The sequence below is a fragment of the Lutra lutra genome, chromosome 7 (assembly GCF_902655055.1).
Source record: "Lutra lutra chromosome 7, mLutLut1.2, whole genome shotgun sequence".
Taxonomy (NCBI): Eukaryota; Metazoa; Chordata; class Mammalia; order Carnivora; family Mustelidae; genus Lutra; species Lutra lutra.
In genome coordinates, this window is record NC_062284.1 from 72,598,206 (window position 1) to 72,742,384 (window position 144,179).

The 144,179-nt window shown below is 39.1% G+C and overlaps 3 non-coding genes, 2 pseudogenes and 10 gene segments (V, D, J or C); 11 read left to right on the top strand and 4 right to left on the bottom strand.

Annotated features, from left to right (window-relative positions):
• The first annotated feature begins 384 nt into the window (after window positions 1-384).
• On the top strand, window positions 385-755 carry LOC125104792 (T cell receptor alpha variable 9-2-like). The segment is given in 2 exon segments: window positions 385-391; window positions 514-755. Coding segments are annotated over 2 exon segments (249 nt in total).
• A 10,856-nt stretch (window positions 756-11,611) lies between these two features.
• Window positions 11,612-12,259, top strand: LOC125104466 (T cell receptor alpha variable 13-1-like; annotated as a pseudogene).
• Window positions 12,260-18,003: 5,744 nt separating this feature from the next.
• LOC125104467 (T cell receptor alpha variable 9-2-like) lies at window positions 18,004-18,557 on the top strand. The segment is given in 2 exon segments: window positions 18,004-18,101; window positions 18,223-18,557. Coding segments are annotated over 2 exon segments (381 nt in total).
• A 2,345-nt stretch (window positions 18,558-20,902) lies between these two features.
• On the bottom strand, window positions 20,903-21,010 carry LOC125105774 (U6 spliceosomal RNA). Its single transcript, XR_007129039.1, has one exon. It is a non-coding gene; the product is annotated as a U6 spliceosomal RNA (small nuclear RNA).
• Window positions 21,011-46,126: 25,116 nt separating this feature from the next.
• Window positions 46,127-51,416, top strand: LOC125104790 (T cell receptor alpha variable 13-1-like). The segment is given in 3 exon segments: window positions 46,127-46,241; window positions 46,389-46,676; window positions 51,373-51,416. Coding segments are annotated over 3 exon segments (384 nt in total).
• A 6,767-nt stretch (window positions 51,417-58,183) lies between these two features.
• On the top strand, window positions 58,184-58,722 carry LOC125104468 (T cell receptor alpha variable 9-2-like). The segment is given in 2 exon segments: window positions 58,184-58,266; window positions 58,388-58,722. Coding segments are annotated over 2 exon segments (381 nt in total).
• Window positions 58,723-69,868: 11,146 nt separating this feature from the next.
• Window positions 69,869-70,561, top strand: LOC125104469 (T cell receptor alpha variable 13-1-like). The segment is given in 2 exon segments: window positions 69,869-69,983; window positions 70,125-70,561. Coding segments are annotated over 2 exon segments (489 nt in total).
• A 4,816-nt stretch (window positions 70,562-75,377) lies between these two features.
• On the bottom strand, window positions 75,378-83,481 carry LOC125104470 (MOB kinase activator 1A-like; annotated as a pseudogene).
• A 16,881-nt stretch (window positions 83,482-100,362) lies between these two features.
• LOC125104793 (T cell receptor alpha variable 9-2-like) lies at window positions 100,363-103,830 on the top strand. The segment is given in 4 exon segments: window positions 100,363-100,422; window positions 100,545-100,659; window positions 103,332-103,372; window positions 103,760-103,830. Coding segments are annotated over 4 exon segments (225 nt in total).
• LOC125105775 (U6 spliceosomal RNA) lies at window positions 103,248-103,355 on the bottom strand. The gene has a single exon (XR_007129040.1). It is a non-coding gene; the product is annotated as a U6 spliceosomal RNA (small nuclear RNA).
• Window positions 103,831-110,713: 6,883 nt separating the features above from the next.
• Window positions 110,714-111,282, top strand: LOC125104471 (T cell receptor alpha variable 9-2-like). The segment is given in 2 exon segments: window positions 110,714-110,789; window positions 110,912-111,282. Coding segments are annotated over 2 exon segments (417 nt in total).
• Window positions 111,283-117,768: 6,486 nt separating this feature from the next.
• LOC125104791 (T cell receptor alpha variable 22-like) lies at window positions 117,769-118,338 on the top strand. The segment is given in 2 exon segments: window positions 117,769-117,871; window positions 118,069-118,338. Coding segments are annotated over 2 exon segments (297 nt in total).
• A 5,456-nt stretch (window positions 118,339-123,794) lies between these two features.
• LOC125104472 (T cell receptor alpha variable 13-1-like) lies at window positions 123,795-124,396 on the top strand. The segment is given in 2 exon segments: window positions 123,795-123,875; window positions 124,038-124,396. Coding segments are annotated over 2 exon segments (411 nt in total).
• An 11,083-nt stretch (window positions 124,397-135,479) lies between these two features.
• LOC125105800 (U6 spliceosomal RNA) lies at window positions 135,480-135,581 on the bottom strand. The gene has a single exon (XR_007129059.1). It is a non-coding gene; the product is annotated as a U6 spliceosomal RNA (small nuclear RNA).
• Window positions 135,582-141,833: 6,252 nt separating this feature from the next.
• On the top strand, window positions 141,834-142,337 carry LOC125104473 (T cell receptor alpha variable 9-2-like). The segment is given in 2 exon segments: window positions 141,834-141,879; window positions 142,003-142,337. Coding segments are annotated over 2 exon segments (381 nt in total).
• The last annotated feature ends 1,842 nt before the right edge of the window (window positions 142,338-144,179 follow it).

Here is a 144,179-nt window from a genome sequence, read left to right on the forward strand (position 1 = left end):
TCCCGCATCGGGCTCTCTGCTCAGCAGGGAGCCTGCTTCCCTCTCTCTCTCTCTCTCTGCCTGCCTCTCCATCTACTTGTGATCTCTCTGTCAAATAAATAAATAAAATCTTTAAAAAAAAAAAAAAAGAAATTTTGGGGTGATGTATGTGTTCATTTTCTCAACTGTAGTGATGGCTTCATAAATACATACATACATCAAATCCTATAGAATTGTTGAATTTGCTGCACTTTATTGTTATGTAAATTATGTATTAATAACAGCCATTCAATATCATTCTATGAAATATTTTCCCTTACTAGGGTGCCAATCTTCCTGTGTAACATAAAATGCAAAATATTTCTCCTATAGTTTTCTCCAGGCTTTGTGACTGTGGTACTCTTAATGCTTGGTAAGTACCATTCCTCTTAAAATTTGGATTCTTTCTTCCATGGTGTCCGCAAAACCTTTAACTATTATTTATCCATGAGTTTTATGCCCAAGGTGACACAGATTTCCTTTCTCTTTCCTCAGGACAAACCTGTGGAGCCTCAGTGACTCAGATGGAAGGCCAAGTGACCCTCTTAGAAGAGGCTTCTCTGAATGTGAACTGCACTTATTCAGCATCAGGGTCCCTTACTCTTTTCTGGTATGTCCAGTATCCCAGTGAATGTCTACAGCTCCTCCTGAAAGCCTTGAGGGACAAGGAGAAGAAAAGCAACAAAGGATTTGAAGCCTCTTTTGATGGCAGATCGAAATCCTTCCACTTGGAGTAAGGCTCAGTGAAAGCCTCAGATTCAGCTGTGTACTACTGTGCCCTGAGTGACACAGTGATGGGGACTGCATGGGGACCTGAGCACAACTTCTGAGCAGAACAGGGCCCTGGGAGCTGAGTGTCTTTGCCTGATGCAGTCTGGTTCCAGCACAATCTGTTGTTTCTCTGTCAGTGTCTGGTTGGTACAAAACCATACAAATGACTAGAGCGTAGGAACCAGCAGCAACATTCCCCAACCCCAAGTGTTCTTTAGTGATATTAAAACCAGTTCAATGCCAAGAGTTCCTCAGCCAGGGTGTAACTAATTTCAAGGTAGAATTACACAACAATGAAGTGGTCTTGGAGTGCCCACTAGGTTAAGTGTCTGACTCTTGATCTGCTCAGGTTATGATCTCAGGTTTGTTTGATCAAGCCCCAACATCAGACTCCCTGCATGCTGGGTTGGAATTTGCTTCTCTCTCTTTCTTCCTGTCCTTCTGTCCCCCACCAACTGACTCTCTCTCTCTCTCTCTATCTCTCTCTCTTTCTTTCCAAAATAAATAAATCTTTAAAATAAACAAACAGTTATGGATGAATTGGTCTCTTGTTCATCTTTGTGGTGAAATTCCAGGCTGAGAAGTTGTTCAGGCCACCCTGGTGTGTGTTGCTGTGTCTATGACACTTTTAGATACACACAGTGTGCCTAAGAAGGTGGCCTCTGCCAAATACCTTCCTGACAGAGTATAAGCAGGAGAGGTGGTGGGAGAGCTTTAGTGCAGAGCAGAGTTTATTAGAGAAAGAATGGAAAAGAAGAAAGGAGGAGGAACACATGTACCTGGGCAAGGAAAAGAGAGGCCAGCCACCTCTGCCGTGGTTTCTTTTCTAGTAAATCAGGTGATAGACACAGACTGATATTCAACATAAGGGCTGGGGACAGAAACAGAATGGAGGAAGAGGTTTATATTTTGGCCAGATAAATAGCTCAGTTGGCTTTCTGACGGTAAGAACTCAAGTGAGATCATTCTCAGTGCCCAGGAAATATGGTGAGGGAAAATGCTCTTGCACTGATGTTTCCTAACAATACAGATTGATAGGTGATATGGGAGGAAAATCCTGTAGATTTCTCTAAATCCTGTTTTGCAATGTCTCACAGAGAGCCACAAATCAGGGAACTGGAGAATGCAAAGGAGTCAACAATGTAGTAGAGACCCCAATATGGACCCTCAACTCTATGGTCAACTAATCTTTGACAAAGCAGGAAAGAATGTCCAATGGGAGAAGGACAGTCTTCTCAATCAATGGTGCTGGGAAAACTGGACAGTCACATGCAGAAGGATGAACCTGGCCCACACTCTTACACCATACACAAAGATAAACTCAAAATGGATGAGAGACCTACATGTGAGGCAGGAATCCATCAAAATCCTAGAGGAGAACATCAGCAGAGTAACTTCTTCAACATCGGTCACAGCAACTTCTTTCAAGATAAGTCTCTAAAGGTAAGGGAAACAAAAGCAAAAATGAACTTCTGGGACTTCATCAAGATAAAAAGCTACTGCACAGCAAAGGAAACAGTCAACAAAAGTAAGAGGCAACCCACGGAATGAGAGAAGATATTTGAAAATGACATTTCAGATAAAGGGCTGGTATTCAAGTTCTATAAAGCACTTTTCAAACACAACATCCAAAACATAATAATCCAGTCAAAAAATGAGCAGAAGAAATAACAGATATTTCTCCCAGAACACATACAAATGGCTAACAGACACATGAAAAAATGTTCAATATCACCAACCATCATTGAAATACCAATCAAAACCACAGTGAGATACCACCTTACGCCAGTCAGAATGGCAAAAATTAATAAGACGGGAAAGAACAAGTGTTGGTGATGATGTGAAGAAAGGGGAACCCTCTTACACTGTTGGGAATGCAAGCTGATACAGCCACTCTGGAAAATAGTTTAGAGGTTCCTCAAGACATTAAAAATAGAGCTAACCTACAACACAGCAATTGCACTACTAGATTTTTATCCTAAAGATAAAGGTGTAGTGAAATAAGGGGTGCAGGCACCCCAATGTTCATAGCAGCAATGTCTACAGTAGCCAAACTGTGGAAGGAGCTTAGATGTCCTTCATCAGATGAATGGATAAAGAAGATATGGTTCATATATATAATGGAATATTACTCAGCCATCAGAAAAGATGAATACCTACCATTTGCACTGACATGGAAGGGAATATGCTAAGTGAAATAAATCAAGCTGAGAAAGACAATTATCGTATGGTTTCACTGGTATGTGGACCATATGGAATAGCCTGGAAGACCACAGGGGAAAGGAGGGAAAATTGGATGGGAGGAAATCAGAGAGGCAGATAAACCTTGAGAGACTCTGGACTCAGGGAAACGAACCAAGGGTTACAGAATGGAGGGGTGGGTTAACTAGGTGATGGGTATTAAGGAGGGCATGTGTTGTGATGAGCACTGGGTGTTATATGAAACTAATGAATCCTTGAACACCACATCAAAAACTAATGATGTACTATATGTTGGCTAACTGAACATAAGAAAAAACGTAATAGAATAAAGCAATGTCTGTATTGTACTGCATCACTTTGCCAATATGGTTGCAATCTTCTTTGTTTTTTAAGTATTTTTTAATGACTTCTTTATTTTAGGAGGACTTACAGAAAGGTATACCCAAAATGTTTATTTGTGTTATAACAACGTCTAAATAAAATACTGTCCATTTCCTAGTGATCGAAATCTAGTAAAACACCTTGAAACATCAACTCCAAGTTATCAAGATGAGGAACGACTTAGGGTAGTAAGTGACAAAGGGTCAGAACTGGGGTTGTTAATCAAAAGGGATTTTAGTCTATAGGTAATAATGACTTTAATAATTCATATATTCACAAATTCCTGCTTTTGTTAAAAGTAATAAAAAGTCATGAAACCCTTCATAAACGCTTATGCATATTCCCTTCTATTCTTGTCACCAAAAAGGGGAAAGGAGAGAATGATCAACTTCTATATAACATTTTGTCCAGGCACCTGAAGTACAAGCATTTCTCCCTCCTCTGGGATCAGGTAGTTTTTAGTTTTCCCTCCTCTGAGTCCTGCTCCTTGACCCTATTACAGTTATGTATAGTTTTTGTTTTTACCCAGAGATTGTAAACTAGTGTGTTATCTCCTTTCATATATTCTTTTAAAAATTCACTAATTCATTCATTCTTTCATTCATTCACAGTTTTTTTTTCACTTTCAGAAAAGATTCATTTTAACTGGTTTCAGGCTCATTTACCATTACCTTCTGAATCAGCTCTTAATGCAAGAGTCAAAAGAGTGCCTTTCTTCGGCTTGTGAACTGCCTGTTCTAGGAAATAGTCCTTTGTCCTTTGTGAAAATCTCACCACCAACTCTTTTTACATTCTGTCCATCTAAGTTTGGGTAATTAAATGCACTTATTGTTATTTCTTGGCCCAATGTTACTGCTTCTCCAGACTTTAAAAAAAAATAACTTATAATGTATTATTTGTGTCAGGGGTACAGTTCTGTGATTTATCAGTCTTACCCCATTCACAGCACTCACCATAGCACACACCCTCCCCAATTTCCACCCCCCATCATCCCATCCCTCCCACCCCCTTCCTCTCCCACAACCCTCGGTTTGTTTCCTGAGATTAAGAGTCTCTTATGGTTTGTCTCCCTCTCTGGTTTCGTCTTATTTCATTTGTTCCCACCCTTTCCCTATGATCCTGTCTTGTTTCTCAAATTCCTCATATCAGTGTTATCATATGATATTTGTCTTTCTTTGATTGACCTATTTCGCTCAGCATGATACCCTCTAGTTCCATTCACATTGTTGCAAATGGGAAGATTTCATTTCTTTTGATGGCATATACCACATCTTCTTTATCCATTCATCTGTTGATGAACATCTAGTCTCTTCCCATAGTTTGGCTATTGTGGACATTGCTCCTGTAACCATTGGGGTGCATGTGCCCGTTTGAGTCCCTACATTTGTACCTTTAGGGTAAATACACAGTAGTACAGTTGCTGGGTCGTAGGGTAGCTCTATTTTCAACATTTTGAGGAACCTCCTTACTGACTTCCAGAGTCTTGCATTCCCACCAGCAATGTAGGAGGGTTTCCCTTTCTCTGCATCCTCACCAACATCTGTCATTTCCTGACTGGTTAATTTTAGCCATTCTCACTGGTATGAGATGGTATCTCACTTCACTCACAGTTTTTATTTAAATTCCAGTTAGTTAATATACAGTGTTATATTAGTGTCAGGTGTACAATATAGTGATTCAATACTTCCACAGAACACCCAGTGCTCATCAGGACTAGAGCACTGCTTTATCCCCTCAACTATTGAACCCATACCCTAACCCTCTCCCTTTTGGTGACCATCACTTTGATCTCTCTAATTAAGAGTCTGTTTCTTGATTTATCTCTCTGTCTTATATTTTTCCCTTTGCCTGTTTGCTTTGTTTCTTAAATTCTGTATGAGTTAACATTATAGTATTGTTCTTTCTCTGACTGACTTATTTCCCTCAGCATTATACTCCCTAGTTCCATCCATGTCATTGCAAATAGCAAGATTTCACTCTTTTTTATGGGCTGAATAATATTCCATTACACTTTTATATATTCTAAACATCTAGTAAATTACCCCACTGAAACTAAAAGCTCAAGAAATATTTATATTTTTTGACTAAGGTAAAGAAATTAAATAAGTAGCACAGGATGAGACTTACTAAATTATTTTCTGATACTAATTTCCATGCAATTCCATTTTAAAAGTAGGATTTGGTTCACTTGCAATCCACATTCAGTCTAAGCAGTTATCTTCCTTTCTGACCATCTGCTTTTTCTTCATCAGGAAGCCTGGAATGAATGGGGCTGGGATCTGAAGTGTTTTTGCCAACTTGTCAGTACCCTAGGGGGCACTCTAGACCTTAAAGGAAACAAAGACTTTCTGAGGTTCCAACCTTGAACAGTTAAAGAGAGAACAGAAATCATGCAAGCCAGTCCAATTATAGATAGCAAAGGTAAGGAGGACAGGGGCAGAGTCTGTGTAAAATTCACCTCAGGTTTTCAGTTCTGCCATTTCATGTCAACTTCAGACATCTGGAGGCCATGTCTCTAGAAATCCATCATACAGATAATTCCTCATAGGTACCAGGATAGGATTATTTCTGGGTATTGTGAGCCTGGAAACTCAACAGAAAAATCCCATTACCTGTTGTCAATTGTTATGAATAAAATCTCCCACCTTACTGGCCTTGGAACTATCTCAATATCCCAGATATACTACCTTTTCATCTATCTCTGCTGAAAGTGGAGAGAACAAGAATGAAGAGAAGAAGAGGAGAGGAAACAATAAGGAACACAAAGAGAAGGAAAGGGAGAAAACAACATTGACTTTGAACAGCAACAAGTGGCCCAGTCAGGCTCAGCTGTGTGGATGTGCAGGGTCCGTGAATTGCACAGGAGAGGTGGAGATGCGAAAGTTATCTGAGAGAGAACAGTATCCTACATCCTATTTTTCACCAAGAAAATTGTGGTTGGAATAATTTCCTATGCAGATGGTAACTGTCTGTTTCATTTCTGGAGCTCTCTTAATTTCAAGAACATGTATTTACTTCTGCAATACACAATACATGGTATCAGATACTTTTCCCTTATCCGTATTTTTATATAATTGAATTATCACATTGTCTGTCAGACTGTGCAATTAGGGGAATGGTGTCACTCTTTCATGTGATTCTTCGAAGTTCTAGGTAACCCCCTAGGCACTGACTCTTATAGAAATATCATTCACCTTTACTCATACACTAACTCACAAATCTCTTCCTTAAAGTATTTTAAGAAAAAAAAAAAAAACCATTTATCCTCCTATGTTAGAAGTATTGCCCCTACCTCCCTGCACTGTTAGCCATCACAGTTTTGGAGACATGACTGTGCACTGTCCTGGGCCACTGTGGGAGGAGTCTGGAGTTCTGTGAATGACAGGACTGAGGTGTGATTGGTGCTCGTGGTTCTGTTGAAAGGGATTGACTGTAAGACACAGTTTCTCTGAATCCAAGACTCTACACTCTGCACAGTAGGCAGAAGTACCTCATCACGTAGACAAGGAATCATGAGGAGACATTGGGGAGCTCTTTTGGGGCTCCTGTGCATCCAGGTTTGCTGTGAGTGGGAGCATTCCTCATGGGTACTCGGGTGGAGTCCACATCCCACAGCCCACAGTGGTGGGAGGAACTCCGAGTGGTTCCTACAACCTCAGCGGTGTATCTTAGGATATTTTGCAAGTTTGGAAACTGCATCAGTGACCTCCTGGTGACATCACTTGTGTTTGTTTTCCTCTTTCCACACAGGGGTGAGAGGGATGACAGTGGAGCAGAGCCCTTCAACCCTGAGCCTCCAGGAGGGAGCCAGCTCTACTCTCCAGTGCAATTTTTCCCAAACTGCGAACAATGTGCAGTGGTTCTGACAGCACCCAGGGGGCAGCGGTCTCACGGGGCTGTTTTACATAGCTTCAGGGATGCAGCACAGTGGGAAGTTAAACTGCACAGTGAATATTAAGGAACGGTCCAGCACCCTCCACATCTGGGCCTCCTGATTTGAAGACTCAGCCACGTACCTGTGTGCGGTGGAGGCATAGTGCTCCCTGGTGATCTGCAGCATGCACCCAAACTGCAGCTGGGCCTGTGGCTCCCGCCCTTCCCGGGGTGGGCATTTGCCCCACAGTAGACTTTGCACATGTTCAGCCTTTCAGATTTACTTTAGGGCATGTTTTTCCTCCTAAAATAGACCCATCAGGGTGGTCCTTTCACTTGCTTTTCTTGCCCTTCTTCTTCCCAGAAAGCCCTTTGCAGGTAAAAAGCTCTTCGAAGGAGCCACTGGATCAAGTGACAGAGATGCTCCTATCTAATGCCTGGAAAAGCAGATCTTCTGGCAGGTAGCATAAAATGTGTATGTATATTACTCAAATGAAAAAGGCTTGACGAAATAATGCTTTAATTATGTTTTAATTTATAATTATTATTAGTGCTTTAGCATTTATCGTGGTGCTATCACTATTTAAAACTAATATTAGTTTTATCGTTGCACCTGTCTTTTAAAAGTGAGTCCTATAAGTGAGGAAACAAGTGCCTGAACAGAGAGATACGTGGGGCAGCAGGACTCAGGCAGGAACACATGCAGACTCAGGTTCTGGGTCACAGTGGCTGTGTGTGAACTCATCACTTGGAGGGGCCACCTGTGCTGTCTGTGCCTGCTTTGGACTAGCTGGGGCTTTGACATGCAACAAAGGGTGTAGTTAATGCTGTCAGGAAATTACTACAAAATGAAAGTTTATACCTGGACATTTCAGTAAAACAATTTGGCTGTTTCTTACATAACTATGGCCTTCCTGAGTATTTCCATTGAAAGGGTTGAAAACTCTTGTCCACACACAAGTCTCTTCACAGGTGTTTTATAGCTGTTTCATGCATAATAACCAAAGCTTGGAAGTAGCAGCATGTCCTTCAACAGATAAATAAATAAATAAATGGTGTTACATCCAAGCAATAGAATATGATTTGGTGCTAAAACAATCAGAGCTATGAAGTCATGCAGAGATAGGGGAATCTTATATGCATTTTACCAAGTGAAAATAGCCTATCTGAAAAGGCAATGTAGTGTATGATTCTGATCCTATGACTTTCTGGAAAAGGCAAAACTACGGAGGGAGTAAAAGATTGTGGTTGCCAAGGATTGAGGGGAAAACAGGGATGAGGGGCACAGAGAATACTTAGTGTAGTGAGCCTACTCTCTCCGATACTATACTGGTGGATACATGTCTTATACATTTGTTCACACCCACAGAATGTACAACAGCAAGAAGGAACCCTAGATAAACTGTGGGCTTTGGGTGATATGGTGTGGCAGTGTAGGCTCATCCATTCTGAAAAGGCCTTGAAATGATCTCAAAATTGTATATGCATCCCTGGCTGGAAATCCTGAACCTCTAAATTAAAATTTCAAGGAGAAACCCAAAATCCAGAAAGCAATTAGGCTGTTTTAGAGAGAGTACTCCTTGCTTTCCATATGAGTAAGCTCATCCACCCCCTCCAGGGTATCTCATTTGAGGAGTTTCTTTTCTTCATATAATATGTAAATTGTATGAAATAAAAATATATAGGAAATATGTCTTCAGAAGAGCATCCTGCTTGCCCATAGTTGAGCCATGGTACCCCTTGGTCTCACTGCCTGTGAAAGAATTTCAGTCAGTGAATAAAGTCCCATTTTTTCCAGTGTTAATAAGAATTTATTTTCTCCTTGATATATTATTGATGTCATAGGAGAAATGAAAACCTGATAGAATCTCATCCTGTATCTCTGTTTCTGAAGAGGCTTCAGCCACTTAGGACCAACCTCAGAACCACTAGATCACATGTGGTTGTGCAAATGGTCTTGGGGTCCATGATGCAGGCAGTTTCACCCCACTCTGACACCAGTCCACATTGCACACAACCAGTTCTTAGTAAAAGTTTGCTTCTTATATAGTATGAATGAAATTTAGAGCTGGAAGTACCTTTAGAAATCCTTTAGTCCAATTTAATGTTATACATCAGAGACTATAACCAAGTTGGCTGTAAAAAACAATTAGGTAGGGAATGAGCTGGAGGAAAGAGAAAGTGGGTTTCCTCACTTCCTCTTTGATATTCTTGCTCCTGCCTCCTTGCTGTAGGACCATTCTGCTGGGTAAAGAGGACATATCTAATGCAAGCCCAGCCACTTAGATCTCTGCACTTTGAGTCTGAGAAAGATGTGGTTCAATCAATTTGAACACCTGAATGGAGAGTTCCAATTTGTGTAAATGTCTGAGACCATGGGCTGGAAAGGAGACTTGGGCTGAGCCACTGTGTTTCTACCAGCAAATTTATCCATCACTCACTGTTTCTGTAGGAGAAAGCCAGACGTGATAGTTTTACCTGAACATCTACATGTATTTCTAAGGATGTTCCCCAAAATAGCAAATATATTTATTATGTCAGTTAGACATCCCTTGAAGGCAGGGTGAGTATAATGAGCATACCTTACACATTGTCTGCAAAATGATCATAGGATTTGGAAGATCTCTCCAGTGCAAAAACCAGGAAGCTCTTAGATGATGTTTTCTAGGCCAATACTTGAAAATAAGTAAAGTAATATTCTTTTTTTAAAATTTTATTTATTTATTTGTCAGAGAGAGTGAGCACAGGCAGACAGAGTGGCAGGCAGAGGCAGAGGCAGAGGGAGAAGCAGGCTCCCCGCTGAGCAAGGAGCCTGATGTGGGACTCGATCCCAGGATGCAGGGATCATGACCTGAGCCGAAGGTAGCCGCTTAACCAACTGAGCCACCCGTCCTGTAAAGTAATATTCTGTAAAAACATCGTGGAGCTGGAAATTTTGCCCAAGGGTTGGCTTTATCTGTGCAACAGTTAGTCCATGGAAGAGATCCATTCATATGAATGGTCACATTCAGTTCTGAGAGTCACACCTAAAAACTGGAAAAATTGACCTTCCCACCAGCAGAGGGAACTTCACCCAGAGAAGAATCTGAGAATTCTTATTTTATGGGGAATGGGGGAGAGAATGGAAGATTCTCAGACTCAAGAAGTTTTCCACACATAAAAACACATTTCATATATATGCATATATTTATATATTATTTTTTTTTAAAGATTTTATTTATTTATTTGACAGAGAGAAATCACAAGTAAGCAGAGAGGCAGGCAGAGAGAGAGGAGGAAGCAGGCTCCCTGCTGAGCAGAAAGCCCGATGTGGGGCTCGAACCCAGGACCTGGGATCATGACCTGAGCCGAAGGCAGCGGCCTAACCCACTGAGCCACCCAGGCGCCCCTATTTATATATTATTTGATATTCTTCACTGTAGCTGTCTTTAAATCTTTCATGGTGGGAGAGGAGGATGAAAATGAGTTTTACTCTTTGTCCTTTCTCAGATCTGAGAGTAGTCTTCACAGAAAAGGGGATTCTCCTTTTGAAAATGAGGTAGTCTTGGTTTCCCAAAAATCATTTCTCCTGATCAGTTCTTTAAGGCCAGTTTCTGGTTGGTACCATCCCAGGGCATGCACAGTATTTATGCTTCCCTGTTATTCCCCTGCCCCCTTAACGTTGAGATTTGGTCCTTTACTTTTGTCACAGTCATCTCAACTGACAAATGATTCCACATTTTGACTGTTGGTACTGTCAGTCCTCTGGGAAGAAATGCAAAGTCATGGGCAAGAGCAAGTAGGAGGAGCAGAGTCTGAGGTAAGAGACACTTAAAATATCAAATGATCTTTATTCTCTTACTCTAATCCTTGCTTCCATGTTCCTTTTAGAAATAGTTTTACTCCATAATAGACAACTGAGGACGGTAGATTTGGCAGAAAGGAAAAGTTTTCTATTTTCTTTGTTTAAGGGAGTAAATCATGATTCCTTCCTGATTTCAAACATGTATACCCGGCCCATCCTAAAATAAACAATAATATCATCTACCTCTTTCCAACTTACTAACAGTGACTCAGTATTGTGCAGGCATGTAAATCTTGTTCTCCACATTCTTACTGTAGAGTTCATCCCTGATCTAAGATATAAATTGCTTGACTGATTGCTGCCTTGATGCATGTGAGTCCCTCAGAGGCGCCAGCTAAGAGAAGAGCATTTCCCCAGGGAGTTCAGTAGAGATGTGACCACAAGACATCAGTGCACCTGTGATGATGCGGAACATGTGGAATTTTCATTTTAGTGCATCTGATGGACTAGACTATGGCAGCAGCAGAATCTCTTCTTATTGGCTGGTATTCAATTTGGGAAGTTACCCTGTTAGAGGAAAGAAGGGACAGCCTGATAAGAGAGGGAGCTGAGCTGATTGGAGGCTGCAATTCTGAATGTGAGTTTAACTGGGAGGAACCATGAAGACATCCATGGGAGCTTTAATCATGTTCTCATGGCTGCAGCTGAACTGTGAGTTGAGTGTTTATGGGCACTGGAGTATATTAGTGGATATTCTTCAGAAGTCAAGATTGGCTTTACTCAGGTTTCCTCCACTTAGTGTAGAAAAGAGAATTCTGAAGCTTAATAATCTGGAATCTCTTTTTTCTCTGACCTTTTCTTTCTGCACAGGGTTCAGCCAAGGAGAGAATGTGGAGCAGCATCCTTCTACCCTGAGTGTCCAGGAGGGAAGCAGCTCTGTTATCAACTGCAGTTATTCAGACAGTACCTCAGACTTACTTCCCCTGGTATAGGCAAGAACTTGGAAAATGTCCCCAGCTCCTTACCTACATATGTTCAAACTTGGCCACAAAAGAAGACCAAAGATTCACTGTCTCATTGAATAGGACGGCCAAACATCTCTCCCTGCACATCAGAGACACCCATCCTGAAGACTCAGCTGTGTACTTTTGCGCAGCAAGCACACATTGCTTCCCAGGCACCTGCTGCCTGCACTCAAACCTGGGACTGGGGTTGCCCTCTGTCCTATGACACAGACCATCAAAGATAGCTTTTGTGCTGTTGTCTGTCTATAGGTGGAAGCTAATATGCTAGACTATTAAGATGGAGATGACCCAGACAGGGTGAAAACATTTTGTTGGATGAATCTTGTTTTTGGATTCTTGATGTGATTTAATAATGTTTTATTTTGAAATTCAGGTCTTCAAGATGACTTTACATTTGTTCTTCTGACTCTCTCTTATAAATATCCACTTAGTACTGATATTACAATCCTTATTATGGATGGGCATTTAACCATTGCATTTCAAAAGTAGCCATAATTAATTTTGTGATTCTACAACATTACATGCCAACATGGAAATATGGAAAACAGAAAAATGAAAGTGTTAATTCTGTAATTACAATTATTGTGGATATTCCTTTTAGTCTCTAAGAATTCTTATTATAATGAGGATCATGAAATTTTCACCTTGTGTATTTCAGTTTTAACATTCCCTTCTTCACTAATTCTTTCCCTCAAACATCTGCTTTTTAAAAATGTTAATTTTGGGGGGGGTGTCAAGATGGCAGAGAAATAGCTGGCTGAGTTGACATCAGGTAGCAGGAGACCAGCTAGATAGTTTATCAAAACATTCCGAACACCTACAATTCCAATAGGAGATGGAAGAGAAGAAGAGCAGCAATTCTAGAAACAGAAAATCGACCACTTTCTGAAAGGTATGACCTGCGGAGAAGTGAATCCAAAGCGACAGGAAGATAGACCATGCGGGGAGGGGCTGTCTCCCGGCAAGCGGCAGAGCAATGGAGCACAAAATCAGAACTTTTAAAAGTCTGCTCCACTGTGGGACATTGCTCCAGAGGCTAAGCCATGGTGAAGCCCATGTGGGGACAGTGTGGTCTCAAGTCCCGTGTGGTCACAGTAGGATCGGGGGTGTCTGAGTGTCACAGAGCTTGCAGGTATTAGAGCAGGGAAGCCAGCTATAGAGATGGAGCTGCGGACTGAGCTCTCAACTCGGGGTTACCTTAAACTGTGGTCCGTGTCACAGTCAGACCACTGCTCTGTGAGCAGAGAGCCCACAAGATCTGGGGAGATCCCCCTGAAAGAGTGCAGGGATCTGCTGGTTTGGGAGACTCCAGGAGGGGCTGTGTGCCAGAAACAGAGACACTTGGTCACAGGCCGGGTGAGCTTGGAGCGAGGCCAGAGGCCAGGGAGATGGGAGTGATTGAGCGCTTTTCTTGGAGGGTGTACTGAGGAGTAGGGCCCCCACCCTCCCCCAGCATTTAGGGAACAAAAGCTCCAGAAAGTTAACCCCAACCCAAGCAGATTACTTAGCCTGGCCCCTGATAAGGGTGGTGCAATTCCACCTCAGGCAGACACTGGAGAATCACTACAACAGGCCCCTCCTCCAGAAGATCAGCAAGAAATCCAGCCAAGACCAAGTTCACTTACCAAGGAGAACAGCAGAATTCCAGAGGAGGAGAAAGCAAAGCATGGAATTCAAGGCTTTCTCCCCATGATTCCTTAGTCTTGCAAAGTTAATTAATTTTTTTAATTTTATTTTTTTCTTATGCTAAAATTTTTTTAACTTTTACTCTTTCCTCTTTTAACGTTTTTTAACTAGTTTATCTTAACAATACCTTTCATAAAAAAAATCTTTTTTAAACCTTCATTATTATAGTCATATTTTATCCTTCATTGTATGTAACTTTATTTTTTGTATACACATAGGGTTTTTTCTTCTAAAAAAAATTTTGGGATAGAGCTTCTTCTAATACATCAAAATATACCCTAAATTTAGCACAGGGCTTTGTTCGAGTCTCCAACCTGAGCAAATTCTCTCCACTTTCTTTTTCTTTATTCTCCCAACCAACTTATCTTATCAACTCCTCTTTTAGAAATTAAAAAAAAAATTTCATCTTTATACTCTTATCCCATCCCTTCATCATGTTTACCCTTATTGTGTGTGTGTGTGTGTGTGTGTGTGTGTGTGTGTGTGTGTATATATATATATATATATATATATATTTCATTCTTTAAAATTTTTGGAGGTAGTTTCTTCTAAGAGACCAAAATACTCCCAAAATTAATTGGGTGACTCTGTCCTATTCACTGTTCTAATATATTTTTTCTTTTTATATTTTTTCTTTATTTTTCTTTTAAAATTTTTTTTTCATTTTATTTTATTTTATTTCTTTTCAGTGTTCCAGAATTCATTATTTATACACCTCACCCAGTGCTCCATGCAATATGTGCCCTCCATAATACCCACCACCAGGCTCACCTAGCCCCCCAACCCTCCCCTCCAAAACCCTCAGTTTGTTTCTCAGAGTCCACAGTCTCTCAGTATTTATAACTCTTAACAAATTTCTTATAATGGCCTTTTTCAAAAGAAATTTAGTTAAAAAAAAGAGAATAAGGGAAATGGTCTTAAGTAAGCATATGCTACCATTTAGGTGTTTGTATACATTATTTTTTTATTAATTTTTAAATTTTTTTATAAACATATAATGTATTTTTATCCCCAGGGGTACAGGTCTGTGAATTGCCAGGTTTACACATTTCACAGCACTCATCATAGCACATATCCTTCCCCATGTCCATAACCCCACTACCCTCTCCCGACCCCCCTCCCCCCAGCAACCCTCAGCCTGTTTTGTGAGATTGAGTCTTTCATGGTTTGTCTCCCTCCCAATCCCATCTTCATTCCTTTTTTCTTTTCCTACCCCCAAACCCCCACGTTACATCTCCACTTCCTTATATCAGGGAAATAATATAATAGTTGTCTTTCTCCCAAATAAATAAAATAAAAAAAAATAGTTGTCTTTCTCCGATTGACTTATTTCACTAAGCATAATACCCTCTAGTTCCATCCATGTGGTCACAAATGGCAAGATTTCATTTCTTTTGATGGCTGCATGGTATTCCATTATATATATATATATATATATACCACCTCTTCTTTATCCATTCATCTGTTGGTGGACATCTAGGTTCTTTCCACAGTTTGGCTATTGTGGACATTGCTGCTATAAACATTCGGGGACACGTGCCCCTTTGGATCACTACATTTCTATTTTTAGGATCAAATCCCACCAGTGCAATTGCTGGGTCATAGGGTAGCTCTATTTTCAACTCCATGCTGTTTTCCAGAGTGGCTGCACCAGCTTGTATTTCCACCAACAGTGTAGGAGGGTTCCCCTTTCTCTGCATCCTCGCCAGCATCTGATGTTTCCTGACGTGTTAATTTTAGCCATTCTGACTGGTGTGATTTTGATTTGCATTTCCCTGATGCTGAATGATGTGAAGCACTTTTTTATGTATGTGCTGGCCTTACCCAATAATTCTTATGCATTTTTGCACTAGCATTGTCTGTGCAGAGCTGAACTATAACACTAGGGTGGGTATTGTCTCAAATAAAGGCTATACCCATGCAAGTTATTTTATTAGTGAAAAAACATTCAGGATAACCAGAAATATCTAAGATTTTACCATTAAAGTGAGAAAATACGTCTAAAAGGATAAAAATTACCTCTAAATGATACAAAGGAAAGTATTAAAATCAGTGGTTCCTAATATCTAGGAGAATTCTTTTCTTCTTTTTTTAATCCTTAACTTTTATTCAGTTCCTATTTTTTTTTTTAATTGTGTTATGTTAGTCACCATACAATGCATCATTGGTTTTTGGGACTTCATTAAGATAAAGAATTTCTGCAAAGCAAAGGAAACAGTCAACAAAACAAAGAGCCTGGTGGTGAGAATTTTTTTCTAATTGTCTTAGATGGAGCTGTTCGTCATGCAGTTACATGTCTTTTTTTTTTTCCTACGATATTACGTGTACAGTCATTGTGGACTGTCTGCTTCTGCTGTTTCTCCAGAAAACCTCAGTTTAAGATCTCTAATATGAGTAACTTTTTCAATTTCTGTCAGTGAAGAATGTAGGATGTCATAGTATTTGATAAACATGTAACCAAGGATCCATTTCCTCTACTTTATCTGAATTAGTAATAAGTGGTACCTATAAAGTTATTTCACAATTCTCAATGTCAGTTTTTTTCTGGGATTTTGTTCAGGACACCAAAGGTTTAGGTCATGTAATGGTGATGAAATGAATGTCCACAGAGCAGCCTGTACCTGTGAGGAAAGGAAGAATGTCAAGGCTTTACTTATTTAGTTCAATAGTTTGGGAAGGCTGGAATTCATATGGTTTGGGATATCTGAGTTATGTGGGCTACAGTGAACAGTCCAAAGTGAGACAGCCTAGGACTTTGTAAGGAAGACACAGGGCCATGAAGGCTAAGACTGTACCAGGCCACAGTAGTTCAAGGGTAACTGCTACAGTAACTCATTTCAGTTTAACATTGCATTTGTTGTTTCCACTTTTCCACAGGATCTGGGTGTGATAGGAGAAGAGAACTTTCTATGTGAGTCCTATCTTAACCTAACTTTCCCAGAGACTTTTGCTCCACCCTCTAGAGAGCATTTGAAATGGTATAGGCATTAAACACAAAATCCAATTGATATTTGACTCTTTTAAAAAATCTTATTTATTTATTAGACAGAGAGAGAGAGAGCACAGGCAAGGGAGTGGCAGCCAGAGGGAGTAGAAGCAGGCTCCTTGCTGAGCAGGATGGGGGACTCGATCCCAGGACCTCGGGATCAGGACCTGAGGTGAAGGCAGATGCTCAACCAACTGAGCTAACCTGGCACCCCTGATATTTGACTCTTGTGATTGTTGTGGCTTTCAGGAAAGAGAATGGTTCAATCCATGTAGAAAACAAAATACTATTACCCATCCACACTCTTAGTTCATGCAGGGATTGCAACTGTGTTAGATCCCTTTGGAGATACTCAAATGTTTCCTTAGGACAGTATTTCAGAGCATATCCCACCTTTCCAGATTTTTTGGGATTTCATTCCCAGAAAGGCATGGAGACCCCCATAGTCTGCCATCCTAGAAAAGTCTCCCCACTAGTGTTTGGTTTAATGTTGCATCCAGTATATTCCCAGTGTGAAGTGTTGTCTCTGGTGGATTGTAGCAAATGTTCGTTGGTATCATTTGGCTGCACTAGGCAGCTGTCCTGGCTTTGCTACATCTTGTTCTCATGGATCATCAAATCAATCATTCATAGTGATTCTTTACAAAATTTAGTGCCAAATTTTTTGCAACCAAGATAGAATTAATTGAACTTTTCCTTGGTTTTGTTTTTATGTTTTTAGAGAAGTGCTTACATAAGGACCATCTTGGAATTCATATTTATGATGACCTGCTCAAGCATTTTTTTCTTAGCTTCTACCAGTGTCTTTTTAAACCGGAGACTTTGTTTTGATGACAATTAAAAAAAATTTTCATGAATACATGAAATAATTAATGTATTTGCTATTCCTTTCTAGTAGAATGCAGGAGATACATGAAAGGGTTAAGAAAAGTTGGAAACTTAAGAAACCAGATTGTCTTTATAGTATTTGGGAGCAATGACCTACCTTAAAAACATACTCACTGACATCAACCACATAATTTTTTGTAAATTGACATATCCAAGAGATACTCATTAGTTCAGCTACTTAATTTAATGATGCTTCTCAAGGGACTGGATTTTGTAAAGAAGTCTGGAGTACTAATTGCATGATCAGTCTGGTCATGTTTTTCACAGTTTAAGGTTTCTGGCCAACAAGCACCCATTTCAGCACCTGTCCACCAGGGGGTGCAGCTTCCTACCACAATCACATTTCCTGTGTGAAATGTGGGCTTCCACTGATCATTTCTCTGTCACTACAAACTTATTCATGGTAAGAATGGAAAACATTATTTAGGTGACACGCCAGAGATGAAGTGTTCTCCGGGCTGTGTGACTGTGGTACTCTTAATGCTTGGTAAGTAAAATCCTTCTTAGAATTTGTATTCTTTTTCTTTTGTATCAATAAGAAGTTTAACTATAATTTATCCAAGAGCTTCATGCCCACGGTGACACAGGTCTCTTTTCTCTTTCCTCAGGACAAACCCGTGGAGACTCAGTGACTCAGACGGAAGACCAAGTGACCCTCTCAGAAAATGCTTTCCTGACTATGAATTGTACTTATTCAGCATCAGGGTACCCTACCCTTTTCTGGTATGTCCAATATCCAGGAGAAGGTCTAGAGCTCCTCCTGAAAGCCTTGAAGGACAAGGAGAAAGGAAGCAACAAAGGATTTGAAGCCACCTACGATGGCACATCCAAATCCTTCCACTTGGAGAAAGGTTCAGTGCAAGCCTCAGATTCAGCTGTGTACTACTGTGCCATGAATGACACAGTGATGGGGACTGCAGGGGGAGCTGAGCGCAAACTCTGAGCAGAACAGGGGCCTAGAAGCTGAGCGTCTCTGCCTGATTCTTCTGGTTCCAGCACAATCTGTGGTTGTTTGTCCCTCAGTGTCTGGTTGATACAAAATCATACAGAGAACAAGAGCATAGGAGCCAGAATAACATTCCCCAACTCCAGGTGTTCCTTAGTGCTACTGAAAACAGTTTGATGCCAAGAGTTCCTCAGCCAGAGTGTAACTAATTTCAAGGTAGAATCACATAACAATGATGTGATCTTGTGGTCATCCTTGCAGTGAACGTCCAGCCCCACAAGTTGTTCATGGCACCCTGGTAGGTGTTTCTGTGTCTATGACACTTTTAGAGACACACGGTGTGCCTGAGAAGGTGGTGATGCCTAATGTCTTCCTGACAGAAAATGGCAGTGGACGTGATGGAGACCATCAGCCCCAAACAGGTTTTAGTAGAGAAAGAAGGGAAGGGAAGAAAGGAGGAGGAACACATGTACCTGACCAAGGAAAAGAGAGGCCAGGGACCTCTGCCCTGCTTTTTTTTCTAGTAAATCAGGTGATAGACTCAGGATGATACTCGACATGAAGGCTTGGGGTCAGAAACAGAATGGAGGAAGTGGCTTATGTCCTGGCCAGTTAAATAGATCAGTTGGTTTTCTGACAATAAGAACTCAAGGGAGATAGCTTTCAGTGCCCAGGAAATATGGTGAAAAAAAATCTCTTGCACTGAGGTTTCCTAATGATATAAATAAATAAATAACACTGGGAGGTAAATCCTATTGATTTCTCTAACTCCTGTTTTGCCACCTCTCAGAGAGAGCCTCAAATCATGGAATTGGGAAAATGTATGGAGAAAGTGAAGATGTACAAAAAATAATAGAAAAAGCAATGTCTATTTTGCAGTGCAAGACTTTGCCAATATTATTTCAGTCTTCTTTAATTAGTATCTCCTTATTTGCAGAGTTTACGAATGAGCTATGATCAGAATATTAATATATTCCCTTACATATTTGTTAAATATTCTTGGTTAGTTAATTTTTATTTCATTGGTTTAAAATAAAAATTTTATTTTCAAACCTGTGTAAATATAAATGCATGTGAATATGTACTTTAAAGTATTCAAAGGATATATATAAGAGTTTTCCTAGACTTCTGAGAAATGCAGTAGACTATGGCTGACTCTGGTTTGAGTTGGAATTCTGGTTCTCCAGGTTGTAAATTCGAGCCCATTTTGGGTAGAGATTACTTAAAATTGAAATCTCTAAAAAAAAAAAAAAAACCAACTCATGGTAGATTAATAGTACATGTTTATCTCTTAATTTCTCTAATAGTCTTTTTTTTTAAATCAAGTATTTATTTATTTGAGGGAGAGAGTGCATGAGCACAGCAGGAGAAGAAGGGGAGGGAAAAGCACACTTCCCACTGAGCAGTGAGCTCAACAGGAGGCTGGATCCTAGGACATGGAGATCATGATGTGAACTGAACTTAGAAGCTTAACTGAATAGCTAACCAAGCCCCTCTAATAGTCTTTAAGAACTTTAGCAAAGCTACCCTAAAGGGCAGAAAGCTGAAAACAGAAAACGAAACAGGAAAGAACCTATCAGCAGACAGTGCCATCATAATTTTAGAAAATGAGCTGTATATGGACAGAGGGGAACTTGCATGAGAGAGTAAATAAGGAGAAACCCAGGTCTGGTGTAGAAGACCCTCAGTGTGTGCTGTGCTCTCCAGAAAGGGTTGCGGAAAAGAAGCACCACGTTATTTTAGAAAATTGAGGAAGATGGCAGTGCCCATGTTGGCACGCGCATGTGTGTGCACAGGTGTGCACGTGTGTATGTGTGTGTTGAGGGTATTGGGGCAGAAGGAAGAATGCAAGTAGATGGAGTGGTCACCTTGGGTCTCAGAACTGAGCATATGACGCTTGGAAGCTTACTGTGGTTCAGTTGCGGTAAGGGAAACACATAAATTCAAAAGACTGATAACTTACAACCAAAATTTGGTGTCCATTCTGGCCTTTCTGAACAGAGCTGAGCTGAGCTGTGGAGACAAAACAATGAGAAGGAGACCTTGGTGAGTAGATCTGTCGTCCAAGGGCTTCAGCCTGAACACTTCAGCAGAGAATGATTAGATTTTTCTGCTTTTGGCTCCAACATAGGCATCTGAACAGACATAGGTAGTGAGGAGGAACACAGGCATAACAATAGGTACATTGAAAGAGCTACAGTGATTAGTCTAAACGCTTTGCCTTCCTATCATAGTGTGATTTATTTCTACCTTAAATCACAGAGTGTGAACATACATACAACCATTTTTTCATAATTCTTACATTTTATGTTGTTTACATAATTAATTACAAGCAGTTTTTTTAAATTATGGAATGCTTCAGGAATTTGCATGTCATTCTTGCACAAGGGTCATGCTGATTTTTCTCTGTATCATTCTAATTTTAGTATATGTGCTGCCAGAGTGAGCACTACCTGTCATATTTTCAGTAAGTGCCATCCACCCACTTTTATCACAGATGCAATGAATAAACACATCACGGTTAGCTAAACCACAATCCTCATTTCAATATAAATTTTACTTATGTTTATTTTCAGTTGTAATGTTTTTAGTTAAAATTGCTTAATGCCCACTGGATGCCGTATGCAACTGATGAATTGTTGAACACTACATCTGAAACTAGTGATGTACTATGTGTTGGCTAACTGAATTTAAATAAGAAAAAGTTGCCTAATGCAAAAGGATGTGGGGTAGTGAGACTCTCAGCTAGAACACAGAGAATTATGACAGGACCCATACAACTTGCTATGCCAGGAAACCCCTGTTTCCTGTTTTGGGGCCACAGCAGCACATAACCAGCAATCCTTTCCTCACCCTGTCAAGTTCTTCTCACAGTGCTGAGCCCTGAAGTTGAAGAGGAAGAAGATATTTTCCTTCTAGTGGGAGAACTCAAACATGTTCCTCTCCAACCTTCTCAAGGTGGTCATGGCTTCCGTGTGGCTAGGTAAGGATGGTCCCTGTGGGAATGTGTCTCCTCTATGACTTAACATCCAGAGAGATAGGCAGGATCTTGTGGGAACCTTGGGAAGGAGGGATGACAGTGTGTAAAACAGACGTTCTTTGTGCCACTCACATATTCCAGATGTCTCAGATTCTGTGTTTTTTTTTTTTTTTTTCCCTTCAGGATCCAGTATTGCCCAGAAGGTAACTCAAGCCCAACCAGCAATGTTAGTGCAGGAGAAGGGGACTGTCATTCTGGAATGCACATATAACACCAATGAACCACGTTATAGTCTTTTGTGGTACAAGCAGCCCAGCAGTGGGGCAATGATTCTCCTTATTTATCAGGATTCTTACAACCAGCAAAATGCCACTGAAGGTCGCTACTCACTGAATTTTCAGAAGACAAGAAATTTCATCCAACTTATCATCTCAGCTTCACAGCTGGAAGACTCTGCAGTGTATTTCTGTGCACTGTGGGAGCCCACAGTGAGAGGCATGATGGAGGGAGGTATACCCAAACCCCAGGGCTCTTGGTGATGCTTCTTCCTGCAGTAGGGCCCAAGGGGGGCAATTGCCATCCCAGACAGGAAGTAGCACAGGTGCAGGCTTAGAGGGAGAACCTCACTTTAAGAAAATACCACTCTGGGTAAGAGTTAACATTATTCAAACACTTCCTAATCCCTGAAAATTTGTGCTAAAATTATTTGTTGAAGACTAGAGTAACCACAATAAATAATTTGCCATTTTGCAGTTAGATTCAGCCAAAGAATTGGCTAAGGAAGTTTAGAAACCTTTGGCTCAAGGTCAGCAATAATGTGTGTTAGTTGTTGGATTTTTCAAATCAGTTTGTTCAGTAAACATTTACTGAGCTTATATTATTGCTCAAAATATTATTGAGCATGTATTATGTTACAGACATTGTAGAGTAAGATAGGCCATGAAATGTCTCTGTGGATATATGTGTATGTGTGTGTGTGTGTATATACACTTTATGCATATGTGTATATATATACACACATACATTCATATGTGTATATATATGCACATCATGCTGTTTTATACCATTTAGTGACAGTTTAATTAGGTTTGTTTGCTGTGAGTCAATTGTACTCCCATTTAGTTTCCAAGGAGTCTGCTCTATAGCGTAGTTTTTGTCATTTTGTCTTTTTAACACCATTAGGATACTTGTGCTCAGTTTGCATACAGGAGGTTTACCTGCTTTCCACCAGACTTATCCACAAATGCTCATAATTAGTGGCTCTAGGGGGACACTGTGAAGGACAGAATGTGAATTTTCCTCTTTTGTCAGCTCCTGCCCTTCACTTCAACCTTTCTCCAGAGGCTGTTTTGTTATTTCACCTTCCTGGTTCCAGCGCTCATAGCATCTCCCTCCCCCTTCTGTTTAATTTAAGTTGGTGAGACCACTTTGGAAAACATTGTGGATGTTCCTCAAGAAATTAAAAATAGAGCTACCCTATGACCCAGCAGTTGCTACTAGGCATTTACCCCAAAGATACAGAGGTAATGAAAAGAAGGGCCACAGGCACCCCAATGTTCATAGCAGCAATGTTCATAGCAGCAATGTCCACAATAGCCAAACTGTGGAGGGAGGTAAGATGACCTTCAACAGAGGAATGCATAAAGAAGATGTGGTCCATGAGTACTCAATGAACTATTACTCAACCATCAGAAAGGCTGAATACCTACTATTTGCACTGACATGGATGGAACTGGAGGAGGTTATTCTAAATGAAATAAGTCAGACAGAGAAAGTCAATTATCATTTGGTTTCACTTATTTGTGGAACATAAGGAATAGCATGGAGGACATTAGGAGAAGGAAGGGAAAAATGAAGGGGGAGTGGGAATCAGTGAGGGAGACGAACCATGAGAGACTATGGACTCTTGGAAAGAAACTGAGGGTTTCAGAGGTGAGGGGTTGGGGAATGGGTGAGCCCAGTGTTGGGTATTAAGGAGGGTACGTATTACATGGAGCACTGGGTGTTATACGCAAACAATGAATCATGGAACACTACATCAAAAACTAATGATGTACTGTATGATGACTAACATAACGTAATAAAAACCTATTAAAAATCTATATTTAAAAAACAAAAAAGCACATTTTTTTGCCACAGGTAAGTCAGTTTGCACATTTCCCAGCCCTCCTTTTGGATCAATGTTTCACACTCCAAAATCTTCATTCTCTCCATTTTCCTCCTTCCAGTTCTAACCCCAAAGACCTAAGGCCTTAAAATTGAATGGTAGTAGATGATTGATAATTGGTCTTGCATCAAACACCCTCTTATATTTGTTGGAAGGCAGATTTGTAGAGTAGAAATCTTAAGTATCTCCACAAGTTTCTTTAATCATAGAATCTGACCATTTTCACATTCATTTTTTCCCATTGAGAATATTTTGAGTGTATAGTTCAGGGTTATGAAATATACTTACATTGTTTTTCAATCAGCAGCACCTTTCATTTCTAGAATCTTGTCATCTTGAAAAACTGAATATTTGCACTCATTAAACAATAACTTGCCTTTATTCCATTCCTCCACTCCTTCAGAACTACTATTCTGCATTCTCCTTCCTTGAGCTTAAGCTCTTTAGCTCTCATAGAAGTGGAATTATGCAGTATTGGTCATTTTTCAAAATTTCATTTGACTTACTGTCCCCATGATGCATCCACTTGCATCATGTGTCAGAATTTCTTTACTTTTGAAGGTTGGACAATATTCCTGTGTATGTAATATACCATTTTTATTTATCCATGTTTTCTATGTGTTGATGAACTTTTGGGTTGCTTCCACTTTTTGGTAGAAACTAGAATTCAAAAACATCTCAATATTTATGGAAATATCCAAATTCTTTCAATTTTTGATTATATATCAGAAGTGGATTGCTGGGTCATAAGGTAATACTATTTTTAAAAATTTAGACATAGTTATATTGGTTATTTGGAAAAATTATGCTCTAGACTTCATTATCACAAACAAGTTTCAAGGAACAGAAAAACAGAGTGATCACTAGTCATGAATGGAGCTCTAGTATATTGGTGAATCACAAAATCTTAGAGGGGTTTGTCACTCTTGCTACAGTGCATTGCTTCTTTAATGTATGAATAATGAATGGTGAAGCCACTACCCACTGGTCAGCTCCTGGATAGCAGTTTGAGTATCCATTATTTCTTTCCTCATTTGGTAAAAGATCCAAATCTGCAATTATTTAATTGTTTTTTAGTAGTTCCATTTGCATAAATGAAGAATCTGTAAAAGACTCCCTCAAAATATTTCAAAGGCTTAGGAAGAAGTCTTTTGCTACCTGCTAGTCTTTCTCTGAAATTTGACAATCTATACTGTCAAAAAGAGGGAAGAGGCTTTTGCTATCCCAGCTCTGTGTTGTAATCTATTAGCTTTGCCATGAACTTTCTTGATACTTTTGAGCTTTGTTTCATTATTTGTAAATTTATTATTAGCAGTAAATTTATTATTAGTAGTGTTATTAGTATTTTGTTGTGACAATTTGTCAATAATATACCCAGAGAGATTGACAAGAAGCAGATGAGCAATTTAGGAGGATAAACTTTTTTTTTTTTTTTAGAGATTTTATTTATTTACTTGAAAGAGAGAGAGTGAGAGAGGGCATGAGAGCAGAGAAGGTCAGAGGGAAAAGCAGAATCCCCCTGGACCCGGGAACCTGATGCGGGACTCCATCCCAGGACTCCCAGATCATGACCTGAGCCGAAGGCAGTCGTTTAACCAACTGAGCCACCCAGGTGCTCTAGGAGGATAATCTTAATAGGTACAGAAAAAGCATTTGACAAAATTCAGATCCATCCCTGATTAAAACTCCCAGCAAATTACACAAAATTGAAGGGAATTTCCTCACCTTAAAAAGGGGCTTAACAAAAAGTCTACATCAAATGTCACACTTGATGGTGAAAGCTTAAGTGCTTTCTCCTTAGTTTCAGAAGTAAGGCAAAAGTTTTTGGCTCTGCCACTTGTATTTAATATTGAAGTAGAGGTTCAATCCAATGTAATAAGGCAAGGAGAAGAAACAAAAGCCATACAGTTTAGAAGGAAAGAAGTGAACTTATCTTTATTACCAGTAATCATATCTGTGCAGAAAATGCAAGGGAATCTACAGAACAGAGTGAAACAAACTACTAGAACAAATTGGTTTAAGAAAGTCAAGTGTACATCTACCATGTGATACATCCATTCTACTCCCAGATATAGCCCCAGGGGAAATAAAAGAATAGGTCTATAAAAAGATCTTATATGTTAATGTTCATAGTAGTTTTGTTTGTATGAACCCACTGGGACTACTCCATATGGTCGGCAACAGGTGAATAGACCAACTCTTTTATAGGCATACGCTGAGATACTACACAGCAACAGAAAGAAACAAACTCTTGACAGTTATGACTATGGAAGAATTTTAAAATAATTATATTGTGAAATGCCAGATAAGAGAGTAAATATAATGACATGAGCCAAAAGCAGATGCTTAACCGACTGAGCCACCCAGGCATCCCTATCCATAACTTTAGAAAACACATTCAGGCCAATGAAAACCTACAGGAGACCTACAGGAAAACCTACTTATAATTCAAAATTATAAGTTATGCAGACTAAAGCATGACAGAAGCGTTGCCTGGAAATGGGAGTGGTGAGCGTTGAGAGAGGGGTTACAAAGAGACATGAGAAAACTTTTGGGATGATGCATATGTTCATTATCTCGAATGTGGTGAGTGCTTCACAAATACAAATGTCAAATTATATAGAATTATCTAATTGGTGCAGTTTATTTTAATATAAAATATGCATTAATAAAAGCCATTAAGTATCCATATTTACTATGTGGTATCTTCCCTCAATGATGTGCAAGTCCTCTGTGTGACGCAGAGTGCAAAATATTTCTCCTGTAGGTTTTCATTGGCCTGAATGTGTTTTCTAAAGTTATGGATAGGGATGCCTGGGTGGCTCAGTCGGTTAAGCATCTGCTTTTGGCTCATGTCATGATCCCAGGGTCCAGGGACTAAGTCCTGCATGAGGCTCCTTGCTCAGCAGGGAGTCTGCTTTTCCCTCTGCCTCCTGATCCCCCTGCTTGTGCCCTTTCTCTCTCTCTCTGACAAATAAAAAAAAGTAAACTATTTAAAAAATTAAAGTTACAGATAATGACTTTCTGCATCCATGTACTATACTCTTTATTTTCTTTTTTAAAGAAGATTTTATTTATTTTAGAGAGAATGATAGAGTGATAGAGAGTAAGAGAGAGACACAGAGAAAGCAGACTCCGAATGAATGCAGAGGCCCATGCAGGGCTCTGATTCTGAGATAATGACCCTAGTCATAACCAAGATCCTAAAGCTCTACCAGGTGAGCCATCTTAGTGCCCCATGTTTATTTTCAACCATTATCATTCTAACCTCTTTGGGATTTCCCCTGCATATTTGAATACAACCTTGCAGAGGTTTGTCCCAAATTCCTTTCTAGTATAGTTATGTGGAAGGACTGACAATGTGATTTGGAAGGTGGAGGGGAAGCGAAGGGACACGTGAACCCAAACAGTATCCAGGCCAGAATTTCTTACTTCCCTCTGCATTTGGGAAAGTGTTTCCATGTTGGCTCTGGACTCATGAACCTCCTTGATCTGAATCTCTGGAGAGTGGCCTCCAGGATATAGCTTGGGCTAAGCTTCCATCTATGTGTTTAGAGATAAATGTTTACAGGGCTTTACAGAAGATGTGTCTCTTTCCTTATATATTAGTCATATATTCTTGGTTTAAATTAATTTTTTATGTAATTGGTTTAAAATATAAACTTTTCTGAAGGGTTTGAAGAGGTGGGGGGGTGGGAGGTTGGGGGAACCAGGTGGTGGGTATTAGAGAGGGCACGGATTGCATGGAGCACTGGGTGTGGTACAAAAACAATGAATACTGTTATGCTGAAAATAAATTTAAAAAATGATAAAAAATTAAAAAAATAAATAAAATAAATATAAACTTTTCTTCATACCTTTATAAATATAAAAGCATGTGAAAATGTACTTTAAACAATCCAAGAGGATATGCAATAGAAATTTTTCTCAGGCTTTTAGATGAACATTGTTGACTAGGGTCCCTGACTGGCTCTGTGGGTAGAGCTGGAACTCTGGATCTCAAAGTTGTAAATTTAAGACCCATGTTGTGAGTTGAGAGTACTTAAAATCTCTAAGAAAAAAAAAAAAACCATTGTAGATTAATAATACCTGTTATCTCTTAATTTCTCTAAAACTGTTTTAAAAAGATAGTGAAGAGACTCCAAAGGGCAGAGAGCCACAAAAATAGAGAGAGAAACAGGAAAGAAGCTATCAGCAGTCAGTGACATCAACCACTTTTAGAAAATAGGCTGTTTATGGCTAGGGGCACACTTGCAGGAAAGATTAGATAAGAGGACACCTGGGCCTACTGTGAAAGCACCTCAGTGTGTGCTGTGCCCTCTGGAAAGGGTCAGGAAAAAGAAGCACCACCTGATTTTGGGCAATTGAGGAAGATGTTATTGCCCACGTTGGTGCATGGATGGGTGCGTGCATGTGTTTGCATATATTGAAGGTATTGAGGTGGAGGAAAGTAAAATATGTGGACCCAGTGAGGCAATTTTCCAAGTCACAGAACAGCTATGCATCCACGACCCTATAAGAAACAATGATCATTTTCTAAACCCAGCAGAAAATGGGATTTTGGTCTTTGAGGAATTGAGAAGAGGACATAAAACATTTTCCCCAAATATTGTGCATTACAGAGCTTTTTGATTTTTGCTCACTAGTTCAACTTTCCTTTACTTAAAATGTTCTTCTGTTCCTGCCTCTAATCCCTGGCAACCACTGGTCTTTTTATTGTCTGCATAGTTTTCCTCTTCCAGAATGTCCTATCTTGGGTGTCAAACAGAATGCAGCCTTTCCAGATTAGCTTCTTTCACTTTGCAGTACATATGTAGGGCCCCTGGGTAGCTCAGTGGATTAACCATCTGCCTTCAGCTCAGCTCATCATCCCAGAGTCCTGAGATCAAGTCCCAGGTTGGGGGCGGGGGGATCTCTGCTCAGCAGGGAGCCTGCTTCTCGCTTCCCTCTGCCTGCTGCTCCCCCTGCTTGTGCTTGCTCTCTCTGTCAAATAAACAAATAAAATCTTAAAAAAAAAAAAGAGGAAAATACACCCGTACATTTCCTCCATGTCTTTCCATGACTTGATAGCTCACTTTTCAGCACTGAATAAGATTTCCTTGTGTCAAGGGTTTGAAGAGGTGGGGGGGTGGGAGGTTGGGGGAACCAGGTGGTGGGTATTAGAGAGGGCACGGACTGCATGGAGTACTGGGTGTGGTACAAAAACAATGAATACTGTTATGCTGAAAATAAATTTAAAAAAATGATTAAAAATTTTTCTAAAAAAAAAAAAAGATTCCCTTGTGTGGCTGTACCTTATTTTACTTACCCTTTTTTCTACTGAAGGATGTCTTGGTTGCTTTCATGTTTTGGCAATTATGAATAAAGGTGCTATAAACATTTGTGTGTTGATTTCAATTCTTTTCGATAAATACTCAGAAGTGGGATTACTGGGTCATATGGTAGTTCTATTTTATACTTTTTGAAGAACTTCTAAACTGTTTTCCATGGTTACAGCATTGTGCATTGCCTCCAACAGTGAACAAGTGTTCCAAGCTCTTCACATCCTCGACCACAGCTGCATTTTGTGTTTTTGAAAATAGCATTCAATTTTTTTTTTATCTTTAAAGTATGGATGGTACCAGGGAATTTATTGTAAATGTAGAGGCAAATACATTGAGATAATCACCATTAAAAAGGAACTAGAAAATTACACATTTAAAGTATTTGCTTTTTTTCTGCCACCTTCAATTTGTGGCTAGTACCAACATTTTATTTTATATTTTATTTTTAAACTATTTAAATTCAATTAATTAACATATAATGTATTATTAGTTTCAGAGGTACAGGTCAGTGATTCATCAGTCTTATATAACACCCAGTGCTCATTACATCATGTGGCTTCTTTGATGCCTGTCACCCAGTTACCCCATCTCTCCACCCCACTCTCCTCCACAACCCTCAGTTTGTTTTCTATGATTATGAGTCTCTTATGGTTTGTCTCCCTCTCTGGCTTCATCTTGTTTTATCTTTTCCTCTCTTCCCTGATGATTCTTTGCCATTTCTTATATTCCTCATATCAGTGAGATCATAAGATAATTGTCTTTCTCTGATTGACTTATTTCATTTAGCATAATACTTTCTAGTTCCAACCATGTCGTTGCAAATGGCAAGATTTCAAAATTTTTTTTTCTTCAAAGATTTATTTTTTTATTTGACAGACAGAGATCACAAGTAGGCAGAGAGGCAGGCAGAGAGAGAGAGAGGAGGAAGCAGGCTCCCTGCTTAGCAGAGAGCCCGATGCAGGGCTTGATCCCAGGACCCTGAGATCATGACCTGAGCCGAAGGCAGAGGTTTAACCCACTGAGCCACCCAGGTGCCCCAAGATTTCAAATTTTTTGATGGCTGTGTAATATTCCATTGTTTATATGGTCAATAGTTTTAAGTTTTGATTTCTTTTCTTTTTGATTTCTTTTTATCTATGTTTTGATTACTGATATATTTGAACTTATTTCTAGTATTTTGATTTTGCTCCATATGCTTTTGCTTCTTTCTTCTCTTTCCTTTTTTGTTGCACTGATAGAATTTTCTCTTTTTTTTTCTGCTGATTTGGGAAAAGTAAAATACCTTTCTGTTTCATTGACAATATCCTCAAACTGTTGTTTGTGTACATGTGCAAGTGTGTACATTTTTTCTCTGTCTAATTTTATTCTGTAATATGTTTTCCTTATATATACCGTGGCTTCTCCTTGGGTGTGCTTTTTCTCCTGCTGATTTAGTATATTTAGAAAACCTCAGTGCCTGATTGAAGCAAACTATACACTATCTCTATATCAGGACAGAATTTCAGAAAGAGTTTATCAAATGAGCTGATAAACACCAGTTTTAATGCACATTAAGAAAAACATAGAAAATGAAAATCTTCCAACACAATAATCAGAACATGAATTCTCTTCATTCTTCTTCAAGCCCTTTGTCCCTGACTTTCCTCCACATGGAGTAATTTTCACCTGCCAGCCTCAGGGCTTATTCCTTCATTTCCTTCTAGTCTCTGTTCCTAGAAAAACATGTGCTTATATGAGGAATGCTTATAAGGTTTATTGTAGTGTAGTATTTCCTAGGTTAAATAAGTCATATTAGCCTTTAATCAATAGAGGAAAAGATGTATATATGGAAGTATATCTACAATATGGAATGTAATGGAACACAGTATGTATATGGGTTAATATAATAAGACCTACAAGATTTACTATTGAGGTTATAAACAAGAAATGTATACCCCAAGTATATATTTATATTAAAATACAGTCTAAATAAAATGCTGTATATTTTCTGTTGATTCAAATCTAGTAAAACATCTGGAAGCATCAACCCCAAATTGCCAAGATGAACAAAGAAATAAGGTAATAAGTGATGAAAGGGGCAGAATTGAGAGTGGTAGTGAAAAAGGATTTTACACTATCGGTAATGTTTTATTACTTTTAATAATTCACATATTCACACATTTCTCCTATTGTAAAAGTAATGAGAATCATAAAGGCCATCAGAAAGGCTCATCTGTATTCTCTCTTCTTGTCACCAACAAGAGGAAAGGAGAGATAAACCACCTTTTTCACAACATTATGTCCATCGACCTAAACTATACATATTTCTCTGGGGTAACATAGTTTTTAGTTTTCACTTCACTTAGTGTCCTATTCTTTGACTCTATTATAATTATATATATTTTTGTCTTCCCCTGTTGATGTAAACTTGTATGTGTTCCTCTTTTGTATATTTTATTTATATATGTATTGTTTTAATTTTATTTCCGGTAGTTAACATACAACGTTATATTAGTTTCAGGTGTATATATAGTGATGCAAAACCTCCACAGATCACCTGTGCTCATCAGGAAAAGGGCACTCCTTCATCCCCTCACCTATTGAACCCATCTCCCAACCCTATCCATCTGGTAACCATCAGTTAGTTCTGTTTAATTGAGTTGTATAATTGATTTATTTTTGTCTTATTTTTCCCCCTTGCTTGTTTGGTTTGTTTCTTAAATTCCACTAGAGTGACATCACATGGTAGTTGTCTTTCTCTGACTGACTTATTTCCCTCAGAGTTATATTCTCTAGCTCCATCCACGCCATTGCCAATGGCAGAGTTTCATTTTTTTATGGCCGAAGAATATTCTATTACACACTTTATATATTCTGAGCATCTAGGAAATTACTCCTTTGAAGATGCTCCATGAATACTTGTTGATTTCTTCTGAACTCAGGTAAAGAAATAAAATAAATAGCACAAGATGAAATTTACCAAATTATTTTCTGATCTCAATCTCCATGCAATTCCATTTTAAAACTAGCATTTGTTTTACCTGTAATCCCCACTCAAATTAAGCAGTTATCTTCTTTTCTGACCATCTGCATTTCCTTCACCAAGAACACTGGAATGAATGGGTCTGGGGATTGCTGAGTGGCTCCTTCTAAGTGGTCTTTGCCACCAGCTTCATCCTCTAGGGGGCACTCTAGACCTTAGGAGAAACAAAGACTGTGTTGGTTGGAAGGTTGAATAGTTACAGAGAACAGAAATCATGTGAGCCAGTCCACTTATAGATAGCAGTGCGCTTATAGATAGGGAAGAGAGAGGACAGGGTTTTTTTTGTTTTGTTTTGTTTTTGGTTTTTGGTAAAAACCCTCTGAGGTTTTCAGTTCTGCCATTGCATATCAACTTCAGACATCTGGAGGCCATGTCTCTAGAAATCCATTATGCAGATAATTCTTCACAGGTACCAGGATAGGAATATTTCTGGGCTTGTGAGTATGGAAACTCAATAGAAAATATTCCATTTTCTGCTGTCAATTGTTATGAATAAAATCGGCCAAATTTACTGGCTTTGAAACTATTTCAATACCCACATATCCTACCTTTTCATGTGCTGAGAGTGGAGGGAAACAAAAATGAAGGGAAGAGAGGAAACAATAAGGAACAAAAAGAAAAGGAAAGGGAGAGGACAATATTGACTTTGGCCAGCAACATGGGGCTGTTCAGACTGTGCTCTGTGGGTGAGCATGGTGTCTAGCAGTAGTACAGGAGAGTTGGAGAGGTGGAAATTATATCAGAGAGGACATTAAGCACCACATCCTATCTTTCACTGGCCACATTCTGGTAGGAATCATTTTCTTTACAGATGGTGACTGTCTTGGTTTCTAGAACTCTTTTGATAAATTGTATTTACTTCTGCAATACTGAGTGGATGCTATCAGATAGTTTTCCTTTATCAGCATTTTTACATAACTTAATGCTCACATTGTCTGTCAAACTATGCAGTTTGGGGAATGGAGTCATTCGAGTCATTCTTCCTTATGATTCTTCAAGGTTCTGGTAATCCCATAGGATCTGCGTCTTCTAGAAGAATCATTTACCTTTCTTCACACACTAACCCGCACTTTTCTTACATAAAGTGTTTTAAGAAAAAAATTAAAACCCTTACATCCTCCTATATTGGAAATATTGCTCCTACCTGCCTGCACTGCCCACAAGCACAGTTTGGGAGAGATTCCTGTGCAGTGTTATTGGGCCACTGTGGGTGGAGTCTCAAGTTCTGTGAATGACAGGGCTGAGGTGCGATTGGTGCTCAGTGATTCTGGTGGAAAGAATTGACTGGAAGAACACAATTCCTCTGGACCCAAGACTACACTCTACACAGTAGGGGTGAAGGCACCTCATTAACTAGACAAGGAATTATGAGGAGACACTGGGGAGCTCCGCTGGGAATCCTGTGGCTCCAGGTTTACTGTGAGTAGGGACATTCCAGATGGAGGCTGGGAAGTGGTCCACAACCCACAATGATGCAAGGAGCTGACACTGAGCTCCTAGAGTCCTATATCCTCAGGGGTGTGTCTTAGGATATTTTACACATTTTCAAACTGCATCAGTGACTCTCCAGTGATATCATTTGTATCTGTTTCCTTCTTTCCACACAGGGGTGAGAGGGATAACGGTGGAGCAGAGCCCTTCAGTCCTGAGCCTCCAGGAGGGAGCCAGCTCTATTCTGAAGTGCAATTTTTCTAGCAGTCCATACAGTGTGCAGTGGTTCCGACAGCACTCCAGGGGCAGCAGCCTCATCCAGCTGTTTTACATAGCTTCAGGGATGCAGCACAGTGGGAGATTAAACTGCACAGTGAATACTAAGGAGAAGTCCAGCACCCTCCACATCACAGCTTCCCAACTGGAAGACTCAGCCACCTACCTGTGTGTTGTGGAGGCACAGTGCTCTCTGGTGATCTGCAGCCTGCACCCAAACTGCAGCTGGGCCTGCAGACCCGCCCTTCCTCGGGGCGGGCTCTTGCTCCCATGCAGCCTTTGCACATTTTCGGATTTATGTAACAGTGTCTTTTCCCTCCTAAAATTAGACCTACCAGTGCTCTCATTTCACTTGTTTTTCTTGCTCTTTTTCTTCCAGAAAGCTCTTTGCAGGTAAAAAAAACTCTACCATGGAACCTTTGGAGCAAGTGACAGAGATGCCCATATCCAGTACCCTGGGAAGACAGATGTCCTTGCAGCTACCATTTAAATTATATATAAATTACTTAAATGGAAAACCCTCAAAAAAATAAATGGTCATGAATAAACAAAAGACTTGACATAATTTTTAAGTTTCCTGTAGGTTATTTTTCAGTGAAATGTAAAGAGACCATGTAGAATGTTTTTACAAGTCTATTCAGCTTTTTTTTTTTTACAACTGGAAATAGAAATGTAATAAAATAATTCCTTAGAGGGTCACTCACTCTACTTATCTTATTACATTTATTTTCTTTATCAGTAAGATAAGACCCTATAAATAAGTACTTTCATTTTATGCAAGAATAAAGGCAGGATTTTAGAGCACAAGTGACTTGGTGGAACTCATATTATTCCAAAGTTGGTGAATCTGAGGTGACACAAATGCTTATTCTCTGAGTACCGATACAGAAGACCCTACAGAATCACAAAATCTCAATGATTTCTATTGATCAATTTGTACTATATGTTATCACACCACTGACGGAAATCGCCATTTAAGTCATTTCTAAATAGCACCTTTTGTGGTCCAGCTCATGGAAATATTCATTCTGTTCCATGAATATCATAGCTCTTCCTTTCATTTTGAATGAATCTTTTTTCATGATCTTGCAGCATCATTCCCAGTTTGGAAAAGGGAGTAGAAATCCTCCAGGACAACAATAAAAGAACCCTTCTCATTGTCACCATGGACAAAGACTGTTGACCCCAACCCCAAAGTTGAAACTTGCATGTGGAAGATTCCAGCACATACTGAGTTCCAGCCTGCACTGATTTTTATGTTGATGAAAGGGCATTGATAGGAAGGCCCGTGCCCCTGAAAATTCAGATGAAGGTAAGTGGTCAGACTACTACAAGCTAGGAGCAGAGTCAGCTTCTGGATCATGGGACCTGTGCAGTTACACAGCCTCCAACTCTCCCAAGGTGGTTAAATGCTGTGCTCTCGTTGTCTTGAAACTAATACTAGTTTTATCTTTGTACCTGACTTTTAAAAGTGAGTTCCATAAGTGGGAAGAACAAGTGCCTGAGCAGAGAGATATGTGGGCAGCAGGACTCAGGCAGGAACACATGCAGACTCAGGTTCTGGGTCATAGCAGGCTGTGTGTGAGCTGACAGTTGGCAGGGTCACCTGTGGTGTCTGTGCCTGCTTTGGACTAGCTGGGGCTTTGACATGCAGCCAAGGGTGAAGTAAGTATTGTTGGGAAATTACTACAAATTGAAAGTGTATATCTGGATATTTGAAAAAGGCAATTTGGCAGTTTTTTAAGACCTAAACATACCCTTATCATATTGTCCAGCAATGGCCTTCCGTTGTATTTATCCAAAGGGTTTGAAAAGTTATGTGTACACACAGTCTTATACACAGGTGTTTTATAGAGGTTTTATTCATAATTACCAACCGTGGAAGTAAGCAACATGTCTTTCAATAAGTGAATGAATAAATAAATTGTGGTACATCCAAACAATGGAATATGATTTGGTGCAAGAAAGAAATGAGGTATGAAGCCATGAAGAGATAGGCAAAAATTGTATGCATTTTATTAAGTAAAAACAACCCATCTGGAAAGGCTACAAGGTATGATTTAGACTCTATGGCTTTCTGGAAAAGACAAAACTCTGGAGGGAGTAAAAGATTGTTGTTGCCAAGGGTTGAGGAGGACAAGAGGTATCAGTATAGCTCAGAGCATGTTTAATGTAATGACTTACTCTTTATGATACTGCAATGGTGGATACATATTTTACACATTTGTTCAAACCCATAGAACCTACAACAGCAAGAATGAACTCTAGATAAACTGTGGGCTTTGGGTCACATGATGTGGCAGCATAGGGTCTTCCACTGTGTAAATGTCATGGGAAAGGTGATAATGGGAGGGTGATACCTGTGTGGGGTCAGAAGGTATACAGGATACCTCAGCACAATGTCCTCCTTTTTCTTTGAACCTGGTTGTGATGGTTGAAAAGAAGAAAATCTTTAAAAAATTAAATTGGGAGACATGAAAATAATATGAATGAAGAGTTAAAGCATTTTAGATAAATGATTCCCCTAGAAACATTACCTAGTGATATATTTTAACCTAATTTTTGAATTATGTTCCCAAGTTTTCATTTTGAGATGATCTCAAAAATTTTAGAGACGTCCCTGCTTGGACATTTTGAAACTCTGACCTAGATTCAAAGAGAAAGCCAGAATCCATAAAACAATTAGGCTGTTTTAAAAAGTGCATCTCACTTTCTATATTAATCAGCTCATCCACCTCCCCTAGGTTGTCTCAACTGCAGAGATTCTTTCTTTTTTTTATACAGTACATAAGTTATATGTAAAAGATATTTGTAAGAAATTGAAATTCCAAAAGAACTTCCTGCTTACTCATGGCTCAGTCATAGTGCACCCTCATCTCAGTGCCTGTAAAGGACTCCACTCAGTGAATAAATTCCCATTTTATTCAATGTTAATTTGGATTTATTTCTCCTTGATACATTAGTGATCTCAGAGAAGAAATGAAAACCCAGATAGTGATCTCAGAGAAGAAACGAAAACCCAGGTAGGATCTCATCTCATCTCATCCTGCTGAAGAGGCCTCAGAGTGGGTTAGGATCAACCTCAGACCCACTAGATCACATGTGGTTATAAAAATGGTCCTGGGGTTTCATGATGCAGGCAATTTCACCCAATATGACACCATTCCACATTGCACACAACTAGTCATCAATAAATATTTGCTTTGTTATATAGCATAGAAGAAATTAAGAGCTAGAGGGGTCCTTAGAAATTCTTGAATCCAATTTCATTTTACACATCTTGACTGTTTCCAAGATGACTGTATGGAAAAATTAGGTAGTGAATGAGCTGGAGGAGAAAGACACTGGGTTTCTTAATTTCCTCTTTAGCATTTGTTCCCCTGCCTCCTTCCTGTAGGACCATCGTGCTGAGTAAAGAGAAAGTGTCTAATGCAATCCCAGGTATTTATCTCTGTGGTTTGGGTCTGAGAAAGTTGTGGTCCAATCAGTTTGAAATCCTGAATGGAGAGTTCTAATTTGTGTAAATGTCTGAGACCTTGGGCAGGAAGGGAGACTCAGGCTGAGCCACCATGATTTTACCAGCAAACTCATGCATCACTCACTGTTTTTATAGGAGTAAGCCAAAGGTGATGGCACCATGTGAACACCTACGTGTATTTCTAAGAACTTGCCTTAAAAAGGAAAAACAAAACAAATATATTTAATATGCCAGTTGGGCATCCCTTGAAGGCATGATGAGCATAATGTACATAACTCACACATTGTCTGCCAAAAGATCACTGGAATTGGAAGACTTTTGCAGCTGGCAGTCCATGAAGATGGTAGATGAAGGTTTTCTAGGCCAACACTAGGAACATACTAAAACAAGAGTCTATGAAATAACCAAGGAGTTGGAAATTTTGCATAAGGGATTGCCTTATGTGTGCAATAGTGGATAAATGGAAAAGTGTTATTACAAAGAAGGGTCATATTCACACCATTACATTCAGTTCAAATAGTCATGCCTAAAAAGTGCAAATATGAACCTAAATAATCTATGTTGGAGAAGAGGGAAATTTACCCAGAGAAGTGTGAGAATTCTTACTTTATGGAGAATGGGTGAAAGAATGGAAGATTCTCAGAACCAAGAAGTTTTCCATACATAAAAACACATTTCATATATACACACATATTAATAGATTGAGTTGATGTTCTGATAGCTGTCTTTAAATCTTTCAGGGTAGAACGGGTAGAAGGAAGATGAGTTGTATTCTTTGTCATTTGAGAGGCTCCATGAGTAGGAATCATAGGAAAGGGGATTCCATTTTTGGAAATGAGGTAGTCTTGGTTTCTCAGAGACCATTTCTCTTGATCAGTTCTTTAGGACCAGTTTCCTGTTGGTACCATCCCCCAGCACACACAATATTTATGGTTTCCTGAAATTTTTCTCACAGAGGTCATTGGAAGATTCAAAAAAATTCATATGAATGAGAAAGGGGTTTTGGAAGAGAGAGATAATTCTGGAAACTCACAGGATTAGAGAACTTTATTAATGAGTCCTGGGGAAAGTACACTGTATTGGAGTTTAGAAGAAATATAATGGAGTATGGAATGTGGAGCAGTACTGGCCAGGAAGTGGGAAGCATGACAGGATAGATGGCTAATACTTTAGAGGAATTTCTCCTTAGGCTGTGAGTCAGTAATTGCATTGGAGGACATGCCGTGTATTTTGATTTGAGAAAAGGAAATCACCTCAAGTATAAACTTACATGTGGTTATATTTTCCAAGTTTGCAGCTTGATGTTTTCTCAGAATTTCTATTGGGATTCTTCTAAATCTACTGTCAGATATCTCTATATAAATATTAGCACAATATTAGGTCAAAAGTTTCCTATAGTTGAAATAAGAATAACAGTTGGAAGTTATCCCTGCTCCCTTATCATTTAGATTTGGTCCTTTACTTTTTGTCATAGTCATCTTAACTGAAGAGATAGTCCCCATTTTGACTGTTGGTACTGTCAATTCTCTTGAAAAAACTAGGTTAGGCAAGACCATCCAGGAGGAGCAGAGCCTGAGATCAGAAGCATTTGAAATATCAAATGATCTTCTCTCTCTTACTGTAATCTTTGGTTACGTTTTCCTTTTACAAAAGAGTTTTCTCTGTAATAGACAATTGAGGGCAGTGGATTTGATAGAACAGAAAGGAAGTAAATCATGATTCCTTCCTGATTTCAAACATATACACCAGGACCATCACTGAATATATAGCAATAGCATCTACCTCTTTCCAACTTACTAACAGTTACTCAGTAGTGTGCAGGCATATAAACCTTGATTTCCACATTCTTACTGTGCCCTTCATCCTGCATCTAACATATAATTTGATTGACTGATTGCTGTCTTGATGCATGTGAGTCCCTCAGAGACACAGGCTAAGAGAAGAGCATTTCCCCAGCGAGTTCAGTAGAGATGTGACCACAAGATGGCAGTGCACCTGTGCTGATGCAGAACACGTGGAGGATTCGTCTTAGTGCATCTGATGGACTAGACCATGGCAGCATCGAGTCTTTACTTATTGACAGGTAGACAATGTGGGAAGTTACTCTGTTACAGGAAAGAAGGGATGCCCTGATAAGAAAAGGAGCTGAGCTGGCTGGAGGCTGCAATTCTGAATGTGAGCTTAACTGGGAGGAACCATGAAGACATCCATGGGAGCTTTAATAATGTTCTCACGGCTATAGCTGAACTGTGAATTGAGCGTTTATGGGCAACAGAGTATATTAGGGGATATTACTCAGAGGTCAAGACTGGCTTTACTCAGGTTTCCTTCACTTAGTGTAGAAAAAGAGCATTCTGAAGCCCAATAACCTGGAATCTCTTCTCCTTTCTCTGACGTTTTCTTTCTGCACAGGGTTCAGCCAGGGAGAGAACGTGGAGCAGCATCCTTCTACCCTGAGTGTCCAGGAGGGAAGCAGCTCTGTTATCAACTGCAGTTATTCAGACAGTACCTCAGACTTACTTCCCCTGGTATAGGCAAGAACTTGGAAAAGGTCCCCAGCTCCTTATTATATACATTCGTTCAAGCATGGCCACAAAAGAAGACTGAAGACTCACTCTTTCATTGAATAGGATGGCCAAACAAATGTTTCTCCCTGCACATCAGAGACACCCAGCCTGAAGACTCAGCTGTGTACTTCTGCACAGCAAGCACACATTGCTTCCCAGGCACCTGCTGCCTGCACTCAAACCTTGGACTGGGGCAGCCCCCTGTCCTTTGACATATACCTTCAAGGATAGGCTTTGTCCTATTGTTCTTCTGTACATGGAATCTAATATTTTATTATTTTCTAAAATTTAAATTCAGTTAGCTATCGTATAGGACATTACTTGTGTCAAAGGTAGTGTTCAATGATTCATCCATTGCATGTAACACTGAGTTCTCATCACATCACATGCCCACCTAATGCCATCTTCCAGTTACCCCAGAAGCTAATATTTTAGACATTAAAAACAAATTATATAACTATTATGATGGCAATAACCCAAAAAGGGTTAGAACACTTTGTTGGATGACTTGTGCTTAATGGATTCTTGAATGGAGTTAGTAATGTTTTATTTTGAAATTCAGGCATTGAGGAACTCTACATTTGCTATTGAGATTCCTCTCCTATAAATAACTCTTCAGTACCAGTTTCACAATTCTTATTATCGATGGTCACTTAAATATTGTGTTTCAAAAGTAGCAATTATGATTGTTCTGATTCTAAGACATTACATGCTAAATATAGAAGGATTTAAGATGCAAATATAAATGTCATAATTCTGTAATCATGTAATATTGCTAATATTCCTTTTAGTCTCAGAAATTCTTATTATAATCAGGATCATTATTTTTTCACCTCATGTGTTTTGATTTGAGTATTCCCCACTTCCTCAAGTCACTACCTCAATCATCTCCTTTGTTTTAATTCTATTTTTTGTTTTCATTTAATCTGTGTTTTACAGTAGCTCTGTGAGATATTTTAATTATTTACAGTTGCATTTTCACTTTGTTCCCCTTTATTTGGGGCAAAATATCACAGCCATTTCATGTGTCTTCATCACTTTCTTGTTCAGAAATTGTGTTATGAGATTTCCATAAGAGTTCAGGGATGGCGTGTGTTATTTGTGCGTTTGAGGGAAATTAAGAAAATTTGACAATGTGAGCTTCAGATCAATCTCAGAAAAATATTCTCGTTTACAAATTCTGTCCATATCTGTCACAATAATTCTCTCAGAGGATTTAGAAGACAGAATTTTATATTTATTTAGTGCTATATTTGCAGTGCCTAGCACAATCTTTTCCACATGATTGATTATCAGTAGATGCTAGAGAAGAAAGAAGGGATTATTCTGTTACTGACTCATAATTTTAATTTAAGGTTTCTGTTTGAATTATATTTATAAATTGATTTGTGAAAAATAAAACTCCTTAAAGTATATATGTGATTATTTGATTGAGAACATACTGTCTCATTCCATTTTTATGTCTCTCTTTCATAATGATGCTCTGCTGTTAGAAGATTATTCAATTCATTCTTGAACCTGTAATTTTTTGTTATCATAATGAAAGCCTTTCTTTCTGAGGTATATGGGAAAACTTTTGTGTGCATATGTCAGCTACCTTACTATTATTAGTAGATTGCACAAAGGTATTTGGACTAATGGCTAATGTAGAGATGACGTGCTACCAACCTCCCTCCACGTTCACGTTTGACTGATATACCATTATGAACCACAACGGTTATTTAAAAAAAAAAAAAATTCCCTAGTGCTGCAGAGAAATCAATGGAACAAAACAAATTGAGTAAATATTTAATTTCCTCATTCTCCCACCTCTGCTCAAGAGTAGTAGGCTCCTTTCAAGGTCCCTCCCAGTCTTCCTAAATAATGATGGATATAATTGTTAGGGTGGATGTTATAATTGTTATAATTGTTCGGATGGATATAATAAATAGAGTGACAGTGGTTCCTCTTAGCTGAGTTATGGTTGCCAGGTATTTGGTAGATGGCTTTTTCTTCCTGGAGAACTCCCCAGGCTAAATTCAGCTTATCACATCTGACCAAAGGAGGTTAGAACTGTAGCGCAACACGTCAGTGGGCTACTTTACCTCCTTACACCGCCAGCTCCTGTGCAGTAGAAGGAAGACGACTCCTGATTCATGCCTTTCCTCCAAGCCTGATAATGGAGTCAGAAGGAAGCATGCTTCTATATTATTCATGTTTCTTCTTAAATCAATTAGAAGCAAGAGAGAGGGTGCAGTTCCTACAGGTTTGAATGCTTGATCATACTGAGGTGAGAATTGATGCAGTGGAAGAAAAGAAGTATTTTAGCCTGAGTGCGCACTGAGTCTCAGATCCAGAAACATTCAGGTTTAAACCTTCATCATGTTTGGTATATTTGTTTCCTACGTCCTGGGACAAGGTAGTACAAAGTTTTAGGCCTTCTCTTGATCCTGTGAAGCCAGACTGGGTACTGAGAGTCTCCTTTTTGCTTCCTTTCTTTAGGACGGTGCTGACTGAATTTGCGTGATTTCTCCCAATCCGGGAGAGTGGGTCTACTCTTCTGCGCATGCTCACCAGCTGCTTACAAAAGCTCACTGCTATTGCTATCCTGTGTGCACTGGTGGGAGGCCACAGGGTGGGATGATGTGTGGGTGAGAGAATGAGTGTTATGTGTGCTCATGGACCATTTGTGGGGGTTTGCAGGCAGGCCATCTCCAGTGGGTCACGGGCAGATTCCTAAAGGAGGCTGTGCCATGGTGTGTAGGGTCCATGCTGTTTTACTGCCGGACCCCACTCCCTAGTGGCAGTACAGTTCAAGTATTCTGGATGGGGCTAGAAAGAGGTCCCTCTTTGGGAGCATCCTCCAGACCTGGAGCGGCATATGTTCACTCACCTATTCCCACGTCCCTCTATGGGGAAATCACAGGCTGGAAGGTTCCTCTTGGTTGGGAGCTGTGCCGTGTGCAGGGGTGAAGAAGGATAGTGAAATTGTTCTTCGTGCCATCCTTAATATGTCAAAATCATATTTTTTGTTGTTGTTGTTCCACAGTGTGCTATGTGTTCTCTGCTGGACTTTTTCAGAGGTACTCTTTTTAGTTTAATGTATGATTTTGAAAATCAGTAGTCTTGGGAAGGGGTGGAGATGGTAGAAAATTTCTATTTTGCCATTTTGATCTCAGTGTTTGAATTTTTAATTTTAAAATAATTATTAGGAAAATGGACTATTTTTGATGTGCAGTTCTGTGAATTTTGAATTTTCTTACATTGTATATAGATCATGTAATGATACAAGATCATGACACAGAATAGTATCATTACCCCCCAAAACTCCCTTGAGCTAGTCTAACACTATCTCACATTTCCATATTCCCCACTCCTTGCAAACATTATTCTTATTGTGTGTTTTTAAAAATGTCAGAATGATGGGAGCATACAACCCATAGTCTTTTGAGTACTGTGTGCCTTGGTGGGAGGAAGCACATGCCATAGGGCACAGGTATGACCTCACCCTTGTCACCTGTCTCAGTGCTTCCTACCCCTGAGGTTTTGAACTTTGAAGTTATTTTCATAGGAATAGTTCATCATTTCAAGTGTTTGAATTCCTTTAGACAATTGATTTATAGTTCTACAAAATATATTTAGCAGTTGATAATGCAGAATTGGTGTTGAAGTTTGGATCATCTCATATAATCAAGTGGAGTCATGTTCTGTATACAAGTTCTGTATACAAACTCCATTCTAAATTTTTATCAATAGATACTTTCTCATATTTTGAGAGTAATTTCATTAATGAAGGTTCATTCTAGCCATGCCCATTAGAGTATGATTGTTATTTGGCTTTTCCAGGAATTGATATGAAATAACATATCCAAGAATTCTTATACTTGTAGCATTCACAATGTCTGTGCAGAGCTGAACTATAGCAATAGGGTGGGTATTGTGTCAAATAAAGGCCATACCCATGCAAGTTATTTTATTAGTAAGAGAAAAAAATCAGAATAATCAGAAACACATAATATTTTACCATTTAAGTGGGAAAGTACCTCTAAAGGGATAAAAATAACCTGAAAATTTCCATCCACCTCATCACAAATGCAAGATTTCATTTTTTTGATGGTTGCATAGTATTACATTGCATATATACACCACCTCTTCATTATTCATTCATTTGTTGATGGACATCTAGATTCTTTCTATAGTTTGCCTATTGTGGACATTGCTGCTATAAACATGCGGGTGCAGGTGCCCCTTCAGATCACTACATTTGTATCTTTGCGGTAAATACCTAGGAGTGCAATTGCTGGGTCATGGGGTAGCTCTATTTTCAACTATTTGAGGAACCTCTGTTTTCCAGAGTGGCTGCACCAGCTTGCATTCCTACCAGCAGTATAGGAGGAGTCCCCTTTCTGTGCATCTTTGCCAACATCTGTCATTTCCTGACTTGTTCATTTTAGCCATTCTGACTGGTGTGAGATGCTATCTCATTGTGGTTTTGATTTGTATTTCCCTGATGCTGAGTGATGGTGAGCATTTTTTTTGAGTGTCTGTTGGCCATTTGTATCTCTTCTTTGGAGAAATTTCTGTTCATGTCTTCTGTCCATTTCTTGACTGGATTATATGTTCTTGGTTGTTGTGTTCGATAAGTTCTTTATAGATTTTGAATACTAACCCTTTATTTGATATGTCATTTGCAAAAGTCTTCCCCCATTCTGTAGGTTGCCTTTTGGTTTTGTTGACTGTTTCTTTCACTGTGCAAAAGCTTTTCATCTTGATGAAGTCCCAATAGTTCATTTTTGCCCTTGCTTCCCTTGCCTTTAGAGACTTGTCTGGTCAGAATTTTCTGGGCTGAGGTCAAAGAGATTGCTTCCTGTGTTCTCCTCAAGGATTTTGATGGATTCCTGTCTCACATTTAGGTTTTTCATTCATGTTGTGTCTATTTTTGTGTGTAGGGTAAGGAAATTGTCCAGTTTCATTTTTCTGTGTGTGGCTGCCCAATTTTCCAAGCACCATTTGTTGAAAGACTGTCTTTTTTCCATTGGTTGTTCTTTCCTGCTTTGTCAAAGATTAGTTGACCATAGAGTTGAGGGTCTATTTCTGGGCTTTCTATTCTGTTCCATTGATCTATGTGTCTGTTTTTGTGCCAGTACCATACTGTCTTGATGATTAGAGCTTTGTAACAGAGCTTGAGGTCGGGAATTTTTTTTTTATTATGATTTATTTATTTGACAGAGATCACAAGCAGGCAGAGAGGCAGGCAGAGAGAGAGGAGGTAGCAGGCTCCCAGTTGAGCAGAGAGCCCGATGCGGGGCTGGATCCCAGGACACTGGGATCATGACCAGGGCGGAAGGCAGAGGCTTTAACCCACTGAGCCACCCAGGTGCCCCGAGGTCGGGAATTTTGATGCCCTCAGTTTTGGTTTTCTTGTTCAACTTTTCTTTGGCTATTACAGGTCTTTTCTGGTGCCATTCAAATTTTAGGATTGTTTATTCCAGCTTCGTGAAAATGGTGATGGTATTTTGTTAGTGATTGCATTGACTGTATAGCTTGCTCTGGGAAGTGTGGACATTTTCACAATATTTGTTCTTCCAATCCATGAGCATGGAAACTCTTCCCATTTCTTTGTAAACAGTTGCTTTCTTATCATAACATGATTTATTTTTACCTTCAGTGAAAGAGCAGCATATAGAGTGTGATGATACATGATTCTCAACCTTACATTGTGTTCATGATCCATTACATACAGAATTGTTATGGTAAGTGCCACCCACCCACTTCTGTCACAGATGCAATGAATGAACATTTTCTCTGACAATTAACGGTGGAAAAAACTGAGAACAGGTTTTTGATATCATCCTGCTCTGTGTTCTAAACTATTAGCTCTGACACAAATTTCTTGATACTTGGGAGCTATGTTTCATTATTTGCAAAATGGGAAAATTACATTTTCTTTATATTTTATTGTGACAATTTATCAATAATATTAAAGAGATTGACAAGAAGCCAATAAGCAATTTGGGATGGCATCTCAATAGGTACTGAAAAGGCATTTGACAAATCCAGATCCATTCCTGATTAAAAGTTGATTAATTTGCTTTACTGATTGCTGCCCTGATGCTTGTGAGTCCCTCAGAGGCACAGGCTAAGAGAAAAGCATTTCCCCAGCGAGTTCCCTAGAGATGTGACCACAAGATGGCAGTGCACCTGTGCTGATGCAGAACAGGTAGAGGGTTCATTTTAGTGCATCTGATGGACTAGACTATGGCAGCAGCAGAGTCTTTTTCTTATTGGTAGGTAGACAATGTGGGAAGTTACTCTGTTACAGGAAAGAAGGGATGCCCTGATAAGAAAAGGAGCTGAGCTGGCTGGAGGCTGCAATTCTGAATGTGAGCTTAACTGGGAGGAACCATGAAGACATCCATGGGAGCTTTAATCACGTTCTCGTGGCTGCAACTGAACTGTGAATTCAGAGTATATTAGGGGATATTCTTCAGAACTCAAGATTGGCTTTACTCAGGTCTCCTCCACTTAATGTAGAAAAACAGAATTCTGAAGCATAATAACCTGGAATCTCTTCTCCTTTCTCTGATGTTTTCTTTCTGCACAGGGTTCAGCCAGGGAGAGAATGTGGAGCAGCATCCTTCTACCCTGAGTGTCCAGGAGGGAAGCAGCTCTGTTATCAGCTCCAGTTATTCAGACAGGGCCTCAGAATTCTTCCCTTGGTATAAGCCAGAACTTGGAAAAGGTCCCCTGCTCCTTACATACATTCTTTCAACTGTGGCCACAAAAGAAGACCAAAGACTCACTGTTTTATTGAATAGGAGGGCCAAACGTTTCTCCCTGCACATCAGAGACACCCAGCCTGAAGACTCAGCTGTGTACTTCTGCGCAGCAAAGACACATTGCTTCCCAGGCCTGCTGCCTGCACTGAAACCTGGTACTGGGGCAGTCCCCTGTCTTTTGACATAGACCTTCAAGGATAGCTTTTGTGCTGTTGTTTATCCACAAGTGGAAGCTAACGTATTAGACATTAAAAGCATATAAGAGGAAAAGTAATTTAATGATGACCTGGACAGAGTTAGAGCATTTTGTTAGATGACTGATGCTTCATGGATTCTTGAAGGCAGTTAGTAATGTTTTATTGTGAAGTTTGGGTTTTTTTTTTTTTAAAGATTTTATTTACTTGTCAGAGAGAGAAGGAGAGAGAGCAAGCACAGGCAGACAGAATGGCAGGCAGAGGCAGAGGGAGAAGCAGGCTCCTGCTGAGCAAGGAGCCTGATGCGGGACTCGATCCCAGGACACTGGAATCATGACCTGAGCCCAAGGCAGCTGCTTAACCAACTGAGCCACCCAGGCGTCCCTGAAGTTTGGGTTTTAAAGATGACTTTACATTTGCTATTCAGAACCCTGTCATACAAATAATTTTTAATACATTAGCACAGCCTATTACGGATAAATTTTGATTCTTGTCTTTCAAATGTTACAAATGTCACTTTTTCCTTGTTATAAAACATTACATGCTAAACACAGAAAATATGTAAAATATAAATAGTGAAATTGATAATTCTGTACCCAGATAATTTATTACTAATGTTTGGTTTGCTCTCTTCTTAAATCTAATGTAAGTAGGATTCTGATTTTTTTTTCACTTAATGTTATATCATGAATTGAGTATTCTCAATTTTAAGTCTCCTCCTCCAACACCTGCTTTTTAATAGCTCTGTGAGAGATTTTCAGAATTCACAATTCTGTTTTAAATTTTCTTCTTCTTCTATATTTCTGGTAAAATTTGATAGCCCTTTGTATGCATTCTGATTATTTTCTTATTGAGAAAATATGAGTTGGAATTTTCTTTAGAGCCCAGCGATGGTACTTATTGTTTGTATTTTTGAAGGAAATTAAAAGAAGTGAGTTCTTCAAGAATATGAGTTGAGGATTAGACTCTTTTCAAATTTTGTTAGTATGTGTTCACATTTACACTCATAATTTAGAAGTAAAAGTTGTATCTTATATAGCACAAACTATTTTTTTATTATTATTGCCATGTAATGTATTATTAGCCCCAGGGGTACGGTCTGTGAATTGCCAGGTTTACACACTTCACAGCACTCACCATAGCATATACCTTCCCCAATGTCCATTACCCAACCACCCTCTCCCTACCCTCCCTTCCCCCCTGGCAACCCTCAGTTTGTTTTGTGAGATTAAGAGTCTCTTATGGTTTGTCTCCCTCCTGTTCCCATCTTGTTTCATTTATTCCTTTCCTACCCTCCAAACCCCCCCTGTTGCTTCTCAACGTCCTTATATCAGGGAGATTATACGATAATTGCCTTTCTCTGATTGACTTATTTCGCTCAGCATAATACCTTCTAGTTCCATCCATGTGGTCACAAAAGGCAAGATTTCATTTCTTTTGATGGCTGCATAGTATTCCCGTATATATATACTGGAATACTGTGTTATATATATATATATATATATATATATATATATATATATATAACACCTCTTCTTTATCCATTCATCTGTTGATGGACATCTAGGTTCTTTCATAGTTTGCCTATTGTGGACATTGCTACTATAAAATTTGGGTGCACGTGCCACTTGGATCACTACAGTAAATTTGTATCTTTAGGCTAAATATCCAGTAGTGCAATTTCTGGGTCTTAGGGTAGCTCTTATTCAACTTTTTGAGGAAACCTCCATGCTGTTTTCCAGAATGGTTGCACCAGCATGCATTCCCACCAACAGTGTAGGAGGGTTCCCCTTTCTCTGCATCCTCGCCAGCATCTGTCATTTCCTGACTTGTTCATTTTAGCCATTCTGACTGGTGTGAGGTGGTATCTCTTGTACTTTTGATTTGTATTTCCATGATGCTGAGTGATGTGGAGCACTTTTTCATGTGTCTGTTGACCATCTGGATGTCTTCTTTGCAAAAAGGTCTGTTCATGTCCTCTGCCCATTTCTTGATTGGGTGTTGGGTGTTGAGTGTTATAAGTTCTTTATAGATTTTGGGTACCAGCCCTTTATCTGATATGTCATTTGCAAATATCTTCTCCCATTCTGTTGGTTGTCTTTTGGTTTTGTTAACTGTTTCCTTTGCTGTGCAAAAGCTTTTGATCTTGATGAAATCCCAATAGTTCATTTTTGCCCTTGCTTCCCTTGCTTTTGCAGATGTTCCTAGGAAGAAGTTGCTGCGGCTGAAGTCGAAGAGATTGTTGCCTGTGTTCTCCTCAAGGATTTTGATGGATTCCTGTCTCACACAGAGGTCCTTCATCCATTTTGAGCCTATTTTTGTGTGTGGTGTAAAAAAATGGTCCAGTTTCATTTTTCTGCATGTGATTATCCAATTTTCCCAACACCATTTGTTGAAGTGACTGTCTTTTTTCCGTTGGATATTCTTTCCTGCTTTGTTGAAGATTAGTTGACCATAGAGTTGAGGGTCTTTTTCTGGGCTTTCTATTCCATTCCATTGATCTATGTGTCTGTTTTTGTGCCAGTACCATACTGTCTTGATGATGACAGCTTTGTAATAGAGCTTGACATCTGGAATTGTGATGCCACCAACTTTGGCTTTCTTTTTCAACATTCCTCTGGGTATTTGGTCTTTTCTGGTTCCATATAAATTTTAGGATTATTTGTTCCATTCCTTTGAAAAAAATGGATGGGATTTTGAAAGGGATTGTATTAAATGTGTAGATTGCTTTAGGTATCATAGAAATTTTAACAATAATTGTTCTTCCAATCCATGAGCATGGAACATTTTTCCATTTCTTTGTGTCTTCCCTAATTTCTCTCATGAGTAATTTATACTTTTCTTATACAGATTCTTTGCATCTTTGGTTAGGTTTTTTCCTAGGTATCTTATGGTTTTGGGTGCTATTGTAAATGGGATTGACTCCTTAATCTTTCTATCTTCTGTCTTGTTGTTGGTGTATAGAAATGTAACAATTTCTGTGCATTGATTTTGTATCCTGAGACTTTACTGAATTCCTGTACAAATTCTAGCAAATTTGGAGTAGAATCTTTTGGGTTTTCCACATAAAATATCATATCGTCTGCAAAAAGTGATAGTTTGACTTCTTCTTTGCGTATTTGGATGGCTTTAATATCTTTTGGTTGTCTGATTGCTGACGCTGACTTCTAGTACTATGTTGAGTACCAGTGGTGATTAGCACAAACTTTTGTATGTAATTGATCATCAGTAGATATTTATTAAAAGAAGAAAGAAAAGGTGAATTCTGCTATATATTTAAAATTTTTATTTAGGCTTTGAGATTAAATTAAATTTATTCATTAAATTTATGAATTTATAAGTTAACTTGTGATTAATAAAATCCTAAAAGTCTGTATTTGGTTATTGAAGTACATAGTATTTCCTTCTATTAATTTCTCAAAAAAGCTGAATTGTTTTAAGGTAAATAAGCTAAATTTTAGGCATTTCATTTTTATTGTTACTTATCATTGAAGTATTTCTTCCTGGTATATGTGGGAAAAATTTTATACACATCTATCATGCACCTTACTCACGTCTTGCTAGTGGACTACAGAAGACATTGAGATTAATATTTATTGTAGATATAATTTGTTACAAATTTTCCTGTCTTATTTTCATGTTTTGACTGAATTAAATAGTACTTCTTCAGTTTTTAAAAAGTAATTTTTTAGTGCTGAAGATTAAATTGATGTAAGGAAAGAATTTGCATAAATAATTGATTTCCTAATTCTCCCACCCCTGCTCAGGGGTAAGCTATTTTCTAGATATCTCATATTTTTCATATGGATGGACATAATTGGTGATTTGGTATGATGAGAATGATCTCTCTTAGCTGAATTATGGTTGACAGTTATGAGCTACCTGGTTTGTTCTTCTAGGGAATGTCATTAGGTTTAATTCAGTTTAAACCATCTGATAAGAAGGGAACCTAGGTGGCTCAGTTGTTAAGCATCTGCCTTCACCTCAGGTCATGATCCCATGGTCCTGGGATCAAGCCAAGCATGGAGCCCTCCCAACACACCCCCACAACCCCTCATAACCCCTCCCAGCCCGGCATCAGGCTCCACGCTCAGCAGGATGCCTGCTTCTCCCTCTCCCACTCCCCTGCTTGTATTCTCCCTTGCTATCTTTCTTTCTCTTTCAAATATATAAATAAATTTTAAAAAATATCTGAATAAGAAAGGTCAGTACTGTAGCCCAACACCTCAACCAGCTTTGATTATTTGATAACACCACTAGCTCCTGTCTAGTAGAAGCAAGGTGACTGTTGATAGGTCCATTTCCTCCAAGCCTGAAAAAGGAGTCAGAGGGAAGCACAGCTTATATTCTACTGTTTTATTTCTTCTTAAACCAAGATGGAAGAGAAAGCGGGTACAGTTATTGTTAACTTAACTGCTTTATCATACTTAGGTGAGAATGTATTCAAAAGAAGAAAAGAAAATGCTTAGTCAGAGTGTGCAGAGTCAATACATAGCTTAGATACAGACACATTCAGGCTTTAAGAATTTATCAAGGTTAGCGGATTTGTTTCCTACCATCTCTGGGCAATTTATCACAGGCTTATTGGCTTAAAGCGACAGAAATTCTTTCTACCATTGTTCTGAAGGCCAGAAGTTGAAATTATTTTCACAGGGCTGATATCATGATGTCAACAGATCTGTACCCACTCCAGAAGCTGTGGGTAGAAACTGTCCCTTGTCTCTTTGGCTCTGGTTGCTGCTGGCATTTTTTGGCTTGTGACCACACCACCCAATCTCTGCTTCCATGGTTTCCGTGGTTTCACTGATTTCTCCTTTTTCCTGTTATCAAGCCTCCCTCAGCTTCTCTCTTAAAAGTGTACATGTGATTGAGTTTGGACTCATATTATCCAGGATTATCTACCCATCTGAGGATCCTTAACTTAATCATATTTGTAATTATTTTTGTTTTTTTTCCTCCATTTTCACCCGTTTTTTGTTGTTGTTGTTGTTACCATTTTGTTTATCACTGAGGCATGGCTGATGTTTTCTTTTCCAAAATGAGAAAATCATATATATATATATATATATATATATATATATATATATATAAAGCAGAGTTGAGTCATGAAAATAGAAACCACATTAGTTCTTTTACTTTCTCAGTGTCTGAAATGTTTGTTAAAGAAAGTATATAGAAAAATTGTCTATTTTCATGTACAGTTGTATCTGTGAATATTGAAATTTAGTATCTGGTATAGGTTCATATAACCATGATACAATCATGATAAAGAACAACTTCATTGCTCCACAAAAATCCCCTGTTCTATAACTTTGTAATCATACTCTCTCCCATCCATAACTTTTTATACATCTTGCTTGTTCTTTCATATTTTTCTCCTTTAAACACATCATATGAATGGAGCACAATACCTAATCACTCTGTATCTTAGTGATAGGAAGCACATGCCTTGGGCACAGGTATGACCTCCACCCCTGCTGCCACTCTCAGTGTTTCCTAGTCCTGGTTTTTTGAAACTTTATGTTATTTTATAGAAATAAGCTATCATTTCAAGTGTTTGCATTGGCTTTAAAGATTTAACTTATAGTTCTAGAAAAGAAACACTGTAGCAATCAATAACAGAGTGGTTCGATGGAGTGTTGGACCAGCACTCCATATTAGATATCACATATTCAGATTGAGACATGTTGTTCATATAAGTCTCATTATACCAACTCTATTCTAAATTTTTCTGACATTTTAAGACAAATTTTATTGATCAAAATTTCCTTTAGTCATTCTAATTGGGGTCTGGTTATTATTTGGCTTTTCCAGGCATTGGCACAAAATAACATGTCCAATAATGTTTTACTTTTGTTGCACTACCAATGACTTAGTAAAGATGAATTACAGCATTAGGATACGTAGTGTCTTGAATAATGGCTATACTCATGTTATTTTATTAGTAAAAAAACAAAATCAGGTAATTCAGAAATATGTAAGTATTATTAAAATGGGAATATATTCCTAAAAGGACAAAGAAACAAAAGAATCTACAGAAGAGTATGATCATCAGTGTTGCCAAATATCTGATATCTCTTTTAATGGCCTTGGATGGAGATATCTGCTTCATGCTGTAGATGTTTGTTTCACATTTCTTGGGTCAGCACTCACTTTCATGAACTGTCTGCTTCTGCCGATTCTCTTGAAACCTCAGTTTAAGATCTCTAACATGAGGGGCACCTTGGCGGCTATCAGTTAGGCCTCTGACTCTTGATCTCATTAGGTCTTGATCTCAGGGTGGTGAGTTCAAAACTTGTGTGGAGTTCTACACTGGGCATGAAGCCTACTAAAAAAAGAAAAAGAAAAAGAAAAAGAAAGAAAAGAAAGAAAGAAAGAAAGAAAGAAAGAAAGAAAGAAAGAAAGAAAGAAAGAAAAGGTTACTCTAATATGAGCAACATTTCCCATTCCTGTCAATGAAGGCTGCGTGATGCCATACTAGTTGGTACACACGTAACCAAGGTTCCATTTCTGGTAGTTTATCTGCTGAACTGGTAATAAAAAGTGCCTAATAAGGTTATTTCACATGTCTCAATCTCAGTGTTTCTCTGAGATTTTGTTTAGAGCTGATTAAATGAAAGGCCAGGAGAGTAATCTGTGCCTATGATGGAAGGAAGAGTGTCAAGAGTTTACTTATCTAGTCAGTTTGTGAAGGGTTGGGTTGGACATTCTGAGTTATGTGGGCTACAGGGAACAGTTTACGGTAAGACAGCACAGGACTTTATGAAGAAAGGATGTGGCTAAAGCTAACATGTACTAGGCCACAGTAATCCAAGTGTATCTGCTACAGTAACTCATTTCAGTTTTCATATTCTATTTTTTGTTTCCATTATAAGAGAGGATTGGGGATGAGGGTGATAGGAAAAGTGAAGTTTCTATGTGAGGGATAATCTTACCAAACATCTCAGAGAAATGTTTTCCACATAGAGATTAATTGAAATGGCACCAGTAGTAAACACAAAATTCAGTTGATTACTTTTTAAAAGATTTTATTTATTTATTTGACAGAGTGGAGAGAGAGCGAGCAAGAGAGAGAGTGAGAGCATGGGGAGCAGCAGAGGGAAAAGGAGAAGCAGGTTCCCCACTGAGCAGAGAGCTCAAGGAGGGGCTCAATTCTAGGACCCTGAGATCATGACCTAAGCCAAACGTAGACACTTAACTGACCGAACCAACCAGGTACCCAAAATCCAGTTGATTTTTAACTTTTGTGATTGGTGTTATTTTCAGATGGGAGAGGGCTTCAATCCATGCAGTAAATAAAATACTATTATTATTACATACACATAGATGATGAAGGGAATGAAATTGTGTAAGATCCTTTTAGAGATACTCAAATACTTCCTTGGAACAGATTTCCAGACCATATTCCATGTTTCCAGATTTTATGAGATTTTATCAGTTCCAAGACAGGAATGAAGACCCCATCATCTGCTATCCTAGAAAAGTTTCCCCACCAGTGTTCATTTAAAGTTGCATCTAGTATGCCCCTACTGCCATGTGTTGTCTCTGGCAGATTTTAGTAAGTGTTCATTGGTGATCATTTGCCTCTATCAGAATGCTATCCTGACTTTGATATATCTTGTTCTCATGGATCAAAGAAATCAGTCATTTTTAGTGATTCTTTACAAAATTGGGGCCAAATTTTCTACATCTAAGATGCAATTGTTAAACTTTTCCATGGACTTGTCTTTATGTTCCATAAGAGGCTCTTGCATAAGAACCTTGATTAGAAAGGTGTGTTTGTAAAATAACCTCCTCATGTTTCCCTGCTTTACAGGGTCATTTGTATTGTGAGACTTTGTCTTTATGGCAAAAAATATTTTGAGTAGCATGAAGACTTCAAAAAAATTCATGTATTTTCTGTCCCTTCTAACAGAATGCATGAGAGGGTTAAAGAAAGTTAAAATGTTAAGAAACTTCATTATCTTTATAGTATTTGGAAGCTGTGTCCTACATTAAAAACATATTGCCTGACACTGACTACATATTTTTTTTTAAATGGCGTGCCTGAGAGATATTCACTAGTTCAGCTACTAGAATTAGCACTGCTTCTGCTAAAGGGGTCTAGAGTACTAATTTCATGACCAGGCTGATATTGTCTTCTTCAATGTTTAACATAAAATTATTTTTTAAAGAATCTATTAATTTGGAATTTGATGCGGGATGTCCAAAAGATCTGTCCAGCACATGAGCACTTCTTGAATGACAGAAGCACAATTATGAGATTCCTTTCATTGAGAAATATATTAAAGTTGAGTGATAGGAGTAGAAATTAATAATATTTCCCATTTACTCGCTAGCTGGGCATTTTTAGATAGTTATAGTCTATCCCTTAGAGAGGAGGCCAGTGTGTATGTTATGTGGTTCCATCGTGTTTCATGCAAACATATACAATGCAAGTTCTGAAGATGGTTCAACCAATTTAGCTGAGGCTACAGTGATGTTAAGGCAAGGATGTTAAGCCTTGGCTACTGTATCAAGAGACAGACAATGATAGGCAATGGATCTTTGCTGTTTGCTATGATGTGGAGGAATATCATTAGGGCACAGCCTTACTTTTAACATACTCACACAGGGAAAGTTCTATTACAATCAATTATTATATGATTAAAAGTTCTGTGGAGGTACATAGGGTCACCTAGAGTATATTCCCTTTAGAACTGAAAATACAAACATGAAAGCTTACTGTGGTTCAGCTAAGGCAAGGGAAAAACGTAAGTTCAAAGGCTTGATAACCTAATGACCAAACACTGGTGTCTATTCTGGCCTTTCTGAACAGAGCTGAGCTGTGGAAACTGAACAGTAAGGAGAAGACCTTGGTGGCAGGCCTATTGTCTGAGGGCTGCAACGTGAACTCTTCAGCAAAGAATGATTGGACTTTTCTACTTTTGGCCCCAACATAGGCATCTGAGCAGATAAGAGTGGTGAGGAGGAACACTGGCATAACAACAGGTACCTTGAAAGAGTTACAATGAATGTCTAAACACTTTGCCTTCTTATCACAATGTGATTCATTTCTACCTTAGGTGAAAGAGCAGCACATGTAATGTGAGGAAACATGATTCTCAATCATATGTTGCTTTCATAATCCATTACATGGAGTATTTTTTTTAAAGATTTTATTTATTTATTTGACAGAGATCACAAGTAGGCAGAAACAGGGTCGGGGGGAGGAAGGAGGCTCCTTGCTGAGCAGAGAGGCTGATGCAGGGCTCAATCCCAGGACCCTGGGATCATGACCTGAGTCAAAGGTGGAGGCTGTAATCCACTGAGCCACCCAGGTGCCCCACATGGAGTATTTTTAAGTAAGTGCCACCCACCCATATTCATCACAGATGCAATGATTGAACACAGCATAGTTAAACCATCAATCCTCATTTCAATTTCAATATAAAATTTTACTAATTCAATTTCAATTGTTTCCAAGTTAAGGGTTGTTGAATGCAAAAGGATGTAGGGTAGTGAGACTCTCACTGGGACATGAGAATTATGACATGACCCACACACTTGCTACACCAGGAAACCCCTGTTTCTTATTCTGGGGCCACAGCAGCACATACCCAGCAATCCTTTCCTCACCCTGTCAGGCTCCCCTCACAATGCCAAGCCCTTATATTGAAGAAGAAGAAGACATTTTCCATCTCGTAGAACTCAAACATGTTGTTCTCCAGGCTTCTGAAGGTGGTCATGTCTTCCATGTGGCTAAGTAAGAAGAAGCCCTATGGAAATGTGTCTCCTCTATGATCTAAAACAGGGAGAGAGGCAGTTTTGTGGATATTGTGGGAAGGAGGTGTGTTTCCACCTGCCTGAAATAGCCCGAGCTATGCTTCCTCTACGTGTCTGGAGATAAATGTTATAGGGCTTTACCAAAGATGTGTCCCTCTCCAGAACTTTATTCTGATAATCCTTAGAAGTGTTTTTATTTTGTTTTGTTTTAAAGAAATAAATGATCATAAAATGGGAGCTAAGGAAGTGCTTGTTTTTGTCTTTGGTGTATTGTAGAAAAAGACCAGTTTTTAAAAATTTGTTTAGTCACAGGGACATTTTCCCATGCAGACTCTAGACATTTCCCCCTGATATTTGATGACCATCTTGGCCAGAGGGACGTTATCAGAAATGAAATCTCACAAACCGGTGTGGGACTGGCTATGACAAAACCATGGTGGAGAATTTTAAAAAAGTTTAAAAAATTATAAACTTGTGGGTCTCAACCCTGCAAAATATGAGCCCTGGAGTTAGTGATGGGATCATAATATGTGTAATTTTAAATCACTGATACATTGGTTTTACTATCAGCTACTGTGTGAATATAAGCTGTTATGTCTTTAACAATTTGAAAAGCTGGGGAGAAGGGAATCCTACATCATACTACAGGCATTTGATGCAAATCCACATCTTCAAGGTTCCCTACCCTATGGAGGAGAATTATTTGATGAGAGTATGGCAACATAATGATACACACAGCAACAGTGAAAAGCATCCTCGAGGCTAGATATCCACTAAGTATATGATTAATACTTGTTGCCTGATTCACATACACTAGTTATGTTATGTTATATTAGAATAATTGAAATGGTGGAGCAAGGTATTCCTACCTTAATAATTTCTATAGGGATTAGATAACTGTGATTATGGTTTTTTTCTGGCTAGGGTTAATATTTTTCACTTTTCAAATGATTTTGAAATGCAGGGATATTGACTATTCCCAAGATAATGTAAGGTTTTTCCTCCTAAAAAGCTTCGATTAAAAATATTGCATCCCTTACAATTGGTATGATTTAGGACTGAGGAAATATTGTATTCTAGTAATAGTGATTCTCAATCAAAACCTGTTCATTCGTTATTTTTGTTTAATTTAGCAAATATACAGTGAGCGTGTAATGAATGACAGTCCTTGTTCCACATGTGGGGTGCATGTCTGAAAAGTGAAGAATAATGACATGACTTCTTATTACCTCCTTTGATTTCAAGTTAAAACTCTTTTATGACATTCTATTGCATTATTGGCTGGCTCTGAACGGATATATGAAAATATAAAAAAAAAAAAACTCTTCTAAAATGCTCAAGAACATGGGTGTCTTCTCAGCTACAGAAATTCCCTGGGATGTGTGTTAAAGAATTTCCATATCAGGTAGGGTAATAAGAACAAAATAGACCTGAGAGGTCAGGATTGCTGTTGTTCAGACTTCCAAGAGCCACCTGAAGACTGACATGTGCCTCATGAAGTCAGGGATGAAACAGATGGCTGACTTGGGGAGGATTCTGGCCAACATGCACGCATTTCAGTCCCTGTCCACCAGGGGGTGGAGCTTCCTACCACAATCACATTTCCCGTGTAAAATGTGGGCGTCCACTGATCATTTCTGTCACTCCAACCTTCTCCATGATAAGAATGAAGAACATTATTTAGGTGACACTCCAAAGATGAAGTGTTCTCCAGTCTACGTGACTGTGGTACTCTTAATGCTTGGTAAGTAAAATGCTTCTTAAAATTGGATTCTTTCTTCCGTTGTGTCAGCAAAATGCTTAACTGTAATTTTTCCAAGAGCTTTATACATAAGGTGACACAGGTCTCTTTTATTTTCCCTCAGGACAAACCCATGGAGACTCAGTGACTCAGATGGAGAGCCAAGTGACCCTCTCAGAAGAGGCTTCCCTGAATATCAACTGTACTTATACAACAACAAGTTATCCCACTCTTTTCTGGTATGTCCAGTATCCGGGAGAAGGAATAGAGCTCCTCCTGAAAGCCTCGAGACACAAGGAGAAGGGAAGCAACAAAGGATTTGAAGCCACCTATGACGGAGATTCCAAATCCTTCCACTTGGAGAAAGGCTCAGTGCAAGCATCGGATTCAGCTGTGTACTACTGTGCCCTGAGTGACACAGTGACAGGAACTGCAGGGGGAGCTGAGCACAAACTCTGAGCAGAACAGGGGCCTGGATGCTGAGTGTCTCTGCCTGATCCACTCTGGTTCCAGCACAATCTGTTGTTTGTCCGTCAGTCTCTGGTTGATACAAAAATCATACAAATGACTAGAACATAAGAACCAGAAGTAACATTCCTCAACCCCAGCTGTTTCTTAGTGACACTGAGACCAGTTTCATGCCAAGAGTTCCTCAGCCAGAGCATAAGTAATTTCAAGGTAAAACCATATAACAATGAAGTGGTCTCTTGCTCATCCTTGTGGTGAACGTCCAGCCCCACAAGTTGTTCAGGGCACCCTGGTGGGTGTTTCTGTGTCTATGACACTTTTAGAGACACACAGTGTGCCTGAGAAGGTGGCCTCTTTCCAGTGTCTTCCTGACAAAGTGTGGCAGGAGAGGTGATGGGAGAGCTTCAGCTCCAAACCAGCTGTTAGTAGAGAAAGAAGGGAAGGGAAGAAAGGAAGAGAAACACATGTACCCGAGCAAGGAAAAGAGAGACCAGGAACCTTGGCCCTGCTTTCTTTTCTAGTGAATCAGGTGGCAGGCTCAGGCTGATATTCAGCATGAAGCCTTGGGAGCAGAAACAGAAGGGAAGATATAGCTCATGTCCTGACCAATTGAACAAATCAGTTGGCTTTCTGACAGTAAGAACTCAAGTGTGATTGTTCTCAGTGCCCAGAAAATATGGTGAGAGAAAATGCTCTTTCACTGATGTTTCCTAACAATATCGATAGTTAGGTGACATGGGGAGGGAAATCTTATTGATTTCTCTAGCTCCTGTTTTGCAACCTTTCACAGAGGGCCACAAATCATGTAATTGGGAGAATGTATGGGAGTCAGTACAGTTGTGTAAAGAATAATAGAAAAGCAATGTCTATGTTGCACTGACAGCGTTTGCCAATATTGTGGCAATCTTTTAAAATTATCATCTCTTTATCTGCAGATTTTATGAATGAGCTATGATCAGAATATTAATATACTTCCTATTGTATTAGTTATATATTCTTAGTATAATGTAATTTTTTGTTAAATTGGTTTAAAACATAAATTTTATTTTCAAACCTTATAAATATAAATGCATGTGAAACTATACTTTAAACAATCCAAAAGGGTATATAATAAGAGTTGTCCTCAGATATTTGGATAAATGTAGTAAACTAGGGGGATGCTAACTGCCTCTTTCAGTAGAACTGTGACTCCAGATCTCATCATTATAAATTTGAGCCCCATGGTAGGGGTTGAGGTTGCTTAAAAATATAATCTTTAATAAAACTCCATTATTAACCCACATTAATAATACACATTTACCTCTTGAATTCTTTAAAACAGAGCAGACACTCTCAGTCTCCTCACGATATAAGATGCTTTTCAACTATATACTCCCGAGCCTCTTTCCATACCCTAGTTTGATTGCTCCCAGTTCGTGAACTGTCTTTTTGGTGTGTGCACATGACACTTTTATTAATTACCACTTTGGTGGAGTTCACTGGATTGACCTGGGTATTCCCAAGTTTTTGACACCAACATTTGGTGGTATTAGTGTTTTAGATTTTGGCCATTATAACAGGTGAGACCTGTAGGGTCTTATTTTTTTTAAAATTTAATCTGTAAAATGTAAAAAACACTTACCATGAGACAGAACCTCTGGATTTTCTAAATGTACGATACATGATTGTTGGAATGGGTACAATGTTGTAGAGCAACTCTCTATTCTTTCATCTTGCTCGTGGATCAGTAACTCCCCATTATCCTGTCCCCAGAGCCCATGGCATACTCTTCTTTGATTCACTCTTTCATTCTTTGAGTTTGACTATCATAGATACTACATTTAAGTGGAATCATGCATTATTTCTCTTACTGTGACTGATTTATTTCGGTTAGCATAATGGCAAGATCCATCCACGAGTTTGCATTTTGCAGGGTTTCATTTTTTTTTGTTCTCTTTAAGGCTGAATAGTACTCCACTTATGTATTGAGCACACTTTCTTTATCTGTACAACTGTTTTTGGACATTCAAGTTGTTTGCCTAATTGGCTATTGGGAACAGTGCTGTCATGAACACAGGAGTGCTTAATATCTTTTCAAGATCCTGATTTCAATTTTTTTAAAAAGATTTTATTCATCCATTTAACACATACACAGAGAAAGCATAAATATAAACAGGGGCAGCAGAGAGGGAGGGAGAAGCAGACTCCCTGTTGAGCAGGGAGCCCGATGTAGGGCTCAATTCCAGGATGCTGAGATCATGACCCTAGCCAAAGGCAGACACTTAACTGATGAGCCACCTTGGTGTCCCTCTTTTTTTTTTTTTTTTTTTGAAAGAGAGAGAGAGTTGGGGGTGGGGAGAGTCAGAGGGAGAGAGAGACTCTTAAGGAGGAACCACGCTCAGCACAGAGCCCACCATGGGGCTCCATCTCAGGACACTGAGATCATGACCTAATTCCACATCAAGAGTGAGATGTTTAATCAACTGAGTCATTTAGGTGTCCCTCAATTCTTTTTGATAAATACTCAGAAGTAGGATTTCTGGATCACATTGTAGTTCTATTTTCAACTTTTCGAAGACCTCTATACTGTTTTCCATGGTTACACCATTTTGCATTCCCACCAACAGTGTGCAGTATTCAATCTCTTCAATCATAAAAGCCATCATAAAGGTTTATGGGAGTTTTCATCTGTTCTTTCACCAAAAAGGGGAAAGGAGAAAATGATCATATTCTTCATAAGATTTTGCACAATGACCGAAAGTACGAGCATTTCTACCTCCTCTGGGATCAGATAGCTTTTCCTTTTCATTCCTCCTAGGGTCCCACTCATTGATTCTATTATAGCTATTTACCTTTTTCTTTCCCCTGTAGACTGTAAACTAGTATATTATCCACTTTTATGTATTATCTTAAAAGGTTCATTCATTCATTCACTCACTCACTCACAGATTTTATTTAAATTCCAGTTACTTAACATACAGTGTTGTATTAGTTTCAGGTGTATGATATAGTGACTCAACACTTCCACAGAACACCTGTTGTTTGCTCATCGGGACAAGGGCACTGCTTCATCTCCTCACCTATTTAACCAATCCCCAGCCTCTCCCTCTGGTAACCATCAGTTTCTTCTGTTTAATGATGAGTCTGTTTCTTGATTTATCTCCCTCTTATTTTTTTCCCTTTTCCTTATTTGGCTTGTTTCTTAAATTCCACATGAGTGAAATTATATGGTATTTGTCTTTCTCTGACTGACTTATTTCCCTTAATATTATGCTCTCCAGATCCATCCATGTTGTTGCAGACGGCAAGATTTCATTCTTTTAAACTGCTGAATAATATTCCATTAATCTTTTATATATTCTTGGCTCTAGTAAATTACCCCATTGCAACTAAAGACTCAATAACTATTTATGGATTTCTTTTGAACTAAGGTAAGGAAAGCAAATAAGCAGCACAAGATGAGACTTACCAAATTATCTTTTATATCCATTTCCATGAAATTCCCTTTTAAAAGTAGAATTTGGTTCACTTTTAATCCTCATTCAATCCAGGCAGTTATTTTATTTTCTGATCATGGGCACTTCCTTCATCAGGAACCTTGGAATGAATGGGGCTGGGGTTTGTGTCTGCAGAGTTGCTTCATCTGAGGTGTCTTTGCTGACAGCTTCATTACTCTAGGGGGCACTCTAGGCTTTACCAGAAATAAAGATTTTTCTGATAGTCCAAGGTTGAACAGTTCAATCGTTTTTTTGTTGTTGTTTTTTTTTGAAGATTTTATTTATTTATTTGACAGAGAGAGATCACAAGCAGGCAGAGAGGCAGGTAGAGAGAGAGGAGGAAGCAGGCTCCCTGCTGAGCAGAGAGCCCAATGCAGGGCTCGATCCCAGGACCCTGAGATCATGACCTGAGCCGAAGGCAGCGGCTTAACCCACTGAGCCACCCAGGCGCCCCAAGGTTGAACAGTTCAAAGAGAGAACAGAAATCATGTGAGCCAGTCCAATTATAGATAGCAAAGGTGGGGAAGAAGGGGGATGAGGTTTGTGTAAAGTTCATCTCAGGTTTTACGTTCTGCCATTTCATATCAACCTCGGACATCTGAGGCCATGTTTCTAGAAATCCATTATACATATCTCTGCTGAGAGTGGAGGGAGCAAGAATGAAGAAAAGAAGACTGGAAACAATAAGGAACACAAAGAGAAGGAAAGGGAGAGGACAACATTGACTTTGAACAGCAACGAGTGGCCCTGTCAGACTCAGCTGTGTGAATGAGCAGGGTCCATGAACTGCACAGGAGAGATGGAGGTGTGAAAGTTAGAGAGAACATTGTTCAGACCTCTTGTTTTTCATCAGCCAAATTCTGATTGCAATTATAATCAATACAGATTGTGACTGTCTGTCTTGGTCTAGAACTGTCGTAATTTCAGAAATTATGGTTACTTCAGCAATATATATAACACATGTTATCAGATGGTTTCCTTTATCATATTTTCATATAGTTGAATTCTCACGTAGTCTAACAAACTAAGCAAATTGGGGAATGGAGACACTATTCACTATAATTCTTCAAGGTTTTGTGGAATCCCCATTAGACCTTGAATCTTTTAGAAATACTGTTACACTGAAAAGAAATAAAAAATTTAAAAAAATAAAATAAAAGAGGGAAAAAAAGAAATATCATTCACCTTTCCTCACACACTAACTCACAAATCCCTTACATAAAGTGTTTTAAGAAAAAAAAAAAAACAACCATTTTTCCTCCTATATTAGAAGTATTGCCCCTACCTCCCTGCACTGTTGGCCAGCACAGTTTTGGAGACGTGACTGTGCACTGTCCTGGGCCATTGTGGGTGGAGACTGGAGTTCTGTGAATGACAGGGCTGAGGTGTGATTGGTGCTCGGTGGTTCTGTTGAAAGGGATTGACTGTAAGACACAGTTTCTCTGAATCCAAGACTCTACACTCTGCACAGTAGGCAGAAGTACCTCATCACATAGACAAGGAATCATGAGGAGACATTGGGGAGCTCTCCTGGGGCTCCTGTGCATCCAGGTTTGCTGTGAGTGGGGGCGTTCCTCATGGGTACTCGGGTGGAGTCCACATCCCACAGCCCACAGTGGTGGGGGGAACTCCAAGTGGGTCCTACAACCTCAGCGGTGTGTCTTAGGATATTTTGCAAGTTTGGAAACTGCATCAGTGACCTCCTGGTGACATCACTTGTGTTTGTGTTTCTCTTTCCACACAGGGGTGAGAGGGATGACAGTGGAGCAGAGCCCTTCAGCCCTGAGCCTCCAAGAAGGAGCCAGCTCTACTCTGAAGTGCAATTTTTCTAGCACTCCAGGCAGTGTGCAGTGGTTCCAACAGCACCCCGGGGGCAGCGGTCTCACCAGGCTGTTTTACATAGCTTCAGGGATGCAGCACAGTGGGAGGTTAAAGTGCACAGTGAACACTAGGGAACGGTCCAGCACCCTCCACATCGGGGCCTCCCGACTGGAAGACTCAGCCACCTACCTGTGCGGAGGCACAGTGCTCTCTGGTGATCTGCAGCCTGCACCAAAACTGCAGCTGCGCCTGCAGCCCCCGCCCTTCCCTGGAGCGGGCACTTGCTCCAACTGCCGCCTTTGCACATTTCCAGACTTTCAGATTTATGTGACAGCATGTTTTTCCTTCTAAAATTAGACCCATCGGGGTTGTGATTTCACATTCCTTGCCCGTTTCTTCCCCCAGAAAGCCCTTTGCTGGTAAAAAGCTCTACCATGGCAGCATTGGAGCAAGTGACAGAGATGCCCATATCCAGTACCCTGGGAACACAGATGTCCTTGCAGTCAGCATATAAATTATTTGTAAGCAGTCAAATGGAAATGTCTTGAAGAATTAGAAGATCTTGAACAAACAGAGGGATCTGACTGAATTTTTTAGTTACCGTAGATTTTTTTATTTTCAAAGAATAGTAAGGAGAATGTAACTTTTTTTAAGTTTGTGTTTAGCTTTTTCACTATGGGAAATACAAATATAATAAAATAATTTTTTTGAGGACCAGGCACTCTGCTTGTCTCATTACATATATTTTCTATTTCGGCAAGGTAATACACTGTAAATAGGTATGTTCATTTTACTCATGAATAAAGAGAGGATTTTAGAGCATAAGTGACTTGGTGGAATCCAATGTTAGTGAATCTGGAGATTATCCTGTGAGAGCTTATCCTGTGAGTACCTCATCTAGAAGACTGTAGAATCACAAAATCTAATGATTTTCTTGATCAGTTTGTATGATGTGTTGACATATATCACTGACAGAAGTATCCATTTCAGTCATTTCTAAATAGCACCTTGTGGAGAAGAGCTCATGGAAGTTTTCATTATGTTCCATGAAAATCCATTGTTTCTTCCTTCCATTTTGAATGAATCCTTTTTCATGATTATGTAAAATCATTCCCAATTTGGAAACGGGAGTCAAAAGCTTCCAGGACAACCCTAAATGATCCCCTTCTCTGTTGTAGCCAGAGACAAAAACTGTTGACCCCAAACCCAAAGTTGAAACTTGCATGTGGAAGATTCTAGCACATACTGAGTTCCAGCCTGCACTGGTTTTTATGTTGAGAAAAGGGCACTGATAGGAAGGCCTGTGCCCCTGAAAATTCAGATCGAGATAGATGGGCAGACTCCCTGAAGCCGGGAGAAAAGTCAGCTTCCTGAGCATGGGACCTGTGCAGTTACACAGTCCCCCATTCTCCCAAAGAACCCTGCCCTTGGTTTGATGCTGTGCCCTCACTGTCTTGAAATTAATACTAGTTTTAGCTTTGTACCTGTCTTTTATAAGTGAGTCCCATAAGTGGGGGAACAAGTGCCTGAGCAGGGAGATATGTGGACAGCAAGACTCAGGCAGGAACACATGCAGACTCAGTTTCTGGGTCACAGCAGGCTGTGTGAGAGCTGAGCAGTTGGCAGGGCCACCTGTGCTGTCTGTGCCTGCTTTGGACTAGCTGGGGCTTTGAGATGCAACCAAGGGTGTAGTAAATACCTACAGGAAATTACTACAAATGCAAAGTGTTTACATGGACATTTTGATTAAGTGGTTTGGTAGTTTCTTACACAACTAACATACTCTTATCCTATGACCTAGCAATGGCCTTCCTGAGTCCTTTTACCAAAAGTGTTGAAAAATTATGTCCACACACAAACCTTACACAGGTGTTTTTGGGCAATTTTGTTCACATTTGCCAAAACTATGAAGTGAACAGCATGTCCTTTAATAAGCAAATGAATAAATAAATGGTGTTACATCCAAACAATGGAATATGATTTGCTGCTAAAAAGAAACGAGCCATAAAGGAGTGAAGAGATAGGGGAACCTTAAAAGCATTTTATTAAGTGAATACCACCCATCAGAAAAGGCTATGTAGGATATGATTCTGATCCTCTGACTTTTTGGAAAAGGCAATACTATGGAGGGAGTAAAAGATTGTGGTTGCCAAGGGTTGAGGAGAGCAGCAGGGATCAATAGAACACAGAGAATACTTAGTGTAGTGAGCCTTGTCTATATGATACTATAATGTGGATACATGGCTTATACACTTGTTCACACCCACAGAATGTCGAACAGCAGGAGTGAACCCTAGAAAAACTGTGGGCTTTGGGTGACATGATGTGACAGTGTAGGCTCATCCGTTGTGAAAGAGTCATGGAGAAGGTGATAGTTGGAAGCCCATACCTGTGTGGGGGTATGAGGTGGACTGAAAGCCTCAGTACATTGGCCTCATTTTTCTTTGAACCTGGTTGAGATAGTTGAAAAGAAAATAAGTCTTTAAAACATTAATATCAGGGGCGCCTGTGTGGCCCAGTGGGTTAAAGCCTCTGCCTTTGTCTCAGGTCATGATCTCAGGGTCCTGGGATGGTGTCCCACATCGGTCTCTTTGCTCAGCAGGGAGCCTGCTTCCTCCTTTCTGTCTTTCTGCCTCTCTGCCTGCTTGTGATCTCTGTCTGTCAAATAAATAAGTAAAAAATCTTAAAAAAAAATTAAAATCAGAGACATGAAACTAGGATGTATGAAGAGTTAAAAGCATTTTATGTTATTTTTTTAATTAAATTTTTTTTTAGGTTTTTTTACTTGTTTATTTGACAGAAAGCAAGAGAGCACACACAAGAAGGCAGAGCAGTAGGCACAGGGAGAGGGAGAAGCAGGCTCCTCACTGAGCAGGGAGCCTGAGGTGGAGCTCAATCCCAGGACCCTGAGATCACGACCTGAGCCAAAGGCAGAAGCTTAACCAACTGCACCACCCAGGTGCCCCAAGTTAAAGAATTTTAGAAATATCTCCCCTAGAAACATTACCTAATGAAAGCTTTTCCTTGGTTTTTGAATAAAGTCCCCAAATTTCCATTTTGAAATGATCTCAAAAATTGGCTGGAAATTTTGAAACTCCAAACTAAAGTTTTAGGAAAAAGCCAGAATCCAGAAAGCAATTGGGATATTTTTTAAAAAAGTGCTTCTTGCTTTCCATGTTAGTAAGCTCATCCGCCTCCTCTAATTTGTCTCAATTCTGGAGATTCTTTCTTTTCTTAATACAATAGATAAGTTATATGTAATAAATATATATAAGAAATATGTCTCCAAAAGAATATCCTGCCTACTCATGGCTCAGCCATGGAGTCCCCTGGTCCCACTGCCTGTGAGGAGTTTTCAGTCAGTGAATAAAGTCCCATTTTAGTTCATGTTAATATTGATATAGTTCTCCTTGATACATTACTGATCTCATAGAAGTAATGAAAGACCAGATAGGATCTCATTCTAAGAACCATGTCTCTGCTTCTGACGAGTCCTCAGTGTTGGCTAGGATCAACCTCAAACCCACTAGATCATATGTGCTTGTGAAAATGGTCTTGGGGTTCCATGATGCAGGCAATTTCACCCACTCTGACACCAGTCCACAGTGCGTACAACCAGTCCTCAATACATATTTGCATTGTTATATAGTATGAAAGAAATTTAGAGTCGGAAGAGTCCTTAGAAATCCTTTAGTTCAACTTAATTTTACACATCAGAGACTGTATCCAAGATGACAGTATGGAACAATTAGGTAGTGAATAAGCTGGGCAAGAAAGGAAGTGGGTTTCCTCACTTCCGGTTTAGCATTTTTTCCCCTGCCTCCTCGCTGTAGGGCCATTGTGCTGGGTAAAGAAAAAGTGTCTAATGCAAGCCCAGTCATATAACTGCAGCTTGGCTCTGAGAAAATTGTGGTCCATTTGGTTAGAATCCCTGAATGGAGAGTTCCAATTTGTGTAAATGTCTGAGACCTTGGGCAGGAAGGGAGACTCAGGCTGAGCCACTGTGTTTCTACCAGCAAACTCATACATCACTCACTGTTTCTGTAGGAGGAAGCCAGAGGTGACGGTGTCATGTGAACACTGACATGTATTTCTAAGGACTTTCCCCAAAATAACAAATACATTTAATATCCCAGGTGCACATCCCTTTAAAGGCAGAATGAGTATAATGAGCATAACTCACACACTGTCTGCAAAATGATCACTGGGTATTTAGGGTTCCTGCAACTTGCAGTTCATGAAGATGGTAGATGAAGTTTTCCTAGGCCATAAGGAAAACAATATTCTATGAAAACATGATGGAGCTGGGAATTTTACACAAGGGATGGTCTTATCTGTGCAACAGTTAATCCATGGAAGAGAGTCATTCATATGAATGGTCACATTAAGTTCTGAAGGTCACACCTAAAAATTGCAAAAATTGACCTTCCCACCAGCAGAGGGAATTTTGCCCAGAGAATAATTTGAGAATTCTTATTTTATGGGGAGTGGAGGACGGAATGGAAGATTCTCAGAATCAAGAAGTTTTCCACACATAAAAACACATTTCATATATATGCATATATTTATATTTTGAGTTGATATTCTTCACTATAGCTGTCTTTAAATCTTTCATGGTGGGAGAGGAGGATGCACATGACTTTTATTCTTTGTCCTTTTGTGGATCTAAGAGTAGGCTTCACAGAAATTAGGAAAGTCTTGGTCTTGGAAGTGAGGTAGTCTTGTTTTCCCAGGGACTATTTCTCTAGATCAGTTCTTTAGGACCAGTTTCTTTTTGGTACCATTCCCTGAGCACACACAATGTTTATGCTTCTCTGGATTTTTTCTCACAGAGGTCATCAGAAGATCCCAGAAATTCATGTGGATGAGAAAGGGGTTTTGGAAGAGAGAGATGATTCTGGAAACTCACAGGATTGGAGAACTTCATCAATGAGTCTTGGGGAAAGAACACTGTCATGGTATTTAGGAGAAATATGATGGAGTATGAAATGTGAAGCAGTGTTGACCAGGAAGTGGGAAGCATGACAGGATGGATAGTGGGTTCTTTTTTTTTTTTTAATTTTTTTTTTCAGCATAACAGTATTCATTATTTTTGCACCACAACCAGTGCTCCATGCAATCCGTGCCCTCTACAATACCCACCACCTGGATCCCCCAACCTCCCACCCTCCGCCCCTTCAAAACCCTCAGATTGTTTTTCAGAGTCCATAGTCTCTCATGGTTCTCCTCCCCTTCCAATTTCCCTCAACTCGCTTCTCCTCTCCATCTCCCCTTGTCCTCCATGCTATTTGTTATGCTCCACAAATAACTGAAACCATATGATAATTGACTTTCTCTGTTTGACTTATTTCACTCAGCATAATCTCTATGGATAGTGGGTTCTTTAGAGAAAACTCTTCTGAGGCTATGAGGCAGCATTGCTTTGGGGGACATGCCATCTATTTTGATTTGGGAAAATGAAAGCACTTCAAAAATAAACTCACATAGTTATATTTTCTGAGTTTGCAGCTTGATGATTTCTTAGAATTTCTACTCTGTCTTTCAATATTTTGCATTATATAAGACACATAACATTCAAATAGATTTCTCAAAGCAAGTCAGATTTCTCTATGCAGATTTGTCCCTCAGAGACACAGGCTAAGAGAAAAGCATTTCCCCAGCGAGTTCCCTAGAGATGTGACCACAAGGTGGCAGTGCACCTGCGCTGATGAAGAACACGTGGAGGGTTCATTTTAGTGCATCTGATGGACTAGACTACGGCAGCAACAGAGTCTTTTTCTAATTGGCTGGTAGACAATGTGGGAAAGACATCTGTTAGAGGAAAGAAGGGATGGTCTGATAAGAGAGGGAGCTGAGCTGGCTGGAGGCTGCAATTCTGAACCTGAGCTTAACTGGGAGGAACCATGAAGACGTCCATGGGAGCTTTAATCACGTTCTCGTGGCTGCAGCTCAACTGTGAGTTCAGAGTATATTAGTGGATATTCTTCAGAAGTCAAGACTGGCTTTACTCAGGTCTGTTGGTATAGAAAAAGAGCATTTTGAAGCACAATAACCTGGAATCTCTACTTCTTCCTCTGACCTTTTCTTTCTGCACAGGGTTCATCCAAGGAGAGAATGTGGAGCAGCATCCTTCTACCCTGAGTGTCCAGGAGGGAGGCAGCTCTGTTATCAACTGCAGTTATTTAGATGGTGGCTCAGACTACTTCCCCTGGTATAAGCAAGAACTTGGAAAAGGTCCCCAGCTCCTTATATACATTCGTTCAACTGTGGCCACAAAAGAAGACCAAAGACTCACTATCTCATTGAATGAGACGGCCAAACGTTTCTCCCTGCACATCAGAGACACCCAGCCTGAAGACTCAGCTGTGTACTTCTGCGCAGCAAGCACACATTGCTTCCCAGTCACCTGCTGCCTGCACTCAAACCTGGGACTGGGGAAGCCCCTGTCCTTTGACACAGACCTTAAGGATAGCATTTGTGCTGTTGTTTATCCACAAGTGGAAGCTAACATATTAGACATTAAAAGCATATAAGAGGAAGAGTAAGCCAATGATGACCTGGATAGAGTTAGAACATTTTGTTAGATGACTGTTGCCTAATGGATTCTTGAAGGCAGTTAGTAATGTTTTATTTTGAAATCTGGGCTTTAAAGATGACTTTACATTTGCTATTAAGGCTCCTTTTCTATAAATAACTCCTTAGTACCAGTGAAAAGACCTTACTATGGATAGACTCAAACACTGTGTTTCAAAGGTAGCATTTATGACATTTCTGATTCTGAAACATAATTGGACATTTAGAAATATGGAAAGTACAAATATGAAAATGAAAATTCTATGATCACATAATATTGCTATTATTGTTTTTAGTCTCTAAAATTCCTTATTATAATTATGATCGTGATTTTTTCACTTTATATATTTTGATTTGAGCATGCCCCTTTCATCAATTTTTTCCTCAAAGATCTGCTTTATTTTATTTTATTTTTTAATTTAGTCATTTAACATGTGTTTTAAAATAGCTCTGTGAGATATTTTACTTAATTACATTTTCATATTAATTTTGTTCCTCTGTATTTCAGCCAAAATTTGAGAGGCATTGCTATGTGCTTTGATTGCTTTCTTGTTCAGAAATTTTGTCATGGGTTTTCCTTTAGAGCCCAGGGATGGTATGTACTACTTGTGTGTTTGAGGGAAATTAAGCAGGGATTGGTTTGACAATGTGAGCTTCAGCTAAAACTCAGAAATCTATTCTCACTTACAAAATTCCGTATCTGTTCACAAAAACACTTTCATAGAATTTAGGAGACAGAATTTTGTATTTTCTTCATTGCTATATTTTCAGTAGGTACAACAAACATTTTCACATAATTCATTAGCAGTAGATGTTAATGAAAGAAGGATAGAAGAATTCCGCTACTCATAATTTAATTTAAGGTTTATGATTGGATTGAATTTGTAAATTTATTTGTGACAAACAAAAGTCCTTGAAGTGTCTGATTATTTGATTGTTTTTATTTTTGTATTGTATTTTATTTTATTGTAATTATTTGATTATTTGATTGTTTTACAACATACTGTTTCTTTCCATTTATATATGTCTCTTTTTTAATAGTGCTCAGTGGTTCAAAGATAATTCAATTTTTACTGGACTTGTAAATTTTTGTTATTGTTATAATGAAAACTTTTCTTTCTGAGATATATGGGAAAATATTTATATGTATGTGTCAGCCACCTTACTATTTTTTAAAAGATTTTATTTATTTACTTGACAGAGACATAGAGAGATCACAAGTAGGCAGACAGGCAGGCAGAGAGAGAAAGGGGAAGCAGGCTCCCTGCTGAGCAGAGAGCCTGATGCGGGGCTCAATTCCAGGACCCTGGGATCATGACCTGAGCTGAAGACAGGGGTTTTAACCCACTGAGCCACCCAGGCACCCTTAAAGTTTTATTTATTTATTTGTCATACAGAGAGAGCCCAAGCAGGGAGAGCAGCAGGCAGGGGAGAAGCAGGTTTCCTGCTAAGCAAGGAGCATCATGCGGGACTCAATCCCAGGACCCTGGGTTCATGACCTGAGCAGAAGGCAGAGGCTTAACCCACTGAGCCACCCAGGTGCAGCTCAGCCCCCTTATTATTAGTAGTAGATTGCACAAAGGCATTTGGAGTAATGGCTAATAAAGAGATGACCTCTTACCAACCTCCCTGCCACATATATTCACATTTCACGGAATTAAACATTGTTAATCACAACCTTCTTTTCTAAAAATGTTATTTCTCTAGTGTTGTAGAGACATCATTGGAGCTAATGTGTAAATATTTAATTCTCTCATTCTCCTACCTCTGCTCAAGGGTAGGCTCCTTACAATGTTCCTCCAGGTCTTCCTCACTAAGGATGGATATAACTGGCAATTGTCATGGTGAGAGTGGTTTCTCTTAGCAGAGTTACAGTTGTGAGTTATTTGCTCACTGGCTTTTTCTTATTGGGAAACACATCAAATTAAATTCAGCTTATCACATCTGACCAAAGGAGGTTAGAACTGTAGCCCAACACGTCAATGGACTTGATTCTTTCCCTCCATATACTGCCAGCTCCTGAGCAGTAGAAGGAAGACAACTCCTGATTCATGCCTTTCTTCCAAGCCTGATAATGGAGTCAGAAGGAAGCATGCTTCTATATTATTCATTCGTTTCCTCTTAAGTCCAGTTAGAAGCAAGAGAGAGGGTGCAGTTCCTTCAGGTTTGAATGCTTGATCATACTGAGGTGAGAATTGATACAGTGGAAGAAAAGAAGTATTTTAGCCTGAGTGTGCACTGGTCTCAGATCCAGACACATTCAAGTTTAAACCTTCATCATGTTTGGTATATTTGTTTCTTATTTTCTGGGACAAGGTAGTACAAACTTTTAAGCCTTTTCTTGATCCTGTGAAGCCAGACTGGGTGCCTAGAGTCTCCCTTTTGTTTGCTTTCTCTAGGACGGTGCTGACTGAACTTGTGTGATTTCTCCCAATCCGGGGAAGTGGGACTGCTCTCTGCGCATGCTCACTAGCCGCTTACAAAAGCTCACTGCTATTGCTATCCTGTGTGCACTGGTGGGAGGCCACAGATGGGATGATGTATGGGTGAGGGGCTGGGTGTTGTGTTTAGGGTTTAGTCTAATTCGGTTTGGTTGTTGTGGGTCATTCATACTCATATTTACTTTCTGAGGGGTCTGCTCTATGATGTAGTTTGTTCCTTCTTATTAACACCTCTAGCATAGGTGTGCTCAGTTTGCACACTGGAAGTTTACTTGCTTCCCACTAGTCTTACCCACAAATGCTCATAATTAGGAGCTCTTAGGGAAACACTGTGAAGGAGCAGAGTGTGAATTTTCCACTTCCTTCCTGTCCTTGAATTTAACACTCCTTCAAAATCACTTTTTGCCAACACCTGGCTCAGTTTGCACACTTCCCAGAACTCTTTGTTTAATGTTCCACACTACATCTCTAACCCCATTCCTGGAGTGCCTTAAATTTTGGATGGTAATGGATGGTTGATAATTGGTCTTGCATTCTAACACTCTCATATTTGATTTGAAGGCTGATATGTAGAGTCGAAATCTTAAAAAGAATCTCTTAAAATGTTTTTAATTATAAAGTGTTACCATTTTAACATAAAATTTACCATTTTAACAGCTTTTAAGTGTAGAATTTACTGGTATGAAATACATTTACATTGTTGGTCAACAGCAACACCATTGATTTCTAGAATTCTTTTCATCTTGAAAAACAAAATATTTGTACTCATTAAACAATAACTCTCCATTACTCCATCCCTCCAGTCCTTGGGAACTACCATTCTGATTTCTCTTTTCATGAGTTTGACTAGTTTAGATATCTCATAGAAGTCGATTCTGCAGTATGGGTCATTTTGTGACATTTCATTTAAAAATATCTCCTCAGGATTCATCTATATTGCAGCTTGTGACAGAATCTCTTTCCTTTTCAAGGTTGAATAATCTTCCAGTGTATGTCATATCCCATTTTGTTTATCCATTCCTATCTGTTGATGGACTTTGGGGTTGCTTCCACTTTTGGGGAGAAATAGGAATTCAGAAACATCTCAATATTTTTGGTATATAGGCAAATTCTTCCCATTTTTGAGTATATAGCAGAAGTGGATTGCTGAAGGCAATACTGTTTCTAGATTTTTGCGAAAGGTTTTTGAGAAAGGTTTCTACTAAATGAAAAAAGTCATTCAAGTATATTCACAAATATAGCATCTATCTCAAACATTTCACATGATTATTCACATCACTCATACAATGACGTATGAATCTGTCATTCTGTCAGATTGATTTGATAAAATATACCAGTAGTGAAAAAAATACAAAATCTTCTAACAAAAATTAATAAAAATGTACAAGACTATCCTTACATACCTCAGGGAAATTATTTCTTATATACATACTCCTAAAACTTTGGATTAGTTTATATAAATAGCATACCAAGTATAGATGAAAAAATAGTCATTTTAGAAATAACTCTGTTTACCCCCATACCACACAGGTCATATGAGGATTTAAATAGCAGTCATGGATTTTGAAAAAAAAAATATATATATATGTATATTCTTTATATATATAATCTTACCTATAAAAACAGTAGTATACAAACTTCAAACTCAAAGGTTATGCAAAGTAACACACAAATGTTCTAAATTTTTTTAAAGATTTTATTTATTTATTTGACAGAGAGAGACACAGCAAAAGAGAAAACATAGCAGAGGGAGTGGGAGAGGGAGAAGCAAGCTCCCCGTGGAGCAGGGAGACTGATGTGGGGCTCCATCCCAGGACCCTGGGATCATGACCTAAGCCAAAGGCAGATGCTGAACGATTGAGCCACCCAGGTACCCCCAAATGTTCTAAATCTTAAGGAAACTTTAAAATACTCCTCTATTTGTAAATAAAAACAGAGTAAAACTGATCTGATCGCTTTATTAGGTAATTTATTCTGGAAACTTGTTAATAAAGTATTGGTGGGAATTCTTAGTCTTCATTATGCTGTCACCTGAAGCACTCAATCATTTTCTTCAGTAAAGGAATAAGTAAACGAATAGACTACATGTCAGTTACCACATGTTACAACCAGTCTAACTCTGACAATAACAGGAGTGGCCACAAAGTGCCTCAGAGTTGGCTGCGTCTTGAATTTCTCACTGAAGGATTGGGCCAATCTACCTTTGGAAAAATTTTATCAGTACACAGAAACAATAAGTGTCTTTTTATCCTGTTTTCTTAATGTCCATATCACTAGTCTTTAACAGATAGCAATGAGATAGCTCTAGCAGATGAAGCAGGAAGGGAACTATGTTCTAGAAGAAGCATTTATCTGTCTTTGATACAAGCTTCTCGATTAAATCCTGAAGAGGTGCCAACTCATGCCTATCAATCAGATTAAACTCCTGAAGAAAGAAAAAAAAAGGGCTTAAGGGAGGTGTTGAGGTGGGCCTCCTCTCACAGCTACATCACAGAATCAAACTGCTGGTGATGAATATGAATAAACCTAGAAAAATCCTTTGAAGGGTCTTTGCCATAGACATAAAGATTTTGGAAAGGGGACACCAAACTTAGAAGGCAAAAGACTTTCATCATCAAGCTGATCCTGACCCCAAACCTTTGATTGGCTTTTTGATATTAGTACCATTTTCCCAATGGTATTCATATCTTGGACCTGCAGACCTGACTGGACAGCTTGCTTCAGTGCAGAATTCTGTAATAGCTCCATACAGCATGTTGATCTGGTTGAAGAAATCTACAGTGTTAACTGCAATCCATTCACTGAAGTCCTCTCCCTCTGGCAACGTAAGAGCTTGTCTCAGATTTCCACTTCCTAGAGTTGATTCTGCCTGTTTTAAGAGCTGATGAGAACCCTCAGGCATATTCTTCTTTGGTTTGAATATTTTAGAGGAGTGGCACCTGAAGAGGTAGCTCAACTTCTATCCTCAGAGGAGAGGGACCGCTGGCCCCCAGTGCTGTCTGGATTCAGAGCCCAGGCAGGCACCAGAAGGAAGCAAACAGTCCTCAACTCTTGGCCCATGAAAGTACTGGGTGCCTCTGCTATGAACCACAGGTCTAGCAGGAGCAAGTTGCTATGCTGGCCTCCCCCACCTTGCTGATCTGAAAATCAGGGAACAGGCTTTTTTCTATCATCTATCTCTGTGTTCAGACGTATTAGCTCTGCCATCAAGTTCTTGATACTTTTGAGCTTGCTTTATTTATTTTTATTTTTATTTATTTTTAAATATTTTACTTATTGAATTGAGAGAGAGAGAGAGAGAGAGAGATACAGAGCACAAGCAGAGGGAGCTGCAGGCTCCCTGCTGAGCAAGTAGCCAGATGTGGGACTTGATCCTAGGACCCGGGATCATGACCTGAGCAGAAGACAGCTGCTTAACAGACTGAGCCACCCAGGTGCCCCTTGAACTTGTTTATTATTTGTAAATTTGGGAGAATGATATCTTTTTTAATATTTTGTTGTGACAACATATCGGTAATATATCTGAAGAGATTGGCACATAGTGGATGAGCAATTTAGGAAGGTACCTCAATAGGTACAAGAAGAAGTGTCTGACAAATCCAGCTTCATTCCTGAGAGAAACTCCCAGGGATTGAGGAATTGAAGGAAATTTCCTTAATGAAAAAGGGCTCAACCGAAAACCTACATCAGATGTCATAGTTGGTGGTGAAAACCTAAATGCTTTCTCCTTAGTTTCAGAAATAAGGGGAGAATTTTGGCTCTCACCACTTGTATTTCATATTGAAGTAGAGGTTCCAGCCAATACAATACAGCATGGAGAAGAAACAAACGCCAGACAGTCTGGAAAGGGGGAAGTGAACTTATCTTTTAACAGCCAACATAACCATCTGAGCAGAAAACTCAAGAGAACCTACAAAATAGCTACTAGAACAAATTGGTTTAAGAAAGTCAAATGTATGCCTACCATATGACCCAGCCGTTGTACTCCAGAAATTGATCCAAGAGAAATGAAAGCATTTGTCTATAAAACATCTTATACACAAATGTTCATAGCAGCTTTATTTCTAAGAGCCCCACTGAGATTAATTGAGATCGTCAGCAACAGGTGAATAGACAAGTTGTTTTATAGGCATATGATGGGGTAGTACACAGCAACAGAAAGAAAGAAAGTCTTGATAAACATGTCTATGGAAGAATCTCTCAAAATATTTATGCTGAGAAGAAGCATATGATTCCATTTATGCAAAATTATAAAATATGCAAACTAATTCATGACAGGAAGGTTCCCTGGAAATGGGGATGAGGAGGGTTGAGAGGAGGATTACAAAGTGACATGAAGAAAGTTTTGGGGTGATGTATATGTTCATTTTCTCAATTGTAGTGATGACTTCACAAATATATACATACATCAAATCCTACAGAATTGTTGAATTTGCTGCACTTTATTGTTATGTAAATTATGTATTAATACAGCCATTCAATATCATTCTATGCACTATTTTCCCTCACTGTGGTGCCAGTCTTCTTGTGTCATATAAAATGCAAAATATTTCTCCTGTAGGCTCTCACTGGCCTGAAACTATATATATTTTTTAATTTATGCCTAATGACTTTCTGCATCCAAGTATTATACTGTTTATTTTCAACCAGCATCATCCCAAACTATTTAGCATTGTCCCAGAGATCATTTTTTTTAAGATTTTTATTTATTTGACAGAGAAAGATACAGCGAGAGAGGGAGCATAAGCAGGGGAGAGGGAGAGGGAGAAGCAGGCTTCCTGCTGAGCAGAGAGCCTGATGTGGGGCTTGATCCCAGAACTCTGGGTTCATGACCCCAGAGGAAGGCAGATGCCCAACGACAGAGCCACCCATGCCCCCTGTCCCTGCATATCTGAAGAGACATTTGTAATGGCTTGTCTAAAATTGCTTTCTAGCATAATTTTGAGGCAGGTTCTGACAATGTGATTTGGAAGGTGAAGGGGAAGAGAAGGGATACATGAACGGAAACAGTATCCAGGCCTGAATTTCTTACTTCATTTTGTATCTGGGAAACCGTTCCCGTGTTGGCTCTGGACTCTGATGTTCCTCGACCTGCATGTGTGGGGAATCGCCTCCAGGAAACAGCTGAGCTAAGCTTCCTAATGTGTCTAGAGTATATATTTACAGGGCTTTACAGAAGATGTGTCCACTTATAGAACTTTTTTCTGATAATCCTGATTTCTTACCTTTTGGGAAAAATTATTTGATTAAAGTTTGGCAACAAAAAGTGTGAGATGGATGATAATAGAAAGCATCCTTGAGGTTAAACCTGTTAAGAAGATAGGATTAGTATTTGTTGCTGAATTCACATACAGTAGTCACCTTATGTTGGAGTCAATAAAACTGTGAGAACATAAACTCTCAAATCATTCTATAGGGATTTGATGACTCTGTGTATGAATTTATTCTGTCTGAAATTCCTATTTTTCACTTTTTAATTATTGTAAAAGTCAGGGGTATTTGACTATTAGATAGTGTGACTTCTGAAACTTTTTATTAAAAATAGTATTTATTGCAATTGCTAATAGTTTAGGAATAAGTAAATACGGTATTTCAAATAAATGCTATTTGTTCATTATATTTGTTTAATTTAAAAATATTTAGTGAGTACTTAAAAAATGAGTCACTGTTCTAAATATTGCATAAAGTGCCAAAAACACAGAATCAGTCACCAATGACTTGACTTCCTCTTACTTTTTCTGTATTCAACTCCAGTTCCTTTTCTGGCAGTCAGTAGGTAATAGGCCAGCCCACATGGACACATGAGAATATTAAGTACTGTAGTAAAATGCTTCTGAAGATTGTTACCCTCCCAGGTACAGAAATGTCCTGGGATGCTGTGTTAAAGAACTTCCACATCAGGTAGTGTCTTAAGAACAAAACAGACCTGAGAAGTCAGGATTGCTGTTGTTCAGACTTCCCAGGGCCACGTGAAGCCTGACATGTGCCTCATGAAGTCAGGGATGAAACAGATGGCTGACTTGGGGGGGATTCTGGCCAACATGCACACATTTTAGTCCCTGTCTACCAGGGAGTGCAGCTTCCTACCGCAGTGACATTTCCTGTATGAAATCTGGGTTTCTACTGATCATTTCTTTCACTTCAACCTTCTCCATAGTAAGAATGAAGAACATTATTTAGGTGATGCTCCAGAGATGAAGTGTTCTCCAGGCTTCGTGACTCTGGTACTCTAAATGCTTGGGAATTACCATTCTTCTTAAAATTTGAATTCTTTCTTCCATGGTGTCAGCAAAACCTTTAACTATTATTTATCCATGAGTTTTATGCCCAAGGTGACACAAATCTCCTTTCTCTTTCCTCAGAACAAACCCGTCGAGACTCAGTGACTCAGACTGAAGGCCAAGTGACCCTCTTAGAAGAGGCTTCCCTGACTGTGAACTGCACTTATTCAGCATCAGGATACCTTACTCTTTTCTGGTATGTCCAGTATCCCGGTGAAGGTCAACAGCTCTTCCTGAAAGCCTTGAAGGACAAGAAGAAGAAAAGCAACAAAGGATTTGAAGCCACCTTTAACAGCAAATCAAAATCCTTCCACTTGGAGAAAGGCTCAGTGCAAGCTTCAGATTCAGCTGTGTAATACTGTGCCCTGAGTGACACAGTGACAGGGACTGCAGGAGGAGCTGAGCACAAATTCTGAGCAGAACAGGGGCCTGGAAGCTGCGTGTCTTTTCCTGATGCATTCTGGTTCCAACACAATCTGTTTTTTGTCCATCAGTGTCTGGTTGATACAAAATCATACAAATGACTAGAGCATAGGAACCAGCAGTAACATTCCCCTAAGCCAGGTGGTCCTTAGTGACATTGAAAACAGTTCAATGCCAAGAGTTCCTCGGCCAGGGTGTAACTAATTTCAAGGTAGAATTACACAACAATGAAGTGGTCTTGGAGTGCCCAGTAGGTTAAGTGTCTGACTCTTGATCTGCTCAGGTTATGATCTCAGGTGTGTTTGATCGAGCCGCAACATCAGACTCCCTGAATGCTGGGTTGGAATTCTGCTTCTCTCTCTTTCTCCCTGTCCTTCTGCCCTCCCCCATTTACTCTCTCTCTCTCTCCAAAATATGTAAATCTTTAAATAAACAAACAGTTACAGATGAATTGTTCTCTTGTTCATCTTTGTGGTGAAATTCCAGGCTGAGAAGTTGTTCAGGCCACCCTGGTGTGTGTTGCTTTGTCTATGACACTTCTAGATACACACAGTGTCCCTGAGAAGGTGGCCTCTTCCAAATATCTTCCTGACTGAGTATAAGCAGGAGAGATGATGGGAGAGCTTCAGTCCAGAACAGATTTTATTACAGAAAGAATGGAACAGAAGAAAGGAGGAGGAACAGATGTACCTGAGCAAGGAAAAGTGGGCCAGCCACCTCTGCTGTGGTTTCTTTTCTAGTAAATCAAGTGATAGTCACAGACTGATATTCAACATAAGGGCTGGGGACAGAAACAGAATGGAGGAAGAGGTTCATGTTTTGGCCAGATAAATAGCTCAGTTGGCTTTCTGATGGTAAGAACTCAAGTGAGATCATTCTCAGCACCCAGGAAATATGGTGAGGGAAAATGCTCTTGCACTGATGTTTCCTAACAATACAGATTGATAGGTGATACGGGAGGAAAATCCTATAGATTTCTCTAACTAGAGACTAACTCTAGACTTTTGCAATGTCTAACAGAGAGCCACAAGTCAGGGAATTGGGGGAATGCAAAGGAGTCAGGGATGTTGTGCAAAAAGTAATAGAGACCTCAGTAAGTACCCTCAACTCTATTGTTAACTAATCTTTGACAAAGCAGGAAAGAATGTCCAATGGAAGAAGTCTCTTCAATCAATGGTGCTGGGAAAACTGGACAGTCACATACAGAAGAATGAACCTGGACCACACTCTTACACCATACACAAAGATAAACTCAAAATGGATGAGAGACCTACATGTGAGGTAGGAATCCATCAAAATCCTAGAGGAGAACATCGTCAGAGTAACTTCTTCAACATTGGCCACAGCAACTTCTTTCAAGATAAGTCTCTAAAGGTAAGGGAAACAAAAGCAAAAATGACCTTTTGGGACTTCATCAAGATTAAAAGCTTCTGCACAGCAAAGGAAACAGTCAACAAAAGTAAGAGTCAACCCATGGAATGGGAGAAGATATTTGTAAATGATATTTCAGATAAAGGGTTTGTATTCAAAATCTATAAAGCACTTTTCAAACTCAACATCCAAAAAATAATAACCCAGTCAAAACGTGAGCAGAAAACATAACAGACATTTCTCCCAAAAGACGTACAAATGGCTACAGACACATGAAAAAATGTTCAATATCACTAGCCATCATTGAAATACCAATCAAAACCACAGTGAGATACCATCTTACATCAGTCAGAATGGCAAAAATTAACAAGACAGGAAAGAACAAGTGTTGGTGATGATGTGGAGAAAGGGGAACCCTCTTACACTGTTGGGAATGCAAGCCGGTACAGCCACTCTGGAAAACAGTATAGAGGTTTGAAGACATTAAAAGTAGAGCTAACCTACAACCCAGCAATTGCATTACTAGGTATTTATCCTGAAGATACAGATGTAATGAAATAAGGGACACAGGCACCCCAATGTTCATAGCATTAATGTCTACAATAGCCAAACTGTGGAAGGAGCTTAGATGTCCTTCAACAGATGAATGGATAAAGAAGATATGGTTCACATATATAATGGAATATTACTCAGCCATCAGAAAAGATGAATACTTACCATTTGCACTGACATGGATAGAACTGGAAGGGATTATGCTAAGTGAAATAAGTCAAGCTGAGAAAGACAATTATCATATGGTATCACTCATATGTGGAATATAAGGAATAGCCTGGAGGACCACAGGGGAAAGGGGGGAAAATTGGATGGGAAGAAATCAGAGAGGCAGATAAACCATGAGAGACTCTGGACTCAGGGAAACAAACCAAAGGATACAGAATGGAGGGGGGGGTAACTAGATGATGGGCATTAAGGAGGGCATGTGTTGTGATGAGCACTGGGTGTTATATGAAGTAATGAATCCTTGAACACCACATCAAAAACTAATGATGTACTATATGTTGGCTAACTGAACATAAGAAAAAATGTAATAGAAAAAAGCAATGTCTGTATTGTACTGCAACACTTTGCCAATATGGTTGCAATCTTCTTTGTTTTTTAAGTATTTTTAATGACTTATTTATTTTAGGAGGACTTACAGAAAGGTATACCCAAAATGTTTATTTGTGTTATAACAACGTCTAAATAAAATACTGTCCATTTGCTAGTGATCAAAATCTAGTAAAACACCTTGAAACATCAACTCCAAATTATCAAGATGAAAACGACTTAGGGTAGTAAGTGACAAAGGGTCAGAACTGGGGTTGTTAGTCAAAAGGGATTTTAGACTATAGGTAATAATGACTTTAATAATTCATATATTCACAAATTCCCACTTTTGTTAAATGTAAGAAAGAGTCATAAAAGCCTTCATAAAGGTTTATGTATATTCCCTTCTATTCTTGTCACCAAAAAGGGGAAAGGAGAGAATGATCAACTTCTATATAACATTTTGTCCAGGCACCTGAAGTACAAGCATTTCTCCCTCCTCTGGGATCAGGTAGTTTTTAGTTTTCCCTCCTCTGAGTCCTGCTCCTTGACCCTATTACAGTTATGTATAGTTTTGTTTTTTCCCATAGATTGTAAACTAGTGTGCTATTCTCTTTTATATATTCTTTTAAAAATTTATTTATTCATTCTTTCATTCATTCACAGTTTTTTTTTTCACTTTCAGGAAAGATTCATTTTAACTGGTTTCAGGCTCATTTACCATTACCTTCTGAATCAGCTTTCAATGCAATAGTCAAAAGAGTGCATTTCTTTTGTTTGTGAACTGTCTGTTCCAGGAAATAGTCCTTTGTCCTTTGTGAAAATCTCACCACCAACTCTTTTTACATTCTGTCCAACTAAGGTCGGGTAATTAAATGCACTTATTGTTATTTCTTGGCCTAATGTTACTGCTTCTCCAGAATTTTTAAAAAAATTAACATATAATATATTATTTGTGTCAGGGTACAGTTCTGTGATTCATCAGTCTTACACAATTCACAGCACTCACCATAGCACATACCCTCCCCAATATCCACCCCCCATCATCCCATCCCTCCCACCCCCTTCCTCTCCAGCAACCCTCAGTTTGTTTCCTGAGATTAAGATTCTCTTATGGTTTGTCTCCCTCTCTGGTTTTGTCTTGTTTCATTTTTTCTCTCCCTTTCCCTATGATCCTGTCTTGTTTCTCAAATTCCTTATATCAATGTGATCATACGATATTTGTCTTTCTCTGATTACCTATTTTGCTTAATACGTACGCTCTAGTTCCATCCACATCGTTGCAAATGGCAAGATTTCATTTCTTTTGATGGCTTCATAGTATTCCATTATATATATATATATATATATATATATATATATATATATATATATATATACCTTATCTTCTTTATCCATTCATCTGTTGATATATGTCTAGTCTCTTTCCACAGTTTGGCTATTGTGGACATTGCTCCTGTAACCATTGGGGTGCACATGCCCGTTTGAGTCTCTACATTTGTACCTTTAGGGTAAAATACGCAGTAGTGCAGTTGCTGGGTCATAGGGTAGCTCTATTTTCAACTTTTTGAGGAACCTCCATACTGTTTTCCAGAGTGGCTGCACCAGCTTGCATTCCCACCAGCAATGTAGGAGGGTTTCCCTTTCTCTGCATCCTCACCAACATCTGTCATTTCCTGACTGGTTAATTTTAGCCATTCTCACTGGTGTGAGGTGGTATCTCACTTCACTCACAGTTTTTATTTAAATTCCAGTTAGTTAATATACAGTGTTATATTAGTGTCAGGTGTACAGTACAGTGATTCAATACTTCCACAGAAAACCCAGTGTTCATCAGGACAAGAGCACTGCTTCATCCCCTCAGCTATTGAACCCATACCCCAACCTCTCCCTTTTGGTGACCATCACTTTGATCTCTCTAATTAAGAGTCTGTTTCTTGATTTATCTCTCTCTGTCTTATATTTTTCCCTTTCCTTGTTTGGTTTGTTTCTTAAATTCTGTAGGAGTTAACATTATATAGTATTGTTCTTTCTCTGACTAACTTACTTCCCTCAGCATTATACTGTCTAGTTCCATTCATGTCATTGCAAATGGCAAGATTCCACTCTTTTTATGGGCTGAATAATATTCCATTACACTTTTATATATCCTAAACATCTAGTAAATTACCCCATTGAAACTGAAAGTTCAAGGAATACTTATATTTTTTGACTAAGGTAAAGAAATTAAATAAGTAGCACAAGATGAGACTTACTAAATTATTTTCTGATATTAATTTCCATGCAATTCCATTTTAAACATGAGATTTGGTTCACTTGTAATCCCCATTCAGTCTAAGCATTTAACTTCTTTTCTGATCATCTGCTTTTCCTTCATCAGGAAGCCTGGAATGAATGGGGCTGGGAGTTGTTTCTCCTGAATAGCTTGATCTGAAGTGTTTTTGCCAACCTCGTCAGTACTCTAGAAGGCACTCTAGACCTTAAAAGAAACAAAGACTTTCTGATGGTCCAACCTTGAACAGTTAAGGAGAGAACAGAAATCATGCAAGCCAGTCCAATTATAGATAGCAAAGGTAAGGAAGACAGGGGACAGAGTCTGTGTCAAGTTCACCTCAGGTTTTCAGTTCTGCCATTTCATGTCAACTTCAGACTTCTGGAGGCCATGTCTCTAGAAATCCATCATACAGATAATTCCTCATAGGTACCAGGATAGGATTATTTCTGGGTATTGTGAGCCTGGAAACTCAACAGAAAAATCCCATTACCTGTTGTCAATTGTTATGAATAAAATCTCCCAACTTACTGACCTTGGAACTACCTCAATATCCCAGATATACTACCTTTTCATCTATCTCTGCTGAAAGTGGAGAGAACAAGAATGAAGGGAAAAAGAGAAGAAACAATAAGGAACACAAAGAGAAGGAAAGGGAGAGAACAACATTGACTTTGAACAGCAACAAGTGGCCCAGTCAGACTCAGCTGTGTGGATGTGCAGGGTCCGTGAATTGCACAGGAGAGGTGGAGATGTGAAAGTTATTTCAGAGAGGACAATATCTTACATCCTATTTTTCACCAAGAAATTATGGTTGGAATAATTTTCTATGCAGATGGAGCTCTCTTAATTTCGAGAATGTGTATTTACTTCTGCAATACACAATGCATGCTATCAGATAGTTTTCCCTTATCTGTATTTTTATATAATTGAATTCTCACATTGTCTGTCAAACTATGCAATTAGGGGAATGGTGTCACTATTCCTTATGATGCTTTGAAATTCTAGGTAACCCCCTAGGCAATGACTCTTCTAGAACTATCATTCACCTTTCCTCACACACAAACTCACAAATCTCTTACATAAAGTATTTTTTTTAAAGATTTTATTTATTTATTCGACAGACAGAGATCACAAGTAGGCAGAGAGACAGGCAGAGAGAGAGGGAGAAGACTCCTGGCTAAGCAGAGAGCTGGACGCGGGGCTCGATCCAAGGACCCTGGGATCATGACCTGAGCTGAAGACAGAGGCTTTAACTCACTGAGCCACCCAGGCACCCCTCTTCCATAAAGTATTTTAAGAAAGAAAAACAACCATTTATCTTCCTATATTAGAAGTATTGCCTCTACTTCCCTGCACTGTTGGCCAGCACAGTTTTGAAGACATGATTGTGCACTGTCCTGGGTCACTGTGGGTGGAGACTGGAGTTCTGTGAATGACAGGACTGAGGTGTGATTGATTCTCGGTGGTTCTGTTGAAAGGGATTGGCTGTAAGACACAGTTTCTCTGAATCCAAGACTCTGTGCTCTGCATGGTAGGCAGAAGTACCTCATCAAGTAGACAAGGAATCATGAGGAAACACAGGGGAGCTCTACTGGGGCTCCTGTGCATCCAGGTTTGCAGTAAGTAGGGACGTTCCTCATGGGTACTCGGGTGGAGTCCATAGCCCACAGCCCACAGTGGTGGGAGGAACTCTGAGAGGGTCCTACAACCTCAGCGGTGTGTCTTAGGATATTTTGCAAACTTGAAAACTGCATTAGTGACCTCCTGGTGACATCACTTGTGTTTGTTTCTCTCTTTCCACACAGAGGTGAGAGGGATGACGGTGGAGCAGAGCCCTTCAGCCCTGAGCCTCCAGGAGGGAGACAGCTCTACTCTCAGGTGAAATTTTTCCCAAACTGCGAACAATGTGCAGTGGTTCTGACAGCACCCTAGGGACAGCGGTCTCACCAGGCTGTTTTACATAGCTTCAGGGATGCAGCACAGTGGGAGGTTAAACTGCACAGTGAATATTAAGGAACAGTCCAGCACCCTCCACATCTGGGCCTCCTGATTGGAAGACTCAGCCACGTACCTGTGTGCAGTGGAGGCACAGTGCTCCCTGGTGATCTGCAGCCTGCCCCCAAACTGCAGCTGCGCCTGTAGCCCCCACCCTTCCCCGGGGTGGGCATTTGCCCCACAGCAGACTTTGCACATGTTCAGACTTTCAGATTTACCTTAGGGCATGTTTTTCCTCCTAAACTTAGAACCATCAGGGCTGTCCTTTCACTTGCTTTTCTTGCCCTTCTTCTTCCCAGAAAGCCCTTTGCAGGTAAAAAGCTCTTCGAAGGAGCCACTGGATCAAGTGACAGAGATGCTCCTATCTAGTGCCCTGGAAAAACAGATCTTCTGGCAGGTAGCATAAAATGTATATGTATATTACTCAAATGAAAAAGGCTTGACAAAATAATGCTTTAATTATGCTTTAATTTATAATTATTATTAGTGCTTTAACATTTATTGCAGTGCTATCACTATCTTGAAACTAATATTAGTTTTATCGTTGCACCTGTCTTTTAAAAGTGAGTCCTATAAGTGAGGAAACAAGTGCCTGAACAGAGAGATACGTGGGGCAGCAGGACTCAGGCAGGAACACATGCAGGATCAGGTTCTGGGTCACAGCAGGCTGTGTGTGAGCTGAGCACTTGGCGGGGCCACCTGTGCTATCTGTGCCTGCTTTGGACTAGCTGGGGCTTTGACATGCAGCAAAGGGTGTAGTAAATACTGTCAGGAAATTACAACAAAATGAAAGTGTATACCTGGACATTTCAATAAAACAATTTGGCCATTTCTTATGGAACTATGGCCTTCCTGAGTATTTTCACTGAAAGGGTTGAAAACTCTTGTCCATACACAAGTCTCTTCACAGGTGTTTTATAGCTGTTCATATATAATTACCAAAGCTTGGAAGTATCAGCATGTCCTTCAAGAGATAAATGAATAAATAAATGGTGTTAAATCCAAGCAATGGAATATGATTTGGTGCTAAAACGATCAGAGCTATGAAGTCATGAAGAGATAGGGGAATCTTATATGCATTTTACCAAGTGAAAATAGCCTATCTGAAAAAGCTACATAGTGTATGATTCTGATCCTATGACTTTCTGGAAAAGGCAAAACTATGGAGGGAGTAAAAGATTGTGGTTTCCAAGGATTGAGGAGAAAAGAAGGGATGAGGGTCACAGAGAATACTTAGTGTAGTGAGCCTACTCTCTCTGATAGTATACTGGTGGATACATGTCTTATACATTTGTTCACACCCACAGAATGTACAACAGCAAGAAGGAACCCTAGATAAACTGTGGGCTTTGGGTGATATGATGTGGCAGTGTAGGCTCATCCATTGTGAAAGGGTCACGGGGAGGTTGATAATGGGAAAGGCTATACCTGTGTGGGGGCAGGAGGTACATTGGAAGCCTCAGTACATCTGCCTCATTTTTCTTTGAACCTGGTTGAGATGGTTGAAAAGAAGAAAGTCTTTAAAACATTAAAATCAGAGACATGAAAGTAAAATGTATGAAGAGTTAAAGCATTTTACATATATGATTCCCCTAGAAATATTATCTAATGATATCTTTTCACTGCTTTTTTGCATAAAGATCCCAAATTTTCATTTTGAAATGATCTCAAAAATTGTATATGCATCCCTGGCTGGAAATTCTGAACCTCTAAATTAAAATTTCAAGGAAATTGCTTCAGAAAGCAATTAGGCTGTTTTAGAGAGAGTACTCCTTGCTTTCATATTAGTAAGCTCATCCATCTCCTCTAGGGTGTCTCAATTGAGGAGTGTCTTTTTTTCATACAATATGTAAATTATATGAAATGAAAATATATAAGAAATATGTCTCCAGAAGAGCATCCTGCTTGCCCAAGGTTGAGCCATGGTACTCCTCAGTCTCACTGCCTGTGAAGGAATTTCAGTCAGTGAATAAAGTCCCATTTTTTCCAGTCTTAATATGAATTTATTTTCTCCTTGATATATTATTGATGTCATAGGAGAAATGAAAACCAGATAGAATCTCATCCTGTGTCTCTGTTTTTGAAGAGGCTTCAACCATTGGTTAGGACCAACCTCAGAACCACTAGATCACATGTGGTTGTGCAAATAGTCTTGGGGTCCATGATGCAGGCAGTTTCACCCCACTCTGACACCAGTCCACATTGCACACAACCAGTTCTTAGTAAATGTTTGCTTTTTATATAGTATGAATGAAATTTAGAGCTGAAGTACCTTTAGAAATCCTTTAGTCCAATTTAATGTTATACATCAGAGACTATAACCAAGTTGGCTGTAAAAAACAATTAGGTAGGGAATGAGCTGGAGGAAAGAGAAAGTGGGTTTCCTCTCTTCCTCTTTGACATTCTTGCTCCTGCCTCCTTGTTGTAGACCATTCTACTGGGTAAAGAGGACATATCTAATGCAAGCCCAGCCACTTAGATCTCTGCACTTTGAGTCTGAGAAAGATGTGGTTCAATCAATTTGAATGCCTGAATGGAGAGTTCCAATTTATGTAAATGTCTGAGACCATGGACTGGAAAGGAGACTTGGGCTGAGCCACTGTGTTTCTACCAGCAAACTTATCCATCACTCACTGTTTCTGTAGGAGAAGGCCAGACGTGATAGTTTCACTTGAACATCTACATGTATTTCTAAGGATGTTCCCCAAAATAGCAAATATATTTATTATGCCATTTAGACATCCCTTGAAGGCAGGGTGAGTATAATGAGCATAACTTACACTTTGTCTGCAAAATGATCATAGGATTTGGAAGATCTCTGCAGTGCAAAGACCAGGAAGATATTAGATGATGTTTTCTAGGCCAAGAATTGAAAATAAGTAAAGTAATATTCTGTAAAAGCATCGTGGAGCTGGAAATAAGCCCAAGGGTTGGCCTTATCTGTGCAACAGTTATTCCATGGAAGAGACCCATTCATATGAACGGTCACATTCAGTTCTGAGAGTCACACCTAAAATTTGGAAAAATTGACCTTCCCACCAGCAGAGGGAAATTTGCCCAGAGAAGAATCGGAGAATTCTTATTTTATGGGGAATGGGGGAGAGAATGGAAGATTCTCAGACTCAAGAAGTTTTCCACACATAGGGGCGGCTGGGTGGCTCAGTGGGTTAAAGCCTCTGCCTTTGGCTCAGGTCATGATCCCAGGGTCCTGGGATCAAGCCCCGCATCGGGCTCTCCGTTCAGCAAGGAGCCTGCTTTTCCCTCTCCCTCTGCCTAATAAATAAATACAATCTTTAAAAAAAAAAAAGAAGTTTTCCACACTTAAAAACACATTTCATATATATGCATATATTTATATATTGATTTGATATTCTTCACCATAGCCGTCTTTAAATCTTTCACGGTGGGAGAGGAGGATGAAAATGAGTTTTACTCTTTGTCCTTTCTCAGATCTGAGAATAGGCTTCACAGAAAAGGGGCTTCTCCTTTTCAAAAATGAGGTAGTCTTGGTTTCCCACAGACCATTTCTCCTGATCAGTTTTTTAAGACCAGTTTCCGGTTGGTACCATTCTGGGGCATGCACAGTATCTATGCTTCCCTGTTATTCCCCTGTCCCCTTAACATTGAGATTTGGTCCTTTATTTTTGTCACAGTCATCTCAACTGACAATGATTCCACATTTTGACTGTTGGTATTGTCCGTCCTCTGGGAAGAAACAGCAAAGTCATGGGCAAGAGCAAGTAGGAGGAGCAGAGTCTGAGGTAAGAGACATTTGAAATATCAAATGATCTTCATTCTCTTACTCTAATCCTTGCTTCCATGTTCCTTTTAGAAATAGTTTTTCTCCATAATAGACAACTGAGGATGGTAGATTTGGCAGAAAGAAAAGGTTTTCCATTTTCTTTGTTTAAGGGAGTAAATCATGATTCTTTACTGATTTCAAACAGGTATACCGGGCCCATCCTAGAATAAACAGCAATAGCATCTACCTCTTTCCACCTTACTAACAGTGACTCAGTAGTGTGCAGGTGCGTAAACCCTGATCTCCACATTCTTACTGTGTCCTTTTCATTGCTGATCTAAGATATAATTTGCTTGACTGATTGCTGCCTTGATGCATGTGAGTCCCTCAGAGGCACAGGCTAGGAGAAGAACAGGGAACTCCCCAGGGAGTTCAGTAGAGATGTGACCACAAGATGGCAGTGCACCTGTGCTGATGCAGAACACATGTAGGGTTCATCTTAGTGCATCTGATGGACTAGACTATGGCAGCAACAGAGTCTTTTTCTTATTGGCTATTAGACAATGTGGGAAAGTCCTCTGTTACAGGAAAGAAGGGACAGCCTGATAAGAGAGGGAGCTGAGCTGGCTGGAGGCTGCAATTCTGAACCTGAGCTTAACTGGGAGGAACCATGAAGCCATCCATGGGAGCTTTAATGATATTCTTATGGCTGCAGCTGAACTGTGAGTTCAGAGTATATTAGTGGATATTCTTCAGAAGTCAAGACTGACTTTACTCAGGTTTCCTCCACTTAGTGTAGAAAAAGACAATTCTGAAGCATAATAACCTGGAATCTCCTCTCCTTTCTCTGACCTTCTCTTTCTGCACAGAGTTCAGCCAAGGAGAAAATGTGGAGCAGCATCCTTCTACCCTGAGTGTCCAGGAGGGAAGCAGCTCTGTTATCAACTGCAGTTATTCAGACAGTGCCTCAAGTTACCTCCCCTGGTATAAGCAAGTACTTGGAAAAGGTCCCCAGCTCCTTATAGACATTCATTCAAGCATGGCCACAAAAGAAGACCAAAGACTCACTGTTTCATTGAATAGGATGGCCAAACATCTCTTCCTGCACATCAGAGACGCCCAGCCTGAAGACTCAGCTGTGTACTTCTGCTCAGCAAGCACACATTGCTTCCCAGGCATCTGCTGCCTGCACTCAAAAACTGGGACTGGGGCAGCCCCCTGTCCTCTGACACAGACCTTCAAGGATAGCTTTTGTGCTCTTGTTTGTCTGTAGGTGGAAGTTAATGTGTTAGACTATTAGGATGGAGATGACCCAGACAGGGTGAAAACATTTTGTTGGATGATTCTTGTTTTTGGATTCTTGAAGTGATTTAATACTGTTTTATTTTGAAATTCAGGTTTTCAAGACAACTTTGGATTTGTTCTTCTCTCTCCTATAAATATCCACTTGGTTTCTGTATTACAGTCCTTATTATGGATGGGCATTTAAACATATGAATTTTGTGATTCTAAAACATCACATGCCAAACATGGAATTATGGTAAGCACAAAAATGAAAACGATAATTCTGTAATCACATAATATTGCTAATATTCCTTTTAGTTTCTTAGAATTCTTATTATAATGAGGACCATGAAATTTTTACTTTGTGTATTTCAATTTTATCATTCCCTTCTTCACTAATTCTTTCCCTCAAACATCTGCTTTTTTTTTTTAAGATTTTATTTATTTATTTGTCAGAAAGAGAGAGAGAGAAAGCACACAAGCAGGCAGAGAGGCAGGCAGAGGGGCAGGCAGAGGCGGAGAGAGAGGCAGGCTCCCTGCTGAGCAAGGAGCCCGATACGGGACTCGATTCCAGGACCCTAGGATCATGACCTGAGCCGAAGGCAGCGGCTTAACCCACTGAGCCACCCAGGCGTCCCAAACATCTGCTTTTTAAAAATGTTAGTTTTTACGTTTTCACTTCATTAGTGCATTAAATTATTTCTGTGAGGTATTTAATTAAATAAAGTTTCATTTAATTTTGTTACTCTGTGTTTCAGACAAAATTTGACCACCATTTCTGTGTGCTTTGATCACTTTCTTGTTCAGGAATTAGGTCATAGGTTTTCCTTTGGAGACTAGGGCTGGTATGTACTAGTTGTGTGTTTGAGGGAAATCAAGATAGGGAGTGATTTGACAATGTGAGCTTCAGATAAATCTCAGAAATATATTCTCATTTACAAAATTCTGTATCTGTTCACAATAATTCCCTCATATAATTTAGGAGACAGAATTTTGTATTTCATTCATTTCTATACTTTAAGTACCTAGGAAAACTTTTCCACGTAATTATCAGTAGATGTGAATGAAAGAAGGAAAGGACAATTCTGTTACTGACTCATAATTTTAAGCTAAGCTTTCTGTTTGAATTATATTTATAAATTGATCTGTGAAAAATAAAAATCCTTGAAGTGTATATATGATTATTTTTTGTTTGAGAACACACTGTTTCTTTCCATTTTTATGTCTCTCTTTCTTAATGATGCTCTGCTGTTATAAGATTATTCTATTTATTCTTGAATTTGTAATTTTTTGTTATCATAATGAGAGCCTTTCTTTCTGAGACATATCGGAAAATTTTTGTAAGCATGTGTCAGCCACCTTACTATTAGTAGATTGCACAAAGGCTTTTGGACTAATGGCTAATGTAGAGATGACATGCTACCAACCTCCCTCCACATGTTCAAGTTCGACTGAATTGAACATTATTAACCACAACCTTTATTTAAAAGAAATAACTCTCTAGTGCTGCAGAGAAATCAATGGAATGAAACAAACTGAGTAAATATTTCATTCTCTCATTCTCCCACCCCTGCTCAAGGGTAGTAGCTCAAGGGTCCTTTCAAGGTCCCTCCAATTCTTCCTAACTAACAATGGGTATAATTGGTAATTGGTAGGGTGACAGAGGTTCCGCTTAGCTGAGTTATGGTTGCTAGGTATGTCATAACTGGCTTTCTTTTACTGGAGAAGTCCCCAGATTAAATTCAGCTTATCACATCTGACCAACGGAGGTTGAAACTGTAGCCCAACACGTCAATGGGCTTGATTCTTTCCCTCCTTACACCGCCAGCTCCTGTGCAGTAGAAGGAAGACGACTCCTGGTCAGTGCCTTTCCTCCAAGCCTGATAATGGAGTCAGAAGGAAGTATGCTTCTATATCATTCATTTATTTCCTCTTAAATCAATTAGAAGCAAGAGAGAGGGTGCAGTTCCTAGAGGTTTGAATGCTTGATCAGACTGAGCTGAGAATTGATGCAGGGGAAGAAGACAAGTGTTTTAGCCTGAGTGTGCACTGAGTCTCAGATCCAGAAGCATTCAGTCTTTAAACCTTCAGCATGGTTGGCTTATTTGTTTCCTATATCCTGGGACAAGGTAGTACAAACTTTTAGGCCTCTCTTGATCCTGTGAAGCCAGACTCGGTGCTGAGAGTCTCCCTTTTGTTTGCTTTCTCTAGGATGGTGCTGACTGAATTTATGTGATTTCTCCCAGTCTGGCAGAGTGGGGCAGCTTTCTGCACAAGCTCACTAGCCCCCTCACTAGCTCTAAAAGCTCACTGTTGTTGACTCCCTGTGTGCACTGTTGGGAGGCCACTGGGTGGGATGATGTATGGGTGAGAGACTTTGTGTTTTGTGTACTCATGGACCATTTGTGGGGGTCTGCAGACAAGCCATCTCCAGTTGGTCAGGGACAGATTCCATTATAATTTATTTTTTCTTATTTTATTTTATTTTATTTTATTTTATTGTTATGTTAGTCACCATACAGTACACCATTAGTTTTTGATGTAGTGTTCCATGAGCATTGTTTGCATATAACATCCAGTGTTCCATGCAGTACCTGCCCTTCTTAATGCCCATCACTGGGCTAACCCATTTCCCTACCTCCTCCCATCCCAAACCCTCCATTTGTTTCCAAGTGTCCATAGTCTCTCATGGTTCATCTCCCTCTCTGATTCCCCCCCCCCGCTTCATTTTTCCCTTCCTTCTCCTAATGTCCTCCATGCTATTCTTTATGCTCCACATATGAGTGAAACCATATGACAATGGTCTTTCTCTGTTTGACTTATTTCACTTAGCATAATCCCCTCCAGTTCCATCCATGTCAATAGAAATGGTGGGTATTCATCCTTTCTGATGACTAAGTAATAGTCCATTGTGTATATGGATCACATCTTCTTTATCCATTCATCTGTTGAAGGTCATCTCAGTTCCTTCCATAGTTCGGCTTGTAGACATTGCTGCTATGAAAATTGGGGTGCATGTGACCCTTCTCTTCACTACATCTTCATCTTTGGGGTAAATACCCAGTAGTGCAATTGCTGGGTCATAGGGTAGCTCTATTTTTAACTTTTTGAGGAACCTCCACACTGTTTTCCAAAGTGGCTATACCAACTTGCCTTCCCACCAACAGTGTAAGAGGGCTCCCCTTTCTTCACATCCTCTCCAGCATTTGTTGTTTCTTGCCTTGTCAGTTTTTGCCATTCTAACTGATGTAAGATGGTATCTCAGTGTGGTTTTGATTTTAATTTCTCTGATGGCTAATGATGTCAAACATTTTTCCATGTGTCTGTTAGCCATTTGTATGTCTTCTTTGGAGAATTGTCTGTTCTTGACATCTGCTCATGGAAGGTTGTGCGGTGATTTGTAAGGTCCATGTTGTTTTACTATCCTCCAAGAGCCCTGGGTGCTATTCTGCTAGGTACACCCCACTCACCAGTGAGCAGTACATCTCAGTATTCTGAATGGGTCTAGAAAGAAGATTCTCTTTGGCAGCATCCTCTGGAGCTTGGGGAGCCCTGTGCTCATTCAGATGTTCTCATTTCCCTCCATTGGGGAAATCACAGGGTGGAAGGTGTCTCTTGGCTCAGAGTTGTGCCACATGGGCAGGGGTGAGGAGAGTAAAACAAATTGGTTGTCGTGCCCTCCTCTATCTGTCAAGATCAGACTGGTTTTGCTCCACAGTGTGTTGTGTCTTTTCTGCTTGACTTTTTCACAGGCACTTTCTTTAGTTCAGTGTATGATTGTGAAACTCAGTAGATTTTTTTTTGGGGGGGGGATAGGAAATTCCTGTTTTGCCATTTTCATCTTGGTGTTTAAATTTATTTATTTATTTATTTATTTATTTATTTATAACACATCAATTGAAGTTTTTTTTTCAAGATTCTCTATTTATTTATTTGAGAGAAAGGAGGGGGAGAGCACAGGAGCTGGGATGAGGGGCGGAGGGAGAGGAAGAAGAGGCCTCTCTGATGAGCAGGAAGCCAGTGTGGGGTTCAATCCCAGGATCTGGGATTATGACCTAAGCCAAAGGCAGACACTTAGCCAACTGAACCACCCAGGTGCCCCTAAAATTTTAATTTTAAAACAATTATATGGAAAAGTGACTATCTTTGGTGCACAGGTCTGTGAATTTTGAATATTAGTACAGTGTATAGATCCTAATCTATAAAGATTAGTACATTGTAACTATGCAGCCATCAAAAGAAATGAAATCTTGCCATTTGCGATGATGTGGATGGAACTAGAGGGTATTATGCTTAGCAAAATAAGTCAATTGGAGAAAGACAACTATCATATGATCTCCCTGATATGAGGAAGTGGAGATGCAACATGGGGCGTTTGGGGAGTAGGAAAAGAATAAATGAGACATGATGGGATCGGGAGGGAGGCAAACCATAAGAGACTCTTAATGTCACAAAACAAACTGAGGGTTGCTGGGGGTGGGGGATAGGGAGAGGGTGGTGGGGTTATGGACATTGGGGAGGGTATGTGCTATGATGAGTGCTGTGGAGTGTGTAAACCTGGCAATTCACAGACCTGCACCCCTGGGGCTAGTAATACATTATATGTTTATTAAAAAAATTTAAAAATTTAAAAAAATTTTTTAAAAAGGGAAGAACTCATACAAGGACACTCACACCCTCCTCCAAGCCCCTGAAAGCAGGAAACAAATCTCCTATATAAAAAATATCTTTCTTATACTAAGAAGTAAAAAGACTCCTTAACCCCAGAGATGGGGACTTTAAATCAGAGAAAACTATAAAAATAAACTTTGTTGCTTTTTACTAAAAAAAAAAAAAAAAAAAAAAAGATTAGTACATTGTAAAGATCCTCATCTGTATATAACCATCATAAGATCATGAATCAAAATAGTTTAATTACTCTCCAAATGTCCTTTGTGCTATTCTTTTGCCATTACACAATTCCATATTCCCAAATCCTTACAAATACTGTTCTATTCTTATTTTTGTGTTTTAAAAATGTCATATTGATTGGAGCATGCAGCACATGAGCTTTTGAGAACTATGTGTTTTGGAGGGAGGAAGCACATGCCACAGGCACACACATGACCTCACCTCTGTCACCAGCCAACTGAAGTTTTGAAATTTTAAGTTATTTTCAGAGGAACACGTTCATCATTTCAAGTGTTTGAATTCCTTTAGAGACTTGATTTATAATTCTACAAAATGTATTTGGCAGTTGATAATGCAGAATTGGTGTTGAAAGTTAGATCATCTCTCATAATAAAGTTGAGTGAAATTCTGTACACAAGTGGAGTTGTACAAACTCCATTCTAAATTTTTATCAATAGATACTTTCTCACAGTTTAAGGGTAATTTAATTGATGAAGATTCACTCTAGCAGTAGCGTTAGGGTATGGTTATTATTTGGCTTTTCGAAGAGTTGACGTGAATAACATATCCAATAATTTTTTTTTTACTTTTCCTTTTTTAATTAATTAATTAATTAATTAATTGCCCTATAATGTATTATTTGCACCAGGGGTACAGGTTTGTGAATCGTCAGGCTTACACACTTCACAGCACTCACCATAGCACATACCCTCCCCAATGTCCAGAACCCAACTACCCTCTGCATACCCTCCTCCCCCCAGCAACCCTCAGTTTGTTTTGTTAGATTAAGAGTCTCTTATGGTTTGTCTCCCTCCTGATTCCCATCTTGTTTCATTTTATTCTTCCCTACCCCCCCAACGCCCCCACTTTGCCTCTCAAATTCCTCATATCAGGGAGATCATATGATAATTGTCTTTCTTTGACTGACTTATTTTGCTCAGCATAATACCTTCTAGTCCCATCCATGTCATTGCAAATGGCAAGATTTCATTTCTTTTGATGGCTGCATAGTATTCCATTGTGTGTGTGTGTGTGTATACACACACCACCATTGTATATGTATATATATATATATATATATTATATATATATATACTACCTCTCCTTTATCCATTCATCTGTTGGTGGACATCTAGGTTCCTTCCACACTTTCACTATTGGGGACACTGCTGCTATAAACATTTGGGTGCATGTACCCCTTTGGACCATTACTTTTGTATTTTTAGGGTCAATACCCAACAGTGCAATTGCTGGTGTGATTGCTCTATTTTCAACTTTTTGAGGAACCTCCATGCTGTTTTCCAGAGTGGTTGCACCAGCTTGCATTCCCACCAACAGTGTAGGAGGGTTCCCCTTTCTCTGCATCCTTGCCAGCATCCGTCATTTCCTGACTTGTTAATTTTAGCCATTCTGACTGGTGTGAGGTGGCATCTCATTGTGGTTTTGATTTGTATTTCCCTGATGCCAAGTTATGTGGAGCCCTTTTCATGTGTCTGTTGGCCTTATCCAATAATTCTTAAACATTTTTGCACTAACATTGTATGTGCAGAGCTGAACTATAACACTAGGGTGCATATTGTCTCAAATAAAGGCTATACCCATACAAGTTATTTTATTAGTGATAAAACATTCAGGATAACCAGAAATATCTAACATTTTACCATTACGGTGAGAAAATACGTCTAAAAGGATAAAAATAACCTCTAAAGGATACAAAGGAAAATATTAAAATTGGTGGTTCCAAACATCTAGGAGAATTCTTCTCTTCTTTTTTTTATCCTTAGCTTTTATTCAGTTCCTATTTTTTTTATTGTGTTATGTTAGTAACCATACAATGCATCATTGGTTTTTGGGACTTCATAAAGATAAAAAGCTTCTGCACAGCAAAGGAAACAGTCAACAAAACAAAGAGCCTGGTGGTGAGGATTCTTTTCTAATCATCTTAGATGGAACTGTCTGTCATCCGGTTACATGTTTTTTTCCTAGGATATTATGTGTACAGTTGTCGTGGACTGTCTGCTTCTGCTATTTCTCCAGAGAACCTCAGTCTAAGATCTCTAATATGAGTAACTTTTTCAATTCCTATCAGTGAAGAATATAGGATGTCTTATTATTTGATAAACATGTAACCAAGGATCCATTTCCTCTACTTTATTTGCTGAACTAGTAAAAAATAGTACATATAAGGTTATTTCACAATTCTCAATGACAGGTTTTTTCTGGGATTTTGTTCAGGGCACCAAAGGTTTAGGTCATGTAATGGTGATGAAATGAATGTCCACAGAGCAGTCTGTACCTGTGAGGAAAGGAAGATGTCAAGGCTTTACTTATCTAGTTCAATAGTTTGGGAAGATTGGAATGCATATGGCTTGGGACATCTGAGTTATGTGGGCTACAGTGACCAGTTCAAAGTGACTAGGACTTTGTAAGGGAAGACACAGGGCCATGAAGGCTAAGGCTGTACCAGACCACAGTAGTTCAAGGGTAACTGCTACAGTAAATCATTTCAGTTTAGGATTGCATTTGTTGTTTCCACTTTTCCACAGGATCTGGGTGTGATAGGAGAAGAGAAGTTTCTATGTGAGTCCTAACTTTACCTAACTTTCCCAGAGAAATTTGCTCTGCCCTCTAGAGAGTATTTGAAATGGTATATGCATTAAATACAAAATCCAATTGATATTTGACACTTAAAAAAACTTATTTATTTATTTGACAGAGAGAGAGAGCACAGATAGGGGAGTTTCAGCCAGAGGGAGTAGGAGAAGGAGGCTTCTCGCTGAGCAGGATGTGGGACTCAATCCCAGGACCTCGGGATCAGGACCTGAGGTGAAGGCAGATGCTCAACGGACTGAGCTACCCAGGCACCCCAGATATTTGAATCTTGTGATTGCTGTGGCTTTCAGGAAAGAGAATGGTTCAATTCACGTAGAAAATAAAATACCATTACCCATCCACACTCTTAGCTCATGCAGGGAATGCAACTGTGTTAGATCCCTTTGGAGATACTCAAATGTTTCCTTAGGACAGTATTTCAGAGCATATCCCATCTTTCCAGATTTTTTGGGATTTCATTGACTCTCAGAAAGGAATGGAGAGCCCCATTGTCTGCCATCCTAAAAAAGTCTCCCCACTAGTGTTTGATTTAATGTTGCATCCAGTATATTCCCAGTGTGAAGTGTTGTCTCTGGTGGATTGTAGCAAATATTCGTTTGTATCATTTGGCTGCACTAGGCAGCTCTCCTGGCTTTGCTACATCTTGTTCTCATGGATCATCAAATCAATCATTCATAGTGATCTTTACAAAATTCAGTGCCAAATTTTCTGCAATCAAGATAGAATTAATTGAACTTTTCCCTGGTTTTGTTTTTATGTTTTTAAAGAAGTGCTTACATAAGGACCATCTTGGAATTCATATTTATGATGACCTGCTCAAGCATTTTTTCTTAACTTCTACCAGTGTCTTTTTAAATCTGAAACTTTGTTTTGATGACAATTTTAAAAAAAAATTCATGAATACATGAAATAATTAATGTATTTGCTGTTCCTTTCTAGTAGAATGCAGGAGATACATGAAAGGGTTAAGAAAAGTTAGAAACTTAAGAAACCTCATTGTCTTATAGTATTTGGGAGCAATGACCTACCTTAAAAACATACTCACTAACATCAAGCACATGATTTTTTATAATTTGAAATATCCAAGAGATACTCATTAGTTCAGCTACTTACTTTAATGATGCTTCTCAAGGGACTGGATTTTGTAAAGAGGTCTGGAATAGTAGTTGCAGGACCACTCTGGTCTTGTTTTTCAGTGTTTAAGGATTCTGGCCAACAAGCACCCATTTCAGCGCCTGTCCACCAGGGGGTGCAGCTATCCTACCACAATCACATTTCCTATGTGAAATGTGGGCTTCCACTGATCATTTCTCTGTCACTACAAACTTTCTTCATGGTAAGAATAGAGAACATTATTTAGGTGACACTCCAGAGATGAAGTGCTCTCCGGGCTTTGTGACTGTGGTACTCTTAATGCTTGGTAAGTAAATTCCTTCTTAAAATTTGGATTCTTTCTTCTTTTCTATCAGTAAAAAGTTTAACTATGATTTATCCAAGAGCTTCATGCCCAAGGTGACACAGGTCTCTTTTCTTCTTCCTCAGGACAAACCCGTGGAGACTCAGTGACTCAGACGGAAGACCAAGTGACCCTCTCAGAAAATGCTTTCCTGACTATGAATTGTACTTATTCAGCTTCACGGTACCCTGCCCTTTTCTGGTATGTCCAGTATCCAGGAGAAGGTCTAGAGCTCCTTCTGAAAGCCTTGAAGGACAAGGAGAAAGGAAGCAACAAAGGATTTGAAGCCACCTACGATGGCACATCCAAATCCTTCCACTTGGAGAAAGGTGCAGTGCAAACCTCAGATTCAGCTGTGTACTACTGTGCCCTGAGTGACACAGTGACGGGGACTGTAGAGGGAGCTGAGCAGAAACTCTGAGCAGAACAGGGCCCTGAAGCTGAGTGTCTTTGCCTGATGCACTCCGGTTCCAGCACAATCTGTTGTTTGTCTCTCAGTGTCTGGTTGATACAAAATCATACAAACGACTAGAGCATAGGAGCCAGAACAACATTCCCCAGCCCCAGGTGTTCCTTAGTGAGATTGAAAACAGTTTGATCCCAAGAGTTCCTCAGCCAGAGTGTAAGTAATTTCAAGGTAGAATCACATAACAATGAAGTGGTCTTGTGGTCATCCTTGCAGTGAACGTCCAGCCCCAGAAGTTGTTCATGGCACCCTGGTAGGTGTTTCTGTGTCTATGACACTTTTAGAGACACACGGTGTGCCTGAGAGGGTGGTGATGCCTAATGTCTTCCTGATAGAGTATGGCAGGAGAGGTGATGGAGATCATCAGTGCCAAACTAGGTTTTAGTAGAGAAGAAGGGAAGGGAAGAAAGGAGGAGGAACACATGCACCTGACCAAGGAAAAGAGAGGCCAGGGAAACTGCCCTTCTTTTTTCTTCTAGTAAATCAGGTGATAGACTCAGGATGATACTCGACATGAAAGCTTGGGGGCAGAAACAGAATGGAGGAAGTGGCTTATGTCCTGGGCAATTAAATAGATCAGTTGACTTTCTGACAGTAAGAACTCAGGGGAGATAGCTTTCAGTACCCAGGAGATATGGTGAGAAAAAATGCTCTTGCACTGAGGTTTCCTAACAATATAGATAGAGAGGTGACACTGGGAGGGAAATCCTATTGATTTCTCTAACTCCTGTTTTGCCACCTCTCAGAGAGAGCCTCAAATCATGGAACTGGGAAAACGTATGGAAGAAAGTGAAGATGTACAAAAAATAATAGAAAAAGCAATGTCTATTTTGCAGTGCAAGACTTTGCCAGTATTATTTCAATCTTCTTTAATTACTATCTCCTTATTTGCAGAGTTTACGAATGAGCTATGATCAGAATATTAATATATTCCCTTACATATTTGTTAAATATTCTTGGTTAGTTTATTTTTATTTCATTGGTTTAAAATGAATATTTTATATTTAAACCTGTGTAAATGTAAATGCATGTGAATATGTACTTTAAAGTATTCAAAGGATATATAATAAGAGTTTTATTAGACTTGAGAAACACAGTAGACTGGGAGAGGCTGACTCTGGTTTGAGCTGGAATTCTGGTTCTCCAGGTTGTAAGTTCGAGTCCCTTTTGGGTAGAGATTACTTAAAATTGAAATCTCAAAAAAAATTAAATAAATAAAAACTAAAGGTCAATTAATAATACATGTTTACCTCTTGATTTTTTCTAATACTCTTTTTTTGAATCAACTATTTATTTATTTGAGGGAGAGAGTGCGTGAGCACAAGCAAAGGGAGAAGAAGGGGGAGGGAGAAGCACACTTCCTATTGAGCAGTGAGCCCAACAGGGATTTGGATCCTAGGACACTGAGATCATGATCTGAACTGAACTTAGAAGCTTAACTGAATGAGCCAACCAAGCCCCTCTAATACTCTTTTAGAACTTTAGCAAAGCTATCCTTAATAAGGGCAGAAAGCTGAAAACAGAAAGAGAAACAGGAAAGAACCTATCAGACAACTGTGCCATCAATAATTTAGAAAATGAGCTGTATATGGATAAGGGTGGACTTTCATGAGAGGCTAAATAAGGAGAAACCCAGGCCTGGTGTGGAAGAACCTCAGTGTGTGCTATACCCTCCAGAAAGGGTTGGGGAAAAGGAACACCACGTATTTTTAGATAATTGAGGAATACAGCATTGCCCATGTTGGTACACACGTGTGTGTGTGCACTGGTGAGCACATGTGTATGTGTGTGTTGAGGGTATTGAGGCAGAAGGAAGAATACAAGTAGACGGAGTGATCACCTTGGTTCTCAGAACTGAGCATATGATGCTTGGAAGCTTACTGTGGTTCAGTTGAGGTAAGGGAAACACATAAATTCAAAGGACTGATAACTTACGACCAAAATTTGGTGTACATTCTGGACTTTCTGAACAGAGCTGAGCTGAGCTGTGGAGAAAAAACAATGAGAAGGAGACCTTGGTGAGTGGATCTATTGTCTGAGGGCTACAGCTGAACCCTTCAGCAGGGAATGATCAGATTTTTCTGCTTTTGGCTCCAACATAGGCATCTGAACAGACATAGGTAGTGAGGAGGAACACAGGCATAACAATAGGTACATTGAAAGAGCTACAGTGATTGGTCTAAACGCTTTGCCTTCTTATCATAGTGTGATTTATTTCTACCTTAAGTAAATCACAGAATGTGAACATACATGACTCTTACACCCTTTTTTCATAATTCTTACATTTTATGTTGTTTACATAATTAATTACAAGCAGTTTTTTAAAATTATGGAATGCTTCAGGAATTTGCATGTCATTCTTGCACAAGGGTCATGCTGATTTTTCTCTGTATCATTCTAATTTTAGTATATGTGCTGCCAGAGTGAGCCCTACCTGTCATATTTTCAGTAAGTGCCATCCACCCACTTTTATCACAGATGCAATAAATAAACATATCATGGTTAGCTAAACCACAATCCTCATTTCAATATAAATTTTACTTATGTTTATTTTCATTTGCAATGTTTTTAGTTAAAGTTGCTTAATGCCCACTGGGTGCTGAATGCAACTGATGAATTGTTGAACACTACATCTGAAACTAGTGATGTACTATGTGTTGGCTAACTGAATTTAAATAAGAAGTTGCCTAATGCAAATGGATGTGGGGTAGTGAGTCTCTCAGCTAGAACACAGAGAATCATGACAGGACCCACACAACTTGCTATACCAGCAAACCCCTGTTTCCTGTTCTGGGGCCACAGCAGCACATAACCAGCAATCCTTCCCTCACCCAGTCAGGTTCTTCTCACAGTGCTGAGCCCTGAAGTTGAAGAGGATGAAGACATTTTCCTTCTAGTGGTAGAACTCAAACATGTTGCTCTCCAACCTTCTTCAGGTGGTCATGGCTTCCGTGTGGCTAGGTAAGGATGGTCCCTGTGGGAATGTGTCTCCTCTATGACTTAACATCCAGAGAGATAGGCAGGATCTTGTGGGTACCTTGGGAAGGAGGGATGACAGTGTGTAAAACAGAAGTTCTTTGGCCATATCACGTATTCCAGAAGTCTCTGATTCTGTGTTTTTTTCCCTTCAGGATCCAGTATTGCCCAGAAGGTAACTCAAGCCCAACCAGCATATTAGTGCAGGAGAAGGGGACTGTCACTCTGGAATGCACATATAACACCAATAAACCATGTTGCAGTCTTTTGTGATACAAGCAGCCTAGCAGTGGGGCAATGATTCTCCTTATTCCTCAGGATTCTTAACCAGCAAAATGCCACACTGAAGGTTGCTACTCACTGAATTTTCAGAAGACAAGAAATTTCATCCAACTTATCATCTCAGCTTCACACCTGGAGGACTCCGCCGTGTACTTCTGTGCACTGAGAGAGGCCACCGTGAGAGGTGTGATGGGGGAGGTATACCCAAACCACAGGGCTCATGTTGATACATCTCCCTGCAGTCAGGCCCAACGGGGGCAATTGTCATCCCAGACAGGAAGTGGCACTGGTGCAGGCTTAGAAGGAGAAACTCATTCTAAGAAAATACCACTCTAGATAAGAGTTATCATGCATAAAACAGTTCCTAATCCCTGAAAATTTGTGCTGAAATTATTTATTGAAGACTAGAGTAACCACAATAAATAATTTGCCATTTTGCAGTTAGATTTAGCCAAAGAATTGGCTAAGAAACATTTGGCTCAAAGTCAGCAATGTGTGTTAGTTGTTGGAGTTTTCAAATCAGTTTGTTCAGTAAATATTTATTGAGCTTATATTATTGCTCAAAATATTATTGAGCATATATTATGTTACAGACATTGTTAGAGTAAGATAGGCCATGAAATGTCTCTTGGATATATATATCTGCGTGTGTGTGTGTGTGTGTGTGTGTGTGTGTATACACATCATGCATATGTGTATATCTATACACATACATACATATGTGTATAGATATGCACATCATGCTGTTTTATACCATTTAGTGACAGTTTAATTAGGTTTGTTTGCTGTGAGTCAATTGTACTCCCATTTAGTTTCCAAGGAGTCTGCTCTATAGCATAGTTTTCTTCATTTTGTCTTATTAACACCACTAGGATACTTGTGCTCAGTTTGCATACAGGAGGTTTACCTGCTTTCCACCAGTCTTATCCACAAATGCTCATAATTAGTGGCTCTAGGGGGACACTGTGAAGGACAGAATGTGAATTTTCCTCTTTTGTCAGCTCCTGCCCTTCACTTCAACCTTTCTCCAAAGGCATTTTTTGTTATTTCACCTTCCTTGTTCCAGCGCTCATAGCATCTCCCTCCCCCTTCTGTTTAATTTAAGTTGGTGAGGCCACTTTGGAAAACATTGTGGATGTTCCTCAAGAAATTAAAAATAGAGCTACCCTATGACCCAGCAGTTGCTACTAGGCATTTACCCCAAAGATACAGAGGTAGTGAAAAGAAGGGCCACAGGCACCCCAATGTTCATAGCAGCAATGTCCACAAAGGGAAAACTGTGGAGGGAGCCAAGATGACCTTCAACAGACAAATGCATAAAGAAGATGTGGTCCATAAGTACTCAATGGATTATTACTCAGCCATCAGAAAGGATGAATACCTACTATTTGCATTGGCATGGATGGAACTGGAGGAGATTATGGTAAATGAAATAAGTCAGATGGAAAAAGTCAGATATCATTTGGTTTCACTTATTTGTGGAACATAAAGAATAACATGGAGCACATTAGGGGAAGGAAGGGAAAAATGAAGGGGATAGGGAATCAGTGAGGGAGACGAACCATGAGAGACTATGGACTCTTGGAAACAGACTGAGGGTTTCAGAGGGGAGGAATTGGGGAATGGGTGAGCCCAGTGATGGGTATTAAGGAGGGCATGTATTACGTGGAGCACTGGGTGTTATACACACACAATGGATCATGGAACACTACATCAAAAACTAATGATGTATATACATATACTGTATGTACTGTAACATAATGTAAGAAAAAGCTATTAAAAATAATCTATATTTAAAAACAAAAAGAGCATTTTCTTTCCAACAGGTGAGTCAGTTTGCACATTTCCCAGCCCTCCTTTTGGATCAATGTTCCACACTCCAAAATCTTCATTCTCTCCATTTTCCTTCTTCCAGTTCTAACTCCAATGACCTAAGGCATTAAAATTGAATGGTAATAGATGGTTGATAATTGGTCTTACATTAAACACCCTCTTATATTTGTTTGGAAGGCAGATTTGCAGAGTAGAAATCTTAAGTATCTCCTCAAGTTTCTTTAATCATAGAATCTGACCATTTTCACATTCATTTTTCCCATTTGAGAATATTTTGAGTGTATAGTTCAGGGTTATGAAATACACTTACATTGTTGTTCAGTCAGCAGCACCTTTCATTTCTAGTATCTTGTCATCTTGAAAAACTGAATATTTGTACTCATTAAACAATAACTTTCCTTTATTCCATTCCTCCACTCCTTCAGAACTACTATTCTGCATTCTCCTTCCTTGAACTTAAGCTCTTTAACTCTCATAGAAGTAGAATTATGTAGTATTGGTCATTTTTCAAAATTTCATTTGATGTACTGTCCTCATGATGCATCCACTTGCATCATGTGTCAGAATTTCTTTACTTTTTAAGGTTGAACAATATTCCTATGTATGTAATGTACCATTTTATTTAACCATGTTTTCTATGTGTTGATGGACTTTTGGGTTGCTTCCACTTTTTGGTAGAAACTGGCATTCAAAAACATCTCAATATTTATGGAAATATCCAAATTCTTTCAATTTTTGAGTACATATCAGAAGTGGAATGCTGGGTCATAAGGTAATTCTATTTTAAAGATTTGACACATTTATATTGGTTATTTGGAAAAAACTATGCTCTAGACTGCATTATCACAAAAAATTTCAAGGAACAGAAAAACAGAGTGATCACTAGTCATGAATGGAGCTCTACTATATTGGTGAATCAAAAAATCCTAGAGGAGCTTGTCACTCTGGCTACAGTGCATTGCTTCTTTCAGGTATGAATAATTGGTCCGGATGGAATGGTGAAGCCACTACCCACTGGTCAGCTCCTGGATAGCAGTTTGAGTATCCATTATTTCTTTCCTCATTTGGTAAAAGATCCAAACTTGCAATTATTTAATTGTTTTTTAGTAGTTCCATTTGCATAAATGAAGAATCTGTAAAGACTCTCATAAAATATTTCAAAGGCTTAGGAAGAAGTCTTTGGCTACCCGCTAGTCTTTCTCTGAAATTTGACAATCTATACTGTCAAAAAGAAGTAACAGGCTTTTGCTATCCCAGCTCTGTCTTGTAATCTATTAGCTTTGCCATGAACTTTCTTGATACTTTTGAGCTTTGTTTCATTATTTGTAAATTTATTATTGTAAATTTATTATTAGGTAAATTTATTATTAGTAATATTATTAGTATTTTGTTGTGACAATTTATTAATAATATACCCAGAGAGATTGACAAGTAGCAGATGAGCAATTTAGGAGGATAATCTTTTTTTTTAGAGATTTTATTTATTTACTTGAGAGAGAGAATGAGAGCAGAGAAGGTCAGAGGGAAAAGCAGAATCCTCATAGACCCGGGAACCTGATGCAGGACTTGATCCCTGGACTCCCGGGATCATGACCTGAGCTGAAGGCAGAAGCTTGACCAATTGAGCCACCCAGGTGCCCCAGGAGGATAATATTAATAGGTACAGAAAAGGAATTTGACAAAATTCAGATCCATTCCTGATTAAAACTCCCAGCAAATTACACAAAATTGAAGGGAATTTCCTCACCTTAAAAAGGGGTTTAACAAAAAGTGTTCATCAAATGTCACACTTGATGGTTAAAGCTTAATTGCTTTCTCCTTAGTTTCAGAAGTAAGGCAAAAGTTTTGGCTCCGCCACTTGTATTTAATATTGAAATAGAGGTTCAATCCAATGTAATAAGGCAAGTAGAAGAAATAAAAGCCATACAGTTTGGAAGGGAAGAAGTGAACTTCTCTTTATTACCAGAAAGCACATTTGAGCAGAAAATGCAAGGGAATCTACAAAACAGAATGAAAGAAACTACTAGAACAAATTGGTTTAAGAAAGTCAAATGTACATCTACTGTGTGATCCATCCATTCTACTCCCAGCTATAGCCCAGGGGAAATTAAAGAATAGGTCTATAAAAAAATCTTATATGCAAATGTTCATAGCAGTTTTGTTTGTAAGAATCCGCTGGGAGTACTCCATATGGCCAGCAACGGGTGAATAGACCAACTGTTTTATAGGCACATGATAAGATACTACACAGCAACAGAAGGAAACAAACTCTTGATAGTTATGACTATGGAAGAATTTTTAAATAATTATATTGTGAAGTGCCAGATAAAAGAGTACATATAATTCCATAATTCAAAATTATAAATTATTCAGACTAAAGCATGACAGAAGTGTTCCCTGGAAATGGGGTTGGTGAGGATTGAGGGAGAGTTTGCAAAGAGACATGAGGAAACTTTTGGGATGATGCATATGTTCATTATCTCGAATGTGGTGAGTGCTTCACAAATACAAATGTCAAATTATATAGAATTGTCTAACTGGCGCAGTTTATTTTAATGTAAAATATGCATTAATAAAACCATTAAGTATCCATATTTACTATGCAGTATCTTCCCTCAATGACGTGCAAATCCTCCGTGTGACACAGAGTGCATAATATTTCTCCCGTAGGTTTTCATCGGCCTGAATGTTTTTTCTAAAGTTATGGAAAGGGATTCCTGGGTGGCTCAGTCAGTTAAGTGTCTGCTTTTGGCTCATGTCATGATGCCAGGGTCCAGGGACTGAGTCCTGCATGAGGCTCCTTACTCAGCAGGGAGCCTGCTTCTCCCTCTGTCTCCTGCTCCCCCTGCTTGTGACTTTTTTCTCTGTCTCTGACAAATAAAAAAAGTAAACTGTTTAAAAAACTAAAGTTACAGATAATGACTTTCTGCATCCATGTACTATATTGTTTATTTTCCTTTTTAAAAAAGATTTTATTTATTGATTTCTTTTAGAGAGAATGATAGAGTGATAGAGACTAAGAGAGAGACACACAGAGAGAAAGTAGACTCCGAATGAATGCAGAGGCCCATGCAGGGCTCTGATCCTGAGATCATGACCCCAGTCATAACCAAGAGCCTAAAACTCTACCAGCTGAGCCATCCTGTTGCCCCATGTTTATTTTCAACAATTATCATTCTAACCTCCTTGGGATTTCCCCTGCATATCTGAATACAATTTTGCAGGGGTTTGTCCCAAATTCCTTTCTAGTATACTTCTGTGGCAGGACTGACAATGTGATTTGGAAGGTGGAGGGGAAGCGAAGGGACACACGAAGCCAAACAGTATCCAGGCCAGAATTTCTTACTTCCCTCTGCATTTGGGAAAGTGTTTCCATGTTGGTTCTGGACTCATGAACCTCCCTGATCTGAATCTCTGGAGAGTGGCCTCCAGGATATAGCTTGGGCTAAGCTTCCATCTACGTGCTTAGAGATAAATGTTTACAGGGCTTTACAGAAGATGTGTCCCTTTCTAGAACTTTTTCCTGATAATCCTGATTTCTTACCTTGTAGGAAAAATTATTTGATTAATGTTTGGCAACAAAATGTGACAGATGGATGGTAATAGAAAGCATCCTTGAGGTTAAACCTGCTAAGAGTATAGCACTAATATTTTTGGCTTAATTCATATACACTAGTCACCTGTTGTTGGAGTCAACAAAATATTGAAAACTTAATTTCAGATGATTCTATATGGATTTGATGACTCCATGTATGATGTTTCTTCTGCCCATATTTGCTATTTTTCACTTTTTAATGATTCTGAAAATCAGTTATATTTGACTATTAAGATGGTGACTAACAAATAGTGTGACTTCTTCTGAAAACTTTTATTTAAAAATAGTATTTCTAAGGGCACCTGGGTGGCTCAGTGTGTTAAAGTCTCTGCCTTCAGCTTGGGTCCTGATCCCAGGGTCCTGGGATTGAGCCCCACATAGGGATCTCTTCTCAGCAGGGAGCCTGCTTCCCCCCCTACCTCCGGCCTGCCTCTCTGCCTGCTTGTGATCTCTGTCAAATAAATAAAATCTTTAAAAAAAAATAGTATTTCTAGCAATTGCTGATAGTTTAGGAAAAGTAAATATAGTATTTCAATTAAAAGTCATTTGTTCATTATTTTAGTTTGATTTAGAAAACATTTAGAGAATACTAAAAAAATGACAGTCACAGTTCTAAATAATGGGGTAAAGTGTCCAAAACACAGAATCAGTCACCAATGACTTGACTTCCTCTTACTTTTTCCATATTCAACTCAAATCCCATTTCTTGCAGTCAGTGTTTTTTGGACTGGTCCACATGGATACATGAGAATATGAAGTACTGTAGTAAGATGCTTTAAGAAGTTTGTTACCCTCTCAGCCACAGAAATGCCCAGGATGCTGTGTTAAAGAACTTCCATATCAGGCAGTGTCTTAAGAACAAAACAGACCTAAGAAGTCAGGATTGCTGTTGTTCAGACTTCCAAGGGCCACCTGAAGCCTGACATGTGCCTCATGAGGTCAGGGGTGAAACAGATGGCTGCCTTTGGGAGGACTCTGGCCAACATGTATGCATTTTAGTCCCTGTCCACCAGGGGGTGCAGCTTCCTACCACAATCACATTTCCTGTGTGAAATGTGGGCTTCCACTGATCATTTCTCTGTCACTCCAACCTTCTCCATGGTAAGAATGAAGAACATTATGATGCTCCAGAGATGAAGTGTTCTCCAGGCTTCATGACTCTGGTACTCTTAATGCTTGGTAAATACAATGCTTCTTAGTATTTGGATTCTTTCTTCCATGGTGTCAGTTAAACTTTTAACTACTATTTATCTATGAGTTTTATGCCCAAGGTGATACAGATCTCCTTTCTCTTTCCTCAGGACAAATCCGTGGAGACTCAGTGACTCAGATGGAAGGCCAAGTGACCCTCTTAGAAGAGGCTTCTCTGACTGTGAACTGCACTTATTCAGCATTAGGGTCCCTTACTCTTTTCTGGTATGTCCAGTATCCCAGTGAAGGTCTACAGCTCCTCCTGAAAGCCTTGAGGGACAAGGAGAAAGGAAGCAACAAAGGATTTGAAGCCACCTACAACAGCAAATCGAAATCCTTCCACTTGGAGAAAGGCTCAGTGAAAGCCTCAGATTCAGCTGTGTACTACTGTGCCCTGAGTAACACAGTGATGGGGACTGTAGGGGGAGCTGAGCACAAACTGAGCAGAACAGGGGCCTGGATGCTGAGCATCTCTGCCTGATCCATTCTGGTTCCAGCACAGTCTGTGGTTGTTTGTCCCTCAGTGTCTGTTTCATAGAAAATCATACAGACTACTAGAGCTTAGGAACCAGAAGTAACATTCCCCAAATCCAGGTGTTCCTTAGTAACACTGAAAGTAGTTTGATGCCAAGAGTTCCTCAGTCAGGGTATAACTCATTTAAGGTAAAACCACATAATAATGAAGTGGTCTTGTGCTCATCCCTGGAGTGAATGTCCAGCCCCACAAGTTGTTCATTGCACCCTGGTGGGAGTTCCTGTGTCTTATGATAGTTTTAGAGAGACACAGTGTGACCAAGAAGGTGGTGATGTCCAGTGTCTTCCTGACAGAGTATGGCAGGAGAGGTGATGGGAAAGCTTCAGCCCCAAACCTATGTAATGGGTGCATGTTGGCCAGAATCCTCCCCAAGTTACCCAGCTGCTTCATTCCTGACTTCATGAGGCATATGTCAGTCTTCAGGTGGCCCTTGGAAATCTGAAGAACAGCAATCCTCACCTCTCAGGTCTGTCGTTATGATCACGGGGTCAGGGATGTCAGTTGGAGGGGCACGGAGGGAGGGAGAGAGAATCTCAAGCAGATTCCTCAAAAAGCATGGAGCCTGACATGGAACTTGATCTCATGAACTGATCATGACCTGAGCAGAAACCAAGAGCCAGTCATTTAACCAACCGATTGAATCACCCAGGCACCCTATGGTCTTTAATTTAATAATTAAATTATTAAATTTAATAATCCCCTTATCAGTAGATTTTATGAATGAACTATGATCAGAATATTAATACATTTCCTTATATATTAGTCATATATTCTTGGTTTATATTAATTTTTTATGTAATTGGTTTAAAATATAAACTTTTCTTCATATCTCTATAAATATAAAAGCATGTGAAAATGTACTTTAAACAATTCAAGAGGGTATACAATAGAAATTTTTCTCAGGCTTTTAGATAAACATTGTAGACTAGGGGTGCCTAACAGGCTCTATGGGTAGAGCTCGGACTCTGGATCTCAGGGTCATAAATTTGAGACCCATGATGTGTGTTGAGAGTATTTAAAATCTCTAAGAAAAAAAATTGTAGATTAATAATACCTGTTATCTCTTGATTTCTCTAAAACTGTTTTAAAAAGATAGTGAAGATACTCCAAAGGACAGAAAGCCACAAAAACAAAGAGAAACAGGAAAGAAGCTATCAGCAGACAGTGACATCAACCACTTTTAGAAAATAGGCTGTTTGGGACGCCTGGGTGGCTCAGTTGGTTAAGCAGCTGCCTTCGGCTCAGGTCATGATCCCAGCGTCCTGGGATCGAGTCCCACATCGGGCTCCTTGCTTGGCGGGGAGCCTGCTTCTCCCTCTGCCTCTGCCTGCCATTCTGTCTGCCTGTGCTCGCTCTTGCTCTCTGACAAATAAATAAATAAAATCTTAAAAAAAAAAAAAGAAAATAGGCTGTTTATGGATAGGGGCACACTTGCAGGAAAGACTAGATAAGAGGACACCTGGGCCTACTGTGAAAGCACCTCAGTGTGTGCTGTGCCCTCTGGAAAGGGTCAGGAAAAAGAAGCACCACCTGATTTTGGGCAATTGAGGAAGATGTTGTTGCCCACATTGGTGCATGGATGGGTGCGTGCATGTGTTTGCATATATTGAAGGTATTGAGGTGGAGGGAAGTAAAATATGTGGACCCAGTGAGGCAATTTTCCAAGTCACAGAACAGCTATGCATCCACGACCCTATAAGAAACAATGATCATCTTCTAAACCCAGCAGAAAATGGGATTTTGGTCTTTGAGGAATTGAGAAGAGGACATAAAACATTTTCCCCAAATATTGTGCATTACAGAGCTTTTTGATTTTTGCTCACCAGTTCAACTTTCCTTTACTTAAAATGTTCTTCTGTTCCTGCCTCTAATCCCTGGCAACCACTGGTCTTTTTATTGTCTGCATAGTTTTTCTCTTCCAGAATGTCCTATCTTGGGTGTCAAACAGAATGCAGCCTTTCCAGATTAGCTTCTTTCACTTTGAAGTATGCATGTAGGGCCCCTGGGTAGCTCAGTGGATTAACCATCTGCCTTCAGCTCAGCTCATCATCCCAGAGTCCTGAGATCGAGTCCCAGGTTTGGGGGGGGGGGGAATCTCTGCTCAGCAGGGAGTCTGCTACTCACTTCCCTCTGCCTGCTGCTCCCCCTGCTTGTGCTTGCTCTCTCTGTCAAATAAACAAATAAAATCTTAAAAAAAAAAAAAAGAGGAAAATACACCCGTACATTTCCTCCATGTCTTTCCATGGCTTGATAGCTCACTTCTTTTCAGCACTGAATAAGATTCCCTTGTCTGGCTGTACCATAGTTTACTTACCCTTTCTTCTACTGAAGGATGTCTTCGTTGCTTTCATGTTTTGGCAATTATGAATAAAGGTGCTATAAACATTGTGTGTTGATTTCAATTCTTTTTGATAAATACTCAGAAGTGGGATGACTAGATCGTATGGTAGTTCTATTTTATACTTTTTGAAGAACTTCTATACTGTTTTCCATGGTTACAGCATTGTGCATTGCCTCCAACAGTGAACAAGTGTTCCAAGCTCTTCACATCCTCGACCACAGCTGCATTTTGTGTTTTTGAAAATAGCATTAATTTTTTTTGAACTTTAAAGTATGCATTGCACCAGGAAATTTATTGTAAATGTAGAGACAAATACATTGAGATAGTCATCATTAAAAAGGAACTAGAAAATTACACATTTAAAGTATTTGCTTTTTTCTGCCACCTTCAATTTGTGGCTAGTACCAACATTTTATTTTATTTTAAAACTATTCAAGTTCAATTAATTAACATATAATGTATTATTAGTTTCAGAGGTACAGGTCAGTGATTCATCAGTCTTATATAACACCCAGTGCTCATTACATCATGTGGCTTCTTTGATGCCTGTCACCCTGTTAACCCATCTCTCCACCCCACTCCCCTCCAGCAACCCTCAGTTTGTTTTCTATGATTATGAGTCTCTTATGGTTTGTCTCCCTCTCTGACTTCATCTTGTTTTATCTTTTCCTCTCTTCCCTGATGATTCTCTGCCTTGTTTCTTAAATTCCTCATATCAGTGAGATCATAAGATAATTGTCTTTCTCTGACTGACTTATTTCATTTAGCATAATACCCTCTAGTTCCAACCATGTTGTCGCAAATGGCAAGATTTCAAATTTCTTGATGGTTTTGTAATATTCCATTGTGTATATGGAACAATAGTTTTAAGTTTTGATTCAATTCAATAATTTCTTTTTATCTATTTATTGATTACTGATATATTAGAACTTATTTCTAATGTTTTGGTTTTGCTCCATATGCTTTCACTTCTTTCTTCTCTTTTCTTTTTGTTGCACTAATAGAATTTTCTTTTTTTTTTCTGCTGATTTGAGAAAAGTAAAGTACCTTTCTGTGTCATTGACAATATCCTCAAACTGTATGTGTGTGTACATGTGCAAGTGTGTACATTTTTCTATGTCTAATTTTATTCTGTAATATTCTGTCATATTCCTTGTATATACCATGGCTTCTCCTTGGGTGTGCTTTTTCTCTTGCTGATTTAGTATATTTAGAAAACCTCAGTGCCTGATTGAAGCAAACTATACATTATCTCTATATCAGGACAGAATTTCAGAAAGAGTTTATCAAATGAGCTGATAAACACCAGTTTTAATGCACATTAAGAAAAACATAGAAAATGAAAATCTTCCAACACAATAATCAGAACACGAATTCTCTTCATTCTTTTTCAAGCCCTTTGTCCCTGACTTTCCTCCACATGGAGTAATTTTCACCTGCCAGCCTCAGGGCTTATTCCTTCATTTCTTTCTAGTCTCTGTTCCTAGAAAAACATGTGCTTATATGAGGAATGCTTATAAGGTTTATTGTAGTGTAGTATTTCCTAGGTTAAATAAGTCATATTAGCCTTTAATCAATAGAGGAAAAGATGTATATATGGAAGTATATCTACAATATGGAATGTAATGGAACACAGTATGTATATGGGTTAATATAATAAGACCTACAAGATTTACTATTGAGGTTATAAACAAGAAAGGTATACCCCAAATAAATATTTATATTATAATGAAGTCTAAATAAAATGCTGTGTATTTTCTGTTGATTCAAATCTAGTAAAACATCTGGAAGCATCAACCCCAAATTGTCAAGATGAACAAAGATACAAGGTAATAAGTGATGAGTGGGTCAGAATTGAGAGTGGTAGTCAAAAAGGATTTTACTCTACAGGTAATGTTTTATTACTTTTAATAATTCGCATATTCACAAATTTTTCCTATTGTTAAAAGTAATGAGAATCATAAAGGCCATCATAAAGGCTTATCTGTGTTCTCCTCCCTTCTTGTCACCAAAAAGGGGAAAGGAGAGATGACCGCCTTTTTCATAACATTATGTCCGTAGACCTAAACTATACGTATTTCTCTGGGGTCACATAGTTTTCAGTTTTCACTTCACTTAGTGTCCTATTCTTTGACTCTATTATAATTATATATATTTTCATCTTCCCCTATAGATGGTAAACTAGTATGTGTTCCTCTTTTGTATATTTTATTTATATATGTATTGTTTTAATTTTATTTCCAGTTAGTTAACATACAACGTTATATTAGTTTCAGGTGTATATATAATGATGCAAAACTTCCACAGATCACCCATGCTCATCAGGAAAAGGGCACTCCTTCATCCCCTCACCTACTGAACCCATCTCCCAACTCTATCCATCTGGTAACCATCAGTTAGTTCTGTTTAAGTGAGTTGTTTAATTGATTTATTTTTGTCTCATTTTTTTCCCCCTTGTTTGTTTGGTTTGTTTCTTAAATTCCACTAGAGTGACATCATATGGTAGTTGTCTTTCTCTGACTGACTTATTTCCCTCAGAGTTATATTCTCTAGCTCCATCCATGCCATTGCAAATGGCATAATTTCATTTTTTATGGCTGAATAATATTCTATTACACTTTATATATTCTGAGCATCTAGGAAATTACCCCTTTGTAAAAGCTCAATGAATACTTACGGATTTCTTTCAAATTCAGGTAAAGAAATAAAATAAATAGCACGAGGTGAAATTTACGAAATTATTTTCTAATCTCAATTTCCATGCAATTCCACTTTAAAATTGGATTTGGTTTTCCTGTAATCCCCATTCAAAATAAGCAGTTATCTTCTTTTCTGGCCATCTGCAGTCCCTTCACCAGGAAGATTGGAATGAAAGGGGCTGGGGATTTGTGTATGCTGAATGGCTTGTTCTAAGTTGTCTTTGCCACCAGCTTTGTTCCTCTAGGGGGCACTCTAGACCTTAGGAGAAACAAAGACTTTGTGATGGTTGGAAGGTTGAATAGTTACAGAGAACAGAAACCATGTGAGCCAGTCCACTTATAGATAGCAAAGATAGGGAAGAGAGAGGACAGGGTTTTTTGTAAAGGCCCTCTCAGGTTTTTCAGTTCTGCCATTGCATATCAACTTCAGACATCTGGAGGCCATGTCTCTAGAAATCCATTATGCAGATAATTCTTCACAGATACCAGGATAGGAATATTTCTGGGCATTGTGAGTATGGAAACTCAACAGAAAATATCCCATTATCTGCTGTCAATTGTTATGAGTAAAATCGGCCAAATTTACTGGCCTTGAAACTATTTCAATATCTACATATTCTATCTTTTCATGTATCTCTGCTGAGAGTGGAGGGAAACAAAAATGAAGAGAAGAAAGGAAACAATAAGGAACAAAAAGAAAAGGAAAGGGAGAGGACAATATTGACTTTGGCCAGCAACGTGTGCCTGGTCAGACTGAGCTCTGTGGGTGAGCATGGTATCTAGCAGTTGCACAGGAGAGATGGAGAGGTGGAAATTACATCAGTGAGGACATTAAGCACTACATCCTAATCTTCACTGACCACATCTGGTGGAATCATTTTCTTTACAGATGGTGACTGTCTGACTTGGTTTCTAGAACTCTTTTGATGAATCATATTTACTTCTGCAATACTGAGTGGATGCTATCAGATAGTTTTCCTTTATCAGTATTTTTACATAACTGAATGCTCACATTGTCTGTCAAACTATGCAATTTGGGGAATGGAGTCATTCTTCCCTATGATTCTTCAAGGTTCTGGGTAATCCCCAATAGGCTCTGACTCTTCTAGAAGAATCATTCACCTTTATTCACACACCAACCCACACTTTTCTTACATAAAGTGCTTTAAGAAAAAAAAAAAACACCTTACATCCTCCTATATTGAAAATATTCCTCCTACCTGCTTGCACTGCCTGCAAGCACAGTTTGGGAGAGATTCCTGGGCAGTGTTATAGGGCCACTGTGGGTGGAGTCTCAAGTTCTGTGAATGACAGGGCTGAGGTGCGATTGGTGCTCAGTGATTCTGGTGGAAAGAATTGACTGGAAGAACACAATTCCTCTGGACCCAAGACTACACTCTACACAGTAGGGGTGAAGGCACCTCATTAACTAGACAAGGAATCATGAGGAGACACTGGGGAGCTCCGCTGGGAATCCTGTGGCTCCAGGTTTACTGTGAGTAGGGACATTCCAGATGGAGGCTGGGAAGTGGTCCACAACCCACAGTGATGGGAGGAGGAGGAGGAGCTGACACTGAGCTCCTAGAGTCCTATATCCTCAGGGGTGTGTCTTAGGATATTTTACACATTTTCAAACTGCATCAGTGACTCTCCAGTGATATCATTTGTATCTGTTTCCTTCTTTCTACACAGGGGTGAGAGGGATGACGGTGGAGCAGAGCCCTTCAGCCCTGAACCTCCAGGAGGGAGCCAGCTATACTCTGAAGTGCAGTTTTTCTAGCAGTCCATACAGTGTGCAGTGGTTCCGACAGCATCCCGGGGGCAGCGGCCTCACCAGGCTGTTTTACATAACTTCAGGGATGCAGCACAGTGGGAGGTTAAACTGCACAGTGAATACTAAGGAACAGTCCAGCACCCTCCACATCATGGCGTCCTGACTGGAAGACTCAGCCACCTACCTGTGTGCGGGAGGCATAGTGCTCCCCTGTGATCTGCAGCCTGCACGCAAACTGCAGCTGTGCCTGCAGCCCCTCCACCCCCTTCCCTGGGGTGGGCCTTTGCTCCCACTGCAGCCTTTGCATATTTTCAGATTTATGTAACAGTCTTTTCCCTCCTAAAATTAGACCTACCAGTGCTCTCATTTCGTTTGCTTCCCTTGCTCTTTTTCTTTCAAAAAGCCCTTTGCAGGTAAAAAGCTCTACTATGGAACCTTTGGAGCAAGTGACAGAGATGCCCATATCCAGTACCCTGTTAAGACAGATGTCCTGGAACCTAGCATATAAATTATATATAAATTACTTAAATGGAAAACCCTCAAAAAAATAGATGGCCATGAACAAACAAAGGATGTGACACAATTTTTAAGTTTCCTGTAGGTTATTTTTCAGTGAAATGTAAAGAGACCATGTAGAATGTTTTTTCAAGTCTATTCAACTTTTTTTTACTCCTGGAAATAGAATTGTAATAAAATAATTCCTTTGAGGGTCACTTACTCTACTTATTTTATTACATTTATTTTCTTTATAAGTAAGATAAGACCCTGTAAACAAGTACTTTCATTTTATGCATGAATAAAGGAAGGATTTTAGAGCATAATTAACTTAGTGGAGCTCATATTATTCCAAAGTTGGTGAATCTGAGGTGACACGAATGCTTATCCTCTGAGTACCTGATGTAGAAGACCCTACAGAATCACAAAATCTTAATGATTTCTATTGATCATTTGTACAATATGTTAACACACCACTGACAGAAGTAGCCGTTTAAGTCATTTCTAAATAGCGACTTTCATGGGCAAGCTCATGGATATATTCATTCTGTTCCGTGCAGATCATTGCTCTTCCTTTCATTTTTAATGAATCTATTTTCATGACCTTGTAACATCATTCCCAGTTTGGAAAAGGGAACAGGAATCCTCCATGACAACCCTAAAAGAACCCTTGTTGTTGTGGCCGTAGACAAAGACTGCTGATCCCAACCCAAAGTTGAAACTTGCATGTGGAAGATTACAGCACATACTGAGTTCCAGCCTGCACTGCTTTTTATGTTGATGAAAGGGCATTGATAGGAAGGCCTGTGCCCCTGAAATTTCAGATGAATGTAAGTGGTCAGACTACTAGAAGCTAGGAGCAGAGCTAGCTTCTGGATCATGGGACCTGTGCAGATACACAGCCCCTGACTCTCCCAAGGTGGTTAAATGTTGTGCCCTCGTTGTTTTGAAACTAATACTAGTTTTATCTTTGTACCTGTCTTTTAAATGTGAGTTCCATAAGTGGGAAGAACAAGTGCCTGAGCAGAGAGATATGTGGGCAGCAGGACTCAGGCAGGAACACATGCAGACTCAGGTTCTGGGTCACAGCAGGCTGTGTGTGAGCTGAGCAGTTGGCATGGCCACCTGTGGTGTGTATGCCTGCTTTGGACTAGCTGGGGCTTTGACATGCAGCCAAGGGTGTAGTAAGTATTGTTGGGAAATTACTACAAATTGAAAGTGTATACCTGCACATTTCAAGAAAGCAGTTTGGTAGTTTTTTTACAGAACTAAACATACTCTTACCATATTGTCCAGCAATGGCCTTCCGTTGTATTTATCCGAAGGGTTTGAAAAGTTATGTGTACACACAGACTTGTACACAGGAGTTTTATAGAGGTTTTGTTCATAATTACCAAACTTGGAAGTAAGCAACATGTCTTCAATAAGTGAATGAATAAATAAATTGTGGTACATCCAAACAATGGAATATGATTTGGTGCAAGAAAGAAATGAGGTATGAAGCCATGAAGAGATAGGCGAAAACTGTATGCATTTTACTAAGTAAAAAACAACCTATCTGAAAAGGCTATAGGTATGATTCAGACTCTATGGCTTTCTGTAAAAGACAAAACTCTGGAGGCAGTAAAAGATTATTGTTGCCAAGGGTTGAGGGGAACAAGAGGTATCAGTATAGCTCAGAGCATGTTTAATGTAATGACTTACTCTCTATGATACTGCAATGGTGGATACATATTTTACACATTTGTTCAAACCCATAGAACCTACAACAGCAAGAATGAACTCTAGATAAACTGTGGGCTTTGGGTCACATGATATGGAAGCATAGGTTCTTCCACTGTGAAAAGGTCATGGGGAAGGTGAAAATGGGAAGGCGATACCTGTGTGGGGTCAGAAGGTATACAGGATACCTCAGTACAATGTCCTCCTTTTTCTTTGAACCTGGTTGGGATGAAAAGAAGAAAATCTTTAAAAAATTAAATGGGAGATATGGGAAACTAATATGTATGAAGAGTTAAAGCATTTTAGATAAATGATTCCCCTAGAATCATTACCTAATGATATATTTTAACCTGGTTTTTTAATCTAGTTCCGAGTTTTCGTTTTGAGATGATCTCAAAAATTGAAGAGGCATCCCTGGTTGGAAATTTTGAAACTCCGAACTAAGGATTCTAAGAGAAAGCCAGAATCCATAAAGCAATTAGGCTATTTTAAAAAGTGCGTCTCACCTTCTATATTAGTCAGCTCATCCACCTCCCCTAGGTTGTCTCAACTGCAGGGATTCTTTCTTTTCCATACAGTAAATAAGTTATGTGTAAAAGATATTTATAAGAAGTTGATACTCCAAAAGAACTTCCTGCTTACCCATGGCTCAGTCATAGTGCACCCTCATCTCAGTGCCTGTAAAGGACTCCACTCAGTGAATACATACCCATTTTATTCAATGTTAATTTGGATTTATTTCTCCTTGATACATTAGTGATCTCAGAGAAGAAAAGAAAACGCAGATAGTGATCTCAGAGAAGAAATGAAAACCCACATAGGATCTCATCTCATCCTGCTGAAGAGGACTCAGGGTGGGTTGGGATCAACCTCAGAACCACTAGATCACATGTGGTTGTGAAAATGGTCCTGGGGTTTCATGATGCAGGCAATTTCACCCAATCTGACACCAGTCCACATTGCATACAACCAGTCATCAATAAATACTTGATTTGTTTTATAGCATAGAAGAAATTAAGAGCTAGAAGGGCCCTTAGAATTTCTTGAGTCCAACTTCATTTTACATATCTTGACTGTTGCCAAGATGACTGTATGGAAAAATTAGGTAATGAATGAGCTGGAGGAGAAAGACACTGAGTTTCCTAATTTCCTCTTTAGCATTCGTTCCCCTGCCTCTTTCCTGTAGGACCATCGTGCTGAGTAAAGAGAAGGTGTCTAATGCAATCCCAGGCATTTATCTCTGTGGTTTGGGTCTGAGAAAGTTGTGGTCCAATCAGTTTGAAACCCGGAATGGAGAGTTCCAATTTGTGTAAATGTCTGAGATCTTGGACAGGAAGGGAGACTCAGGCTGAGCCACTGTGATTTTACCAGCAAACTCATGCATCACCCACTGTTTTTATAGGAGTAAGCCAAAGGTGATGGCACCATGTAAAAACCTACATGTATTTCTAAGGACTTTCCTTAAAAAAAAAAAACAAATATATTTAATATCCCATTTGGGCATCCCTTGAAGGCATGATGAGCATAACGTGCTTAACTCACACATTGTCTGCAAAAAAGATCACTGGAATTGGAAGACTTGCAGAGCTGGCAGTCCATGAAGCTGGTAGATGAAGGTTTTCTAGGCCAACACTAGGATCGTACTAAAACAAGAGTCTATGAAATAATCAAGGAGCTGGAAATTTTGCATAAGGGATGGCCTTATCTGTGCAATAGTTATTTAATGGAAAAGTGTTATTATAGTAATGGTCATATTCAGACCTTTACATTCAGTTCTAATAGTCACACCTAAAATGTGCAAATATTGACCTAAATAATCTCTGTTGGAGAAGAGGGAAATTTACCCAGAGAAGTGTGAGAATTCTTACTCTATGGCGAATGGGTGAAAGAATGGAAGATTCTTAGAACCAAGAAGTTTTCCATACATAAAAACACATTTCATATATACACACATATTAATATATTGAGTTGATGTTCTGATAGCTGTCTTTAAATCTTTCAGTGTAGAACAGGTAGAAGGAAGATAAGTTGTATTCTTTGTCATTTGAGAGGCTCCATGAGTAGGAATCATAGGAAAGGGGATTCCATTTTTGGAAATGAGGTAGTCTTGGTTTCTCAGAGACCATTTCTCTTGATCAGTTCTTTAGGACCAGTTTCCTGTTGGTACCATTCCCCAGCACACACAATATTTATGGTTTCCTGGATTTTTTTCTCACAGAGGTCATCAAAAGATTCCAAGAAATTCATACAAATGAGAAAGGGGTTTTGGAAGAGAGAGATAATTCTGGAAACTCACAGGAGTGGAGAACTTTATTAATGAGTCCTGAGGAAAGAACACTGTAGTGGAGTTTAGGAGAAATATAATGGAGTATGGAATGTGGAGCAGTGTTGACCAGGAAGTGGGAAGCATGACAAGATGGATGGCTAATACTTTAGCAGAAATTCTCCTTAGGCTGTGAGTCAGTAATTGCATTGGAGGACATGCCGTGTATTTTGATTTGAGAAAAGGAAATCACCTCAAGGATAAACTTACATGTGGTTATATTTTCTGAGTTTGCAGCTTGATATTACTCAGAATTTCTACTGAGATTCTACTAAATCTACTGTCAGATTTCTCTATACAAATTAGTGCAATATTAGGTCAAAGAGTTTCCTGTAGTTGAAAAAGTAATAACAGATGCAAGTTATCCCTGCTCCCTTATCGTTTAGATTTGGTCCTTTACTTTTTGTCATAGTCATCTTAACTGAAGGGATAATCCCCGTTTTGACTGTTGGTACTGTCATTCCTTTGGAAAAAACAAGGTCAGGCAACATTAACCAGGAGGAGCAGAGCTGAGATCAGAGGCATTTGAAATATCAAATGATCTTCTCTCTTACTGTAATCTTTGGTTACATTTTCCTTTTACAAAAGGGTTTTCTGTGTAATAGACAATTGAGGATGGTAGATTTGGTAGAATAGAAAGGAAGTAAATCATGATTTCTTCCTGATTCCAAACATGTACACCAGGGCCATCACTGAATAAATAGCAATAGCATCTACCTCTTTCCAAGTTACTAACAGTGACTCAGTAGTGTGCAGGCATGTAAACCTTGATCTCCACATTCTTACTGTGCCCTTCATTGCTGATCTAAGATATAATTTGCTTGACTGATTGTTGCCTTGATGCATGTGAGTCCCTCAGAGACACAGGCTAAGAGAAGAGCATTTCGCCAGCGAGTTCAGTAGAGATGTGACCACAAGACGGCAGTGCACCTGTGCTGATGAAGAACATGTGGAGGGTTCATCTTAGTGCATCTGATGGACTATATCATGGCAGCGCATAACCTTTATCTTATTGGCTGGTAGACAATGTGGGAAGTTACTCTGTTAGAGGAAAGAAGGGATGGCCTGATAAGAAAACGAGCTGAGCTGGCTGGAGGCTGCAATTCTAAACCTGAGCTTAAGTGGCGGGAACCATGAAGACATCCATGGGAGCTTTAATCATGTTCTTGTGGCTGCAGCTGAACTGTGAGTTGAGTGTTTATGGGCACCGGAGCATATTAGTGGATATTCTTCAGAAGTCAAGACTGGCTTTATTCATGTTTCCTTCCATTGGTGTAGAGAAAAGCACTCTGAAGCACAATAACCTGGAATCTCTCCTCCTTTCTCTGACCTTTTCTTTCTGCACAGGGTTCAGCCAAGGAGAGAATGTGGAGCAGCATCCTTCTACCCTGAGTGTCCAGGAGGGAAGCAGCTCTGTTATCAACTGCAGTTATTCAGATAGTCGTTCAGACTATTTCCCTTGGTATAAGCAAGAACTTGGAAAAGGTCCCCAGCTCTTTATAGACATTCGTTCAAGCATGGCCACAAAGGAAGACCAAAGACTCACTGTTTTATTGAATAGGACGGCCAAACATCTCTCCCTGCACATCAGAGACACCGAGCCTGAAGACTCAGCTGTGTACTTCTGCGCAGCAAGCACACATTGCTTCCCAGGCACCTGCTGCCTGCACTCAAACCTGGGACTGGGGCAGCCCCCTGTCCTCTGACACAGATCTTCAAGGATGGGCTTTGTCCTACTGTTTGTCTGTACATGGAATCTAATGTTTTATTATTTTCTAAAATTTAAATTCAGTTAGCTATCATATAGGACATTATTTGTTTCAGGTGTGGTGTTCAGTGATTCATCTGTTGCATGCAACACCCAGTTCTCATCACATCACATGCCCTCCTTAATGCCTATCACCCAGTTACCCCAGAAGCTAATATTTTAGACATTAAAAACAAATTATATAACTATTATGACGGAGATAACCCAAAAAGGGTTAGAGCACTTTGTTGGATGAGTAGTACTTAATGGATTCTTATGGATTTAGTAATGTTTTATTTTGAAATTCAGGCATTGAGGAACTCTACATTTGCTATTGAGACTCCTATAAATAACTCGTCAGTACCAGTTTCACAGTTCTTATTATCAATGATCACTTAAATATTTCAAAAGGAGCAATTGTGATTTTCTGATTCTAAAACATTGCATGCTAAATATAGAAGGATTTAAGATGCAAATATAAATGTCATAATTCTGTAATCATATAATATTGCTAATATTCCTTTTAGTCTCAAAAATTCTTATTATAATCAGGATCATGATCTTTGCACCTCATGTGTTTTAATTTGAGTATTCCCCACTTCATCAAGTCATTACCTCAATCATCTCCCTCGTTTTAATTTTATTTTTTGTTTTCATTTAATCTGTGTCTTACAGTAGTTCTGTGAGATATTTTAATTATTTACAGTTGCATTTTCACTTTGTTCCTCTCTATTCAGGGCAAAATATCACAGCCATTTCATGTGTCTTCATCACTTTCTTGTTCAGAAATTGTGTTATGAGATTTCTGTAAGAACTCAGGGATGGTGTGTATTATTTGTGTGTTTGAGGGAAATTAAGAAAGAGAGTCATTTGACAATGTGATCTTCAGATCAATCTCAGAAAAATATTCTCATTTACAAATTCTGTTCTTATCTGTTGCAGTAATTCTCTCATAGGATTTAGAAAACAGAATTTTATATCTCATTTTGGGCTATCTTTGCAGTGCCTAGCACAACATTTCCCACAAAATTGGTTATCAGTAGATGCTAAAGAAAGAAAGAAGAGATAATTCTGTTATTGACTTATAATTTTAATTTAAGCTTTCTGTTTGAATTATATTTATAAATTGATTTGTGAAAAATAAAAATCCTTAGAGTGTATGTGTGATTATTTGATTGTTTGAGAACATACTGTTTCATTCCATTTTTATGTATCTCTTTCTTAATGATGCTCTGCTGTTACAATATTATTCTATTTATTCTTGAACTTGTAATTTGTTGTTATCATAATAAAAACTCTTCTTTCTGAGGTATATGGGAAAATTTTTGTATGCATGTGTCAGCCACCTTACTATTATTAGTAGATTGCACAAAGGTATTTGGACTAATGGCTAATGTAGAGATGATGTGCTACCAACCCCCCTCCACATTCATGTTTGACTGATATAATATTATTAACCACAACATTTATTTAAAAAAAATTTCCCTAGTGCTGCAGAGAAATCAATGGAATGAAGCAAATGGAGTAAATATTTAATTCCCTCATTTTCCCACCCCTGCTCAATGGTAGTAGGCTTCTTCCAAGGTCCCTCCAAGTCTTCCTAAATAATGATGGATAGAATTGTTAGGGTAGATGTTATAATTGTTAGAATTGTTAGGATGGATAATAATAAATAGAGTGACAGTGGTTCCTCTTAGCTGAGTATGGTTGCTAGGTATTTGGTAAATGGCTTTCTCTTCCTGGAGAACTCCCCAGATTAAATTCAGCTTATCACATCTGACCAAAGGAGGTTAGAACTGTAGCGCAACACGTCAGTGGGCTACTTTCCCTCCTTACACCGCCAGCTCCTGTGCAGTGGAAGAAGACGACTCCTGATGGTTGCCTTTCCTCCAAGCCTGATAATGGAGTCAGAAGGAAGCATGCTTCTATATTATTCATTTGTTTCCTCTTAAATCAATTAGAAGCAAGAGAGAGGGTGCAGTTCCTACAGGTTTGAATGCTTGATCAGACTGAGGTGAGAATTGATGCAGTGGAAGAAAAGAAGTGTTTTAGCCTGAGTGTGCACTGAGTCTCAGATCCGGAAGCATTCAGGCTTTAAACCTTCATCATGTTTGGTATATTTGTTTCCTACATCCTGGGACAAGTTAGTACAAACTTTTAGGCCTTCTCTTGATCTTGTGAAGCCAGACTGGGTGCTGAGAGTCTCCCTTTTGTTTGCTTTCTCTAGGACAGTGCTGACTGAATTTGTGTGATTTCTCCCAATCCGGGAGAGTAAGGTTGCTCTCTGTGCAAGCTCGCTAGCCGCTTACAAAAGCTCACTACTGTTGTCATCCTGTGTGCGCTGGTAGGAGGCCACAAGGTGGGATGATGTGTGGGTGAGGGACTGAGTGTTGTGTGTGCTCATGGACCATTTGTGGGGGTCTCCAGTGGGTCAAGGGCAGATTCCTAATGGAGGCTGTGCTATGGTTTGTAGGGTCCATGTTTTTTTACTGTCCTGCAAGAGCCCTGGGTGCTGTTCTGCTGGGAGCACCCCCACTCCTCAGTGAGCAGTACAGCTCAGTATTCTGGATGGGGCTAGAAAGAGGTTCCTCTTTGGGAGCATCCTCCAGACCTGGAGGGGCATGTGTTCACTCACATGTTCTCACTTCCCTCTACAGGGAAATCATAGGCTAGAAGGTTCCTCTTGGTTGGGAGCTGTGCCATGCACAGGGGTGAAGAAAGGAAAGTGAAATTGTTCTTCATGCCATCCTTAATCTGTCAAAATCATATTTGTTGTTGTTGTTGTTGTTCCACAGTGTGCTATGTGTTCTCTGCTGGACTTTTTCATAGGTACTCTTTTTAGTTTAATGTATGACATTGAAAATCAGTGGTTTGGGGAGGAGTGGAGATGGTAGAAAATTTCTATTTTGCCATTTTGATCTCAGTGTTTGAATTTTTTATTTTAAAATAATTATTAGGAAAAATGGACTATTTTTGCTGTGCAGTTCTGTGAATTTTGAATTTAGCTACATTGTATAGATCATGTAATGATACAAGATTATGATACAGAATATATCATTGCTCCCCAAAACTCCCTTGAGCTAGTCTAACGCCATCTCACTCTTCCATATTCCCCATTCCTTGCAAACATGATCTATTCTTATTTTGTGTTTTTAAAAATGTCATAATGATGGAAGCATACAACCCATAATCTTTTGAGTACTGTGTGTCTTGGTGGGAGGAAGCACATGCCACAGGGCACATGTATGACCTCACCCCTGTCACCAGTCTCAGTGCTTCTTACTCCTGAGGTTTTGAACGTTGAAGTTATTTTCATAAGAATAGTTCATCACTTCAAGGGTTTGAATTCCTTTAGACAGTTGATTTATAGTTCTACAAAATACATTTGGCAATTGATAATGCAGAATTGGTGTTGAAGTTTGGATCATCTCATATAATCAAATGGAGTCATGTTCTGTATACAAGTTCTCTATACAAACTCCATTCTAAATTTTTATCAATAGATACTTTCTCACATTTTAAGTGTAATTTCATTAATGAAGGTTCATTCTAGCCATACCAATTAGAGTATGATTATTATTTGGCTTTTCCAGGGGTTGATATGAAATAACATATCCAAAAATGTTTACACTTGCAGCATTCGCAATGTCTGTGCAGAGTGTAACTATAGCAATAGGGTGGGTATTATGTCAAATAAAGGCCATACGCATGCAAGTTATTTTATTAGTAAGAGAGCAAAATCAGAATAATCAAAATCACATAATATTTTACGATTAAAGTGGTAAGAGACAAAAATAACCTGAAAAGGTCCATCCACATCATTGCATATGCAAGATTTCACTTTTTGATGGCTGCATAGTATTCCATTGCGTATATATACCACATCTTCTTTATCCATTCATCTGTTGATGGACAGCTAGGTTCTTTCCATAGTTTGCCTATTTTGCTATAAACATTGGGGTGCAGGTGTCCCTTTGGATCACTACATTTGTATCTTTGGGGTAAATACCTACTAGTGCAATGGCTGGGTCATAGGGTAGCACTATTTTCAAATTTTGAGGAATCTCTGTTTTCCAGAGTGGCTGCACCAGTTTGCATTCCTACCAGCAGTGTAGGAGGGTTCCCCTTTCTCTGCACCTTTGCTAACATCTGTCATTTCCTGACTTGTTAATTTTAGCCATTCTGACTGGTGTGAGATGCTATCTCATTGTGGTTTTGATTTGTATTTCCCTGATGCTGAGTGATGGTGAGCATTTTTTTCAGTGTCTGTTGTCCATTTGTATGTCTTCTTTGGACAAATTTCTATTCATGTCTCCTGTCCATTTCTTGACTGGATTATATAATCTTGGGTGTCGTGTTTGATAAGTTCTTTATAGATTTTGGATACTAACCCTTTATCCGATATGTCATTTGCAAAAATCTTCCCCCATTCTGTAGCTTGTCTTTTCGTTTTTTTGACTGTTTCCTTCACTGTACAAAAGCTTTTGATCTTGATGAAGTCCCAATAGTTCATTTTCAACCTTGCTTCCCTTGCGTTTAGAGATGTGTCTCCTAGAATTTTCTGGACTGAGGTCAAAGAGGTTGCTGTCTGTGTTCTCCTCAAGGATTTTGATGGATTCCTGGCTCACATTTAGGTTTTTCATCCATGTTGAGTCTATTTTTATGTGTAGTGTAAGGAAATAGTCCAGTTTCATTCTTCTGAATGTAGTTGTTCAATTTTCCCAACACCATTTGTTGAAAGACTATCTTTTTTCCAATGGACATTCTTTCCTTCTTTGTTGAAGATTAGTTGACCATTGAGTTGAGGGCCTATTTTTGGCTTCTCTCTTCTGTTCCATTGATCTAATTGTCTGTTTTTGTGCCAGTATCATACTGTCTTGATGATTACAGCTTTGTAATAGAGCTTGAGGTTGGGAGTCTTGATGCCCCCAGTTTTGGTTTTCTTGTTCAACTTTTCTTTAGCTATTTCTATAGCTAGGTTCTATTTAACTATTTCTTTAGCTAGGTCTTTTCTGGTTCCATACAAATTTTAGGATTGTTTATTCCAGCTCTGTGAAAATGTTGATTGTATTTTGTTAGAGATTGCATCGAACGTATAGCTTGCTTTGGGAAATGTAGACATTTTAACAACATTTGTTCTTCCAATCCATGAACATGGAACCTTTTCCCATTTCTTTGTAAACAGTTGCCTTCTTATCATAACATGATTTATTTTTACCTTAAGTGAAAGGTCAACATATAGAGTGTGAGGATGCATGATTCTCAACCTTATATTGTTTTCATGTTCCATTACATACAGAATTGTTATGTAAGTGCCACCCACACACTTCCATCACAGATGCAATGAATGAACATTTTCTCTGACAATTAATAGTGGCAAAAACTGAGAACAGGCTTTTGATATCATCCTACTCTGTGTTCTAAACTATTAGCTCTGCCACAAATTTCTTGATACTTGGGAGCTATGTTTCATTATTTGCAAAATGGGAAAATTATATCTTCTTTATATTTTGTTGTGACAATTTATCAATAATATTAAGAGATTGACAAGAACCTGATGAGCAATTTGGGACAGTATCTCAATAGGTACTGAAAAGACATTTGACAAATCCAGATCCATTCCTGATTAAAATTCCCAACAAATAAGATAGAATTGAGGGGAATTTCCTCAACTTAAAAAGCCCCCCCCAAAAAAAATTACATCAAATGTCATACTTCATGGTGAAAGTTAAAAATCCTTTTTGTTCATTTTGTAAATAAGGGAAGGGTTTTTGTTTCCACTACTTGTATTTAATATTGAAGTAGAGGTCCTAATCAATGGAATAAGACACGTGGAAGAAACAAAGCCATACAGTTTGGAAAGGAAGAAGTCAACTTATCTTTATTAATAGCAGCATAATTTTCTGAGCAGAAAACTCAAGGGAATCTATGAAACAGCTACTAGGACAAATTGGTTTAACATGTCAAATGTACACCTACCATATCATCCAGCCATTTTACTCCCACATATGGACAAAGAAAAATGAAAGCATATGTCTATAAAAAACCTTATACACAAACATTCACAGCAGCTTTATTTATAACAGCCCTGTGGGACTAATGGATATGGTCAGCAACAGGTGAATAGACAAATTGTTTTATATGCACATGATGGGATACACCACAGCAACAGAAAGAAACAAACTCCTGACAATTGCAACCAATGAAGTCTCTCAAAACAATTATGTTGAGAAGAAGCCAGATGAAAGAGTACAATTTGTACAAAATTTATACAAAACCTTAAAATATGCGACTAATTCATGGCAGAAGCATTTCCTGGAAATGAGAGTGGTGAGGGTTGAGAGAAGGATTACAAAAAGACATGACATTTGTTGTGATGCTTATGTTCATTATCTCCAATGTGGTGAGGACTTTCCAATACCTACATACGTCAAACCTTATAGAATTATTTTTATTTGGTGCAGTTTATTATTATGTAAATTATGCATTACAAAAACCATTAAATATCCAAATTTACTATGGGATACCTTCCCTTAATGTTGTACCAGTCTTCTTGTATGATCCCAAATACAAAATATTTCTCCTGTAGGCATTAATTGGCCTGAAAGTATTTTTTTAAGTTATAGATAATTAATTTCTGCATCCACGTGGTACTGTTTCTTTCTTTTTTAAAAAAAGATTTTATTTATTTATTTATTTGAGTGTGAAAGAGAGAGAGTGTGTGCAATAAGACTAGGGGGAGAGGCAGAGAGAGATGAAGAGAGAGAGGGAGAGAATCTTGATCAGACCCCTGATGAGCTGGGAGCCCCATGTAGGGCTTGATCCAACTACCCTGAAGTCATGACCCCAGTCAAAACGAAGGGCCTGAAGACCAACAAACCGAGCCCCTATTTGCCCCCTGTTTATTTTCAACCAGCATCATCCCACCTCTTTGGGATTCTCTCTGCATATCTGAATACAAATTTATAGTGGCTTTTCCCATATTCCTTTCTAGCATAGTTTTGTGGCAGGTTCTGACAATGTGATTTAGAAGGTGGAGAGAAAGGGAAGGGATACATGAACCTGAACGCAGACCTGAGTTTCTTACTTCACTCTGCATCTGGGAAAGCGTTTCCATGTTGGCTCTGGGCTCATGAAGCTACTTGATATGAATCAGTGTAGAGTGCTCTCCATTGATTAGCTCCTTGAGCTAAACTTCCATCTCTGCATCTAAAGATAACTGTTACAGGGCTTTATAGAAGATGTGTCCCTGTCTAGATCTTTATCCTGATAATCTTGATTTCTTACCTTGTGGGGCAATTTTTTAAAATTGAATATTAGCAACAAAATATGACAGATGTATAGTAATGATTAGCATCCTCGAGAGTAAAACCTGTTAAGAGGATAGCATTAGTATTTGCTGCCTGATTCACATAGACTAGTCACCTGATGTTGGAGTCAACGAAACAGTGAGAACATAAAATAAGAATCTCAGATCATTCTACAGGGATTTGAAAACTTCATGCGTCATGATTCTTCTGTTTAGAATTCCTATTTTTAACCTTTTATTGATTCTGAAATTTAGGAATATTTGATTATAAAATACTGTGGTGTTTCTTCTGAGATGCTTTTATTAAAAAGATAATATTCCTTACAATTGGTATTATTTTAGAACTACATAAATGCTGTATTTCAAGTAAAGACCATTTGTTCATTTGTTTAATTTAACAAATATTTAGTGAATGCTTAAAAAAATGACAGTCATAGTTCTCAATATTGGGACACATAGTTCTCAATATTGCTGAAAGGAGACAGAATCACTCAGCAATGACTTGACTTCTTATTACTATTTCTGTATTCAACTCCAACCCCTTTTCTGGAAGTCAGTAGATTATAGGCTGGCCCACATGGATACATGAAAATATAAAGTACAGTAGTAAAATGTTTCAGAAGATTACTATCCTCCTGCTACAGAAATGCCCTGGGATGTGTGTTAAAGAACTTCCATATCAGGTAGTGTCTTAAGAACAAAACTGACTTGAGAAGTCAGGATTGCTGTTGTTCAGACTTCCAAGGGCCTCCTGAAGACTGACATGTGCCTCATGAATTCAGGGATAAAACAGATGGCTGACTTGGGGAGGATTCTGGCCAACATGCACACATTTCAGTCTCTGTCCTCCAGGGGGTGCAGCTTCCTACCACAATCACATTTCCTGTGTGAAATGTGGGCTTCCATTGATCATTTCTCTGTCACACCAACCTTTCTTCATGTTAAGAATGAAAGACATTATTTAGGTGACACTCCAGAGATGAAGTGTTCTCCAGGATTTGTGACTGTGGTACTCTTAATGCTTAGTAAGTAAAATGCCTTTTAAAACTTGGATCATTTTATCTATTGTGTCAGCAAAACTTTTAACTATAATTTTATCCAAGAGCTTTATGCTCAAGATGACACAAGTCTCTTTTCTTTTTCCCAAGGACAAACTCATGGAAATTCAGTGTCCCAGACAGAAGGCCAAGTGACCCTCTTAGAAGAGGCTTCCTTGACTTTGAACTGTATTTATTCAACAACTGGGTTCTCCTCTCTTTTCTGGTATGTCCAGTATTTAGGTAAAGGTCCACAGCTCCTCCTGAGTTCCTTTACAGACCAGTAAAGAAGAAGCAACAAAGGTTTTGAAGCCACCTTGGACGGCAAATCCAAATCCTTCCACTTGGAGAAATGCTCAGTGTAAGTGTCAGATTCAGCTGTGTACTACTGTGCCATGAATGACACAGTGGTGGGGACTGCAGTGGGAACTGAGCACAAACTCTGAGCAGAATAGGGGCCTGGATGCTGGAGTGTCTCTGCCTGATCCATTCAGGTTCCAGCACAGTCTGTGGTTGTTTGTCCCTCAGTGTGTGGTTGACACAAAATCATACAAACGACTAGAGCACAGGAACCAGAAGTAACATTCCCCAACCCCAGGTGTTCCTTAGTCACATTGAGAACAGTTTGATGCCAAGAATTCCTCAGCCAGAGCATAAGTAATTTCAAGGTAAAACCACACAACAATGAAGTGGTCTCTTGCTCATCCTTGCAGCAACCATCCACAAGTTGTTCATGGCACCCTGGTGGGTGTTGCTGTGTCTATGGCATGTTTAGAGACACACATTGTGCCTGAGAAGGTGGCCTCTGCCCAGTGTCTTCCTGACAGAGTATGGCAGGAGAGGTGATGGGAGAGTATCAGCCCCAAATCAGGTTTTAGTAGAGAAAGAAGGGAAGGGAAGAAAGAAGGAGGAGCACATGTACCCAAGCAAGGAAAAAAGAGGCCAGGGACCTCTGCCCTGCTTTTTTTCTAGTGAATCAGGTGACAGACACAGGCTGATATTCAACATGAAGTGGTAGGGAGCAGAAACAGAATGGAGGATGTGGCTCATGTGCTGGCCACTTAAATAGACCAGTTGGGTTTTTGACAGCAAGAACTCAAGTGAGATCATTCTCAGTGCCCAGAAAATATGGTGAGAGAAAATGCTCTTTTACTGATGTTTCCTAACAATGTAGATATTTAGGTGACACTGAAAGGGAAATCCTATAGATATCTCTAACTCCTGTTTTTCAACTTCCCACAGAGAGCCACAAATCATGGTATTGGGAGAATGTGTAGTAGTAAGTGAAAGATGTATGTAAAGAATAATAGAAAAGTAGTGTCTGTATTATAGTGCCAGACTTTGCCAATATTGTTGCAATCTTCTTTATCATCTCCTTATCTGCAGATTTTTTGAATGAGGTTGACTGGAATATTAGTGCTTTCCCTTATATATTAGTTGTATATTCTTGGTTTAAAGTAATTTTTTTATTTAATTAGTTTAAAATGTAAATTCCATTTTCACACCTGTGTAAGTACAAAAGCATGTGGAAAATATGCTTTAAAAATTCAAAGGTATATAATAAAAGTTTTCCCAGACATTTGGATAACCATGGAAGATCAGGGGTTTCTGACTGGCTCTGTGGTTTGAATTGGACTCTGGATCTCAGAGTTATAAATTCAAGCCCATGTTGGGTGTATAGATTACTTAAAAATAAAATCTCTAAAAAAAATTCCATGTTAGATTAATAATAAACGTTGATCTCTTGATTTTTATAATATCTTTTTTAAAGATTATTTATTCATTTGCGAAAACAAGTGCATGAGCACAAGTAATGGGAGGGGTAAAGTGAGCTACCCAGACACCTCTCTAATGCTCTTTTAAAATTTTAGTAAAGACATCCCAAAGGGCAGAAAGCCACAAACAAACAGAGAAAGATGAAAGAGGCTATCAGCAGACAGTGATTAACCAATTTCGAAAATGAGTTGTATGTAGATAGGGGTGAACTTGCATGAAAGACTAGATTAAAGAAAGCTGGGCCTATTGTAGAAGCACCTCAGCTGTGCTGTGCTTTGGAAAGGGTCAGGGAAAAGAAGCACTTCATATTTTTGGATAATTGAGGAAGATGGCATTGTCCACGTTGGTGCACACATGTGTGTGCACAGGTGTGGTTGTGTGTGCATGTGTTGAGGGTATTGGGGGAGAGAAGGTATAAAAGAAGACTGAGTGGTCACCTTGGGTGCTCAGAACTGAGCATACAAAGCATGGGAGGTTATTGTGGTTCAAATGAAGTTAGGGGAAAACATAAACTCAAAGGATTAATAACCTAATGAACAAACTCTGGTACCTGTTCTGAGCTTTCTGAACACAGCTGGGCTGTGGAAACTAAACAGTGAGGAGGAGACCTCGATGACAGGTCTATTGTCCGAGGGCTGCAACCTGAACACTTCAACAAGAAATGATTAGATTTTTCTGCTTTTGGCTCCAACATAGGCATCTGAACAGATATGAGTAGTGAGGAGGAACACTGGCATAACAATAGGTACATTGGAAGAGCTACAGTGAATGTCTAAACACTTTGCCTTCTTGTCATGTGATTTATTTCTACCTGAGGTGAAATAACATACTGGGAGCATACATGATTCTTATATCTTTTTTTTTTTTCCACAATTCTTACACCTTATGTTGTTTACATAATTCATTGCAAGCAGTTTTTAAAAATCATAGAATGTTTCAAGAATTTGTGTGTCATTCTTGAACACAGCTATGCTGATTTTCTCTGTATAGTTTGGATTTTAGAATATGTGCTAAGTGAGCCCTACTGTCTAATTTTTCAGTAGTGCCATTCACCCACTTTTATCATAGATGCAATGAATGAACATATCATAGTTAACTAAATCATCAATCCTCAATTCTAATTTCAGTACTAATTTTACTCATGTTTCTTTTCAAATGTAAGGTTTTCAAAGTTGCATCATGCAAAAGAATTTTAGGTAGTGCGACTCTCACTGGGACATAGGGAACTGTGACATGACCCACACAACTTGCTACACCAGGAAACCCCTATTTCCTGTTCTGGGACCACAGTAGCACGTACCCAACAATCCTTCCCTCACCCTGTCAGAATCCCCTCCCAGTGCCAAGTCCTGAAGTTGAAGAAGAAGACATTTTCCATCTTGTGGGAGAACTCAAACATGTTACTCTCCAACCTTCTCAAGGTGGTCCTGGCTTCCGTGTGGCTAGGTAAGGATGGTCCCTGTGGGAACGTGTCTCCTCTATGACTTAAAATCAGGAGAGATAGGCAGAATCTTGTGGGAACCTTGGGAAGGAGAGATGACAGTGTGTAAAACAGAAGTTCGTTGTGGCACATCACATATTCCAGAAGGCTCTGATTCTGTGTTTTTTTTTTCCCCTCTAGGATCCAGTATTGCCCAGAAGATAACTCAAGCCCAACCAGCAATGTTAGTGCAGGAGAAGGGGACTGTCACTCTGGAATGCATATATAACATATATAACAGTGATCCATGTTATATTCTATTTCGGTACAAGCAGCCCAGCAGTGGGGCATTGGTTTTCCTTATTCGTCAGGATTCTTACAACCAGGAAAATGCCACTGAAGGTTGCTAGTCACTGAGTTTTCAGAAGACAAGAAATTTCATCCAACTTGTCATCTCAGCTTCACAGCTGGAGGACTCTGCACTATATTTCTGTGCACTGAGGGAGCCCACAGTGAGAGGCGTGATGGAGGGAGGTATATCCAAACCCCAGGGCTCTTGTTGATGCATCTCCCTGCAGTAGGGCCCAAGGGGGGAAATTGTCATCCCAGACAGGAACAGGTGCAGGCTTAGAGGGAGAAACTCATCCAGAGAAAATACCACTCTGGTTAAGAGTTATCACGCATTAAACACTTTCTAATCCCTGAAAATTTGTGCTATAATTGTTTATTGAAGGCTAGAATAGCCTCAAAAAAGAAATTGTCATTTTGCAATTTGATTCAGCTAGAAAAATTGGCTAAGGAAGTTTAGAAACATTTGACTCAAAAATCAGCAATAATGTGTGTGAATTGCAGAATTTTTCAGATCAGTTTCTTCAATAAATATTTATTGAGCATATATTATGTTACAGACATTGTTAGAATAAGGAAGGTCATGAAATGTCTCTGTGGTTTTCCTTTTTTTAATATCATGCTGTTTTATACCATTTAATGTTTTATTTTAATTGTGTTTGTTTGCTGTGAATCATTGTACTTACATTTAGTTTCTAAGGTGTCTATTGTGTGATATGTTTGTATCCATCTTATTAACACCTCCAGGATAGATGTGCTCAATTTGCATACAGGAGTTTTACCTGCTTCCCACCAGTATTATCCACAAATATGCACAACTAGGGGTCCTGAAGGGGATATTATGAAGGAGCAGAGTGTGAATTTTTCCAATAGTCTGTTTCTGCCATCTGACATCAACAGATGCCTCTGACATCAACACTCCTTCAAAATTACTTTTTGCCAACACATTGCTCAGTTTGCATATTCCCCAGCACTGTTTATTTAGGGTTCCACACTCCAAAATCCTCATTCTATCCATTTCCCTCCTTCTACCTTTAACTCCATTCCTACAATGCCTTAAAATTCAGTTGGTAATGGATGGTTGATAATTGGTCTTGCATTCTAACACTCTCTTATATTTGCTTGGAAGGCAGATGTGTAGAGATCTTAACAAGAATCTCTTAAAATGTTTTAATTACAAAATTTTACTCTTTTAATATTAAATTTACCATTTTAACAACTTTTTTGTATTTCTTTTTTTTAATTATTTTTTTTATTTTTTAAATAAACATATAATGTATTATTAGCCCCAGGGGTATAGGTCTGTGAATCACCAGGTTTACACACTTCACAGCACTCACCATAGCACATAACCTTCCCCAATGTCCATAACCCCACCACCCTCTCCCTACCCTCCTCCCCCTAGCCACCCTCAGTTTGTTTTGTGACATTAAGAGTCTCTTATGGTTTGTCTCCCTCCTGATCCCATTGTTTCATTTATTCTTTTCCTAGCCCCCAAACCCCCCACGTTGCATCTCCACTTCCTCATATCAGGGAGATCATATGATAGTTGTCTTTCTCCGATTGACTTATTTCACTAAGCATAATACCCTCTAGTTCCATCCATGTGGTCGCAAATGGCAAGATTTCATTTCTTTTGATGGCTGCATAGTATTCCATTGTATATACATACCACACCTTCTTTATCCATTCATCTGTTGATGGACATCTAGGTTCTTTCCATAGTTTGGCTATTGTGGACATTGCTGCTATAAACATTCGGGTGCACGTGCCCCTTTGGATCACTACGTTTGTATCTTTAGGGTAAATACCCAGTAGTGCAATTGCTGGGTCGTAAGGTAGCTCTATTTTCAAATTTTTGAGGAATCTCCATGCTGTTTTCCAGAGTTGTTGCACCAGCTTGCTTTCCCACCAACAGTGTAGGAGGGTTCCCCTTTCTCCGCATCCTTGCCAGCATCTGTCATTTCCTGACTTGTTAATTTTAGCCATTCTGACTGGTGTGAGGTGGTATCTCATTGTGGTTTTGATTTGTATTTCCCTGATGCTGGGTGATGTGGAGCACTTTTTCATATGTCTGTTGGCCATCTGGATGTCTTCTTTGCTGAAATGTCTGTTCATGTCCTCTGCCCATTTCTTGATTGGATTATTTGTTTTTTGGGCGTTGAGTTTGATAAGCTCTTTATAGATTTTGGACACTAGCCCTTTATCTGATATGTCATTTGCAAATATCTTCTCCCATTCTGTCAGTTGTCTTTTGGTTTTGTTAACTGTTTGCTATGCTGTGCAAAAGCTTTTGATCTTGACGAAGTCCCAATAGTTCATTTTTGCCCTTGCTTCCCTTGCCTTTGGTGATGTTCCTAGGAAGAATTTGCTGTGGCAGGGGTCAAAGAGGTTGGTGCCTGTGTTCTCCTCAAGGATTTTGATGGATTCCTTTCTCACATGGAGGTCCTTCATCCATTTTGAGTCTATTTTTGTGTGTGGTGTAAAAAAAATGGTCCAATTTCATTTCTATCACTCTTTGCAGATGATATGATACTATATGTAGAAAACCCAAAAGACTCCACTCCAAATCTGCTAGAACTTGTACAGGAATTCAATAAAGTGTCAGGATATAAAATCAATGCACAGAAATCAGTTGCATTTCTTTATACCAACAACAAGACAGAAGAAAGTGAAATTAAGGAGTCAATCCCATTTACAATTGCACCCAAAACCATAAGATACTTAGGGATAAACCTAACCAAAGAGGCAAAGAATCTATACTCAGAAAACTATAAAGTACTCATGAAAGAAATTGAGAAAGACACAAAGAAATGTAAAAATGTTCCATGTTCATGGATTGGAAGAACAAATATTGTGAAAATATCTCTGCTACCTAAAGCAATCTACACATTTAAAGTAATCCCTATCAAAATCCCATCCATTTTTTTCAAAGAAATGGAACAAATAATCCTAAAATTTATATGGAACCAGAAAAGACCTCAAATAGCCAAAAGAATTTTGAAAAAGAAAGCCAAAGTTGGTGGCATCACAATTCTGGACTTCAAACTCTATTACAAAGCTGTCATCATCAAGACAGTGTGGTACTGGCACAAAAACAGACACATAGATCAATGGAACAGAATAGAGAGCCCAGAAATAGACCCTCAACTCTATGGTCAACTAATTTTTGACAAAGCAGGAAAGAATGTCCAATGGAAAAAAGAGAGCCTCTTCAATAAATGGTATTGGGAAAATTGGACAGCCACATGCAGAAAAACCATTTTAACAATTTTTAGGTGTACAGCCTACTGGTATGAAATACATTTACATTACTGTTGGACCAGCACAACCATCCATTTCCAGAGTTCTTTTCATCTTGCAAAACTGAGTATCTGTACTCATTACACAATAACTCTCCATTACTCCATCCCTCCAGTCTCTGGAATCTGCCATTTTGCTTTCTATTTCCATGAGTTTGACTAGTTTAGATCCCTCATAGAAGTGGAATTCTGCAGTATTGATCATTTTGTGACATTTCATTTAACATAGTCTCAGGGTTCATCCATATTATTAATAATATATCCAAAGAGATTGACAAGTAGCAGATGAGCAATTTTTGAAGATATCTCAATGGGTACAGAAAAAGCATTTGACAAAATTCAAATTCATTTCTTACATAATTTCTTTCCTTTTCAGGGCTGAATAATAGTCCAGTGTATGTCATATCCCATTTTGTTCATCCATTCCTATCTGTTGATGGACTTTTGGGTTGCTTCCACCTTTTGGTAGAAACAGGAATTCATAAACATCCTAATAGTTTTGCTATACAGACAAATTCTTTCCATTTTTAAGTATATATCGAAAGTGGATTGGGGGATATAAGTCCATTCTATTTGAAAATTTTCAAGAAACATTTACACTTATTAATTGGAAGAACTGTGCTCTGGACTGCATTATGACAAGCAAGTTTTAAGGAACAGAGAAAGGCACTGATCACTAGTCATGAATGCAGCTCCAGTATATTGGTGAATCACAAAATCCTAGAGGAGTTGTCACTCTTGATACAGTGCATTATTGCTTATTTCAGGTGTCCATAATTGGTCTGAATGGAATGGTAAAGCCACTATCCAGTGATCAGCTCCTGAATATCAGTGTTGGTATCCATTATAATATGTTTTCTTTCCTCTTTTGGTAAAGATCCAAAACTGCAATTATTTAATTCCTCTTTATTAGTTCCATTTGCATAAGCAAAGGACCTGTAAAAGACTATCTTAAAATATTTCAAAGACTTGGGAAGAAGTCATTTTGCAACCCTCCAATCTCTCTCTCAAATTTTCACTGACAACAATCTATAGTGACAGAAATGGGAACAGGTTTTTGATGTCATTCTTTGTGTTCTAAACTATTAACTCTGACATGAACTTTCTTGATATTTTTGAGCTTTGTTTCATTATTTGTAAAATGGGAAAATGATAACTTCTCTAGTATTTTATTGTGACAATTTATTAATAATATATCCAAAGAGATTAACAAGCAGCAGATGAACAATTTTTGAAGATATCTCAATGGGTACAGAAAAAGCATTTGACAAAATTCAAATCCATTTCTGATTAAAACTCCCAGCAAATTATATAGAATTGAGGGGAATTTCCTCAACTTAAAAATGGCTCAACCCAACACTGACATCATGGACCATAAATACTATATTTCAAATAAAGGCCATTTGTTCATTTGTTTAATTTTTTAAAAGATTTTATTTATTTATTTGACAGAAAGAGAGAGATCACAAATAGGCAGAGAGGCAGGTAGAGAGGGGGGGGGGATGCAGGCTCCCTGCTGAGCAGAGAGCCCGATGTGGGACTCGATCCCAGGTACCTGAGATCATGACCTGAGCTGAAGGCAGAGGCTTTAACCCACTGAGCCACCCAGGTGCCCTCATTTGTTTAATTTAATAAATATTTAGTGAGCGCTTAAAAAATGATGGTCATCGTCTAAATATTGGAGCACAGTGCCAAAAACACAGACTCACTCAGCAATGACATGACTTCCTGTTACTTTTTCCATATTCAACTCCTACAACTTTCCTGGCAGTCAGTGAATTATAGGCTGGCCCACATGGGCACATGAAAATATGAAGTACGATACTATAATAAGATGCTTTAGAAGATTCCTATCCTCCAGCTACAGAAATGCCCTGGGATGCTGTGTTAAAGAACTTCCACATCAGGTAGTGTCTTAAGAACAAAACAGACCTGAGAAGTCAGGATTGCTGTTGTTCAGACTTCCAAGAGCCACCTGAAGCCTGACATGTGCCTCATCAAGTCAGGGATGAAACAGATGGCTGACTTGGGGAGGATTCTGGCCAACATGCCCGCATTTCAGTCCCTGTCCACCAGGGGGTGCAACTTCCTACCACAATCACATTTCCTGTGTGAAATGTGGGCTTCCACTGATCATTTTTCTGTCACTCCAACATTTTCTTCATGTTAAGGATGAAGAACATTTTTTAGGTGACACTCCAGAGATGAAGTGTTCTCCAGGCTTTGTGACTGTGGTACTCTTGATGCTTGGTAAGTAAAATGCCTCTTAAAACTTGGATTCTTTCTTCCATTGTGTCTGTAAAACTTCTAACTATAATTTTATCCAAGAGCTTTATGTCCAAGGTGACTCAAATCTCTTTTCTTTTTCCCCAGGACAAACTCATGGAGACTCAGTGACTCAGACGGAAGGCCTAATGACTCTCTTAGGAGAGGCTTCCCTGACTATAAACTGTACTTTTTCAACAGCACAGTACCCTGCCCTTTTCTGGTATGTCCAGTATCCAGGAGAAGGTCTAGAGCTCCTCCTGAAAGCCTTGAAGGACAAGGAGAAAGGAAGCAACAAAGGATTTGAAGCCACCTTGGACAGCAAATCCAAATCCTTCCACTTGGAGAAACGCTCAGTGCAAGCCTCAGATTCAGCTGTGTACTACTGTGCCATGTACGACACAGTGATAGGGACTGCAGGGGGAGCTGAGCACAAACTCTGAGCAGAACAGGGGCCTGGGTGCTGAGCATGTCTGCCTGATCCACTCTGGTTCCAGAACAGTCTGTGGTTGTTTGTCCCTCAGTGTGTGGTTGGAACAAAAATCATACAACCCACTAAAGCATAGGAATCAGAAGTAACATTTCCCAAACTCAGGTGTTCCTTAGTCACATTGAGAACAGTTTGATGCCAAGAGTTCCCCAGCCAGAGCATAAGTAATTTCATGGTAGAATCACATAACAGTGAAGTGGTCTTGTAGTCATCCTTGCAGTGTTGTTCAGGGCACCCTGGTGTGTGTTGTTGTGTTTATGACACTTTTAAAGAGACACAATGGCATCTCCTCAATGTCTTCCTGACAGAGCATGGCATAAGGGGTGATGGGGAGCTTTAGCCCCAAACCAGGTTTAGTAAAGAAAGAATAGAAGGTAAGAAAAGAGGAGGAACACATGTACCCAAGGAAGGGAAAGAGAAGCCAGAGACTTCTGCCCTGCTTTCTTTTCTCGTAAATGAGGTGGCAGACTCAGGCTGATATTCAGCATGTAGAGGTAGGTGCAGAAACAGAATGGAAGAAATGGCTCATATTCTGACTGGTTAAATAGATCAGTTGGCTTTCTTTATTTTTTTTTTGAGAATGAATTTTATTTTATATAGCTGTATGTGCATACATATGTGTATGTGTATGTGCAAACACATTTATACAGAGAGTGGAGGTTTTTTAAATTAACATATAAAGTATTACATGTTTCAGGGATACAGGTCTGTGAGTCATCAGTCTTGTATAATACCCAGTGTTCATTAGAACACATACTCTCCCAAATGTCCATCGCCAATTTACCCCCATCTTCTTACCCTCCTGCCCTCCAACAACCCTCAGTTTATTTCCTGTGATTAAGAGTCTTTTATGGTTTGTTTCCCTCTCTGGTTTCATCTTCTTTCATTTTTATTTCTCTTCCCCAATGATCCTCTGCCTTGTTTCTTAAATTCCTCATATCAGCGAGATCATATGATTATCGACTTTCTCTGATTGACTTATTTCACTTAGCATAATACCCTCTAGTTCCATTTTTGTAAATGTTGAGATTTCAATTTTTGCTGGCTGCATAATATTCCATTACACACACACACACACACACACACACACACACACACACACACACCACATCTTCTTTATACATTCATCGGTCAATGGACTCTTTCCATAGTTTGACTATTGGACATTGCTGCTATAAACATTTGGGTGCAAGTGCCCTTTTGGATCACTACATTTGTGTCTTAGGAGTAAATACCCATAGTGTAATTATTGGGTTATAGGGTAGCTCTATTTTCAACTTTTTGAGGAACCTCCATGCTGTTTTATAGAGTGGCTACATCAGCTTGCATTCCCATCAACGTAGGAGGTTTCCCCTTTGTCTGCATCCTTGCCAACATCTGTCGTTTCCTGACTTGTTAATTTTAGCCATTCTGACTGGTGCGAGGTGGTATCTCATTGTGGTTTTGATTTGTTATTTCCCTATTGCCCAGTGATGTTGAGCACTTTTTCATCTGTCTGTTGGCCAACTTCATGTCTTCTTTGCAGAAATGTCTGTTCATGTCTTCTGCCCATTTCTTGACTGGATTATTTTTCTTTGGGTGTTGAATTTTATAAGCTCTTTATAGATTTTTGGATACAAACTCTTTATCTGATCTGTCATTTACAAATAACTTCTCCCATTCTGTTGGTTGTCTTTTGGTTTTGTTGACTGTTTGCTATGCTGTGCAAAGGGCTTTTATCTTGATGAAGTCCCAATAGTCCATTTTTGCCTTTGTTTCTCTTGCCTTTAGAGACATGTCTAGCAAGAAGTTGCTG